This window comes from Bombina bombina, chromosome 9 (assembly GCF_027579735.1).
Source record: "Bombina bombina isolate aBomBom1 chromosome 9, aBomBom1.pri, whole genome shotgun sequence".
Lineage (NCBI taxonomy): Eukaryota > Metazoa > Chordata > Amphibia > Anura > Bombinatoridae > Bombina > Bombina bombina.
Window position 1 is genome coordinate 287,996,364 of NC_069507.1, and position 144,179 is coordinate 288,140,542.

Below are 144,179 nucleotides of genomic sequence, written 5' to 3' on the forward strand. Positions count from 1 at the left end.
GGGATGGCAAGGGAATACTAATACTGGGGGCTCTGGGGATGGTAAGGGAATACTAATACTGGGGGTCTGGGGATGGTAAGGGAATACTAATACTGGGTGCTCTGGGGATGGTAAGGGAATACTAATACTAAGGGTTCTGGGGATGGTAAGGGAATACTAATACTGGGTGCTCTGGGGATGGTAAGGGAATACTAATACTGGGGCTCTGGGGATGGTAAGGGAATACTAATACTGGGTGCTCTGGGGATGGTAAGGGAATACTAATACTGGTGCTCTGGGGATGGTAAGGGAATACTAATACTGGGGGAGTCTGGGGATGGTAAGGGAATACTAATACTGGGGCTCTGGGGATGGTAAGGGAATACTAATACTGGGTGCTCTGGGGATGGTAAGGGAATACTAATACTAGGTGCTCTGGGGATGGTAAGGGAATACTAATACTAAGGGCTCTGGGGATGGTAAGGGAATACTAATACCAGGGGTCTGGGGATGGTAAGGGAATACTAATACTGGGTGCTCTGGGGATGGTAAGGGAATACTAATACTGGGGCTCTGGGGATGGTAAGGGAATACTAATACTGGGGCTCTGGGGATGGTAAGGGAATACTAATACTGGGGGCTCTGGGGATGGTATGGGAATACTAATACCGGGGGCTCTGGGGATGGTAAGGGAATACTAATACTGGGTGCTCTGGGGATGGTAAGGGAATACTAATACTGGGGCTCTGGGGATGGTAAGGGAATACTAATACAGGGGGCTCTGGGGATGGTATGGGAATACTAATACCGGGGGCTCTGGGGATGGTATGGGAATACTAATACTGGGTGCTCTGGGGATGGTAAGGGAATACTAATACTAAGGGCTCTGGGGATGGTAAGGGAATACTAATACTGGGGGCTCTAGGGATGGTAAGGGAATACTAATACTGGGGGGTCTGGGGATGGTAAGGGAATACTAATACTGGGTGCTCTGGGGATGGTAAGAGAATACTAATACTGGGGGCTCTAGGGATGGTAAGGGAATACTAATACTGGGGGCTCTAGGGATGGTAAGGGAGTACTAATACTGGGGGCTCTGGGGATGGTAAGGGAATACTAATACTGGGGGCTCTAGGGATGGTAAGGGAATACTAATACTGGGGGGTCTGGGGATGGTAAGGGAATACTAATACTGGGGGCTCTAGGGATGGTAAGGGAATAATAATACTGGGGGCTCTAGGGATGGTAAGGGAATACTAATACTGGGGGCTCTAGGGATGGTAAGGGACTACTAATACTGGGGGCTCTAGGGATGGTAAGGGAATAATAATACTGGGGGGGGTCTGGGGATGGTAAGGGAATACTAATACCAGGGGTCTGGGGATGGTAAGGGAATACTAACACTGGGGCTCTGGGGATGGTAAGGGAATACTAATACTGGGGGGTCTGGGGATGGTAAGGGAATACTAATACTGGGGGCTCTGGGGATGGTAAGGGAATACTAATACTGGGGGCTCTAGGGATGGTAAGGGAATACTAATACTGGGGGCTCTGGGGATGGTAAGGGAATACTAATACTGGGGGGTCTGGGGATGGTAAGGGAATACTAATACTGGGGGTCTAGGGATGGTAAGGGAATACTAATACCAGGGGTCTGGGGATGGTAAGGGAATACTAACACTGGGGCTCTGGGGATGGTAAGGGAATACTAATACTGGGGGGTCTGGGGATGGTAAGGGAATACTAATACTGGGGGCTCTGGGGATGGTAAGGGAATACTAATACTGGGGGCTCTAGGGATGGTAAGGGAATACTAATACTGGGGGCTCTGGGGATGGTAAGGGAATACTAATACTGTGGGGTCTGGGGATGGTAAGGGAATACTAATACTGGGGGTCTAGGGATGGTAAGGAAATACTAATACTGGTGCTCTGGGGATGGTAAGGGAATACTAATACTGGGGGCTCTGGGGATGGTAAGGGAATACTAATACTGGGGGTCTGGGGATAGTAAGGGAATACTAATACTGGGTGCTCTGGGGATAGTAAGGAAATACTAATACTATGGTCTCTGGGGATGATAAGGGAATACTAATACTGGGGGCTCTAGGGATGGTAAGGGAATACTAATACTGGGGGCTCTGGGGATGGTAAGGGAATACTAATACTGTGGGGTCTGGGGATGGTAAGGGAATACTAATACTGGGGGTCTAGGGATGGTAAGGGAATACTAATACTGGGGGCTCTGGGGATGGTAAGGGAATACTAATACTGGGGGGTCTAGGGATGGTAAGGGAATACTAATACTGGCGGGTCTGGGGATGGTAAGGGAATACTAATACTGGGGGGCTCTAGGGATGGTAAGGGAATACTAATACTGGGTGCTCTGGGGATGGTAAGGGAATACTAATACTGGGGGCTCTGGGGATGGTAAGGGAATACTAATACTGGGGGGTCTGGGGATGGTAAGGGAATACTAATATGGGGGCTCTGGGGATGGTAAGGGAATACTAATACTGGGGGCTCTAGGGATGGTAAGGGAATAATAATACTGGTGCTCTGGGGATGGTAAGGGAATACTAATACTGGGGGCTCTAGGGATGGTAAGGGAATAATAATACTGCGGGTCTGCAGATCGTAAGGGAATACTAATACTGGGGGCTCTAGGGATGGTAAGGGAATACTAATACTGGGTGCTCTGGGGATGGTAAGGGAATACTACAGGGAGTGCAGAATTATTAGGCAAGTTGTATTTTTGAGGATTAATTTTATTATTGAACAACAACCATGTTCTCAATGAACCCAAAAAACTCATTAATATCAAAGCTGAATATTTTTGGAAGTAGTTTTTAGTTTGTTTTTAGTTTTAGCTATTTTAGGGGGATATCTGTGTGTGCAGGTGACTATTACTGTGCATAATTATTAGGCAACTTAACAAAAAACAAATATATACCCATTTCAATTATTTATTTTTACCAGTGAAACCAATATAACATCTCAACATTCACAAATATACATTTCTGACATTCAAAAACAAAACAAAAACAAATCAGTGACCAATATAGCCACCTTTCTTTGCAAGGACACTCAAAAGCCTGCCATCCATGGATTCTGTCAGTGTTTTGATCTGTTCACCATCAACATTGCGTGCAGCAGCAACCACAGCCTCCCAGACACTGTTCAGAGAGGTGTACTGTTTTCCCTCCTTGTAAATCTCACATTTGATGATGGACCACAGGTTCTCAATGGGGTTCAGATCAGGTGAACAAGGAGGCCATGTCATTAGATTTTCTTCTTTTATACCCTTTCTTGCCAGCCACGCTGTGGAGTACTTGGACGCGTGTGATGGAGCATTGTCCTGCATGAAAATCATGTTTTTCTTGAAGGATGCAGACTTCTTCCTGTACCACTGCTTGAAGAAGGTGTCTTCCAGAAACTGGCAGTAGGACTGGGAGTTGAGCTTGATTCCATCCTCAACCCGAAAAGGCCCCACAAGCTCATCTTTGATGATACCAGCCCAAACCAGTACTCCACCTCCACCTTGCTGGCGTCTGAGTCGGACTGGAGCTCTCTGCCCTTTACCAATCCAGCCACGGGCCCATCCATCTGGCCCATCAAGACTCACTCTCATTTCATCAGTCCATAAAACCTTAGAAAAATCAGTCTTGAGATATTTCTTGGCCCAGTCTTGACGTTTCAGCTTGTGTGTCTTGTTCAGTGGTGGTCGTCTTTCAGCCTTTCTTACCTTGGCCATGTCTCTGAGTATTGCACACCTTGTGCTTTTGGGCACTCCAGTGATGTTGCAGCTCTGAAATATGGCCAAACTGGTGGCAAGTGGCATCTTGGCAGCTGCACGCTTGACTTTTCTCAGTTCATGGGCAGTTATTTTGCGCCTTGGTTTTTCCACACGCTTCTTGCGACCCTGTTGACTATTTTGAATGAAACGCTTGATTGTTCGATGATCACGCTTCTGAAGCTTTGCAATTTTAAGAGTGCTGCATCCCTCTGCAAGATATCTCACTATTTTTGACTTTTCTGAGCCTGTCAAGTCCTTCTTTTGACCCATTTTGCCAAAGGAAAGGAAGTTGCCTAATAATTATGCACACCTGATATAGGGTGTTGATGTCATTAGACCACACCCCTTCTCATTACAGAGATGCACAACACCTAATATGCTTAATTGGTTGTAGGCTTTCGAGCCTATACAGCTTGGAGTAAGACAACATGCATAAAGAGGATGATGTGGTCAAAATACTCATTTGCCTAATAATTCTGCACTCCCTGTAATACCGGGTGCTCTGGGGATGGTAAGGGAATACTAATACCGGGTGCTCTGGGGATGGTAAGGGAATACTAATACTGGGGCTCTGGGGATGGTAAGGGAATACTAATACTGGGTGCTCTGGGGATGGTAAGGGAATACTAATACCGGGTGCTCTGGGGATGGTAAGGGAATACTAATACTAAGGGCTCTGGGGATGGTAAGGGAATACTAATACTGGGTGCTCTAGGGATGGTAAGGGAATACTAATACTGGGTGCTCTAGGGATGGTAAGGGAATACTAATACTGGGTGCTCTAGGGATGGTAAGGGAATACTAATACTGGGTGCTCTAGGGATGGTAAGGGAATACTAATACTGGGGGCTCTGGGGATGGTAAGGGAATATTAATACTGGGGGCTCTGGGGATGGTAAAGGAATACTAATACTGGGTGCTCTGGGGATGGTATGGGAATACTAATACTGGGGGGTCTAGGGATGGTAAGGGAATACTAATACTGGGGGCTCTAGGGATGGTAAGGGAATACTAATACTGGGGGCTCTGGGGATGGTAAGGGAATACTAATACTGGGGGCTCTGGGGATGGTAAGGGAATACTAATACTGGGGGCTCTAGGGATGGTAAGGGAATACTAATACTGGGGGCTCTGGGGATGGTAAGGGAATACTAATACTGGGGGCTCTGGGGATGGTAAGGGAATACTAATACTGGGTGCCTTGGGGATGGTAAGGGAATACTAATACTGGGTGCTCTGGGGATGATAAGGGAATACTAATACTGGGTGCTCTGGGGATGGTAAGGGAATACTAACACTGGGGGCTCTAGGGATGGTAAGGGAATACTAATACTGGGGGCTCTAGGGATAGTAAGGGAATACTAATACTGGGGGCTCTGGGGATGGTAAGGGAATACTAATACTGGGGGCTCTGGGGATGGTAAGGGAATACTAATACTGGGGGCTCTGGGGATGGTAAGGGAATACTAATACTGGGGGCTCTGGGGATGGTAAGGGAATACTAATACTGGGGGCTCTGGGGATGGTAAGGGAATACTAATACCGGGGGCTCTGGGGATAGTAAGGGAATACTAATACTGGGGGCTCTGGGGATGGTAAGGGAATACTAATACTAAGGGCTCTAGGGATGGTAAGGGAATACTAATACTGGGGGCTCTGGGGATTGTAAGGGAATACTAATACTGGGGGCTCTAGGGACGGTAAGGGAATACTAATACTGGGGGCTCTGGGGATGGTAAGGGAATACTAATACTGGGGGCTCTGGGGATGGTAAGGGAATACTAATACTGGGGGCTCTGGGGATGGTAAGGGAATACTAATACTGGGGGCTCTGGGGATGGTAAGGGAATAATAATACTGGGTGCTCTGGGGATGGTAAGGGAATACTAATACTGGGGGGCTCTGGGGATGGTAAGGGAATACTAATACTGGGGGCTCTAGGGATGGTAAGGGAATACTAATACTGGGGGCTCTGGGGATGGTAAGGGAATAATAATACTGGGTGCTCTGGGGATGGTAAGGGAATACTAATACCAGGGCTCTGGGGAAGGTAAGGGAATACTATTACTGGGGGCTCTGGGGATGGTAAGGGAATACTAATACCAGGGCTCTGGGGATGGTAAGGGAATACTAATACTGGTGGCTCTGGGGATGGTAAGGGAATACTAATACTGGGGGCTCTGGGGATGGTAAGGGAATAATAATACTGGGTGCTCTGGGGATGGTAAGGGAATACTAACACTGGGGGGCTCTGGGGATGGTAAGGGAATACTAATACTGGGGGCTCTGGGGATGGTAAGGGAATAATAATACTGGGTGCTCTGGGGATGGTAAGGGAATACTAATACCAGGGCTCTGGGGATGGTAAGGGAATACTAATACTGGGGGCTCTGGGGATTGTAAGGGAATACTAATACTGGGGGCTCTAGGGATGGTAAGGGAATACTAATACTGGGGGCTCTGGGGATGGTAAGGGAATAATAATACTGGGGGCTCTGGGGATGGTAAGGGAATACTAATACTGGGGGCTCTAGGGATGGTAAGGGAATACTAATACTGGGTGCTCTAGGGATGGTAAGGGAATACTAATACTGGGGGCTCTGGGGATGGTAAGGGAATACTAATACTGGGGGCTCTGGGGATGGTAAGGGAATACTAATACTGGGTGCTCTGGGGATGGTAAGGGAATACTAATACTGGGGGCTCTGGGGATGGTAAGGGAATACTAATACTGGGTGCTCTGGGGATGGTAAGGGAATACTAATACTGGGGGCTCTAGGGATGGTAAGGGAATACTAATACTGGGGGCTCTAGGGATAGGTAAGGGAATACTAATACTGGGGGCTCTGGGGATGGTAAGGGAATACTAATACTGGGGGCTCTGGGGATGGTAAGGGAATACTAATACTGGGGGCTCTGGGGATGGTAAGGGAATACTAATACTGGGGGCTCTGGGGATGGTAAGGGAATAATAATACTGGGTGCTCTGGGGATGGTAAGGGAATACTAATACTGGGGGCTCTGGGGATGGTAAGGGAATACTAATACTGGGGGCTCTGGGGATGGTAAGGGAATAATAATACTGGGTGCTCTGGGGATGGTAAGGGAATACTAATACTGGGGGCTCTGGGGATGGTAAGGGAATACTAATACTGGGGGCTCTGGGGATGGTAAGGGAATACTAATACTGGGGGGCTCTGGGGATGGTAAGGGAATACTAATACTGGGGGCTCTGGGGATGGTAAGGGAATACTAATATGGGGGTCTGGGGATGGTAAGGGAATACTAATACTGGGGGCTCTGGGGATAGTAAGGGAATACTAATACTGGGTGCTCTGGGGATGATAAGGGAATACTAATACTGGGTGCTCTGGGGATGGTAAGGGAATACTAACACTGGGGGCTCTAGGGATGGTAAGGGAATACTAATACTGGGGGCTCTAGGGATGGTAAGGGAATACTAATACTGGGGGCTCTGGGGATGGTAAGGGAATACTAATACTGGGGGCTCTGGGGATGGTAAGGGAATACTAATACTGGGGGCTCTGGGGATGGTAAGGGAATACTAATACTGGGGGCTCTGGGGATGGTAAGGGAATAATAATACTGGGTGCTCTGGGGATGGTAAGGGAATACTAATACTGGGGGCTCTGGGGATGGTAAGGGAATACTAATATGGGGGCTCTGGGGATGGTAAGGGAATAATAATACTGGGTGCTCTGGGGATGGTAAGGGAATACTAATACTGGGGGCTCTGGGGATGGTAAGGGAATACTAATATGGGGGCTCTGGGGATGGTAAGGGAATACTAATACTGGGGGCTCTGGGGATGGTAAGGGAATACTAATACTGGGGGTCTGGGGATGGTAAGGGAATACTAATATGGGGGTCTGGGGATGGTAAGGGAATACTAATATGGGGGCTCTGGGGATAGTAAGGGAATACTAATACTGGGTGCTCTGGGGATGGTAAGGGAATACTAATATGGGGGTTCTGGGGATGGTAAGGGAATACTAATACTGGGGGCTCTGGGGATAGTAAGGGAATACTAATACTGGGGGCTCTGGGGATGGTAAGGGAATACTAATACTGGGGGGTCTGGGGATGGTAAGGGAATACTAATATTGGGGGCTCTGGGGATGGTAAGGGAATACTAATACTGGGGCTCTGGGGATGGTAAGGGAATACTAATACTGGGGCTCTGGGGATGGTAAGGGAATACTAATACTGGGGGCTCTAGGGATGGTAAGGGAATACTAATACTGGGGGTCTGGGGATGGTAAGGGAATACTAATACTGGGGCTCTGGGGATGGTAAGGGAATACTAATACTGGGTGCTCTGGGGATGGTAAGGGAATACTAATACTGGGGCTCTGGGGATGGTAAGGGAATACTAATACTGGGGGCTCTAGGGATGGTAAGGGAATACTAATACTGGGGGTCTGGGGATGGTAAGGGAATACTAATACTGGGGGTCTGGGGATGGTAAGGGAATACTAATACTGGGGGCTCTGGGGATGGTAAGGGAATACTAATACTGGGGGTCTGGGGATGGTAAGGGAATACTAATACTGGGGGCTCTGGGGATGGTAAGGGAATACTAATACTGGGGGCTCTGGGGATGGTAAGGGAATACTAATACTGGGGGCTCTGGGGATGGTAAGGGAATACTAATACTGGGGGCTCTGGGGATGGTAAGGGAATACTAATACTGGGGGCTCTAGGGGATGGTAAGGGAATACTAATACTGGGGGCTCTGGGGATGGTAAGGAAATACTAATACTGGTGCTCTGGGGATGGTAAGGGAATACTAATACTGGGGGCTCTGGGGATGGTAAGGGAATACTAATACTGGGGGCTCTGGGGATAGTAAGGGAATACTAATACTGGGTGCTCTGGGGATAGGTAAGGGAAATACTAATACTATGGTCTCTGGGGATGATAAGGGAATACTAATACTGGGGGCTCTAGGGATGGTAAGGGAATACTAATACTGGGGGCTCTGGGGATGGTAAGGGAAAACTAATACTGGTGCTCTGGGGATGGTAAGGGAATACTAATACTGGGGGCTCTGGGGATGGTAAGGGAATACTAATACTGGGGGCTCTGGGGATAGTAAGGGAATACTAATACTGGGTGCTCTGGGGATAGTAAGGAAATACTAATACTATGGTCTCTGGGGATGATAAGGGAATACTAATACTGGGGGCTCTGGGGATGGTAAGGGAATACTAATACTGGGGGTCTGGGGATGGTAAGGGAATACTAATACTGGGGGCTCTAGGGATGGTAAGGGAATACTAATACTGGGGGCTCTGGGGATGGTAAGGAAATACTAATACTGGTGCTCTGGGGATGGTAAGGGAATACTAATACTGGGGGCTCTGGGGATGGTAAGGGAATACTAATACTGGGGGTCTGGGGATAGTAAGGGAATACTAATACTGGGTGCTCTGGGGATAGTAAGGAAATACTAATACTGGTGCTCTGGGGATGGTAAGGGAATACTAATACTGGTGCTCTGGGGATGGTAAGGGAATACTAATACTGGGGGCTCTGGGGATGATAAGGGAATACTAGTACTGGTGCTCTGGGGATGGTAAGGGAATACTAATACTGGGGGCTCTGGGGATGATAAGGGAATACTAATACTGGTGCTCTGGGGATGGTAAGGGAATACTAATACTGGGGGCTCTGGGGATGATAAGGGAATACTAATACTGGTGCTCTGGGGATGGTAAGGGAATACTAATTCTGGGGGCTCTGGGGATGGTAAGGGAATACTAATACTGAGTGCTCTGGGGATGATAAGGAAATACTAATACTGGTGCTCTGGGGATGATAAGGAAATACTAATACTGGTGCTCTGGGGATGATAAGGAAATACTAATACTGGTGCTCTGGGGATGGTAAGGGAATACTAATACTGGGGGGTCTAGGGATGGTAAGGGAATACTAATATGGAGGCTCTGGGGATGGTAAGGGAATACTAATACTGGGTGCTCTGGGGATGGTAAGGGAATACTAATACTGGGGGTCTGGGGATAGTAAGGGAATACTAATACTGGGGGTCTGGGGATGGTAAGGGAATACTAATACTAAGGGCTCTGGGGATGGTAAGGGAATACTAATACTGGTGCTCTGGGGATGATAAGGAAATACTAATACTGGTGCTCTGGGGATGGTAAGGGAATACTAATACTGGTGCTCTGGGGATGGTAAGGGAATACTAATACTGGGGGCTCTGGGGATGGTAAGGGAATACTAATACTGGGGGCTCTGGGGATGGTAAGGGAATACTAATACTGGTGCTCTGGGGATGATAAGGGAATACTAATACTGGGGGCTCTGGGGATTGTAAGGGTATACTAATACTGGGGGCTCTGGGGATGGTAAGGGAATACTAATACTGGGGGCTCTATGGATGGTAAGGGAATACTAATACTGGGGGTCTGGGGATAGTAAGGGAATACTAATACTGGGTGCTCTGGGGATAGTAAGGAAATACTAATACTGGGTGCTCTGGGGATGATAAGGGAATACTAATACTGGGTGCTCTGGGGATAGTAAGGAAATACTAATACTGGGTGCTCTGGGGATGGTAAGGGAATACTAATACTGGGGGCTCTAGGGATGGTAAGGGAATACTAATACTGGGGGCTCTGGGGATGGTAAGGGAATACTAATACTGGGGGCTCTGGGGATGGTAAGGGAATACTAATACTGGGGGCTCTAGGGATGGTAAGGGAATACTAATACTGGGGGTCTGGGGATAGTAAGGGAATACTAATACTGGGTGCTCTGGGGATAGGTAAGGGAATACTAATACTGGGTGCTCTGGGGATGATAAGGGAATACTAATACTGGGGGGCTCTGGGGATGGTAAGGGAATACTAATACTGGGGGCTCTGGGGATGGTAAGGGAATACTAATATGGGGGCTCTGGGGATGGTAAGGGAATACTAATACTGGGGGCTCTGGGATGGTAAGGGAATACTAATACTGGGGGCTCTGGGGATGGTAAGGGAATACTAATACTGGGGGGCTCTAGGGATGGTAAGGGAATACTAATACTGGGTGCTCTGGGGATGATAAGGGAATACTAATACTGGGGGCTCTGGGGATGGTAAGGGAATACTAATACTGGGGGCTCTGGGGATGGTAAGGGAATACTAATACTGGGGGCTCTGGGGATGGTAAGGGAATACTAATACTGGGGGGTCTAGAGATGGTAAGGGAATACTAATACTGGGGGGTCTAGGGATGGTAAGGGAATACTAATACTGGGGGCTCTGGGGATGGTAAGGGAATAATAATACTGGGGGGTCTAGGGATGGTAAGGGAATACTAATACTGGGGGCTCTGGGGATGGTAAGGGAATACTAATACTGGGGGGTCTGGGGATGGTAAGGGAATACTAATACTGGGGGCTCTGGGGATGGTAAGGGAATACTAATACTGGGGGCTCTGGGGATGGTAAGGGAATAATAATACTGGGGGCTCTGGGGATGATAAGGGAATACTAATACTGGGGCTCTGGGGATGGTAAGGGAATAATAATACTGGGGGCTCTGGGGATGATAAGGGAATACTAATATGGGGGCTCTGGGGATGGTAAGGGAATACTAATACTGGGGCTCTGGGGATGATAAGGGAATACTAATACTGGTGCTCTGGGGATGGTAAGGGAATACTAATACTGGGGGCTCTGGGGATGATAAGGGAATACTAGTACTGGTGCTCTGGGGATGGTAAGGGAATACTAATACTGGTGCTCTGGGGATGGTAAGGGAATACTAATACTGGTGCTCTGGGGATGGTAAGGGAATACTAATACTGGGGGCTCTGGGGATGGTAAGGGAATACTAATACTGGGGCTCTGGGGATGATAAGGGAATACTAATACTGGGGGCTCTGGGGATGGTAAGGGAATACTAATACTGGGGGCTCTGGGGATGGTAAGGGAATACTAATACTGGGGCTCTGGGGATGATAAGGGAATACTAATACTGGGTGCTCTAGGGATGATAAGGGAATACTAATACTGGGGGCTCTAGGGATGATAAGGGAATACTAATACTGGGTGCTCTAGGGATGATAAGGGAATACTAATACTGGGGCTCTGGGGATGATAAGGGAATACTAATACTGGGTGCTCTAGGGATGATAAGGGAATACTAATACTGGGTGCTCTAGGGATGATAAGGGAATACTAATACTGGGTGCTCTAGGGATGATAAGGGAATACTAATACTGGGGCTCTGGGGATGATAAGGGAATACTAATACTGGGGCTCTGGGGATGGTAAGGGAATACTAATACTGGGGGGCTCTGGGGATGATAAGGGAATACTAATATGGGGGCTCTGGGGATGGTAAGGGAATACTAATACTGGGTGCTCTAGGGATGATAAGGGAATACTAATACTATGGTCTCTGGGGATGGTAAGGGAATACTAATACTATGGTCTCTGGGGATGGTAAGGGAATAATACTGGGGGCTTGGGAGATACTTGTGAAGGGTCATGGGTCATTTAGTCTAATCATCAGATTTAAGCTATTTATTGGGCGCTACATTCTGGGTATACTCAGGTATCACACATGTAGGGGCCACTGGGGTCTGGGGGAGATGGTTCCGCGCTATAATATAAGCTTCTGTACTGACCCCGCTCTATAAAGCGTTAAACACACAGCAGATATTTAGTTACTTATCGGAACATGCACTGTGTTTAACCCTTTGTAGAGCGGGGTCGATACTAAACCATTATTTTGCTCTAACGGATCGTAGCCTGTTCTGTTGTGAAGGGACCGAACTTTGTAAAACAGCGAACCATGTCACTTCCTGTGACGTTTCATCAGCTGTTGCTCTCAGTTTGAGCCTAATACGCATGCGTGCCAGATTCCTCACATTCCTGGGCGCATAACGGTACAACTCTTTACAATTGTGAAATTCTGAAACCATTGTATAGCGCATGCGTGGGCTTTTCTATCAGAAATGGGGGTGTTTTATAAATATTTATTTATATATAAGTTAAAAAACGACCTCAGCGATGGGCCGCACGGATAGTATTTCCGGTTACGTCATCAGTCTGCGCCTTTCACATTTAGTCTGTTGTAGTGTGGTGTCCTCTGTCAGAGCGAAGAGCGGTAAGTGCTTATTACCCCTGTGTCATGGTGCTACACCCTGCTGTCTGTACCTTATTCTCCCACATTACCATCTCCCCCCCCCAATACCCCCAGTATCCCCTCCTCTCCCAATACCTCCAGTATCCTCTCCTCTCCCAATACCTCCAGTATCCTCTTCCCCCCCAATACCCCCAGTATCCTCTCCTTTCCCAATACCTCCAGTATCCTCTTCCCCCCCAATACCTCCAGTATCCCCTCCTCTCCCAATACCCCCAGTATCCTCTTCCCCCCCCAATACCTCCAGTATCCTCTTCCCCCCCAATACCTCCAGTATCCCCTCCTCTCCCAATACCTCCAGTATCCTCTTCCCCCCCCAATACCTCCAGTATCCTCTTCCCCCCCCAATACCTCCAGTATCCTCTTCCCCCCCCAATACCTCCAGTATCCTCTTCCCCCCCCAATACCTCCAGTATCCTCTTCCCCCCCAATACCTCCAGTATCCTCTTCCCCCCCAATACCTCCAGTATCCTCTTCCCCCCCAATACCTCCAGTATCCTCTTCCCCCCCCAATACCTCCAGTATCCTCTTCCCCCCCCAATACCCCCAGTATCCCCTCCTCTCCCAATACCTCCAGTATCCTCTTCCCCCCCCCAATACCTCCAGTATCCTCTCCCAATACCTCCAGTATCCTCTCCCCCCCCCCAATACCTCCAGTATCCCCTCCTCTCCCAATACCTCCAGTATCCTCTTCCCCCCCCAATACCCCCAGTATCCCCTCCTCCCCCAATACCCCCAGTATCCCCTCCTCCCCCAATACCTCCAGTATCCCCTCCTCCTCCAGTATCCTCTCCCAATACCTCCAGTATCCTCTCCTCTCCCAATACCTCCAGTATCCTCTTCCCCCCACAATACCTCCAGTATCCTCGTCCCCCCCCAATACCTCCAGTATCCTCTTCCCCCCCCCAATACCTCCAGTATCCTCTCCTTTCCCAATGCCCCCAGTATTCTCTCCTCTCCCAATACCCCCAGTATCCTCTCCTCTCCCAATACCTCCAGTATCCTCTCCTCTCCCAATACCTCCAGTATCCTCTTCCCTCCCAATACCTCCAGTATCCTCTTCCCTCCCAATACCTCCAGTATCCTCTTCCCCCCCCAATACCTCCAGTATCCTCTTCCCCCCCAATACCTCCAGTATCCTCTTCCCCCCCAATACCTCCAGTATCCTCTCCTTTCCCAATACCCCCAGTATCCTCTCCTCCCCCAATACCTCCAGTATCCTCTCCTCTCCCAATACCTCCAGTATCCTCTCCTCCCCCAATACCTCCTCCTCCCCCAATACCCCCAGTATCCTCTCCTCCCCCAATACCCCCAGTATCCTCTCCTCCCCCAATACCCCCAGTATCCCCTCCTCCCCCAGTATCCCCTCCTCCACCAAGACCTTCAGTATTCCTGCTCCCCCTATACCTCCAGTATCACATCTTCCCCCAAGCCCACCCAATAACACCTCCTCCTGAGACCCCACTGTATTGCCTTCACACCCATTCTCACATCCACAAGTATGAGACTCTCCCAATATCACCTCCTCTCCTGAGACCCCTCCAGTTTTACCTTTTCTACCTGAGACCCCCATTATCCTTTCCTTCCCCAGAAAACACCCAGTATCCCCTCCTCCCATAGACACCCAGTATCTCTTCATTATGATCTCTTCCCCTCTGAAACCCCATCTCCTCCCGTAAGACCCCCTAGTACCACTTCTGCCACCATAGACAGCCCTAGTATCACATCTTCTCCCAAGCCCCCCATTTTACTGAATCCCCCAAGTTTTGCCATCTCCCCAACATCACCCCTACCTGCATATGACTCTTACACAAGAGGTGGTAATGACAAACACCGTGGGGGACTTAAAGATTGCATGGGATAAGCATAAAGCTATACTAAGTACTAATTAATACCTGGGATAAGCATAAGGCTATCCTACATATTAATTAATGCCTTGGATAAACATAAGGCTGTCCTACGTACTAATTAATGCCCAGGATAAGCATAAGGCTATCCTACGTACTAATTAATGCCCAGGATAAGCATAAGGCTATCCTACGTACTAATTAATGCGTAGGATAAGCATAAGGCTATCCTACGTACTAATTAATGCCCGGGATAAGCAAAAGGCTATCCTACGTACTAATCAATGCCCGGGATAAGCAAAAGGCTATCCTACGTACTAATTAATGCCCAGGATAAGCATAAGGCTATCCTACGTACTAATTAATGCGTAGGATAAGCATAAGGCTATCCTACGTACTAATTAATGCCCAGGATAAGCATAAGGCTATCCTACGTACTAATTAATGCCCAGGATAAGCATAAGGCTATCCTACGTACTAATTAATGCCCAGGATAAGCATAAGGCTATCCTACGTACTAATTAATGCGTAGGATAAGCATAAGGCTATCCTACGTACTAATTAATGCCCGGGATAAGCAAAAGGCTATCCTACGTACTAATTAATGCCCAGGATAAGCATAAGGCTATCCTACGTACTAATTAATGCCCAGGATAAGCATAAGGCTGTCCTACGTACTAATTAATGCCCAGGATAAGCATAAGGCTATCCTACGTACTAATTAATGCGTAGGATAAGCATAAGGCTATCCTACGTACTAATTAATGCCCGGGATAAGCAAAAGGCTATCCTACGTACTAATTAATGCCCAGGATAAGCATAAGGCTATCCTACATACTAATTAATGCCCAGGATAAGCATAAGGCTATCCTACGTACTAATGCCTGGGATAAGCATAAGGCTATCCTACGTACTAATGCCTGGGATAAGCATAAGGCTATCCTATGTACTAATGCCTGGGATAAGCATAAGGCTATCCTACGTACTAATGCCTGGGATAAGCATAAGGCTATCCTACGTACTAATGCCTGGGATAAGCATAAGGCTATCCTACGTACTAATGCCTGGGATAAGCATAAGGCTATCCTACGTACTAATGCCTGGGATAAGCATAAGGCTATCCTATGTACTAATGCCTGGGATAAGCATAAGGCTATCCTATGTACTAATGCCTGGGATAAGCATAAGGCTATCCTACGTACTAATTATCTTTTGCTCGCTCTCCCCCCCCCCTCTCTTTTGCTCGCTCTCCCCCCCCCCTCTCTTTTGCTCGCTCTCTCCCCCCCCCCTCTCTTTTGCTCGCTCTCTCCCCCCCCCCTCTCTTTTGCTCGCTCTCTCCCCCCCCCTCTCTTTTGCTCGCTCTCTCCCCCCCCCCTCTCTTTTGCTCGCTCTCTCCCCCCCCCCCTCTCTTTTGCTCGCTCTCTCCCCCCCCCCTCTCTTTTGCTCGCTCTCACCCCCCCCCCCTCTCTTTTGCTCGCTCTCTCCCCCCCCCCTCTCTTTTGCTCGCTCTCTCCCCCCCCCTCTCTTTTGCTCGCTCTCTCCCCCCCCCTCTCTTTTGCTCGCTCTCTCCCCCCCCTCTCTTTTGCTCGCTCTCTCCCCCCCCCTCTCTTTTGCTCGCTCTCTCCCCCCCCCTCTCTTTTGCTCGCTCTCTCCCCCCCCCTCTCTTTTGCTCGCTCTCTCCCCCCCCCCTCTCTTTTGCTCGCTCTCTCCCCCCCCTCTCTTTTGCTCGCTCTCTCCCCCCCCTCTCTTTTGCTCGCTCTCTCCCCCCCCCCCTCTCTCTTTTGCTCGCTCTCTCCCCCCCCTCCCTCTCTTTTGCTCGCTCTCTCCCCCCCCTCCCTCTCTTTTGCTCGCTCTCTTCCCCTCCCTCTCTTTTGCTCGCTCTCTTCCCCTCCCTCTCTTTTGCTCGCTCTCTTCCCCTCCCTCTCTTTTGCTCGCTCTCTTCCCCTCCCTCTCTTTTGCTCGCTCTCTTCCCCTCCCTCTCTTTTGCTCGCTCTCTTCCCCCTCCCTCTCTTTTGCTCGCTCTCTTCCCCCTCCCTCTCTTTTGCTCGCTCTCTTCCCCCTCCCTCTCTTTTGCTCGCTCTCTTCCCCCTCCCTCTCTTTTGCTTGCTCTCTTCCCCCTCCCTCTCTTTTGCTTGCTCTCTTCCCCCCCTCCCTCTCTTTTGCTTGCTCTCTTCCCCCCTCCCTCTCTTTTGCTTGCTCTCTTCCCCCCTCCCTCTCTTTTGCTTGCTCTCTTCCCCCCTCCCTCTCTTTTGCTCGCTCTCCACTCCCTCTCTTTTGCTCGCTCTCCACTCCCTCTCTTTTGCTCGCTCTCCACTCCCTCTCTTTTGCTCGCTCTCCACTCCCTCTCTTTTGCTCGCTCTCCCCCCCTCTCTTTTGCTCGCTCTCCCTCCCTCTCTTTTGCTCGCTCTCCCTCCCTCTCTTTTGCTCGCTCTCCCTCCCTCTCTTTTGCTCGCTCTCCCTCCCTATCTTTTGCTCGCTCTCCCCCCCTCCCTCTCTTTTGCTCGCTCTCTTCCCCCCCTCCCTCTCTTTTGCTCGCTCTCTTCCCCCCCTCCTCTCTTTTGCTTGCTCTCTTCCCCCCCCCTCCTCTCTTTTGCTTGCTCTCTTCCCCCCCCTCCTCTCTTTTGCTTGCTCTCTTCCCCCCCCTCCTCTCTTTTGCTTGCTCTCTTCCCCCCCCCTCCTCTCTTTTGCTTGCTCTCTTCCCCCCCCTCCTCTCTTTTGCTTGCTCTCTTCCCCCCTCCCTCTCTTTTGCTTGCTCTCTTCCCCCCCTCCCTCTCTTTTGCTTGCTCTCTTCCCCCCTCCCTCTCTTTTGCTCGCTCTCCCCCCCCTCCCTCTCTTTTGCTCGCTCTCCCCCCCCCTCCCTCTCTTTTGCTCGCTCTCTTCCCCCCCTCCCTCTCTTTTGCTCGCTCTCTTCCCCCCCCTCCCTCTCTTTTGCTCGCTCTCTTCCCCCCCCTCCCTCTCTTTTGCTCGCTCTCTTCCCCCCCTCCCTCTCTTTTGCTCGCTCTCTTCCCCCCCTCCCTCTCTTTTGCTCGCTCTCTTCCCCCCCTCCCTCTCTTTTGCTCGCTCTCTTCCCCCCCTCCCTCTCTTTTGCTCGCTCTCTTCCCCCCCCCCTCCCTCTCTTTTGCTTGCTCTCTTCCCCCCCCCCTCCCTCTCTTTTGCTTGCTCTCTTCCCCCCCCCCCTCCCTCTCTTTTGCTTGCTCTCTTCCCCCCCCCCTCCCTCTCTTTTGCTTGCTCTCTTCCCCCCCCTCCCTCTCTTTTGCTTGCTCTCTTCCCCCCACCCTCCTCTCTTTTGCTCGCTCTCTCCCCACTCTTTTGCGGTAATAAGCACTTACCGCTCTTCGCTCTGACAGAGGACACCACACTACAACAGACTAAATGTGAAAGGCGCAGACTGATGACGTAACCGGAAATACTCTCCGTGCGGCCCATCGCTGAGGCCGTTGTCCGGTACTTACTACGATCTGTTAGAGCAAATAATGGTTTAGTATCGACCCCGCTCTACAGAGGGTTAAACACAGTGGATGTTCCGATAAGTAACTAAATATCTGCTGTGTGTTTAACCCTTTATAGAGCTGGGTCAATACAGAACCTTATATTATAGCGCTGAGCTCAGGCGGAACTACATGAGGCTAGTGTCGGGCACACACGTGTGATACCTGGGTATAGCCATATTGTAGCGCCCTGTAAATAGCTTAAATATGATGATTAGATTAAATGACCCTTCACAAGTATCTCCCAAACCCCCAGTATTAGTATTCCCTTACCATCCCCAGAGCCCCCAGTATTAGTATTCCCTTACCATCCCCAGAGCCCCCAGTATTAGTATTCCCTTACCATCCCCCCCACTCCGGTATTAATATTCCCTTACCATCCCCTGAGCCCCCAGTATTAGTATTCCCTTACCATCCCCAGAGCCCCCAGTATTAGTATTCCCTTACCATCCCCAGAGCCCCAGTATTAGTATTCCCTTACCATCCCCAGAGCCCCCAGTATTAGTATTCCCTTACCATCCCCAGAGCCCCAGTATTAGTATTCCCTTACCATCCCCAGAGCCCCAGTATTAGTATTCCTTTACCATCCCCAGAGCACCCAGTATTAGCATTCCCTTACCATCCCCAGAGCACCCAGTATTAGTATTCCCTTACCATCCCCAGAGCCCCCAGTATTAGTATTCCCTTACCATCCCCAGAGCCCCAGTATTAGTATTCCCTTACCATCCCCAGAGCCCCAGTATTAGTATTCCCTTACCATCCCCAGATCCCCAGTATTAGTATTCCCTTACCATCCCCAGAGCCCCAGTATTAGTATTCCCTTACCATCCCCAGAGCCCCAGTATTAGTATTCCCTTACCATCCCCAGAGCCCCCCTATTAGTATTCCCTTACCATCCCCAGAGCACCCCTATTAGTATTCCCTTACCATCTCCAGAGCACCCAGTATTAGTATTCCCTTACCATCCCCAGAGCACCCGGTATTAGTATTCCCTTACCATCCCCAGAGCACCCCTATTAGTATTCCCTTACCATCCCCAGAGCACCCGGTATTAGTATTCCCTTACCATCCCCAGAGCCCCCAGTATTAGTATTCCCTTACCATCCCCAGAGCACCCGGTATTAGTATTCCCATACCATCAACAGACCCCCCCAGTATTAGTATTCCCATACCATCCCCAGAGCCCCCCTATTAGTATTCCCTTACCATCCCCAGAGCACCCGGTATTAGTATTCCCTTACCATCCCCAGAGCACCCGGTATTAGTATTCCCTTACCATCCCTAGAGCTCCCGGTATTAGTATTCCCTTACCATCCCTAGAGCTCCCAGTATTTTTATTCCCTTATCATCCCCAGACCCCCCTAGTATTAGTATTCCCTTACCATCCCCAGAGCCCCCCTCTCTTTTGTTCGCTCTCTTTCTCCCCCCTCACTTTTGCTCTTTTGTATAGTATTTACATCCATATACATTGTATTCATGGTAATATTTGTTTATATGTAGATTATATACTCACACATGTAGATTGTATTCATGGTTATATGTGTGTATGTATATTATTTTCACACATATACTGTATATTTTTTTTATGCTAATATTTATAATTATATATATTATTTACACCCATATATATTGTATTCATGGTCATATGTGAATTCATGTTTATTAATTACCGCCATATACATTATATTCATGGTAATATTTGTATATGTGTAGATTATATACTCACACCCATATACATTTAAATATGTACACACATATGGCCATGAATACAATGTATATAGGTGTAAATTAATATACATATATTACCATAAATACAATGTATATGGGTGTAAATAATTTACATATATTACCATAAATACAATGTATATGTGTGTAAATAATATACATATATTACCATAAATACAATGTATATGGGTGTAAATAATATACATATATTACCATAAATACAATGTATATGGGTGTAAATAATTTACATATATTACCATAAATACAATGTATATGTGTGTAAATAATATACATATATTACCATAAATACAATGTATATGGGTGTAAATAATATACATATATTACCATAAATACAATGTATATGGGTGTAAATAATTTACATATATTACCATAAATACAATGTATATGGGTGTAAATAATATACATATATTACCATAAATACAATGTATATGGGTGTAAATAATATACATATATTACCATAAATACAATGTATATGGGTGTAAATAATTAATATACACATATATATATATATATATATATATATATATATATATATATATATATATATATATATATACACCCCCCCCACCCACACACACCCACCCACACCCATGAATACAATGTATATGGGTTTAAATATATCGTTATGAGCCGTTAATGTCCAACACAAAACATCACAAGTACTGATATAGTTAAAAAGGGAACCGCTATGACCCGTAGGTATCAGGATAAATGCCTTTTGTAAATGAAGGTATTAGCTTGAACCCATATCATATAATAGCATGCATCAAATGTAATAGTTTTAAAAAGTATACAACCGAAGTTTCAAAACTCAGCTCCTCTGCTAAGCTGCTCTAAACGAGTATGATTTGCCAAACTGCACAAGCCTTTACACAATGATACAGGAAACCCTCCTATCTCAGTGGTACGTGTAACCAAAGTATAACCGCTTGTATAGAATGTATACAAATAACCGCACTGATATGATAGAGGAAAATGAACACTGCTTGTAGCAGCTAATAACTCACAATACCGGCCCCACTATGCGGGATAGCGACCTCCTGTCCTTCCGATCATATGTGTATATATGTAGCTTATATACTTGCACGTGTGTGTGTCTATATTATATTTATATATACCCATATACATTGTGTATATATATATATATATATATATATATATATATATATATATATACACACACACACAATATTATTTTAAATTATGGTGGAGATAAAAGCATGAGATTAAAATCCTCCATTTCATAAAAGTAAAATAACAAAAATGATTGCATAGCCAATTAGCACATATCCCAGCCTGCTTTTACCCAGTAAAACTTCATATACACTGTTACCAATGCACAAGAGGATTCTGGGTATGATATGCAACCTCTCAACAAAAGCCTGGATTTTTGTAAGTAAAGTGCTTTATTGTCCTGTAACAAAGGAAGTTTTTTATTGCAGACTTGAATCACATATATGTTTTATTATTTATTTTGCACAACTGCTGCCCAATTGTTTTTGTTTTGATGATGTCATCGATATATTTGATTGTGATTGGATATTAGTTTGTGAGGCGGTTCTTCTCTGATGAAGGGTGGGAAGTAGTTTGTTTTGTACGCATTTGCTTAGTCTGATGAAGGGGTGAGATCCCCAAAACGTCACATGCTGTAATTATGGGGCCAATAAAGCACTTCACAAATATCCAGTGAGTGTGTGCCGTTTATCATTTCCTGCCATTGGCAATACTGACTGCATGAAATGAGTGACAATGAGTACCCTGTTTGTTTCTGCACCACCTGATATACTCATGTGGCATTTGTGTCAGCAGATGTGGCCGATATCTCAGCTGTTGGGGAGGAGCTGCCACGTATTTCCGCTTCCATCTCTCACCACCCGTACATTTTCCCTTGGTGAGTCTTTATATTTTTATTGTTTGTGTAGCAGCAAATGGGAGTTGTTTAACCTACAGCCTGTGGGCACCGTGATTGAAAGGTAAAACAAATATATATAATGGGTTGAATGTATGAGGTTTAGAAATTGCTTTTAAAAAAGTTATAACTTGATTAAAACCCAAATATATTAAAAACGATGAATCAAACTTATATTGATTTTAATCAATTAATGCAATACTTAAAGGGATACTGAACCCAATTTTTTTCTTTCGGGACAGAGCATGCAATTTTAAGCAACTTTCTAATTTACTATTATCAATTTTTCTTCGTTCTCTTGCTATCTTTATTTGAAAAAGAAGTCATCTAAGCTGGGGGTTTTTGGTTCAGTACTCTGGACAGCACTTTTTTATTGGTGGATGCATTTATCCACTAATTAGCAAGGACAACCCAGGTTGTTCACCAAAAATGGGCCGGCATCTAAAATTACATTCTTGCATTTCAAATAAAGATACCAAGAGAATGAAGAAAATTTGATTATGGGAGTAAATTAGAAAGTTGCTTAAAATTTCATGCTGTATCTGAATCATGAAAAAAAAATTTGGGTTCAGTGTCCCTTTAATAGAGATTACCAGAACTTTACCATCACTTTAACTGCTGAGATAATCCATTTAGTTATTGTAACATTATAAGCATTGTGATTTCACGTAAAACAATCATCTGTGTGGTGAAATAAAAACCCCACCACAGCAAGAAGAGAGGAATAAGCAGATTGTCTCTGGTTATTTATTGTAATGTTTCACTTAGTTTCTTTAGCAGCAAACCAACCTACCGTCTGTTTACACAGCTATTTAGTGCGTCTGCGCCTTCACTTCCGGTTTTGTTGTTTTGTGTAGGACAATGGAGCCTGATCCGCATGAACTTCTTGCCAAAACCGAAGACCAGTGACCGATGGGATAACAAGAGAGCGATGTTTGGTGTTTATGACAATATCGGAATCCTGGGTGAGGTTTATGTCTGTTGCAGAATATTATTACACCCCCCCCCTGGTCACCTCAAGGCTTCGATCAGTCTCTAGTACCGATGTGCCGATTTCCTTCGTGCCCAAAACATCACAGCTTTTTGCCTTTATGACCAGCTGTACTTTAGAAGCACTATACAGGTATACCTCACTTTACAGCGCTTTGTGGAGCTGAAGTTCAACCTCCAAGGATTTTGAAACAGTGCTGTAATCTTCGTGAGATTGCGAGAAAAGTGACTGGCACCATTTTGTTATGCGCAGTTCACTCTGTTTACAGCATTGCAGTGTGATCTGTGTCTTAGTGTTATAGTCACTATTTTACAGGTACAGTATTTATTGAATTACTGTACTGTGCTAGTATTAAACTAATCGTAGCACTATTGCACTCCTAATATAAGTTAGTTCAAACATGTTTTCAAGTTTTTAAACGCACTGGCAAGTGAAAAGAAAGCTAAAACCGCCTTGTTTCACTTTACAGCGGGGCTCAGGTCCCTAACCCGCTGTATGAGTGGGGTATACCTGTATATGTGTGTATGAGTGGGGTATACCTGTATATGTGTGTATGAGTGGGGTATACCTGTATATGTGTGTGTGTATGAGTGGGGTATACCTGTGTGTATGAGTGGGGTATACCTGTATATGTGTGTATGAGTGGGGTATACCTGTGTGTATGAGTGGGGTATACCTGTATATGTGTGTGTGTATGAGTGGGGTATACCTGTGTGTATGAGTGGGGTATACCTGTGTGTGTATGAGTGGGGTATACCTGTGTGTGTATGAGTGGGGTATACCTGTGTGTGTATGAGTGGGGTATACCTGTGTGTGTATGAGTGGGGTATACCTGTATATGTGTGTGTGTATGAGTGGGGTATACCTGTGTGTATGAGTGGGGTATACCTGTGTGTGTATGAGTGGGGTATACCTGTGTGTGTATGAGTGGGGTATACCTGTGTGTGTATGAGTGGGGTATACCTGTGTGTGTGTATGAGTGGGGTATACCTGTGTGTGTGTATGAGTGGGGTATACCTGTGTGTGTGTATGAGTGGGGTATACCTGTGTGTGTGTATGAGTGGGGTATACCTGTGTGTGTGTATGAGTGGGGTATACCTGTGTGTGTATGAGTGGGGTATACCTGTGTGTGTATGAGTGGGGTATACCTGTGTGTGTATGAGTGGGGTATACCTGTGTGAGTGGGGTATACCTGTGTGAGTGGGGTATACCTGTGTGAGTGGGGTATACCTGTGTGAGTGGGGTATACCTGTGTGAGTGGGGTATACCTGTGTGAGTGGGGTATACCTGTGTGAGTGGGGTATACCTGTGTGAGTGGGGTATACCTGTGTGAGTGGGGTATACCTGTGTGTGTGGGGTATACCTGTGTGTGTGTGTGAGTGGGGTATACCTGTGTGTGTGTGTGAGTGGGGTATACCTGTGTGTGTGTGGGAGTGGGGTATACCTGTGTGTGTGTGTGAGTGGGGTATACCTGTGTGTGTGTGTGAGTGGGGTATACCTGTGTGTGTGGGGTATACCTGTGTGTGTGTGTGTGTGTGAGTGGGGTATACGTGTGTGTGAGTGGGGTATACCTGTGTGTGTGAGTGGGGTATACCTGTGTGTGTGTGTGAGCGGGGTATACCTGTGTGTGTGTGAGCGGGGTATACCTGTGTGTGTGAGCGGGGTATACCTGTGTGTGTGTGTGTGTGTGTGTGAGCGGGGTATACCTGTGTGTGTGTGTGTGTGTGTGTGTGAGCGGGGTATACCTGTGTGTGTGTGTGAGCGGGGTATACCTGTGTGTGTGTGTGTGAGCGGGGTATACCTGTGTGTGTGTGTGTGAGCGGGGTATACCTGTGTGTGTGTGTGAGCGGGGTATACCTGTGTGTGTGTGTGTGAGCGGGGTATACCTGTGTGTGTGTGTGAGCGGGGTATACCTGTGTGTGTGTGTGTGTGTGTGTGAGCGGGGTATACCTGTGTGTGTGTGTGAGCGGGGTATACCTGTGTGTGTGTGTGAGCGGGGTATACCTGTGTGTGTGAGCGGGGTATACCTGTGTGTGTGTGTGTGTGCGGGGTATACCTGTGTGTGTGTGTGTGTGTGAGCGGGGTATACCTGTGTGAGCGGGGTATACCTGTGTGAGCGGGGTATACCTGTGTGAGCGGGGTATACCTGTGTGAGCGGGGTATACCTGTGTGAGCGGGGTATACCTGTGTGAGCGGGGTATACCTGTGTGAGCGGGGTATACCTGTGTGAGCGGGGTATACCTGTGTGAGCGGGGTATACCTGTGTGAGCGGGGTATACCTGTGTATGAGCGGGGTATACCTGTGTGTGAGCGGGGTATACCTGTGTGTGTGTGTGAGCGGGGTATACCTGTGTGTGTGTGTGTGAGCGGGGTATACCTGTGTGTGTGAGCGGGGTATACCTGTGTGTGTGAGCGGGGTATACCTGTGTGTGTGTGTGAGCGGGGTATACCTGTGTGTGTGTGTGAGCGGGGTATACCTGTGTGTGTGTGTGTGAGCGGGGTATACCTGTGTGTGTGTGTGTGTGAGCGGGGTATACCTGTGTGTGTGTGTGTGTGAGCGGGGTATACCTGTGTGTGTGTGTGAGCGGGGTATACCTGTGTGTGTGTGTGAGCGGGGTATACCTGTGTGTGTGTGTGTGAGCGGGGTATACCTGTGTGTGTGTGTGTGAGCGGGGTATACCTGTGTGTGTGTGTGAGCGGGGTATACCTGTGTGTGTGTGTGAGCGGGGTATACCTGTGTGTGTGTGTGTGTGTGTGAGCGGGGTATACCTGTGTGTGTGTGTGTGTGTGAGCGGGGTATACCTGTGTGTTGAGCGGGGTATACCTGTGTGAGTACAATAAATAAATATTATATAGCTCTAATCTCTGCCTAACGCCATACAACACACATCCTCAAACTTGGTTCTCCAGAGGTTTTGGAACTACATTTCCCATGATGCTCAGCCAGCTGATATGCTGGCTAAGCATCATTGGAAATATAGTTACAAAACTTCTGGAGGGCCAAGTTTGAGGATGTCTGCTATACAAAAAGCTTATTCCGAAGTCGCTGACGTTCATCCTCCGTAATATCTTGTAATGTCACTATATTCCCTGTTACATATTCTGTCACCTCACTTATCCAGTTACCTCAGCTCGATACGTTGTCACTGAGCCTTTCCCTGTTACATATTCTGTCACCTCACTTATCCAGTTACCCCAGCTCGATACGTTGTCACTGAGCCTTTCCCACACATGTCCCTGAGTCTGTACCTTCCCTGTTACATATTCTGTCACCTCACTTATCCGGTTACCCCAGCTCGATACGTTGTCACTGAGCCTTTCCCACACATGTCCCTGAGTCTGTACCTTCCCTGTTACATATTCTGTCACCTCACTTATCCAGTTACCCCAGCTCGATACGTTGTCACTGAGCCTTTCCCACACATGTCCCTGAGTCTGTACCTTCCCTGTTACATATTCTGTCACCTCACTTATCCAGTTACCTCAGCTCGATACGTTGTCACTGAGCCTTTCCCACACATGTCCCTGAGTCTGTACCTTCCCTGTTACATATTCTGTCACCTCACTTATCCGGTTACCTCAGCTCGATACGTTGTCACTGAGCCTTTCCCACACATGTCCCTGAGTCTGTACCTTCCCTGTTACATATTCTGTCACCTCACTTATCCAGTTACCCCAGCTCGATACGTTGTCACTGAGCCTTTCCCACACATGTCCCTGAGTCTGTACCTTCCCTGTTACATATTCTGTCACCTCACTTATCCTGTTACCCCAGCTCGATACGTTGTCACTGAGCCTTTCCCACACATGTCCCTGAGTCTGTACCTTCCCTGTTACATATTCTGTTACCCCAGCTCGATACGTTGTCACTGAGCCTTTCCCACACATGTCCCTGAGTCTGTACCTTCCCTGTTACATATTCTGTTACCCCAGCTCGATACGTTGTCACTGAGCCTTTCCCTGTTACATATTCTGTCACCTCACTTATCCGGTTACCCCAGCTCGATACGTTGTCACTGAGCCTTTCCCTGATTCTGTCACCTCACTTATCCGGTTACCTCAGCTCGATACGTTGTCACTGAGCCTTTCCCACACATGTCCCCGAGTCTGCACCTTCCCTGTTACATATTCTGTCACCTCACTTATCCAGTTACCTCAGCTCGATACGTTGTCATTGAGCCTTTCCCACACATGTCCCCGAGTCTGTACCTTCCCTGTTACATATTCTGTCACCTCACTTATCCAGTTACCTCAGCTCGATACGTTGTCACTGAGCCTTTCCCACACATGTCCCTGAGTCTGTACCTTCCCTGTTACATATTCTGTCACCTCACTTATCCGGTTACCTCAGCTCGATACGTTGTCACTGAGCCTTTCCCACACATGTCCCTGAGTCTGTACCTTCCCTGTTACATATTCTGTCACCTCACTTATCCTGTTACCCCAGCTCGATACGTTGTCCCTGAGCCTTTCCCTGTTACATATTCTGTCACCTCACTTATCCAGTTACCTCAGCTCGATACGTTGTCACTGAGCCTTTCCCACACATATCCCTGAGTCTGTACCTTCCCTGTTACATTTTCTGTCACCTCACTTATCCAGTTACCCCAGCTCGATACGTTGTCACTGAGCCTTTCCCTGTTACATATTCTGTCACCTCACTTATCCAGTTACCCCAGCTCGATACGTTGTCACTGAGCCTTTCCCACACATGTCCCTGAGTCTGTACCTTCCCTGTTACATATTCTGTCACCTCACTTATCCAGTTACCCCAGCTCGATACGTTGTCACTGAGCCTTTCCCACACATGTCCCTGAGTCTGTACCTTCCCTGTTACATATTCTGTCACCTCACTTATCCAGTTACCTCAGCTCGATACGTTGTCACTGAGCCTTTCCCACACATGTCCCTGAGTCTGTACCTTCCCTGTTACATATTCTGTCACCTCACTTATCCTGTTACCCCAGCTCGATACGTTGTCCCTGAGCCTTTCCCTGTTACATATTCTGTCACCTCACTTATCCAGTTACCCCAGCTCGATACGTTGTCACTGAGCCTTTCCCACACATGTCCCTGAGTCTGTACCTTCCCTGTTACATATTCTGTCACCTCACTTATCCAGTTACCTCAGCTCGATACGTTGTCACTGAGCCTTTCCCACACATGTCCCTGAGTCTGTACCTTCCCTGTTACATATTCTGTCACCTCACTTATCCAGTTACCTCAGCTCGATACGTTGTCACTGAGCCTTTCCCACACATGTCCCTGAGTCTGTACCTTCCCTGTTACATATTCTGTCACCTCACTTATCCGGTTACCCCAGCTCGATACGTTGTCACTGAGCCTTTCCCACACATGTCCCTGAGTCTGTACCTTCCCTGTTACATATTCTGTCACCTCACTTATCCGGTTACCCCAGCTCGATACGTTGTCACTGAGCCTTTCCCACACATGTCCCTGAGTCTGTACCTTCCCTGTTACATATTCTGTCACCTCACTTATCCAGTTACCTCAGCTCGATACGTTGTCACTGAGCCTTTCCCACACATGTCCCTGAGTCTGTACCTTCCCTGTTACATATTCTGTCACCTCACTTATCCTGTTACCTCAGCTCGATACGTTGTCACTGAGCCTTTCCCACACATGTCCCTGAGTCTGTACCTTCCCTGTTACATATTCTGTCACCTCACTTATCCTGTTACCCCAGCTCGATACGTTGTCACTGAGCCTTTCCCACACATGTCCCTGAGTCTGTACCTTCCCTGTTACATATTCTGTCACCTCACTTATCCGGTTACCTCAGCTCGATACGTTGTCACTGAGCCTTTCCCTGATTCTGTCACCTCACTTATCCAGTTACCCCAGCTCGATACGTTGTCCCTGAGTCTGTACCTTCCCTGTTACATATTCTGTCACCTCACTTATCCGGTTACCTCAGCTCGATACGTTGTCACTGAGCCTTTCCCACACACATCCCTGAGTCTATACCTTCCCTGATACATATTCTGTCACCTCGCTTATCCGGTTACCCCAGCTCGATACGTTGTCACTGAGCCTTTCCCTGATTCTGTCACCTCACTTATCCAGTTACCTCAGCTCGATACGTTGTCACTGAGCCTTTCCCTGATTCTGTCACCTCACTTATCCAGTTACCCCAGCTCGATACGTTGTCACTGAGCCTTTCCCACACATGTCCCCGAGTCTGTACCTTCCGTGTTACATATTCTGTCACCTCACTTATCCAGTTACCTCAGCTCGATACGTTGTCACTGAGCCTTTCCCACACATGTCCCTGTGTCTGTACCTTCCCTGTTACATATTCTGTCACCTCACTTATCCAGTTACCTCAGCTCGATACGTTGTCACTGAGCCTTTCCCACACATGTCCCTGAGTCTGTACCTTCCCTGTTACATATTCTGTCACCTCACTTATCCAGTTACCTCAGCTCGATACGTTGTCACTGAGCCTTTCCCACACATGTCCCCGAGTCTGTACCTTCCCTGTCCTTGTTTTCTGATTACGCCTCTCCCCATTGTTTTTTTTTTTTTTTTCTCAGCCATTTACCTATTTATTTTTGCTCAGCTTTCAGACTGCATTGCACTGCCCACTTCACACAAAGCCTTGTCTCCTACCTCACTTCTGATCATCCCATTGTCACTTCAGCAAAAAAAGGCACATAAAACATCTCTTGCTGTTTTATAAAAATTGTGTGGTAATTTGCTCTATAGAGGGGCTAAAAAAGTAGCATGTGTAGCCTAGGTTTTATAAAACAAATAACTTCAATCACAAACAGAAAAAGATCTCGTGAATAAATGTGATATAAAAAGGATATCAAGTGGGTAATCCTCAATTCCTCAAAAAAGAAGAAAAAACAAAACATAGAGTAATATTGTTTGAATATTGATAATTACAATAGCATGTGCAAATGGCTACTCACATATGCCGGAGCTATCATCAGCTCAGGTATAACGGCAGTCCTGAGTACAAAGCCGTCAGGATCAGCTGGGTTTGTATCTGGATTCTCGTCACAAACTCCCGGGTCTCCAAGGGAAAGAAAATAAGATAATAGTGTGATATTGTTTATACACCCAAAGTTACAGTAATACAGAATATTACTCACACTTTGTAGGAGCTGATATCAAGCTCCACTTTCAGCACAGACCTGAATCTTTTGGCTATCAGGTAAAGCCTTAACGAACCAAACGGAACCGCTTCCAATCAAGGTTTTTTTATTTAAAATGTATAAAAAATATTAAAAGCAAGAAATAGTAGTCATTCGGGTATACAGTGTAAAAATGTTACCATTTACAAGTTACACTTTGTTATTTTAGTAGGATGGCAACGGATTATAACAATGTATCCGTATAGTAGCCAAAGTCCTTACAGCATAACACCCTTCACTATGACGTATTTCTCAGATGCGTAAGCTCAGTCTCGACGTACGTTTCGCCACGCCCCTGTGGCTTTTTCAAGAGTGATTCATAGCGGTTCCTGGCATCCTTTTATTGCTCTTCTTCATTCGTTTAAGGTGGAAATGTCTTAAGGAGGTTTTGCATATAATCCAATAATGTCAGTTTTAAAAGCAAAAAAAATATCTTGTACTTATTTCAAGGAAAACAATGTATTTTAAACGTAAGAACATATAAAGACAAAATAGAAGGTAATTCAGTAGAATAAACACTTTAAGTTAAAAAATGGCATAGTTCAAAATCCGCATTTAAACCAAATGGTACCATAGTGTTGAGCTCAAATATCCACTTCATTTCTCGTTTTGAGAGTTCATTCTCTCTATCAGATCCTCTCCAATGAATGTTTAGCTTTCTAATCCCTATGAAGGATAGACTACTTGGCTCTTTTCCATGTTTTTCCTTGAAGTGTAGGGATACTGGATGTTTTAAAGAGCCCTTTTTTATGTTGTAAAAATGTTCCTATATTCTAGTTTTTAATAATCTAGTTGTTTTCCCTATGTAAAATAAATTACATTTGCAGGACAAAAGGTACACAACAAACTTACTATTACATGTTATTAGTTGATTAATGTCATATTTTCTTTTTCCATTAAAGGGACAGTATACACTCATTTTCATATAACTGCATGTAATAGACACTACTATAAAGAATAAGATGCACAGATACTGATATAAAAATCCAGTATAAAACTGTTTAAAAACTTACTTAGAAGCTGTCAGTTTGGCTCTGTTGAAAAGGTAGCTGGAAAGCCCACTGCAAGTGGCAAATAAGACACTCCCCCCTCCCCCTTCTTTTGCATATGAAAAGACCCTTTACACAAACAGGAGCAAGCTGGAGAAGGTAGCCGACGGTATTCACATAAAACTTTGAGGCTTGGTTAGGAGTTTGAAAATCAGAGCAATGTTATTTAAAAATAAGCAAAACTATACATTTATTTAAAAAAAAACTTTATGGGCTTTATAAATAGATCATCTACAAAACATTTATGCAAAGAAAAAATGAGTGTATAACGTCCCTTTAAGGAAGAAATCCACATTTTTTTGGCGATTGCCATTTCTGCAACCTGCACAATCTCTGCAATATTTAAAACCTTTCATTTGTGTAAGCCAATTTGGCTTGTCAGGTAATATACTGTTTAAATGGCAATCTCTTTTTAGAATCCCCCAATGTTTCTCTATGATATTTCTCAATTCCCTATTCTGGTTATTATAGCCAAAAATGGTTAACTCTTTCTGTACTGTAGTCCCACGTAAAATTTATGTCCCAATCGTTAGTTTGTAAGATAGAAATGAGTCTAGGGTAGTTTTAGACCCCTTCCATATCAGGAATATATCGTCTATGTACCGGCGATAGGCTACGATGCTTTGCCCCCAGCTATGTCCCCTGAATATCCATGACTCCTCCCAAGCCGCCATAAACAGGTTCGCATCGTAGCCTATCGCCGGTACATAGACGATATATTCCTGATATGGAAGGGGTCTAAAACTACCCTAGACTCATTTCTAATGTTCTTACAAACTAACGATTGGGACATAAATTTTACATGGGACTACAGTACAGAAAGAGTTAACCATTTTTGGCTATAATAACCAGAATAGGGAATTGAGAAATATCATAGAGAAACATTGGGGGATTCTAAAAAGAGATTGCCATTTAAACAGTATATTACCTGACAAGCCAAATTTAATTTTAAAAAAAGCAATGAATTTAAAAGATCATCTAACAAAAAGTTATATAAGGGATGAAGTTCCGAAAAATTGGCTTACACAAATGAAAGGTTTTAAATATTGCAGAGATTGTGCAGGTTGCAGAAATGGCAATCGCCAAAAAAATGTGGATTTCTTCCTTAATGGAAAAAGAAAATATGACATTAATCAACTAATAACATGTAATAGTAAGTTTGTTGTGTACCTTTTGTCCTGCAAATGTAATTTATTTTACATAGGGAAAACTAGATTATTAAAAACTAGAATATATGAACATTTTTACAACATAAAAAAGGGCTCTTTAAAACATCCAGTATCCCTACACTTCAAGGAAAAACATGGAAAAGAGCCAAGTAGTCTATCCTTCATAGGGATTAGAAAGCTAAACATTCATTGGAGAGGATCTGATAGAGAGAATGAACTCTCAAAACGAGAAATGAAGTGGATATTTGAGCTCAACACTATGGTACCATTTGGTTTAAATGCGGATTTTGAACTATGCCATTTTTTAACTTAAAGTGTTTATTCTACTGAATTACCTTCTATTTTGTCTTTATATGTTCTTACGTTTAAAATACATTGTTTTCCTTGAAATAAGTACAAGATATTTTTTTTGCTTTTAAAACTGACATTATTGGATTATATGCAAAACCTCCTTAAGACATTTCCACCTTAAACGAATGAAGAAGAGCAATAAAAGGATGCCAGGAACCGCTATGAATCACTCTTGAAAAAGCCACAGGGGCGTGGCGAAACGTACGTCGAGACTGAGCTTACGCATCTGAGAAATACGTCATAGTGAAGGGTGTTATGCTGTAAGGACTTTGGCTACTATACGGATACATTGTTATAATCCGTTGCCATCCTACTAAAATAACAAAGTGTAACTTGTAAATGGTAACATTTTTACACTGTATACCCGAATGACTACTATTTCTTGCTTTTAATATTTTTTATACATTTTAAATAAAAAAACCTTGATTGGAAGCGGTTCCGTTTGGTTCGTTAAGGCTTTACCTGATAGCCAAAAGATTCAGGTCTGTGCTGAAAGTGGAGCTTGATATCAGCTCCTACAAAGTGTGAGTAATATTCCAAGCATCGATTCTGTAACTTTGGGTGTATAAACAATATCACACTATTATCTTATTTTCTTTCCCTTGGAGACCCGGGAGTTTGTGACGAGAATCCAGATACCAACCCAGCTGATCCTGACGGCTTTGTACTCAGGACTGCCGTTATACCTGAGCTGATGATAGCTCCGGCATATGTGAGTAGCCATTTGCACATGCTATTGTAATTATCAATATTCAAACAATATTACTCTATATTTTGTTTTTTCTTCTTTTTTGAGGAATTGAGGATTACCCACTTGATAGCCAAGGTTTTAAAATGCTGCAAATTGTGCAAGCTAGATGTAGCAGAGAGGTAGTAGGATCTGTAATATCTTTTGGGTAGGCAGAGACAAGCAAGTAACTACTCTTGGTAATTGTAGCAGAGAGGTAGTAGGATCTGTAATATCTTTTGGGTAGGCAGAGACAAGCAAGTAACTACTCTTGGTAATTGTAGCAGAGAGGTAGTAGGATCTGTAATATCTTTTGGGTAGGCAGAGACAAGCAAGTAACTACTCTTGGTAATTGTAGCAGAGAGGTAGTAGGATCTGTAATATCTTTTGGGTAGGCAGAGACAAGCAAGTAACTACTCTTGGTAATTGTAGCAGAGAGGTAGTAGGATCTGTAATATCTTTTGGGTAGGCAGAGACAAGCAAGTAACTACTCTTGGTAATTGTAGCGGAGCGGCAGTAGGATCTGTAATCTTTTGGGTAAGCAGAGACAAGCAAGTAACTACTCTTGGTAATTGTAGCAGAGAGGCAGTAGGATCTGTAATATCTTTTGGGTAAGCAGAGACAAGCAAGTAACTACTCTTGGTAATTGTAGCAGAGAGGCAGTAGGATCTGTAATATCTTTTGGGTAAGCAGAGACAAGCAAGTAACTACTCTTGGTAATTGTAGCAGAGAGGCAGTAGGATCTGTAATATCTTTTGGGTAAGCAGAGACAAGCAAGTAACTACTCTTGGTAATTGTAGCAGAGAGGCAGTAGGATCTGTAATATCTTTTGGGTAAGCAGAGACAAGCAAGTAACTACTCTTGGTAATTGTAGCAGAGAGGCAGTAGGATCTGTAATATATTTTGGGTAAGCAGAGACAAGCAAGTAACTACTCTTGGTAATTGTAGCAGAGAGGCAGTAGGATCTGTAATATCTTTTGGGTAAGCAAAGACAAGCAAATAACTACTCTTGGTATCTGTAGCAGAGAGGCAGTAGGATCTGTAATATCTTTTGGGTAAGCAGAGACAAGCAAGTAACTACTCTTGGTAATTGTAGCGGAGAGGCAGTAGGATCTGTAATATCTTTTGGGTAGGTAGAGACAAGCAAGTAACTACTCTTGGTAATTCTAGCAGAGAGGCAGTAGGATCTGTAATATCTTTTGGTAAGCAGAGACAAGCAAGTAACTACTCTTGGTAATTGTAGCAGAGAGGTAGTAGGATCTGTAATATCTTTTGGGTAGGCAGAGACAAACAAGTAACTACTCTTGGTAATTGTAGCAGAGAGGTAGTAGGATCTGTAATATCTTTTGGGTAGGCAGAGACAAGCAAGTAACTACTCTTGGTAATTGTAGCAGAGAGGTAGTAGGATCTGTAATATCTTTTGGGTAGGCAGAGACAAGCAAGTAACTACTCTTGGTAATTGTAGCAGAGAGGCAGTAGGATCTGTAATATCTTTTGGTAAGCAGAGACAAGCAAATAACAGTAATTGTAGCAGAGAGGCAGTAGGATCTGTAATATGTTTTGGGTAAGCAGAGACAAGCAAGTAACTACTCTTGGTAATTGTAGCAGAGAGGTAGTAGGATCTGTAATATCTTTTGGGTAGGCAGAGACAAGCAAGTAACTACTCTTGGTAATTGTAGCAGAGAGGCAGTAGGATCTGTAATATCTTTTGGTAAGCAGAGACAAGCAAATAACTACTCTTGGTATCTGTAGCAGAGAGGCAGTAGGATCTGTAATATATTTTGGGTAGGCAGAGACAAGCAAATAACTATTAGTAATTGTAGCAGAGAGGCAGTAGGATCTGTAATATATTTTGGGTAGGCAGAGACAAGCAAATAACTATTAGTAATTGTAGCAGAGAGGCAGTAGGATCTGTAATATCTTTTGGTAAGCAGAGACAAGCAAATAACTACTCTTGGTATCTGTAGCAGAGAGGCAGTAGGATCTGTAATATATTTTGGGTAGACAGAGACAAGCAAATAACTACTCTTGGTATCTGTAGCAGAGAGGCAGTAGGATCTGTAATATCTTTTGGGTAGCAGAGACAAGCAAATAACTACTCTTGGTAATTGTAGCAGAGAGGCAGTAGGATCTGTAATATATTTTGGTAAGCAGAGACAAGCAAGTAACTACTCTTGGTATCTGTAGCAGAGAGGCAGTAGGATCTGTAATATATTTTGGGTAAGCAGAGACAAGCAAGTAACTACTCTTGGTAATTGTAGCAGAGAGGTAGTAGGATCTGTAATATATTTTGGTAAGCAGAGACAAGCAAGTAACTACTCTTGGTAATTGTAGCAGAGAGGCAGTAGGATCTGTAATATCTTTTGGTAAGCAGAGACAAGCAAATAACTACTCTTGGTAATTGTAGCAGAGAGGCAGTAAGATCTGTAATATCTTTTGGTAAGCAGAGACAAGCAAATAACTACTCTTGGTAATTGTAGCAGAGAGGCAGTAGGATCTGTAATATATTTTGGGTAAGCAGAGACAAGCAAGTAACTACTCTTGGTAATTGTAGCAGAGAGGCAGTAGGATCTGTAATATATTTTGGGTAAGCAGAGACAAGCAAATAACTATTAGTAATTGTAGCAGAGAGGCAGTAGGATCTGTAATATATTTTGGGTAGGCAGATACAAGCAAATAACTATTAGTAATTGTAGCAGAGAGGTAGTAGGATCTGTAATATATTTTGGGTAGGCAGAGACATGCAAGTAACTACTCTTGGTATCTGTAGCAGAGAGGCAATAGGATCTGTAATATCTTTTGGGAAGGCAGAGACAAGCAAGTAACTACTCTTGGTATCTGTAGCAGAGAGGCAGTATGATCTGTAATATCTTTTGGGTAAGCAGAGACAAGCAAATAACTATTAGTAATTGTAGCAGAGAGGCAGTAGGATCTGTAATATCTTTTGGGTAGGCAGAGACAAGCAAGTAACTACTCTTGGTATCTGTAGCAGAGAGGCAGTATGATCTGTAATATCTTTTGGGTAAGCAGAGACAAGCAAATAACTATTAGTAATTGTAGCAGAGAGGCAGTAGGATCTGTAATATATTTTGGGTAGGCAGAGACAAGCAAATAACTATTAGTAATTGTAGCAGAGAGGTAGTAGGATCTGTAATATATTTTGGGTAGGCAGAGACAAGCAAGTAACTACTCTTGGTAATTGTAGCAGAGAGGCAGTAGGATCTGTAATATCTTTTGGTAAGCAGAGACAAGCAAATAACTACTCTTGGTATCTGTAGCAGAGAGGCAGTAGGATCTGTAATATATTTTGGGTAAGCAGAGACAAGCAAATAACTACTCTTGGTATCTGTAGCAGAGAGGCAGTAGGATCTGTAATATATTTTGGGTAGGCAGAGACAAGCAAGTAACTACTCTTGGTATCTGTAGCAGAGAGGCAGTAGGATCTGTAATATCTTTTGGGTAGGCAGAGACAAGCAAGTAACTACTCTTGGTATCTGTAGCAGAGAGGCAGTATGATCTGTAATATCTTTTGGGTAAGCAGAGACAAGCAAATAACTATTAGTAATTGTAGCAGAGAGGCAGTAGGATCTGTAATATCTTTTGGGTAGGCAGAGACAAACAAGTAACTAGACGACACACAGTCTGAGAGTTAACGACTTCTTTTTTACAACGGCAAAAACAACCAACTTTTAAAACAGTCTCCCCTAGAAGGGGTTTCCAAACTGATACAATGACATCATCAACATATAATTGTATTACAGTAACATACAGTTTAACATACATTTTAATTATTAGCCTAAATAACAATTCCCGCATAGTTCATAAGTGGCGAGGTTTACCACAATGTTCCCCCAGAACCAAGCCGGCATACCCAGTCTGATCCAAACGGATTGACTTGGGGAGGTCCGGAGGAGTGTTCATAGATCAAGGTTCAAGTTCGGTTTGTCTGGACAACCCGTCGGCGTTGCCGTTTTGCTTCCCAGGGCGGTAATGGATTGTTAAGTCAAACGGCTGCAGCGCCAAACTCCAGCGCAACAGCCGGGCATTGTCTCCAGATACCCTGTTCAGCCACACCAACGGGTTGTGATCTGTGAGCAGGGAGAATTGTTGTCCATATAGATACGGCTGAAGTTTCTTGAGGGCCCACACCACAGCCAGGCATTCCTTTTCGATGGCGGCGTAGCTAACTTCTCGGGGTAACAGTTTCCTGCTTAGGTAGGCCACAGGATGCTCGCCGCCATCAGCCCCTACTTGGCTCATCACGGCTCCCAATCCAAACATAGAAGCGTCTGTATGGACGAGAAAGCGTTTAGTTGGATCCGGGGCAGCAAGGATAGGGGCATTTACGAGAGCTTTTTTCAGTTCTTGGAATGCTTGTTCACACTCTAGGCTCCAGGTAACAATCTTAGGAAGGTTTTTACGGGTGAGGTCGGTGAGGGGTTTGGCTAGGGTACTATAATTAGGTATGAACTTCCTATAAAAGCCTGCGGTACCTAGAAAAGCTAGCACTTGGGTCTTGGTATGGGGTGTGGGCCACTTGGCTATGGCTTCTACCTTGGCCGGTTCGGGCTTCTGCTACCTACTCGGTGCCCTAGGTACTGGACCTTCGCCATCCCTATATGGCATTTGCTAGGCTTAAGGGTTAATCCTGCCTCCCTAATGCCATCTAGGATCGCCCCTATATGGTTCAAATGTTCGTCCCAGGAGCTGCTAAATATAGCTATGTCATATAAATAGGCACATGCATTCTCTTGGGACCCATCCAGTAGCCGATCTACCATCCACTGGAAAGTAGCCGGAGCGTTCTTCATCCCGAATTGCATAACCTTGAATTGGTACAGGCCAAACAGGGTGACGAACGTTGACTTGGGGATGGCGTCTTCGGCTAGTGGGATCTGCCAGTGCCCCTATGGTGGTGAGGTACTGGCCTCGAGCCATTTTATCCAGAAGCTCATCTATCCGGGGCATAGGGTAGGCGTCAGACGGTTTTATCATTAAGTTTCCGGTAGTCTACGCAGAAGCGCGTCATGCCGTCCCGCTTCGGCCCTAGAACTACCGGCGAGGCCCAGGGGCTGTCCGAGTGCTCAATCACTCCTAACTGTAGCATCTCGTCAATCTCCTTCCGCATATGTTCTCTCACCGATTCTGGTATGTGGTAAGGAGGTTGACGCATGGGGAGGTGACCTGGGGTTTCTACCCTATGGGTGGCCAGTCGGGTATCTCCAGGCACGTTGGAGAACGTGTCTCTTTTCCTTCAGTAGTTCCGATATTTGAGCTCGTTCCTGAGGACTTAACCGCTCACCCAATTGTACCTCTCCCAGACCTTCGTTCCAGTTCTTCATTCCTAGGAGGTCGGGAAGAGGTAAACTGTCTGCGTCGTCCGCGGCAGGGGCGCAAATAGCATTCACCTCCTCTGCGCGTTCATGGTACGGCTTCAACATATTTACATGGAGCATGCGTTTTCCCGCCTGCTCCAGTACATGGGCCGATCACATAGGTGGTGTCACAGATTTGTTCCACCACTTTGTATGGGCCCTGCCAGGAGGCCTGCAGTTTATCATTTTTGACCGGTTTTAAGATTAGCACCTTCTGCCCAGTCTGAAAACTGCGGTCCCTGGCACCCCTATCATACCAACGGCGCTCACGGGTTTGATCCGCCTGGAGGTTGGAGCGGACGGTCCGAGTCAGGGCCTCCAGGCGCTCCCTAAACTCCAGCACGTATGGTACGATAGGAGTACCGTCATTAGTGACTTCCCCCTCCCAATGCTCTCGGATTAAGTCTAGGGGACCCCGTACCCTCCTTCCGAATAATAATTCAAAGGGAGAGAACACCGTGGACTCCTGAGGTACCTCCCGGTAGGCGAAAAGCAAATAAGGTAGAAATCGCTCCCAGTTCTTCTGGGTATTCATGAACGTGCGGAGCATCTGTTTCAGTGTTCCGTTAAACCGTTCACAGAGCCCATTAGACTGGGGGTGATAAGCGGAATTTACTATGGGTTTCACCCCACATGCCCTCCACAACTGGTGGGTAATCTCGGCCGTAAACTGGGTGCCCCGGTCCGAAATAATCTCCCGGGGAAATCCCATGCGGGAGAAGATTTTGATGAGGGCATCCGCCATGGTCTCGGCATGAATATTAGCCAGAGCCACCACCTCGGGATATCGGGTGGCATAATCCACGACACTGAGTATACACCTCTTTCCCGAGGGGCTAGGCTTGGCTAGGGGGCCAATGAGGTCCACCGCCACTCGACTAAAAGGCTCCTCTATTATGGGGAGGGAGTGTAGCTTCGCCTTATATCGGTCTCCTCTTTTCCTTACTCTTTGGCAGGTGTCACACGTCTGGCAATACTGCCTAATATCTTTGGTGATCCCTGGCCAACAGAAATTCTGAGTTAGGCGATGCTTCGTCCGACTAACTCCTAGGTGGCCTGACAGCGGAATATCGTGGGCAACCCGTAGCAGTTCTCGTCTATACCTCTGAGGTACTATTAACTGCTGAACGGACAGGGGAATAGATCCGGCCACTATCTTCTCTGCATACCTGTACAGTAACCCCTTGTTCCAACCATACCTCTCTCCTTCCAACCCCGCCTGATTCTGGTCTACCTTATCCCTATATACTTGCAACGAGGGGTCAGTGGCTACTTCGCTACCAAACTCTAGTGGAGGGGCCCAAGAGACATTAGGGGGGTGATTGCTTACCTGAGCCTCAGAGTGATCAGCCAGTGCATTGGTGCGGGCCTGTTGTTGGGTAACCACGGGCAGTGCTGCTTGTGGGGAGGTTCGAGGTGCAAACGCTAAAGTCGGCTCCCGTAAGTCGTTGCCCAAAATAACGTCTGCGGGCAAATTTTGCATAAGGCCTGTAGCGGAGAGGCAGTAGGATCCGCTATATCTTTTAGTTAAGCAGAGACATCCTCATCTTAAAAATGTTGTCTAAATAATTCAGTCCAAGTTTAAGTCTAAATCAGCTATTTATTTTGCTTCTAGCCACAGCTTAAAACTGGTGCAACAACAACAACTGCTCACAACAACTGTCTAAGACAATACAGTTACTCAAAACTAACAGTTACTCAAAACTGAAGTCAACCCCTCCAGTACTGTTGGATTTGCACCCTGTACCTATAATGGGCACAGGGTGACTTAACAATGCATGAATCCATAATCTGTAGGGAGGTTGACAGAGGGGTCTGTCACATGGCCCCCTCCTAGTGGGACACTCCGGCAGACCCGGCTTGACCCTTTGGCGGGTCAACTTGGGGATGACCGGACTAGGAGGTGGTAGGATTGTCAGTTTATCGGGACAATCCATCTGCATTCCCGTTATGAGAGAGAATTCCTGTCCGTATAAATAAGGGTTCAACTTCTTCAGTGCCCAGACCAGGGCTAAACATTCCTTCAAGTTTTTGTTTTCAGAGACGCTTCTTTCCAGTTGGAGACAAATCTCATTGGCTTCTTTACAAGTTTTTTTTGTACCCGCTCTTTATAGGTATCCACAAGCCCTTTCATACTGACGTAGGGTGCCCTTGAGTTGCTGCACCTCGCTATGAGCCAGCGTCAGCTTCTCCTCCAGTGTCGCTAAGTTTGTCTTTAATGTTTCATGTTCCACTCTGAAGCTGGTGTTTTCTGCGGTCTGTCGGTGCAGCTTGTCTAGCAGAGATTCCCGTTCTAAACGCGCTTTTTCCTCTGCGCTCCTCTTTTTTTTTCTCCCGCTAGCACCGTTATGTGATTGTTTAACGTGACCATTTCATCCTCTACTTGACTTTTCTCCTTCATCAGCGCGTTGTAACGGGACTTCCACATATCAATAGCGGATAGAGGTTTACTGTGCTCAGCGTCCTGGGGCTTAGCAGCAGGTGGGTCAGTCTTGGCGGCACGGATCTGGGCACGGGTAGTCACAGGGTTAGCATAGGCAGAAAGAAGGGGGGCCAAGTCATTTCCAAGGAGAACATCAGCTGGTAAGTCCTTCATGACCCCCACATTCACATGTCTAGCGCCCACTCCCCAATCCAAATGTACCCGGGCAACAGGTAGGCGGAACACAGTGCCCCCTGCTAGCCTCACAGCCACAGTGTCTCCGGTGTGCTGGTTCTCGGACACCAAGTTCTTTTGGAGCAAGGTCATGGTAGCACCAGTATCTCGTAGACCACTGACCTCCTTCCTATTCACTTTAACCATTTGCTGGTGCTGTTGTCGGTTATCCCGATGGGCAGCTTGCACGGGATCTGCTTCATGTAGGATGCCCCAGCATTCTTCCTTCTTTACGCAGTGGGCAGCAGGCTGAGGGTTACGTGGGTTTCCGCCGGCGGGTCTCCTCCAGGACTGTGCTTGGTTCGCTGTGTTTAGGGGACACTCTGGTCTTTTGTGCCCTATTTGCTTACATCCAAAGCACTGAATAGGTTGTGAGTAGTCCCGTGAGTTGAACCGGGCTGTCTGAGGATAGTTCGTTGCTGAAGGAGGTGTGGTATAGCAACTGGTAGCTGCTGGGGTGACTGTGGGTCTGTACTCCACTCTGGCAGGGATCTTAGTGGTAGCAGTGTCCAGTTTGCGGGCATCCGTATACTCATCTGCCAGGCGAGCAGCTTCATGCAGTGTGGAGCGTTTACGGTCCCGAACCCACTCTCTAACTCCTGCTGATAACTTGTCAAAGAAATGTTCCAACAGGAATAGCTGCAGCACCTCTTCCCCGGATACGGCTTGGCACCCCGCCATCCAGTGAGCCGCTGTGCGGTGCACCTTACTTGCCCACTCAACGTAGGAATTACCAGCTAATTTAACGGTGTCTCTGAACCGCCTCCTGTATGCCTCCGGTGTAATTGCATACCTGGAGAGCAGAGCCTCTTTTACAGCATTATAATCCCCGACTTCTTCATCTGGAATGGCCCGAAAAGCCTTGCTGGCCCGGCCGGATAATTTTCCGGATAATATTGTGACCCAGTCCTCTGCGGGTACCTTGTGTAGTGCACATTGCCTCTCAAAATCCGCAAGGTACCCATCAATCTCTCCTTCTGTTTCCAGGAAGTTTATAAAAGCTGCAAAATGTACCTTTCTCTTTTCCACTGGGGTTGCTGTGACTTGGGCTGCTGCAGCGCTGCTTTAGCGAAGTAGGTTGGCATCCACAGCTGCTATGACCCGGTCGATAATTTCGGCAGTCGGGTTGGGGCCATAATGTGCCAGTCTTATTTTAACCGCCCGGTCAAAGCTTGCTTCTTCGGGAGTTCTGTCTGGTATGCTGGGCTCATTGGTTCCTTCGGGCCCTGGTACTCCGTCCATCTCGGTCAGTATTGTAATAATCTCCCTCTTCAAGAAGTCGCTTTTTTAAGTCCTGTAACAAGCAAACTGTGTTCTCTGTCTGTCTGCTCAGTCTGATTATTGCTGTGTGTGCAGTAACTCACAATTATTCCTTGAAGCAACACTTTCGCTTCTACTTTACTTTTCCCAGACTTAACAGTATAACAACTCACTGTACAGTTGTTCTAGCAGGTCTTTAAGGGTGGCTCTTTTCAGCCTTTCATACTGTATTCCCATTAGGTCCGGATGTGTAGTTGCTCTTCTGGGCTATGAGGACTATCCCACCGCTGCCACCAATTGTAGCGGAGAGGCAGTAGGATCCGCTATATCTTTTAGTTAAGCAGAGACATCCTCATCTTAAAAATGTCGTCTAAATAATTCAGTCCAAGTTTAAGTCTAAATCAGCTATTTATTTTGCTTCTAGCCACAGCTTTAAAACTGGTGCAACAACAACAACTGCTCACAACAACTGTCTAAGACAATACAGTTACTCAAAACTGAAGTTAACCCCTCCAGTACTGTTGGATTTGCACCCTGTACCTATAATGGGCACAGGGTGACTTAACATAATGCCTGAATCCATAAACCGTAGGGAGGTTGACAGAGGGGTCTGTCACAAGGCCCACTTCTACGTTCGCCGACCCTGCTCCCCAATCCAAGTGTACTTTGGCCGTGGGAATCTTGTTAATGGCTCCCCCGGCCACCCGGACAGCTACACAGTCTCCGGTGAGTTGATTGGTGGAAACTAAATGTTGCCAGAGCAAGGTTATGGTGGCCCCAGAGTCACGCAGCCCTTGGACACGTCGGCCCTCCATATAGACCACCTGGCGGTGGCTTTGTAGGTTGTCCCAAGCGGCCTGTACTGGGTTTAATTCGTGTAAGATGCCCAAGGGTTCCTCGTGGAAGACTGCGGGTTGGGTCTGTAGTAGGGGCTCGTTCTGGTAGCAGTGCACAGCTGCCCGGTTGTTTGACAAGTTGTTCTGGTTGTTCCAGGTGGATCAGTTCTTGTTCCTGGGACAGTCTCTCTGAATGTGCCCTTGTTGGTTACAAAGATGGCAACGGATAGCTGATCGAGTCTGGTATCGGGGAGGGGGTGGGTGGATTCCCCCTCCAGGACGGGGTAGCAGAGGTGTGGGAGCTGCAGTGGGGGTTGGGGTGACCCCAATACTGGAGCGTTGCTGTGTTCGTTGAGCTCTCTGGGCATCTTGGTATTCGTCGGCCAAGGTCGCTGCGGTATGTACCGTGCACGGTTTTCGATCTCTCAGTCAGTTTTGCAATTCGGTGGACACCCCTTGGAAGAATTGCTCCATCAACAGGAGTTGTAAAAGGTCTTCCAACTGAGTGACTTGGGCTGCCTACAACCAGCCTTTAGCGGCCCTGGTTAGCCGATGCGCCCACTCAGTGTGGGTATCTTTCTTCAGGTTTCGGAACCGCTGTCGGTATGCCTCCGGGGTAATAGCATACCTAGTCAGGATGGCCTGTTTTACCTTCTGGTAGTACCTGCTGTCCTCATCTGGTATGGTGCGGTAGGCTTCAGCGGCACGCCCGGATAACTTGCCAGCCAGTAGGGGAACTTGGTCAGCGGTACTAATATTATGCAGTTTGCATAATCGCTCAAAGTCCTGTAGGTACCCATCGATATCCTCCGTGTCGGTATGATCCTTGAATGCTTGGTAGGGAATCTTAGCTTTCCCTGTACTAGCACTGGAGTGTACTGGTAGCCCCTCTCCGGGTCTCGGGGTGGTTTGTTGGGTCACCATCACGTACTCCTGTACATCTGCTGATGTCCGTGTCAGGAGCTCCTCTGAATGGGGTAGTGGAAAAAAAGCCAACCGAGTCCGCATCTCTTTTTGGAATTAGGTTTCGTTGTTCGCCATGGGTACGGCCGTACCTGCTACCCGGTCTCCCTCCATGAGCTCTGCAACCAGCCTTGCTTTGGTTTTATTGCTGGCAATAATTCCTCTCGCCTCAAGTAATTCCTTCAATGCAGTTCGCTTTAGTCTGGTATAATCTGTCCCCATTCACCATCCGTTCATATACATCACATGTCCTACGACTTGCTGTGCGGTTTGAATCCCGTCGCTTGCCACCAACTGTAGTGGAGAGGCAGTAGGATCTGTAATATCTTTTGGGTAGGCAGAGACAAACAAGTAACTACTCTTGGTAATTGTAGCGGAGAGGCAGTAGGATCTGTAATATCTTTTGGGTAGGCAGAGACAAGCAAGTAACTACTCTTAGTAATTGTAGCGGAGAGGCAGTAGGATCTGTAATATCTTTTGGGTAGGCAGAGACAAACAAGTAACTAGACGACACATAGTCTGGGAGTTAACAACGACTTCTTTTTTACAACGGCAAAAACAACCGTTCTCCCCTAGAAGGGGTTTCCGAACTGATACAATGACATCATCAACATATAATTGTATTACAGTAACATACAGTTTAACATACATTTTAACCATTAGCCTAAATAACAATTCCCGCATAGTTCATAAGTGGCGAGGTTTGCCACACTAGATGTTTGATTTGTACCAGAATTATTTTTTTCGACGCTTGAGTGAGCATGAGACAAATGCACTGTAAGCAACTTGTAGTCACCTACGCGACAGGCTCCAGCTTCAGTGATCCACCACTTTAAGAGTGAAGCCTAATTTCAGAAACTCCCACCCACAGGTGTGGGGTTCCTATATAAACTTGCTTAGTCCATCATTCTAGTCAGAATGATTGCAGAAGCAACTACCTTTCTGCCTCGTGTCTGGTATCCTGTCTGGTATCCAGTATCTTGTCTCATATCCTGCCTGGCGTCCGGTATCTTGTCCCATATCCTGCCTGGCGTCCGGTATCTTGTCCCATATCCTGCCTGGCGTCCGGTATCTTGTCCCATATCCTGCCTGGCGTCCGGTATCTTGTCCCATATCCTGCCTGGCGTCCGGTATCTTGTCCCATATCCTGCCTGGCGTCCGGTATCTTGTCCCATATCCTGCCTGGCGTCCGGTATCTTGTCCCATATCCTGCCTGGCGTCCGGTATCTTGTCCCATATCCTGCCTGGCGTCCGGTATCTTGTCCCATATCCTGCCTGGCGTCCGGTATCTTGTCCCATATCCTGCCTGGCGTCCGGTATCTTGTCCCATATCCTGCCTGGCGTCCGGTATCTTGTCCCATATCCTGCCTGGCGTCCGGTATCTTGTCCCATATCCTGCCTGGCGTCCGGTATCTTGTCCCATATCCTGCCTGGCGTCCGGTATCTTGTCCCATATCCTGCCTGGCGTCCGGTATCTTGTCCCATATCCTGCCTGGCGTCCGGTATCTTGTCCCATATCCTGCCTGGCGTCCGGTATCTTGTCCCATATCCTGCCTGGCGTCTGGTATCTTGTCCCATATCCTGCCTGGCGTCCGGTACCCTGTCTAGTATATCCTGCCTGGCGTCCGGTATCTTGTCCCATATCCTGCCTGGCGTCCAGTATCTGGTATGATATCCTGACTGGTGTCCACCAGTATCTCTGACTGGTTTCCTGTACCCTGTCTTGTGTCCAGTAATGAATTTGAGATAAAAATCCAACCACTTTGTAGCAGTGAAGCAGTTGGATCTGTAATATCTTTTGGGTAAGCAGAGACAAGCAAGTAACTACTCTTGGTAATTGTAGCAGAGAGGCAGTAGGATCTGTAATATCTTTTGGGTAGGCAGAGACAAGCAAGTAACTACTCTTGGTAATTGTAGCAGAGAGGTAGTAGGATCTGTAATATATTTTGGGTAAGCAGAGACAAGCAAGTAACTACTCTTGGTAATTGTAGCAGAGAGGTAGTAGGATCTGTAATATCTTTTGGGTAGGCAGAGACAAGCAAGTAACTACTCTTGGTAATTGTAGCAGAGAGGCAGTAGGATCTGTAATATCTTTTGGGTAGGCAGAGACAAGCAAGTAACTACTCTTGGTAATTGTAGCAGAGAGGCAGTAGGATCTGTAATATCTTTTTGGTAAGCAGAGACAAGCAAGTAACTACTCTTGGTAATTGTAATAATAACCCCTTTCCACCAAGAACTAGACGACACATAGCTTGGGAGTCAACAACGACTTTTTCATCAACCGGAAAAACAAACACTTTTTAAAAACAGTCTCCCCTACAAGGGGTTTCCCAACTGAAACAGCAGGGAGTTTAAACAGTAACATACAGTTTAACATACATTTTAACCATTAGCCTAAATAACAATTCCTGCATAGTTCATAAGTGGCGAGGTTTGCCACACACTTTATTACAAACAATTTCGAAGACACATATGTAGTTATAGCTATCTAATATTTCTTTATATGACCAAGTCAAAAGCTAAATATTTAAAAAGATATATATATATATATATATATATATATATATATATATATATATATATATATTTTGTATAGTTCTAGATTGTATAGTGTGCACAACATGTTTTTACTTAAGCATTTAACTGAAGAAAAGTACTGCATGCATCAGGTGAGAACTCAAAAGTAATATAAAACTATAAATGAGGATTTATTCCCATAGGGGGAATGGATTGACATGTACCCCTTTTTCTTCTAAGAGTATCTATTCACCAAATGAGCAAATAAGTTTGTTTTACGGCTGAAGAGGAGGTGGGTTCATGTAACATTTTAACATTGAAGATTTGTTTTTTTCTGTTTGAAAATAGTCAGCACATTGACATATTGCACTAAGACGCTTTCTTCTTTTTGCATTAAGACACTTTTTTTTTTTTTTTCCTTTTGTTAATATGGAGGAACATACAGAGGAACCATATGTACTGAGTGACTTCAAAGATGATACTACGGATTTATATGATGACGTAGTATACATTTTAGACCGCCTTTTCTTTGAGATGGATGCACTCAGAAAGAAAAATATTAAGCTTGATCTGGATATTAAATCCGTCTTGATTTATAAACATGAAAATCGCATCCCACAAGGATTACGTATTAGAATATTTCCCTCTTTCACGGTAACAGATGCGGTTTTCATTATGAGATGGGATATAATACTGGATACATGTTCATTTTCTCTGATTGATCTGCTGATAAATTATAAAAAAACGGACAGATTTATTAACAGAACTCGGGGACACTCAAGATAAGTTAAAGAACTTTTTCAACAAGATAAAGATTTTAAAAAATATGACAATTTGAAACGAATATGAACATGTTCAAACAAGAACTATTGCAATTTAAATTAAAAAAAATGACTTGAGATGAAAAAGATTACGACTCCAAACAAGTATGCAAGTGGAGCCAAGATGATACCACCAGATTTGGTTATAACCGTAATCTTAAAAACAAAAATAGATCTTGGAAATCGGGAAAGAAGGGGAAAACTGTAACAATCTCGGATACGGAGTATGAGTGTGATTCCTCAGACGGAGATGCAATTGAAGAGAACATCATTCCCTCAGTATTACAACAGGAGGATATCCAGTACTCGGAATTCCCCAAGATGCCGTCAAAAAATGAGATGCACCGGACTGTCCACCCAGGAAGTAAAACCCCCCACAGAGGGAGCAGAGGAAAGGGCAGGAAATTCCAAAAGAAAGCAGGGACATATGAAGTCCAAACAAGGGACTGTACAAAAGACATATGTAACCAGGTGACAGAATGTGACCAAGAAATATGCCTAAACAAAGATGTGGTCAATTTATCCTCTGTTGTGTTGAACCAAACTCAAAAAGATGTACAGTATTATCTATGGGTCTCAATTTTGTGCCTTCTAATCACTTCAATTTGTATTGAAACCATACTGGACACCAACAAATTTGTACGTAAAATTACGTTACGTAAACATTTTAATAATGGATGTGATGGGGAGACACAGAATGACACATCTGGAATTAACAAAGATGTAATTCAAGTTAGAATGAACGAGGAGCTTAATTTCTCTGAGTGGGTACCATTAATGATCTTTAACTGCTTTTACAGGAAGGGGAAAGGGATACTGCAGGGATGTTGGAAGAAAAGGACATTTTCTTACTGTTTATCCTATGCACACAAGATCTAATGTTTTAGATGTTTTCCAAAAAACATAATTTATGCTTACCTGATAAATTCCTTTCTCCTGTAGTGTAGTCAGTCCACGGGTCATCCATTACTTATGGAATATTTCTCTTCCTAACAGGAAACTGCAAGAGAATTACCCAGCAGAGCTTGCTATATAGCTCCTCCCCTCACCTATCATACTCAGTCATTCGACCAAGCATACGAGAAAGGAGGAACCATAGGGTACAGTGGTGACTGGAGTTTAATTAAAATTTAGACCTGCCGTAAAAACAGGGCGGGCCGTGGACTGACTACACTACAGGAGAAAGGAATTTATCAGGTAAGCATAAATTATGTTTTCTCCTGTTAAGTGTAGTCAGTCCACGGGTCATCCATTACTTATGGAATACCAATACCAAAGCTAAAGTACACGGATGAAGGGAGGGACAAGGCAGGAACATTAAACAGAAGGAACCACTGCCTGAAGTACCTTTCTCCCAAAAACGGCCTCCGAGGAAGCAAAAGTGTCAAATTTGTAAAATTTTGAAAAAGTGTGAAGCGAAGACCAAGTCGCAGCCTTGCAAATCTGTTCAACAGAGGCCTCATTTTTAAAGGCCCAGGTGGAAGCCACAGCTCTAGTAGAATGAGCTGTAATCCTTTCAGGAGGCTGCTGTCCAGCAGTCTCATAGGCTAAGCGGATTATGCTACGAAGCCAAAAAGAGAGAGAGGTAGCCGAAGCCTTTTGACCTCTCCTCTGTCCAGAGTAAACAACAAACAGGGAAGAAGTTTGACGAAAATCCTTAGTTGCCTGCAAATAGAATTTCAGGGCACGGACTACGTCCAGATTATGCAAAAGTCGTTCCTTCTTTGAAGAAGGGTTAGGACACAGAGATGGAACAACAATCTCTTGATTGATATTCTTGTTAGTAACTACCTTAGGTAAGAACCCAGGTTTAGTACGCAGAACTACCTTGTCTGAATGGAAAATCAGATAAGGAGAATCACAATGTAAGGCAGATAACTCAGACTCTTCGAGCCGAGGAAATAGCCATCAAAAACAGAACTTTCCAAGATAACTTGATATCAATGGAATGAAGGGGTTCAAATGGAACGCCTTGAAGAACATTAAGAACTAAGTTTAAGCTCCACGGCGGAGCAACAGACTTAAACACAGGCTTAATCCTAGTTAAAGCCTGACAGAAAGCCTGAACGTCTGGAACTTCAGCCAGACGTTTGTGTAGAAGAATAGACAGAGCAGAAATCTGTCCCTTTAACGAACTAGTAGATAAGCCCTTTTCTAAACCCTCTTGTAGAAAGGACAATATCCTAGGAATCCTAACCTTACTCCATGAGTAACTCTTGGATTCGCACCAATGTAAATATTTACGCCATATTTTATGGTAAATTTTTCTGGTAACAGGCTTCCTAGCCTGTATTAAGGTATCAATAACCGACTCCGAGAAACCACGCTTTGATAGAATCAAGCGTTCAATCTCCATGCAGTCAGCCTCAGAGAAATTAGATTTGGATGTTTGAAAGGACCCTGAATTAGAAGGTCCTGTCTCAGAGGCAGAGACCACGGTGGACAGGACGACATGTCCACTAGGTCTGCATACCAGGTCCTGCGTGGCCACGCAGGCGCTATCAGAATCACCGAAGCTCTCTCCTGTTTGATCTTGGCAATCAAACGAGGAAGCATTGGGAATGGTGGAAACACATAAGCCATGTTGAAGACCCAAGGGGCTGTCAGAGCATCTATCAGCACCGCTCCCGGGTCCCTGGACCTGGATCCGTAACAAGGAAGCTTGGCGTTCTGACGAGACGCCATGAGATCCAGATCTGGTTTGCCCCAACGACGAACCAGTTGAGCAAAGACCTCCGGATGAAGTTCCCACTCTCCCGGATGAAAAGTCTGGCGACTTAGAAAATCCGCCTCCCAGTTCTCCACGCCTGGGATGTAGATAGCTGACAGGTGGCAAGAGTGAGACTCTGCCCAGCGAATTATCTTTGAAACTTCCAACATCGCTAGGGAACTTCTGGTTCCCCCTTGATGGTTGATGTAAGCCACAGTCGTGATGTTGTCCGACTGAAATCTGATGAACCTCAGAGTTGCTAACTGAGGCCAAGCTAGGAGAGCATTGAATATTGCTCTTAACTCCAGAATATTTATTGGGAAGAGTTTCTCCTCCTGAGTCCATAATCCCTGAGCTTTCAGGGAATTCCAGACTGCTCCCCAGCCTAGAAGGCTGGCGTCTGTTACAATCGTCCAATCTGGCCTGCGAAAGGTCATCCCCTTGGACAGATGTGGCCGAGAAAGCCACCATAGAAGAGAATCTCTGGTCTCTTGATCCAGATTTAGTAGGGGGGACAAATCTGAGTAATCCCCGTTCCACTGACTTAGCATGCACAATTGCAGCGGTCTGAGATGCAGGCGCGCAAATGGTACTATGTCCATTGCCGCTACCATTAAGCCGATTACTTCCATGCACTGAGCTACTGACGGGTGTGGAATGGAGTGAAGGACACGGCAAGCATTTAGAAGTTTTAATAACCTGGCCTCTGTCAGGTAAATTTTCATCTCTACAGAATCTATAAGAGTCCCTAGAAAGGGAACTCTTGTAAGTGGTAATAGAGAACTCTTTTCCATGTTCACCTTCCACCCATGCGACCTCAGAAATGCCAGAACTATCTCTGTATGAGACTTGGCAGTTTGAAAACTTGACGCTTGTATCAGAATGTCGTCTAGGTACGGAGTCACCGCTATGCCTCGCGGTCTTAGTACCGCCAGAAGTGATCCTAGAATTTTTGTAAAGATTCTTGGAGCCGTAGCTAATCCGAAGGGAAGAGCTACAAACTGGTAATGCCTGTCTAGGAAGGCAAATCTCAAATACCGGTAATGGTCCTTGTGAATCGGTATGTGAAGGTAGGCATCCTTTAAGTCCACCGTGGTCATGTACTGACCCTCTTGGATCATGGGAAGGATGGTTCGAATAGTCTCCATTTTGAATGATGGAACTCTTAGAAATTTGTTTAGGATTTTTAAGTCCAAGATTGGTCTGAAGGTTCCCTCTTTTTTGGGAACCACAAATAGATTTGAATAGAATCCCTGCCCGTGTTCCGTCCGCGGAACTGGGTGGATTACCCCCATTAGTAAGAGGTCTTGTACACAGCGTAGAAACGCTTCTTTCTTTGTTTGGTTTGCTGATAACCTTGAAAGATGAAATCTCCCCCGTGGAGGAGAAGACTTGAAGTCCAGGAGATATCCCTGGGATATGATCTCCAACGCCCAGGGATCCTGGACATCTCTTGCCCAAGCCTGGGCGAAGAGAGAAAGTCTGCCCCCCACTAGATCCGTTTCTGGATAGGGGGCCCTCTCTTCATGCTGTCTTGGGGGCAGCAGCAGGTTTCTTGGCCTGCTTGCCCCTGTTCCAGGACTGGTTAACTTTCCAGCCCTGCCTGTAACGAGCAACAGCTCCTTCCTGTTTTGGAGCGGAGGAAGTTGATGCTGCTCCTGCCTTGAAGTTACGAAAGGCACGAAAATTAGACTGTTTGGCCTTTGATTTGGCCCTGTCCTGAGGTAGAGCATGGCCCTTACCTCCCGTAATGTCAGCAATAATTTCTTTCAAGCCGGGCCCGAATAAGGTCTGCCCTTTGAAAGGAATATTAAGCAATTTAGATTTAGAAGTCACGTCAGCTGACCAGGATTTAAGCCATAGCGCTCTGCGCGCTTGGATGGCGAATCCGGAGTTCTTAGCCGTAAGTTTGGTTAAATGCACAACGGCATCAGAAACAAATGCGTTAGCTAGCTTAAGTGTTTTAAGCTTGTTCATTATTTCATCCAATGGAGCTGAGCGAATGGCCTCTTCCAGAGACTCAAACCAGAATGCTGCCGCAGCAGTGACAGGTGCAATGCATGCAAGGGGCTGTAAAATAAAACCTTGTTGAACAAACATTTTCTTAAGGTAACCCTCTAATTTTTTATCCATTGGATGTGAAAAGGCACAACTATCCTCCACCGGGATAGTGGTACGCTTAGCTAAAGTAGAAACTGCTCCCTCCACCTTAGGGACCGTCTGCCATAAGTCTCGTGTGGTGGCGTCAATAGGAAACATTTTCCTAAATATGGGAGGAGGGGTAAAAGGCACACCAGGTCTATCCCACTCCTTGCTAATAATCTCTGTAAGCCTTTTTGGTATAGGAAATACGTCAGTATACACCGGTACCGCATAGTATTTATCCAACCTACATAATTTCTCTGGAATTGCAACCGTGTTACAATCATTCAGAGCCGCTAATACCTCCCCTAGCAATGTGCGGAGGTTCTCTAGCTTAAATTTAAAATTGGAAATCTCTGAATCCAGTCTCCCTGGATCAGATCCGTCACCCACAGAATGAAGCTCTCCGTCCTCACGTTCTGAAAACTGTGACGCAGTATCTGACATGGCTCTCATCTCATCCGCGCGCTCTATCCTTAACCCAGAGCTATCGCGCTTGCCTCTTAAATCTGGCAACTTAGATAATACTTCTGTCATAACAGTAGCCATGTCTTGCAAAGTGATTTGTAAGGGCCTCCCTGATGTACTTGGCGCCACAAAATCACGCACCTCCTGAGCGGGAGGCGCAGGTACTGACACGTGAGGAGAGTTAGTCGGCATAACTTCCCCCTCGTCGTCTGGTGATAATTTCTTTACATGTAAAGATTGACTTTTATTCAAAGTAGCATCAATGCAATTGGTACACAAATTTCTATTGGGCTCCACATTGGCCTTTAAACATAGTGAACAAAGAGATTCCTCTGAGTCAGACATGTTTAAACAAACTAGCAATGAGACTAGCAAACTTGGAAATACTTTTCAAAATTAATTTACAAGCAATATAAAAAACGTTACTGTGCCTTTAAGAAGCACAGAAAAACTGACACAGTTGAAATAACAATGATCAAAAATAGTTATAGCAACCAAATTTTCACAGTAAATGTATTAAGTTAGCAAAGGATTGCACCCACCAGCAAATGGATGATTAACCCCTTAGTACCCAAAAACGGATAACAATTATATAATTAACGTTTTTCTCACAGTCAAATACACTGTCACAGGACTACTGTGACTGATTACCTCCCTCAAAATGGATTTTGAAGACCCCTGAGCTCTCTAGAGACGATCTGGATCATGGAGGATGAAGTAGACAGATTGTGACTGAATTTTTACTGCGCAAAAAAGCGCTAAAATAGGCCCCTCCCACTCATATTACAACAGTGGGGAAGCTCAGAAACTGTTTCTATGCAGAAAACAAAAATGGCCATGTGGTAAAAATCATGCACCAATAAGTTTTATCACCAAGTACCTCACAAAAAACGATTAACATGCCAGTAAACGTTTTAAACATACATTTAAAAGTTATGTATTATTATTTACAAGCCTGCTACCAGTCGCTTTTACTGCAGTTAAGGCTCATACATTATTTCAGTATTTACAGTATTTTCAGAGTCAATTCCATTCCTTAGAAAATACATTCAGTGCACACACACACACACATCAGCCTGAGACCAGTCGCTATCGCTGCATTTAAGGCTGAACTTACTTTACAATGGTATCAGCAGTATTTTCTCAGTCAATTCCATTCCTCAGAAAATAATTTACTGCACATACCTCATTTGTTGCAGGGGAGCCCTGCATGCTATTCCCCTTCTCTGAAGTTACCTCACTCCTCAGATGAGAAACAGCCAGTGGATCTTAGTTACGTCTGCTAAGACCATAGAAAAAAACCCAGGCAGATTCTTCTTCTAATGCTGCCTGAGAATAAACAGCACACTCCGGTGCCATTTAAAAATAACAAACTTTTGATTGTAGAAATAAACTAAGTTAAAAAACATCACAGATCTCTCACAGCTTCCTTTTTAGTTAGGCTGCAAGAGAATGACTGAGTATGATAGGTGAGGGGAGGAGCTATATAGCAAGCTCTGCTGGGTAATTCTCTTGCAGTTTCCTATTAGGAAGAGAAATATTCCATAAGTAATGGATGACCCGTGGACTGACTACACTTAACAGGAGAAAACAGTAGAAGAAAAACTCAGAGCACTAAATGAGACCAATATCACTAAATCTAGCAGACCGTATTCAAATTTAACACCGCAAGAAAAAATAGCCCTAAAGTTGCTTTCTGAAAATGAAAACCTAATCATTAGGCCATCAGTAGTTGTCCTAGATAGGGAGGCCTATGTTGCTAAAGCCAGTTAAATGATAAAGATATGTATACCAAACCGACAGGAAATCCTACCAAACGATTCACAAATGAAATGATGGGGATAAACAACATTATGTCTATTCAGGAGACAGTTACATCTATCACTACTTTCCCAAAATGCACAAAAACCCGATCTGCTTCCCGGAAGGGCTATAATTGCAAGCATAGGCTCCCTTAATGAACCGCTCTCCTACAGCCCTTGGTTAAAGGGACACTGAACCCAAATGTTTAATTCAGACTCCTATTATCAATTTTTCTTCATTCTCTTGCCATCTTTATTTGAAAAAGAAGGCATCTAAGCAATTTTTTTTTTGTTTAGGGCCCTGGACAGCACTTGTTTATTGATGGGTGAATTTATCCACCAATCAGCAAGAACAACCCAGGTTATTCACCAAAAATGGGTCGGTATCTAAACTTGCATTCTTGCTTTTCAAATAAAGATACCAAGAGAATGAAGAAAAATTGATACTAGGACTAAATTAGAAAGTTGCTTAAAATTGCTGCTCTATCTGAATCACAAATTAAAAATTTGGGTTCAGTGTCCCTTTAAAAAGCTTCAAGTTACAAACCGGACGCAACAGCACTTTAAAACAAAATGAAAGCGTTTAAATGGGAATCTACCTTTATATTTCTTGGTGTAGATGTCACAGCACTATACACTTCCATTCAACACAATAAGGGAATCACTGCTGTAGAATTCTTTATTATCTTCTACAGCCACTAAAGTTTTTTTTTACTGAGAGCAATTGAGTTCTTGTTAACTCATAATTTTTTTATGTTCCAGACGGATTTCTATCTCCAGAAACGTGGGACGGCAATGGGGGCCAAGTTTGCACCCTTCTATGCCAACTTATTTATGGGTTGGTGGGAGCTGTTCCACGTCAATGGAGATAGAAATCCGTACATGAATAAGATCATACACTATCATAGTTACATTGATGATTTTTTCTTTATTCTTGACTGGGATGAACACAAAACTAACAGATTCCATAAACTTTTTGGATCTTACTGTCGAGAGTAATAGAATAGGACATACTATTGAAACTACTATGTATAGGAAATCTACAGCTGGTAACACACTGTTGCAGTTCAACTCATGTCATCCCAAACATGTAATGAGGGGGATACCCAAAGGGGAACTTAAACATGTAAAAAGAAATTGTACAAATGAGAATAAATAGCAAAAACAGGCTAATGAAACAATCATGAGATTCAAAGAACGTGGATACAGGGAGGATATTCTTAACACAGCTAAGAGGAATGTTGATCAAATACCCAGGGACCAACTACTAAAATATAAACAAAACGCCAAAAGAAAAGAAACCAAAATTCATAACATACAGCTTAGAGAATATGTGGAATCATTAAAGAATATTTACCTATTTTATACTCTGACCCTGCAATTAAAGACATACTACAGAAAGGATGTGACTTTGTTCCCAGAAAGGGAAAAATCCTGGCTAATTTCTTGTCTCCCTCAGATATGAGACCTGTTTCCAACACGTTGACTTAAAAAAAGAAAAGGCTTCTACAAATGTAGGAGGCCTATTTGTAGAACCCATAACTTTGTATCTGAGGGGGATAGGTTTCTATCCAGTTCTACCCAAAAATAATTTAATAACTTTTTCATCAACTGGGCTACAACACGTTTATCTTTTAACTTGCAAATACAATCCACAGGGAAAACCAAGAGACCTCTAAAGGAGAGGTTTTTGGAGCACATCAGGTCTATAGAGGACAAGGAGTCAGATACTCCTGTATCTAGACACTTCAAACGTGCACAATTCTGATTTTACGGCTCTTACTGTACAAGGTATAGATCATGTGACAAAAGGGGTGGTGACAGGGAACTGTTAAACAAAAGGGAGGTGTTTTGGATGTTTACCCTCTAAACAAGTAACCCACAGGGATTAAACAAGAGAAGGGACCTTGATTTGTTTGTTTGAATTAGCTTGGTACTATGTACATAATCAATGTGTATATATATATTGGAATGTTACCCCTCTTTTTTTCCCCTATTTTTTTTTTAACACAAATGCACATATTTCAAGCATGGCTTGTAATAACTATACACTATCTTAGTTTGGGTGTTTCTTCCATTCAGTTATGTTTCTGAAGGAAGCGTAAAGAATATATTTCTCCAACATAGGTGTGTCCGGTCCACGGCGTCATCCTTACTTGTGGGGATATTCTCTTCCCCAACAGGAAATGGCAAAGAGCCCAGCAAAGCTGGTCACATGATCCCTCCTAGGCTCCGCCTTCCCCAGTCATTCTCTTTGCCGTTGTACAGGCAACATCTCCACGGAGATGGCTTAGAGTTTTTTGGTGTTTAAATGTAGTTTTTTTCTTCAATCAAGAGTTTGTTATTTTAAAATAGTGCTGGTATGTACTATTTACTCTGAAACAGAAAAGAGATGAAGATTTCTGTTTGTAAGAGGAAGATGATTTTAGCAACCGTTACTAAAATCGATGGCTGTTTCCACACAGGACTGTTGAGATGAAGTAACTTCAGTTGGGGGAAACAGTGGGCAGACTTTGCTGCTTGAGGTATGACACATTTCTAACAAGACTTGGTAATGCTGGAAGCTGTCATTTTCCCTATGGGATCCGGTAAGCCATTTTCTTAGTTTAAATATAAGAATAAAGGGCTTCACAAGGGCTTTAAAGACTGGTAGACATTTTTCTGGGCTAAAACGATTACTTTATAAGCATATTTAATGGATTATAACTTTGAAGAGTTATTTTAATCTTGGGAATTGTATTAAAAAAACAGCAGGCACTGTATTGGACACCTTTTTCACTGGGGGCCTTTCCTAATTATAGGCAGAGCCTCATTTTCGCGCCACTAATGCGCAGTTGTTTTTGGAAAGCAAGGCATGCAGATGCATGTGTGAGGAGCTCAGATCCACTGAAAAAGCTTTTTGAAGGCGTCATTTGGTATCGTATTCCCCTCTGGGCTTGGTTGGGTCTCAGCAAAGCAGTTACCAGGGACTGTATAGGGGTTAAATGTAAAAACGGCTCCGGTTCCGTTATTTTAAGAGTTAATTTTGAACAATTCCTTCATACTTTTTCACATATTCAGTAATAAAGTGTGTTCAGTTTAAAATTTAAAGTGACAGTAACGGTTTTATTTTAAAACGTTTTTTGTGCTTTGTTATCAAGTTTATGCCTATTAACATGTCTGAACCATCAGATAGACGATGTTCTGTATGTTCGGAAGCCAAGGTTCCTCTACATTTAAATATATGTGATGAATGTGACAAGCAAAGTAGGGACAATGATGCCACTGATAATAATGTTGCCCAAAATGATTCCTTAAGTGAGGGGAGTAAGCATGGTACTGCATCATCTCCTTCTATGTCTACACCAGTCTTGCCCACTCAGGAGGTCCCTAGTTCATCTAGTGCGCCAATCCTCCTTACTATGCAACAATTAACGGCTGTAATGGATAATTCTATTAAAAACATTTTAGCCAAAATGCCCACTTATCAGCGAAAGCGCGACTGCTCTGTTTTAGATACTGAAGAGCATGAGGACGCTGATGATAATGGTTCTGACATGCCCTTACACCAGTCTGAAGGGGCCAGGGAGGTTTTGTCTGAGGGAGAAATTTCAGATTCAGGAAAAATTTCTCAACAAGCTGAACCTGACGTTATTACATTCAAATTTAAATTGGAACATCTCCGCGCTCTGCTTAAGGAGGTGTTATCTACTCTGGATGATTGTGACAATTTGGTCATTCCAGAGAAATTATGTAAGATGGACAAGTTCCTAGAGGTCCCGGTGCCCCCCGAAGCTTTTCCTATACCCAAGCGGGTGGCGGACATTGTAAATAAAGAATGGGAAAGGCCCGGCATACCTTTTGTCCCTCCCCCTATATTTAAGAAATTATTTCCTATGGTCGACCCCAGGAAGGACTTATGGCAGACAGTCCCCAAGGTCGAGGGGGCGGTTTCTACTCTAAACAAACGCACTACTATCCCTATAGAAGATAGTTGTGCTTTCAAAGATCCTATGGATAAAAAATTAGAGGGTTTGCTTAAAAAGATGTTTGTTCAGCAAGGTTACCTTCTACAACCAATTTCATGCATTGTTCCTGTCACTACAGCAGCGTGTTTCTGGTTCGAAGAACTAGAAAAGTCGCTCAATAAAGAATCTTCTTATGAGGAGGTTATGGACAGAGTTCAAGCACTTAAATTGGCTAACTCTTTTACCTTAGACGCCACTTTGCAATTAGCTAGATTAGCGGCGAAAAATTCAGGTTTTGCTATTGTGGCGCGCAGAGCGCTTTGGCTAAAGTCTTGGTCAGCGGATGTGTCCTCCAAGAACAAATTGCTTAACATCCCTTTCAAGGGGAAAACGCTGTTTGGCCCTGACTTGAAAGAGATTATTTCAGACATCACTGGGGGAAAGGGCCACGCCCTTCCTCAGGATAGGTCTTTTAAGGCTAAAAATAAACCAAATTTTCGTCCCTTTCGCAGAAACGGACCAGCCTCAAATTCGACATCCTCTAAGCAAGAGGGTAATACTTCTCAAACCAAGCCAGCCTGGAGACAGATGCAAGGCTGGAACAAAGGTAAGCAGGCCAAGAAGCCTGCTCCCGCTACTAAGACAGCATGAGATGTTGGCCCCCGATCCGGGACCGGATCTGGTGGGGGGCAGACTCTCTCTCTTCGCTCAGGCTTGGGCAAGAGATGTTCAGGATCCTTGGGCGCTAGAAATAGTTTCTCAGGGTTATCTCCTGGAATTCAAGGAACTGCCCCCAAGGGGAAGGTTCCACAGGTCTCAATTGTCTTCAGACCAAATAAAAAGACAGGCATTCTTACATTGTGTAGAAGACCTGTTAAAAATGGGAGTGATTCATCCTGTTCCATTAGGAGAACAAGGGATGGGGTTTTACTCCAATCTGTTCATAGTTCCCAAAAAAGAGGGAACATTCAGACCAATTTTGGATCTCAAGATCCTAAACAAATTTCTCAGGGTTCCATCGTTCAAAATGGAAACCATTCGGACAATTCTTCCTACCATCCAGGAAGGTCAATTCATGACCACGGTGGATTTAAAGGATGCGTATCTACATATTCCTATCCACAAGGAACATCATCGGTTCCTAAGGTTCGCCTTTCTGGACAAGCATTACCAGTTTGTGGCACTTCCATTCGGATTAGCCACTGCTCCAAGAATTTTCACAAAGGTACTAGGGTCCCTTCTAGCGGTGCTAAGGCCAAGGGGCATTGCAGTAGTACCTTACTTGGACGACATACTGATTCAAGCGTCGTCTCTACCACAAGCAAAGGCTCATACGGACATTGTCCTAGCCTTTCTCAGATCTCACGGGTGGAAAGTGAACGTAGAAAAAAGTTCTCTATTCCCGTCAACAAGAGTTCCCTTCTTGGGAACAATAATAGACTCCTTAGAAATGAAGATTTTTCTGACAGAGGCCAGAAAATCAAAACTTCTAAGCTCTTGTCAAGTACTTCATTCTGTTCTTCTTCCTTCCATAGCGCAGTGCATGGAAGTAATAGGTTTGATGGTCGCGGCAATGGACATAGTTCCTTTTGCGCGAATTCATCTAAGACCATTACAACTGTGCATGCTCAGACAGTGGAATGGGGATTATACAGACTTGTCTCCGACGATCCAAGTAGATCAGAGGACCAGAGATTCACTCCGTTGGTGGCTGACCCTGGACAACCTGTCACAAGGGATGAGCTTCCGCAGACCAGAGTGGGTCATTGTCACGACCGACGCCAGTCTGGTGGGCTGGGGCGCGGTCTGGGAACCCCTGAAAGCTCAGGGTCTATGGTCTCGGGAAGAATCTCTTCTCCCGATAAACATTCTGGAACTGAGAGCGATATTCAATGCTCTCAAGGCTTGGCCTCAACTAGCAAAGGCCAAATTCATAAGGTTTCAATCAGACAACATGACGACCGTTGCATATATCAACCATCAGGGGGGAACAAGGAGTTCCCTGGCGATGGAAGAAGTGACCAAAATAATTCAATGGGCGGAGAATCACTCCTGCCACTTGTCTGCAATCCACATCCCAGGAGTGGAAAATTGGGAAGCGGATTTTCTGAGTCGTCAGACATTTCATCCGGGGGAGTGGGAACTCCATCCGGAAATCTTTGCACAAATAATTCAATTATGGGGCATTCCAGACATGGATCTGATGGCGTCTCGTCAGAACTTCAAGGTTCCTTGCTACGGGTCCAGATCCAGGGATCCCAAGGCGACTCTAGTAGATGCACTAGTAGCGCCCTGGACCTTCAACCTAGCTTATGTATTCCCACCGTTTCCTCTCATTCCCAGGCTGGTAGCCAGGATCAATCAGGAGAGGGCTTCGGTGATCTTGATAGCTCCTGCGTGGCCACGCAGAACTTGGTATGCAGACCTGGTGAATATGTCATCGGCTCCACCATGGAGGCTACCTTTGAGACAGGACCTTCTTGTTCAAGGTCCGTTCGAACATCCGAATCTGGCCTCACTCCAACTGACTGCTTGGAGATTGAACGCTTGATTTTATCAAAGCGTGGGTTCTCAGATTCTGTCATTGATACTCTTATTCAGGCTAGAAAGCCTGTAACTAGAAAAATTTACCATAAAATATGGAAAAAATATATCTGTTGGTGCGAATCTAAAGGATTCCCATGGAACAAGATAAAAATTCCTAAGATTCTATCCTTTCTACAAGAGGGTTTGGAGAAAGGATTATCTGCGAGTTCTTTGAAGGGACAGATTTCTGCTTTATCTGTTTTACTTCACAAAAAGCTGGCGGCTGTGCCAGATGTTCAAGCTTTTGTTCAGGCTCTGGTTAGAATCAAGCCTGTCTACAAACCTTTGACTCCTCCTTGGAGTCTCAATTTAGTTCTTTCAGTTCTTCAAGGGGTTCCGTTTGAACCCTTACATTCCGTAGATATTAAGTTATTATCTTGGAAAGTTTTGTTTTTGGTTGCAATTTCTTCTGCTAGAAGAGTTTCAGAGTTGTCTGCTCTGCAGTGTTCTCCTCCTTATCTGGTGTTCCATGCAGATAAGGTGGTTTTGCGTACTAAACCTGGTTTTCTTCCGAAAGTTGTTTCTAACAAAAATATTAACCAGGAGATAGTTGTGCCTTCTTTGTGTCCGAATCCAGTTTCAAAGAAGGAACGTTTGTTGCACAATTTGGATGTAGTTCGTGCTCTAAAATTCTATTTAGAGGCTACAAAGGATTTCAGACAAACATCTTCCTTGTTTGTTGTTTATTCTGGTAAAAGGAGAGGTCAAAAGGCAACTTCTACCTCTCTCTCTTTTTGGCTTACAAGCATCATCCGGTTGGCTTATGAGACTGCCGGACGGCAGCCTCCTGAAAGAATCACAGCTCACTCCACTAGGGCTGTGGCTTCCACATGGGCCTTCAAGAACGAGGCTTCTGTTGATCAGATATGTAAGGCAGCGACTTGGTCTTCACTGCACACTTTTACCAAATTTTACAAATTTGATACTTTTGCTTCTTCGGAGGCTATTTTTGGGAGACAGGTTTTGCAAGCCGTGGTGCCTTCTATCTAGGTGACCTGATTTGCTCCCTCCCATCATCCGTGTCCTAAAGCTTTGGTATTGGTTCCCACAAGTAAGGATGACGCCGTGGACCGGACACACCTATGTTGGAGAAAACAGAATTTATGCTTACCTGATAAATTACTTTCTCCAACGGTGTGTCCGGTCCACGGCCCGCCCTGGTTTTTTTAATCAGGTCTGATGACTTATTTTCTCTAACTACAGTCACCACGGTATCATATGATTTCTCCTTTGCATATTCCTCCTTTACGTCGGTCGAATGACTGGGGAAGGCGGAGCCTAGGAGGGATCATGTGACCAGCTTTGCTGGGCTCTTTGCCATTTCCTGTTGGGGAAGAGAATATCCCCACAAGTAAGGATGACGCCGTGGACCGGACACACCGTTGGAGAAAGTAATTTATCAGGTAAGCATAAATTCTGTTTTTTCTCCAGTTAAACTTAGTGACGCCTTCTTAGGCGTATTAGGAAAGTGACTATGCATGCAATACTTTTCTTCAGCTATCACTATACAATCTAGAACTATACAAGATATATATAATCTTTTTAAATATTTATCTTTTGACTTGGTCATATAAAGAAAGATTAGATAGCTACAGTGGGGAAAAAAAGTATTTAGTCAGCCACCAATTGTGCAAGTTCTCCCACTTAAGAAGATGAGAGAGGCCTGTAATTTTCATCATAGGTATACCTCAACTATGAGAGACAAAATGTGGAAACAAATCCAGACAATCACATTGTCTGATTTGGAAAGAATTTATTTGCAAATTATGGTGGAAAATAAGTATTTGGTCAATATCAAAAGTTCATCTCAATACTTTGTTATATATCCTTTGTTGGCAATGACAGAGGTCAAACGTTTTCTGTAAGTCTTCACAAGGTTGTCACACACTGTTGCTGGTATGTTGGCCCATTCCTGCATGCAGATCTCCTCTAGAGCAGTGATGTTTTGGGGCTGTCGCTGGGCAACACAGACTTTCAACTCCCTCCAAAGGTTTTCTATGGCGTTGAGATCTGGAGACTGGCTAGGCCACTCCAGGACCTTGAAATGCTTCTTACGAAGCCACTCCTTCGTTGCCCGGGCGGTGTGTTTGGGATCATTGTCATGCTGAAAGACCCAGCCACGTTTCGTCTTCAATGCCCTTGCTGATGTAAGGAGGTTTGCACTCAAAATCTCACAATACATGGCCCCATTCATTCTTTCATGTACACGGATCAGTCGTCCTGTTCCCTTTGCAGAGAAACAGCCCCAAAGCATGATGTTGCCACCCCCATGCTTCACAGTAGGTATGGTGTTCTCTCTCCTCCAAACACGACAAGTTGTTTTTCTACCAAACAGTTCTACTTTGGTTTCATCTGACCATATGACATTCTCCCAATCTGCTTCTGGATCATCCAAATGCTCTCTAGCATACTTCAGACGGGCCCGGACATGTACTGGCTTAAGCAGGGGGACACGTCTGGCACTGCAGGATCTGAGTCCCTGGCAGCGTAGTGTGTTACTGATGGTAGCCTCTGTTACGTTGGTCCAGCTCTCTGCAGGTCATTCACTAGGCCCCCCCGTGTGGTTCTGGGATGTTTGCTCACCGTTCATGTGATCATTTTGACCCCACATCGTGAGATCTTGCGTGGAGCCCCAGATCGAGGGAGATTATCAGTGGTCTTGTATGTCTTCCATTTTCTAATTATTGCTCCCACAGTTGATTTCTTCACACCAAGCTGCTTGCCTATTGCAGATTCAGTCTTCCCAGGCTGTTGCAGGTCTACAATTTTGTTTCTGGTGTCCTTCGACAGCTCTTTGGTCTTCACCATAGTGGAGTTTGGAGTGTGACTGTTTGAGGTTGTGGACAGGTGTCTTTTATACTGATAACAAGTTCAAACAGGTGCTATTAATACAGGTAATGAGTGGAGGACAGAGGAGCCTCTTAAAGAAGAAGATACAGGTATGTGAGAGCCAGAAATCTTGCTTGTTTGTAGGTGACCAAATACTTATTTTCCACCATAATTTGCAAATAAATTCTTTCCAAATCAGACAATGTGATTGTCTGTCTGGATTTGTTTCCACATTTTGTCTCTCATAGTTGAGGTATACCTATGATGAAAATTAAAGGCCTCTTTCATCTTCTTAAGTGGGAGAACTTGCACAATTGGTGGCTGACTAAATACTTTTTTTCCCCACTGTATACCTACATAATGTGTCTTTGCAATTGTTTTTTTTTCTAACAGGTATGTATGTTTCTTTAAAAATTATGCCTTAAATAGGTCTATGGACAGGTTCACAGGTGAGCAGTGAACAAGTGCGCACGAAACGTGTTTGCATGTGAACCTGTTCATATTACTTGTTGGATTTTAGATGTGCTGACCGTCATGCTTTTAATCATATGTAATAAAGTGGTTGGATTTTTACAGTTCCATGGGGTTTGTTGAACCCGCACCTGCACAGCACGCTATTTCTTTTTTAAGACACAATGAGTCCATGGATCATCTTAATTACTAATGGGATATTCACCTCCTGGTCAGCAGGAGGAGGCAAAGAGCACCACAGCAGAGCTATATAAATAGCTCCTCCCTTCCCTCCCACCCCAGTCATTCTCTTTGCCTACGTTAGTGATAGGAAGTGAGGTGTTAGTATAGATTCTTCAATCAAGAGTTTATTATTTTTAAAGTAGTGCCAGATGTACTGCTTTGTCCTAGGGTGTAGCCGTAGTCCATATCAGTCTCTTTAGTAGAGCCTTGGTGGCTTTAGAGCAATGGGAACTTGTGGGACATAATTCTCACTGTGCCTCCCATAATTTCTTGCTGCCCTATATCCTTCAGTCTGAGGTATTCATTGACTCAGCATTTTATTTTCCTCAGGTTGATGTGAGGGAGAGGACCTCTCAAGCCTGAGAGCTGCCTTTGCTGCCAGGCAGAAGTCAAGGTAAGTGCTACCTTAAGTTTCTGGGGAATAAGGACTCAGAATTTTCAGTGAGAACATGCTAGAACATAAGGGGCTCTGTGGGAAAGTGGTTCATGTTGGGATGTTCAACGCTTTCCTGAGGGAAAGCTAATTGGGCAGTGTTATGTAGCAAGGCACTGGGGCTGGAGTTAAGCTGTATACATTAGATGGCTCTGGTGGTTTCTCTATTCTATGTAAATGTTCAGTCATTGTATAGAGCGGCATAGGTTTACGTGCACGATGGGCGGTCCTTCCAGTTTTTGCGCGCCACTTTGGTAGCGCTTCAGTTCAGAGAGGCTGCGGGAAGTGCGACATCAGAAGAGATTTATCCGATCTGTTCTAGAGTCGCATGGTGAAAGGCATTCGTTGCTAGTGCAGACACGGTGTTTCCTTTTTTTCTCAACATCGTTGTTATTGTCAGGCATTACCAAGACGGATCGTCTGAAGAGAGGGATCTCTAGAGATTTTCAGTCAGGTAGGAGCACTTTAGCAGAGTGCTGAGGTGCAGAGGTGGATTGTTTGTTGATTTAAACTGAGCGTTTTTGCAGTAGAAAAGGAAATGGTTTTTAAACTGACGTTCTGCAGTAAAAAGAAAGACCGTTTTGAATTTAAAGAGACAGTAACGTTTTTGTATAATTAATATTTCCAAATACTTTTGATAATTTTTGTTTACTATTTTGCAAATTGTGAGCAAGCATGGACCAAGGAGACTTGCAAGATGTCACCTGCGCTTTATGTTTTGACGCTAATGTGCTAATTCAAAGGACTTTGAGTTATAGGGAAAACAATTTTTCAGAGCCAGTCTCCTCTAAGGCAGATGTTGTCCAAGAGTTCAATGATGAGGGTCAATTTATGCCGCAGTTTTCTCCCCAGGCGTCCCAAATTTTACCGCCCTCTCAAGCAGTGTCTTGCGCTTTAGCTATAGTCCCTTCTGGGATTTCGTTACAAGACATAGCTTCTCTTATGTCTTCTACTATTTCTGATGCTCTGTCTGCCTTTCCAATGTTGCAGAGCAAACGTAAGAAGAAAGCCAGACATTCAGTAAGCAAGGTTTCTGATGCAATTGTCTCAATTTCGGAGGTATCCTCCCAACAACCTGAAGAGGAGGGTACCGCAGTAGCTTCTGAAGGAGAAATTTCAGATTCAGAGAGTCTATTACCTCTAACTGACTTGGAGGGGGTATCTTTCAGATTTAAACTTGATCACCTTCGTCTGTTTCTCAGGGAGGTTTTGGTTACCTTGGACGATAGTGACTCCATAGTGGTGGTTGTCCCTCAGAAGTCTAGTAAACTGGACAGATATTTTGAGGTTCCTTCCTACACAGACGTATTTCCAGTTCCTAAAAGTGCTACTGAAATCATTGCTAAGGAGTGGGAGAGACCGGGCATCCCTTTCTCTCCCTCTCCTATTTTTAAGAAAATGTTTCCAATAGCCGATTCTGTTAAGGAGGCTTGGCAAACTTTTCCTAAGGTAGAAGGAGCCATCTCCACCTTGGCTAAAAGAACTACTATTCCCATAGAGGATAGTTGTGCTTTCGAACATCCTATGGATAAGAAGTTAGAGGGGTTACTCAAGAAGATTTATGTACACCAGGGTCTGCAGTGGCAACCGGCTGTGTGCATTGCCACCGTCACTAGTGCGGCGGCATATTGGTTTGATCCACTGTCTGAGGCCCTCAGGACAGAGACTTCTTTGGATGAGATCCAAGATAGGATATAAGCTCTTAAGTTAGCTAATGCCTTTATTTCGGATGCTTCCCTTGAAGTTATTAAATTGGGAGCTAAGATATCGAGTTTCTCTATTTTAGCCCGCAGAGCCTTATGGTTAAAATCTTGGTCTGCGGATGTGTCATCCAAGTTTAAACTTCTAGCTATTCCTTACAAGGGGAAGACCTTGTTCGGACCTGATCTGAAGGAGATTATTTCTGATATCACGGGAGGTAAGGGTCATCTTCTCCCTCAAGATAAGAGAAATAAACAAAAAGGACGACAGAGCAATTTTCGTTCCTTTTGAAATTTCAAAGGAAACTCTTCCTTTTCTAAGCAGGGAACAGTCTAAGCCTACATGGAGACCCAGCCAGTCTTGAAACAAAGGAAAACAGTCCAAGAAGCTGGTTAGTGATTCCAAGACAGCATGAAGGGCATGCCCCCGATCCGGGACCGGATCTGGTAGGGGGCAGACTTTCCTCCTTCGTTCAAAACTGGGTTCGGGATGTCCAGGATCCCTGGGCAATAGAAATAGTGTCTCAGGGATACAAACTTGAGTTCAAGGTTTTTCCTCCCAGAGGCAGATTTCTCTTGTTAAGTGTATCCAGTCCACGGATCATCCATTACTTGTGGGATATTCTCCTTCCCAACAGGAAGTTGCAAGAGGATCACCCACAGCAGAGCTGCTATATAGCTCCTCCCCTCACTGCCATACCCAGTCATTCTCTTGCAACTCTCAACAAAGATGGAGGTCGTAAGAGGACTGTGGTGTTTTATGCTTAGTTTATTTCTTCAATCAAAAGTTTATTTTTAAATGGTACCGGAGTGTACTGTTTATCTCAGGCAGTATTTAGAAGAAGAATCTGCCTGCGTTTTCTATGATCTTAGCAGAAGTAACTAAGATCCTTTGCTGTTCTCACATATTCTGAGGAGTGAGGTGACTTCAAAGGGGGAATGGCGTGCAGGTTTTCCTGCAATAAGTTATGTGCAGTTAATATTTTTCTAGGGATGAAATTTGCTAGAAAATGCTGCTGATACCGAAGTAAGGTAAGTAAAGCCTTAAATGCAGTGATAGCGACTGGTATCAGGCTTATTAATAGAGATACATACTCTTATAAAAGTGTATTTTAAAACGTTTGCTGGCATGTTTAATCGTTTTTTATACATGTTTGGTGATAAAACTTATTGGGGCCTAGTTTTTTCCACATGGCTGGCTTGAATTTTGCCTAGAAACAGTTCCCTGAGGCTTTCCACTGTTGTAATATGAGTGGGAGGGGCCTATTTTAGCGCTTTTTTGCGCAGCAAAAATTAGACACAGACATCCAGCTTCTTCCTGCATGAGCCAGGACTTCTCTGAAGGGCTCAAAAGGCTTCAAAAGTCGTATTGAGGGAGGTAAAAAGCCACAGTAGAGCTGTGGCAGTTGTGACTATTTGAAAAAACGTTTTTGTCATTTGTTATTCCGTTTTTGGTATTAAGGGGTTAATCATCCATTTGCAAGTGGGTGCAATGCTCTGTTAACTTATTACATACACTGTAAAAATTTTGTTAGTGTAACTGCCTTTTTTTCACTGTTATTTCAAATTTGGACAAAATTTGTGTTTCTTAAAGGCGCAGTAACGTTTTTTTTATATTGCTTGGAAACTTGTTTTAAAGTGTTTTCCAAGCTTGCTAGTCTCATTGCTAGTCTGTTTAAACATGTCTGACACAGAGGAACCAACTTGTTCATTATGTTTGAAAGCCATGGTGGAGCCCCATAGGAGAATGTGTACTAAATGTATTGATTTCACCTTAAACAGTAAAGATCAGTCTTTATCTATAAAAGAATTATCACCAGAGGGTTCTGTCGAGGGGGAAGTTATGCCGACTAACTCTCCCCACGTGTCAGACCCTTCGCCTCCCGCTCAGGGGACGCACGCTAGTATGGCGCCAATTACATCAGGGACGCCCATAGCGATTACCTTGCAGGACATGGCTGCAATCATGAATAATACCCTGTCAGAGGTATTATCTAGATTGCCTGAATTAAGAGGCAAGCGCAATAGCTCTGGGGTTAGGAGAGATACAGAGCGCACAAATGCTGTAAGAGCCATGTCTGATACTGCGTCACAGTATGCAGAACATGAGGACGGAGAGCTTCAGTCTGTGGGTGACATCTCTGACTCGGGGAAACCTGATTCAGATATTTCTAATTTTAAATTTAAGCTTGAGAACCTCCGTGTATTGCTTGGGGAGGTATTAGCTGCTCTGAATGACTGTAACACAGTTGCAATTCCAGAGAAATTGTGTAGGCTGGATAGATACTATGCGGTGCCGGTGTGTACTGATGTTTTTCCTATACCTAAAAGGCTTACAGAAATTATTAGCAAGGAGTGGGATAGACCCGGTGTGCCCTTTTCCCCACCTCCTATATTTAGAAAAATGTTTCCAATAGACGCCACTACACGGGACTTATGGCAGACGGTCCCTAAGGTGGAGGGAGCAGTTTCTACTTTAGCAAAGCATACCACTATCCCGGTTGAGGACAGTTGTGCTTTTTCAGATCCAATGAATAAAAAATTGGAGGGTTACCTTAAGAAAATGTTTATTCAACAAGGTTTTATTTTACAGCCCCTTGCATGCATTGCGCCTGTCACTGCTGCGGCGGCATTCTGGTTTGAGGCCCTGGAAGAGGCCATCCATACAGCTCCATTGAATGAAATTATTGACAAGCTTAGAACGCTTATGCTAGCTAACTCATTTGTTTCTGATGCCATTGTTCATTAGACTAAACTAACGGCTAAGAATTCCGGATTCGCCATCCAGGCGCGTAGGGCGCTATGGCTTAAATCCTGGTCAGCTGACGTGACTTCAAAGTCTAAATTACTCAACATTCCTTTCAAGGGGCAGACCTTATTCGGGCCTGGCTTAAAGGAAATTATTGCTGACATTACTGGAGGCAAGGGTCATACCCTTCCTCAGGACAGGGCCAAATCAAAGGCCAAACAGTCTAATTTTCGTGCCTTTCGAAATTTCAAGGCAGGAGCAGCATCAACTTCCTCCGCTTCAAAACAAGAGGGAACTGTTGCTCATTCCAGACAGGCCTGGAAACCTAACCAGTCCTGGAACAAGGGCAAGCAGGCCAGAAAGCCTGCTGCTGCCCCCAAGACAGCATGAAGGAACGGCCCCCTATCCGGAAACGGATCTAGTGGGGGGCAGACTTTCTCTCTTCGCCCAGGCGTGGGCAAGAGATGTTCAGGATCCCTGGGCGTTGGAGATCATATCTCAGGGATATCTTCTGGACTTCAAAGCTTCTCCTCCACAAGGGAGATTTCATCTTTCAAGGTTATCAGCAAACCAGATAAAGAAAGAGGCATTCCTAAGCTGTGTGCAAGACCTCCTAGTAATGGGAGTGATCCATCCAGTTCCGCGGACGGAACAAGGACAGGGGTTTTATTCAAATCTGTTTGTGGTTCCCAAGAAAGAGGGAACCTTCAGACCAATCTTGGATCTAAAGATCTTAAACAAATTCCTCAGAGTTCCATCATTCAAAATGGAAACTATTCGGACCATCCTACCCATGATCCAAGAGGGTCAGTACATGACCACAGTGGACTTAAAGGATGCCTACCTTCACATACCGATTCACAAAGATCATCATCGGTTCCTAAGGTTTGCCTTTCTAGACAGGCATTACCAATTTGTAGCTCTTCCCTTCGGGTTGGCCACAGCCCCGAGAATTTTTACAAAGGTTCTGGGCTCACTTCTGGCGGTTCTAAGACCGCGAGGCATAGCGGTGGCTCCTTATCTAGACGACATCCTGATACAGGCGTCAAGCTTTCAAATTGCCAAGTCTCATACAGAGATAGTTCTGGCATTTCTGAGGTCGCATGGGTGGAAAGTGAACGTGGAAAAGAGTTCTCTATCCCCACTCACAAGAGTCTCCTTCCTAGGGACTCTTATAGATTCTGTAGAGATGAAAATTTACCTGACGGAGTCCAGGTTATCAAAACTTCTAAATGCTTGCCGTGTCCTTCATTCCATTCCACGCCCGTCAGTGGCTCAGTGCATGGAAGTAATCGGCTTAATGGTAGCGGCAATGGACATAGTGCCATTTGCGCGCCTGCATCTCAGACCGCTGCAATTATGCATGCTAAGTCAGTGGAATGGGGATTACTCAGATTTGTCCCCTCTACTAAATCTGGACCAAGAGACCAGAGATTCTCTTCTCTGGTGGCTATCTCGGGTCCATCTGTCCAAGGGTATGTCCTTTCGCAGGCCAGATTGGACGATTGTAACAACAGATGCCAGCCTTCTAGGTTGGGGTGCAGTCTGGAACTCCCTGACAGCTCAGGGATCGTGGACTCAGGAGGAGAAACTCCTCCCAATAAATATTCTGGAGTTAAGAGCAATATTCAATGCTCTTCTAGCTTGGCCTCAGTTAGCAACCCTTAAGGTTCATCAGATTTCAGTCGGACAACGTCACGACTGTGGCTTACATCAACCATCAAGGGGGAACCAGAAGTTCCCTAGCGATGTTAGAAGTCTCAAAGATAATTCGCTGGGCAGAGTCTTTATTCTTGCCACCTGTCAGCGATCCACATCCCAGGCGTAGAGAACTGGGAGGCGGATTTTCTAAGTCGTCAGACTTTTCATCCGGGGGAGTGGGAGCTCCATCTGGAGGTGTTTGCTCAACTGGTCCATCGTTGGGGCGAACCAGAACTGGATCTCATGGCGTCTCGCCAGAACGCCAAGCTTCCTTGTTACGGATCCAGGTCCAGGGAACCGGGAGCGACGCTGATAGATGCTCTAGCAGCTCCTTGGTTCTTCAACCTGGCTTATGTGTTTCCACCGTTTCCTCTGCTCCCTCGACTGATTGCCAAAATCAAACAGGAGAGAGCATCGGTGATTCTGATAGCGCCTGCGTGGCCACGCAGGACCTGGTATGTAGACCTAGTGGACATGTCATCTCTTCCACCATGGACTCTGCCTCTGAGGCAGGACCTTCTAATACAAGGTCCTTTCAATCATCCAAATCTAATTTCTCTGAGACTGACTGCATGGAGATTGAACGCTTGATTTTATCAAGGCGTGGCTTCTCCGAGTCAGTCATTGATACCTTAATACAGGCACGAAAGCCTGTCACCAGGAAAATCTACCATAAGATATGGCGTAAATATCTTTATTGGTGTGAATCCAAGAGTTAGTCATGGAGTAAGTTTAGGATTCCTAGGATATTGTCCTTTCTCCAAGAGGGTTTGGACAAAGGCTTATCAGCTAGTTCTTTAAAGGGACAGATCTCTGCTCTGTCTATTCTTTTGCACAAGCGTCTGGCAGAGGTTCCAGACGTCCAGGCATTTTGTCAGGCTTTGGTTAGGATTAAGCCTGTGTTTAAAACTGTTGCTCCCCCGTGGAGCTTAAACTTGGTTCTTAAAGTTCTTCAGGGAGTTCCGTTTGAACCCCTTCATTCCATTGATATTAAACTTTTATCTTGGAAAGTTCTGTTTTTGATGGCTATTTCCTCGGCTCGAAGAGTCTCTGAGTTATCTGCCTTACAATGTGATTCTCCTTATCTGATTTTTCATTCAGACAAGGTAGTTCTGCGTACCAAACCTGGGTTTTTACCTAAGGTGGTTTCTAACAGGAATATCAATCAAGAGATTGTTGTTCCATCATTGTGTCCTAATCCTTCTTCAAAGAAGGAACGTCTTTTGCATAATCTGGACGTTGTCCGTGCCTTGAAGTTTTACTTACAGGCTACTAAAGATTTTCGTCAAACATCTGCCCTGTTTGTCGTTTACTCTGGACAGAGGAGAGGTCAAAGAGCTTCGGCAACCTCTCTCTCCTTTTGTCTTCGGAGCATAATACGCTTAGCCTATGAGACTGCTGGACAGCAGCCCCCTGAAAGGATTACAGCTCATTCTACTAGAGCTGTGGCTTCCACCTGGGCCTTTAAAAATGAGGCCTCTGTTGAACAGATTTGCAAGGCTGCGACTTGGTCTTCGCTTCACACCTTTTCAAAATGTTACAAATTTGATACTTTTGCTTCTTTGGAGGCTGTTTTTTGGAGAGAGGTTCTACAGGCAGTGGTTCCTTCCGTTTAAGTTCCTGCCTTGTCCCTCCCATCATCCGTGTACTTTAGCTTTGGTATTGGTATCCCACAAGTAATGGATGATCCGTGGACTGGATACACTTAACAAGAGAAAACATAATTTATGCTTACCTGATAAATTTATTTCTCTTGTAGTGTATCCAGTCCACGGCCCGCCCTGTCCTTTTTAAGGCAGGTCTAAATTTTAATTAAACTACAGTCACCACTGCACCCTATGGTTTCTCCTTTCTCGGCTTGTTTCGGTCGAATGACTGGATATGGCAGTGAGGGGAGGAGCTATATAGCAGCTCTGCTGTGGGTGATCCTCTTGCAACTTCCTGTTGGGAAGGAGAATATCCCACAAGTAATGGATGATCCGTGGACTGGATACACTACAAGAGAAATAAATTTATCAGGTAAGCATAAATTATGTTTTCTACTTTCAAGATTATCTGCAGACCAGACAGAGAGGCGTTCTTACACAGCGTAGGAGACCTCTCCGCTCTGGGAGCGATTGTACTCGTTCCAATTCAGGAACAGGGTCTGGGGTTTTATTCCAATCTGTTCGTGGTTCCCAAAAAAGAGGGAACCTTCAGGCCAATTTTAGACCTCAAGAGTCTAAACAAGTTTCTCAGTGTACCATCCTTCAAGATGGAAACAATTCGTTCCATTCTTCCATTGATCCAGGAGGGTCAATTTATGACAACAGTGGATTTAAAGGACGCGTATCTACATGTTCCCATTCACAGGGATCATCACAAGTTCTTAAGGTTTGCCTTTCTGGACAAACACTTCGTTTGTGGCTCTTCCTTTCGGTCTTGCAACAGCCCCCAGAATCTTCACAAAGGTTCTGGGATCTCTGTTGGCAATGCTTCGATCAAAAGGCATTGCAGTGGCGCCTTATCTGGACGACATTCTTGTTCAGACGCCATCCTTTCAGCTAGCAAGATCCTACACAGACTTGGTGTTGTCCTTCCTAAGATCCCACGGATGGAAGGTAAATTTAGAAAAGAGTTCCTTAGTTTCAAGGGTAACTTTCTTAGGAACCATAATAGACTCTCTATCTATGAAGATTTTTCTGACAGAAGTCAGGAAATTAAAGATTATCGATACTTGTCTAGCCCTTCAGTCCACTCCTCGACCATCAGTGGATCAGTGCATGGAGTTAATCGGGCTGATGTTGGCGACAATGGACATTATCCCGTTTGCTCGCTTCCATCTCAGAGCTCTGCAGTTGAACATGTTGAGACAGTGGAACGGAGAATATTCAGACTTGTCTCCTCGACTCCTTCTGGAACAGAAGACAAGGGACTCTCTACAATGGTGGTTTGTCTCTGGATCATCTCTCCCAGGGAAAATGCTTTCGCAGACCATCTTGGAAGTGTTTTCCAGCCTGATTCTCAAGTGGGGTCAGCCGGAATTAGATCTCATGGCATTGCGACAGAATGCCAAGCTCCCGAGATACGGTTCGCGATCCAGGGACCCCCAGGCGGAACTGATAGATGCTCTGGCGGCCCCCTTGGAATTCCAATCTAGCATACCGGTTTCCTCCGTTTAGCTCTTCTTCCGCGAGTACCTGCTTGAATCAAACAGGAGAGGGTCTCGGTGATCCTCATAGCACCGGCCTGGCCTCGCAGGATTTGGTATGCAGATCTGGTGGAGATGACATCTCTACCACCTTGGAGACTTCCGTTGAGGAAAGACCTTCTGATTCAGGGGCCCTTCCTTCACCCAAATCTAGTTTCTCTGAAGCTGACTGCTTGGAGATTGAACGCTTAATTTTATCCAAGCGGGGGTTTTCTGACTCTGTCATAGAGACCACGATTCAGGCTCTTAAGCCTGTTACTAGAAGGATTTACCATAAAATTTGGCGTAAATTGGTGTGAATCCAAGGGCTACTCATGGAGTAGAGTTAGGATTCCTAGAATTTTGTCCTTTCTCCAAGAGGGTTTGGAGAAAGGTTTATCGACGAGTTCTCTAAAGGGGCAAATCTCGGCCTTATCTATTTTGTTACACAAATGTCTGGCGGATGTTCCAGATGTACAATCATTCTGTCAGGCCTTGGTCAGGATCAGGCCTGTGTTCAAACCAGTTACTCCTCCATGGAGTCTTAATTTTAGTTCTCAAAGTTCTTCAAGGGGCTCCGTTTGAGCCTATGCATTCCTTAGATAATAAGTTGTTATTTTGGAACGTTTTATTTCTTGTTGCTATTTCTTCTGCTTGTAGAGTGTCAGAACTCTCAGCATTACAGTATGAGTCTCCTTATCTTATTTTCCATTCAGATAAGGTAGTTTTACGTACCAAATTAGGATTTCTTCCTAAGGTTGTTTCTGATCGGAACATTAATCAGGAGATTGTTGTTCCTTCCTAATGTCCTAATCCTTCTTCTAAGATGGAAAGACTTCTGCACAATTTGGACTTGTGACTAAGGACTTTCGTTAGTCTTCTTTGTTTGTGGTTTTCTCAGGAAAATGCAAGGGACAGAAAGCTACGGCTACTTTTCTTTCTTTTTGGAATGAGTATCATACGTTTTGCATATGAGACTGCTGGACAGCAGCCTCCAGAAAGAGTTACGGCTCATTCCACAAGGACTGTTGCTTCCTCATGGGTGTTCAAAATTGAAGCTTCTGTGGAACAGATTTGCAAGGCTGCAACTGGGTCCTCTCTTCACACTTTTTCAAAGTTCTACAAATTTGACACTTTTGCCTCGTCTGAGGCCGCTTTTGGGAGAAAGGTTCTTCAAGCAGTGGTGCCTTCCATTGAGGTTCCCTGTCTTGTCCCTCTTGTATCATCTGTGTACTCGAGCTTGGGTATTGAATCCCATTAGTAATTAAGGTGATCCGTGGACTCACCGTGTCTTTAAAAAGAAAAGAAAATTTATGCTTACCTGATAAATGTATTTCTTTTTTGACACGATGAGTCCACGACCCGCCCTGCTCTTATAGACAGGTTGTGGGTTATTGTAAACTTCAGACCTCTCTGCACCTTGGCTTTTCCTTTCTCTTCCTAACTTCGGTCGAATGACTGGAGTGGGAGGGAAGGGAGGAGCTATTTAACAACTCTCCTGTGGTGCTCTTTGTCTCCTCCTGCTGACCAGGAGGTGAATATCCCATTAGTAATTAAGATGATCCGTGGACTCATCGTGTCAAAATAGAAATAAATTTATCAGGTAAGCATAAATTTTCTTTTTCTTGGATTCATGTTGAACTTTTGTTGGGGCGTGAATAGCAGTATCTGCCTATAGTAGCAGCCTCTGCATTGGATCTTCTAGGAGGAGTGTCCCCACCCACGCTCCATTGTGCTGTTATGGTCTTGTTGACGATTCTCCATGTAAGTGAGCACTCCTACACACAGAGAACTCTGTAGTCTCTTGTGTCCAGATATCCTGCCTGCTGAACGGTGTCTGGTCTGCTAGCCGGCCTGCTGAACGGTGTCTGGTCTGCTAGCCGGCCTGGTTTATGGTACCCTTCCTTGTGTCCACTATCTTGTCTGATATCCTGCCTGGTGTCAAGTACAATTCTCTCATGATTACTGTTCCTATAACTAGCCAGAATCCCCTACCCCTCCTTGCAGTCTCTTGTGGTCATTCCTATCTCAGCTCAGGTGTACCATTCCCCCATTAGTTTAGCTTTACATCTCCTGAACACACACACAGTCCTAGTACATAACTTCCCCCCCCCAACCCCAGGACACAACTTCAATAATTCCCTCTACATTTGTCTTGCAGGTGACTTTAAAGCACATCCCCGTGAGCTGATCATAGCACCTTCATGGTTGAAAGGCTGGAAGGGAAACGAACTACAGAGGTGTATAAGGAAGCGTCAGATGGTTGGCGCAAGGATGTTTTATCATGATAGGGAAAACCTGAACAAGAGAATTCGATTTCTCTATAAAAGATTCAACAGATATGGCAAACACCGCTAGCATCTAACCTCTAGGACTCCTGAGACCCCAAATAAACTACTGTGGCTATGTTGACTGAGTGCTCTGCTTTCTTAAAACCTTTTTACTCAAAAGCAAAGATGGGCACTGAGAGATCAGTACATGACTAGCAGCAGTGGGGGAAAGCTTTTAAGTTACTAGATTCCTTGTATTTGTATACTTGTTATGGGATATTTCCGAATATAAGTCCTTATGTTTGTTTTCACTCATTTTAAGTATAAGTATCTAAAGTGTTTATTAATATACACATCTGTATTTACCTGTAATACCCAGGAGTAGGCCCCCTGTTCCTGTCAGGGCTGTACCCAGGAGTAGGCCCCCCTGTTCCTGTCAGGGCTATAGCTAGTGTGTGTCACATGATGAGCAAACCGTCAACTCTCACAGCTGTGCAGAGTTATTCTCAGTTATTGAGCAGATTGTTACTGATGCAGCTCAAGCTAGGTGCTTGGAACAGACTTTAATGGTCTTTAATGGCTCTTTTTGGTAACCCAGATATCCAGCTGTGTGGCATAGTGGTGACCCAACTGCTTTACAAAAACTGTAGTACCCCGAGTAGTGAGAGATAGATTTTGAGATGTTTGTATAGATGCAGGGTGAAGGCAACAGTTCTGGTGCATATTTAGCCCATATAGATTGTAAGTGGGGCGCAGTCAATAGTTCAGGGGTGTCAAGCACAATCTGGTTTACAAGTGGACGGTTACATTTTACACATACGCTATGTGGCCCCTCTTGTTCATGTGTCTTCTAGAATATCTTCTATGGTTATATTTTAACCAAATCATCTTAACGTGGCCAAACTTGTTTTAGAGTATCCTATACTTTTAATGGCTATTGTAGTGAGAGCACTATTAGCGCTTTCATTGCACTCATACTACAAGTGATGATACTGCTTTATAATGTAAAAATGATTCACTTGCTAGTCTGCATAACAAAACACATGACAACTCAATGGAAATAAAGGATTTAAGTTATATGTAGACTTAATACTTATGAAACAAAACTTATTAATGAAAACAATGTTTTATGGTAGAATTAAAAGGGTATGGACATGTGGCGGCGCTGCAGCGGTGTATGTGGAGCTTAGAGCTCAGTGATAGCCAACCTGCATATTACTGTGCTTCCCCCATACAAGCCTGTTATATGAGGGAATGGACGCACATGCAGATGTAGGGCTCTCTAGACTAGCACTTGGGAAAGCATATGGATTGTGTTTGAACGAATTTAGCACACAACATTTTTGTGCTACTTAATGTTTAATCATACACTGTTCTCTATCTGCTGTAATGCACCAATCACAAACCGGGGCACATGTGTCCAGTTAAATGAATATAAGTAGAAAAGGTATGTCACTAACAGATCTCACAATAATGTAAAAAGTGCCCTACTCGCAAGTGAAGATGCACTAGATAGCGCTAAAGAAGCGGGTGACACTTTTAAGAGCCGCTAAGCTGAATCTCACTCCGGTCAAAGATGACACTAACAGAACTCAAAATACTGTGCATTTATGGCAAACCGGGGTCTCACATCAAACGTGGCAAATCCTTCCAGATATACACACCACTGCAGAGAGAAGAGATCCCAGCAATGTTACTCAGTCCAAGGCAATTTGTCTTTTAATAAAACATTGTAAAATAGGTACATCCACAACATGTTTCTCAGTTATACAACAGTTTCATAAGGTGAATATATAATAATGCCATGACTGAGTTTAAAAAAAAAGTCAGCGTACCTCTGTCTCAAGCTGTAGGTGACATCGTAATGATCTGTACTACCCACTTCCCCACGGCTAAAATACTCAAGTATTTATAACCAGTCTGATTCTGCTGACTCCAGGGGTCCGGTCAAAACAAAGAAAAATAAAATTAGCTATGTGAGACAACTATACTAAAGCTTTAATACAAAAAAATGCCATGCGGCCGCTGTGGTTTATGTCCTGCTCTTGTAATTGGACAATAAAGGCTGTGACACACTGCAAGCGATGCGGTGCGAAGCAAAGCAGCTGCTTCACTCCGCGTCGCATCGCTTCTGAAGTTCAAATATTCCATCTCTGAGCGCTTAGCTACGCGACCTGACGCAGCAGAGTGCTCAGAGATGAAAAGGCAGGAGACACTGAGCACACACAGCTGCATGTACACGCTGCGCGCCGCTCCGCTTGCAGTGTGTCACAGCCTTAATGAAAACGCCCCAGAATCATATTTTCAGACCAGCATAGCGCAAAAGGCACACCGACATCAGACTAATCTATCATCAAAAGCATATACAACATCTAAAATGAGGCTTTATAAGGATCATGATGATAAAAAAAAATTAATACCATATGATCCTTCTCAAAATAATAAAGTAAATGGTCTGTTATAATACCTAAACAGTGGAATAATCTACTCTACACACAGAATGTTGCTTACAGATCCCTCAGTCATCATTCGGATCAAATCTAAGTATGAAAAATCCATACAATATGAAATAATAATGTGCTAAATGTATAATTATACAGTAAATACATATTATTATATTAGCTGCTAACAAAGGTAACCACGACAACTTATGCTAATAATAATGTGCTAAATGTATACTTATACAGTAAATACATATTATTATATTAGCTGCTAACAAAAGTAACCACGACAACTTATGCTAATAATAATGTGCTAAATGTATACTTATACAGTAAATACATATTATTATATTAGCTGCTAACAAAAGTAACCACGACAACTTATGCTAATAATAATGTGCTAAATGTATACTTATACAGTAAATACATATTATTATATTAGCTGCTAACAAAAGTAACCACGACAACTTATGCTAATAATAATGTGCTAAATGTATACTTATACAGTAAATACATATTATTATATTAGCTGCTAACAAAAGTAACCACGACAACTTATGCTAATAATAATGTGCTAAATGTATACATATACAGTAAATACATATTATTATATTAGCTGCTAACAAAAGTAACCACGACAACTTATGCTAATAATAATGTGCTAAATGTATACTTATACAGTAAATACATATTATTATATTAGCTGCTAACAAAAGTAACCACGACAACTTATGCTAATAATAATGTGCTAAATGTATACTTATACAGTAAATACATATTATTATATTAGCTGCTAACAAAAGTAACCACGACAACTTATGCTAATAATAATGTGCTAAATGTATACTTATACAGTAAATACATATTATTATATTAGCTGCTAACAAAAGTAACCACGACAACTTATGCTAATAATAATGTGCTAAATGTATACTTATACAGTAAATACATATTATTATATTAGCTGCTAACAAAAGTAACCACGACAACTTATGCTAATAATAATGTGCTAAATGTATACTTATACAGTAAATACATATTATTATATTAGCTGCTAACAAAAGTAACCACGACAACTTATGCTAATAATAATGTGCTAAATGTATACTTATACAGTAAATACATATTATTATATTAGCTGCTAACAAAAGTAACCACGACAACTTATGCTAATAATAATGTGCTAAATGTATACTTATACAGTAAATACATATTATTATATTAGCTGCTAACAAAAGTAACCACGACAACTTATGCTAATAATAATGTGCTAAATGTATACTTATACAGTAAATACATATTATTATATTAGCTGCTAACAAAAGTAACCACGACAACTTATGCTAATAATAATGTGCTAAATGTATACTTATACAGTAAATACATATTATTATATTAGCTGCTAACAAAAGTAACCACGACAACTTATGCTAATAATAATGTGCTAAATGTATACTTATACAGTAAATACATATTATTATATTAGCTGCTAACAAAAGTAACCACGACAACTTATGCTAATAATAATGTGCTAAATGTATACTTATACAGTAAATACATATTATTATATTAGCTGCTAACAAAAGTAACCACGACAACTTATGCTAATAATAATGTGCTAAATGTATACTTATACAGTAAATACATATTATTATATTAGCTGCTAACAAAAGTAACCACGACAACTTATGCTAATAATAATGTGCTAAATGTATACATATACAGTAAATACATATTATTATATTAGCTGCTAACAAAAGTAACCACGACAACTTATGCTAATAATAATGTGCTAAATGTATACTTATACAGTAAATACATATTATTATATTAGCTGCTAACAAAAGTAACCACGACAACGTATGCTAATAATAATGAATATTACATTCAGTAAAACTGCTAAAGTGTATAATGCAATATCCTACAAGGAACGTGTAGGTGATGCCCATAACCAATGAACAAAGGGTGAAATTAATCACATACTATAAAAATAAGAACTCAATGATATCTTTAAAGTGATGGACAGGTGTCTTAAAGAAAACAAGTAAGTTATACGTGTGCTTTAATAAGAAATCCAACTCACCTAAACAACTGCATAGTGGTGCATTACTCTACATGGATAGATAATGGACACCACACAAGAGATAACGTACTCCTATAACTGATAGTATCTACAAGTGATATATATATAATGTGAAATAATAACTATAACCATTCATATTTGCAAAATCCCAAAGAAATGTAAGAGTTAAACTGCCATGTCTATGTTCTCATTTAATCCGAATGGAGCTAAAGTGTGTAATTTCCAGATCCAACACATTTCTCTTTGTCTTAAATGTTTGAATCTATTCACACCCCAAGGTTTTGGTATAATCTCAATTTGTAAATTGCAGGGCCTCTCTACAGTCTTCATGATTACAGACTATATTTCTAGGTACACTATGTTTGAGTAAGGTTTCTTTTTTTAAAACATTTCTAAGATGTTCTCCCCTCCTCTTTTTTATGGGTCTATACGTTCTCCCTGGTTACTGCATGCCACAGATGCGCTCAAGGAGGTAAATGACGAAGGAGAAGTCGCAAGTAATACGAGAAGTTATTTTAAACTCCTCCTTCTTGACAGACTTAAAATGATCTATACCTCCTGTAACCTCCACAAACTGCAGAGTTTCTTCCCACATTTATATACCCCTTTTCTATTTAGTAAGTTATTCCTAATAAACTCTTTATCAGATTTCTCAGATAACTTTTTTTCATTTCACTCTTACTCAGAGCTCATTTGTTTTTTTAGATTCTGAGCTCTCTTTAAAAAACAGGGAGGAGTGTCTCCTACAATTCCTTTCAAAGTTGGATCACCAATCAGAATGAACCAATATTTATTCAAAGCTGCTTAATCAGATTGCTATTAAACTTCGTTATAAAGTGCAATTTATTTCTAGTATCACCTTCATTCTTAAAGGAGTGGATCTTTTTAGGTATAAACAGATCTTCCATTTTTCTATTTGGCTTGTGAGAACCCTCTATTAATTAGATCCTCTGGATAACCCTTATCTCGAAACTGATCAATTAGTAGTTGAGATTGTTCTTTAAATACATTTAACTCAATTTCTTCTGAGTCAACACAACTGATTAAATGGTATATTTCTTATCCAAGGGGCATAATGATTACTTTTAAAATTCTAATAGGTATTGGAATCTACATCTTTAAAAAAGTTTTTTAGAAGTTCCTGTACTTGCCTCAATCCAAGATAATATTAAATCTATGAACTCAATGCTTTGTTCATTAATTTTGAAAGAAAAAGAGAAACCTAAATCATTCGAATTTAGGTGGGTCACAAAATTCTGAGCTTCACTTTTAGAAGCTTCCCAGATGAAGATTAGATAGTCTATGTAACTAACGGCCATAGAACACCAAGTTCACTCTAAAACAGGAGGTATAGATATATTTATCCTTGAACCATCCTATAAAAAGGTTGGCAAAACTGGGAGCGAATTTGGTGCCCATGGACATACCCTTTACTTGGAAGAAGTATTGTTCCTGGAACACAAAGTAATTGTGCACTAAGATAAATAAAATGGGTTTTTAATAAAAAGCTCTGCTGACTCATGGGGAGATAAATATCTCAAGATAGTAATTGACAGCTTACAGGCCAAGCTTATGTGAAATATTTGAGTACAGGGCTGTAAAATCACGACAACCTTAATAAATTCCTGTTATTTTTATTGACACCTTTCAATTTAATTTACAATTCAGAGGTGTCTCGTAGATAAGAAGGTAAAGATATCACTGAAATTACACGTAAGATTATGCATCCCTGAAATGATGGGCCTACCTAGAGGATCAATCAGAGATTTAGGAACATTTGGCAAATGATGATAAAAAGCTAAACTAGGCTGGTATGGAATGAGGAACTCCTGTTCCATCTTTTACATCCCCTCCAGGTAGGCTCCATCCACTAATTTGATCAATTTCCTCAAATACTCCTTAGTGGGATCAAAAGTGAGCCTCCTGTAGTATCCTTAGCCAAAAGAATCCTCTTGGCTTATTTAAAGGGACACTTATTTTTTTTTTATAGAGCATGCAATTTTAAGTAACTTCCTAATTTACTCCTGTTATCAATTTTTCTTCGTTTTCTTGCTATCTTTATTTGAAAAAGAAGGCATTGAAGCGAAGAGCCAGCTAATTTTTGGTTCAGACCCTGGACAGCACTTGTTTATTGGTGGGCGAATTTATCCACCAATCACCAAAAATGGGCCGGCATCTAAACTTACATTCTTACTTTTCAAATAAAGATACCAAGAGAATGAAGAAAATGTGATAATGGGAGTAAATTAGAAAGTTGCTTAAAATTGCTGCTCTATCTGAATCATGACAGAAAAAAGAATTGAGTTCAGTGTCCCTTTACGTAATCGTTCTGATCCCACCTTGTCTGCTTGTCTTATTAATAATTCTACTTAAGATAGAAAGAGCTCTAAATTCAGATTTGAGATTCAGATTTTAGAATCTAACTTCGGGATCTTATTAAATGTATCTAGTACTAAGGTCTGAAATAATTGTAAATTTGGAGGATTAAAATTTAATGGAAGACACAAATCTGTATGTATATAAGCATCATATAGATGGTCACCTAGATCAGGGCTCGACAAATACATTCAAAATCTAGGAGCCAGATTTTTTAGGTGCCTAGAATTCAATTTTATATATATATTCAGACACCCTGATATACTGTATACATAAGCAAGCACGCAGAGATTCACACACACACAGACTCTCACATATATACACAGGCACACAGACACTCTCACTTACATACACAGACATTCTCACACAGACACACACACACCAAGGCATTCTCTTACACACACAGACTCTCACATATATACACAGGCACACAGACACTCTCACTTACATACACAGACATTCTCACACAGACACTCACACACACCAAGGCATTCTCTTACACACACAGACTCTCACATATATACACAGGCACACAGACACTCTCACTTACATACACAGACATTCTCACACACAGACGCTCTCACGTACATACACAGACATTCTCACACAGACACTCACACACACCAAGGCATTCTCTTACACACACAGACTCTCACATATATACACAGACACTCTCACTTACATACACAGACATTCTCACACAGACACTCACACACACCAAGGCATTCTCTTACACACACAGACTCTCACATATATACACAGGCACACAGACACTCTCACGTACATACACAGACATTCTCACACAGACACTCTCACACACACCAAGGCATTCTCTTACACACACAGACTCTCACATATATACACAGGCACACAGACACTCTCACGTACATACACAGACATTCTCACACACAGACGCTCTCACGTACATACACAGACATTCTCACACACACACAGACTCTCTCACACACACCAAGGCATTCTCTTACACACAGACTCTCACATATATACACACACACACAGACACTCTCACGTACATACACAGACATTCTCACACAGACACTCTCACACACACCAAGGCATTCTCTTACACACACAGACTCTCACATATATACACAGGCACACAGACACTCTCACGTACATACACAGACATTCTCACACACAGACACTCTCACACACACCAAGGCATTCTATTACACACACAGACTCACATATATACACAGACACTCTCACGTACATACACAGACATTCTCACACACAGACACTCTCACACACACCAAGGCATTCTCTTACACACACAGACTCTCACATATATACACAGGCACACAGACACTCTCACTTACATACACAGACATTCTCACACAGACTCTCTCACATACACCAAGGCATTCTCTTACACACACAGACTCTCACATATATACACAGGCACACAGACACTCTCACGTACATACACAGACATTCTCACACACAGACACTCTCACGTACATATTTGAAAGGGAAAATTGTGTGATGGCACTACTAGAGATCAAGAGGGATGGGCTGGTGATGGTCAAAAATAGGCCTTATTTAATTATCATATGCCCTTGGGTGCTGTGTACTTATTCACAATACAGAAAAGTAACCTAGTGGTTACAAAAAAAGAGTACACTTGGAAGCACTCGCCCCCTCATTAGTATATGGAAATGTAGCGTGGTGTATGTGAAAAAAAAGGGGACACATAAAAACTATAAACACTTTATTAGATCAATTAAAACTTGGGTGCATTTAAAAACACTAGAGAGCTATTAGATAGTATTATATAGTTACTGTCTGACCTTGTATTGTGATGCTACTAATTAGTCAGTTATACAGTTAGACCGAGGTCATTTGATTTGTAAAATGAGCCGAATTTATACAGGTTGTCTGAGTAATGAGATGGGCACTATATGTTATCTGTAACACCAGTAAATGGGATTACTCTTATCAAACTAAATGCTGTGCATCACTCAAATAATGTCTCCTGTGTCGAGTTCTGTCCTCATGTGAGCGTTGCTCTCTGATACAGTATTAAATAGCCACTTGTCAGGGATTATAGTAAGCTGCGTTCTATAAAAGTATAATGCGTGTTCGCTTCTCTTAATAGTAGGATTTGGTTATAATATCCTATTCACTATAATGAGTAGTATAACACTATAGTGACTTGCTTCTAGAGAAGCAAAATAAAGAACTATGCCGAATGTACTAAATATTAAATAAAAAATTGAATAGCGTCCATGAGTGTGGCTCAATACTATTTGGAGTACTGGTAGTTAACTGAACCCCCTTAGATTAGACGTTAAGTCTTAGTATATTAGTGCTGGCTGTATTACAGCCTAATGATTATAACTTGAAATGAATCAGGGAGTTAGTTAATTCCCTCAGGATTCTCAATGGTTAGGCATATGTTACACAAGCGGCAGTAATTATATCATTTGTACGCTTGCCTGTGAGCATTCCCAGAGAATTACTGAGAGGGCCAAATACCAGTATTAGAGTTAACTGTATCGCAGCAGCGTCCTGGCTATAACACATTTCTAAGAGATGTATGCTAACCCTGCATTTGGATAAACTACCATGCTCTTATGCACAATCATAAAAATAGGTTGATTGTTCAATTGCAAAATAATGGCAAAGGCATATATCAAGCTTTTGACTTAATCCCTTAAATATAATGACCAGTAAATATTTATCTATTGCATTGGCTACGGTTACTCGCTGCGAGTAAAGTTATAGGTAGAAAGCTATGCACGCTGTAACAAATCTGTAGCGTAACAGATTTACCTTCTGATAGTTACTATATAAAAAAGTGTAGCAGAGTAACCGACCAAAGAGAGCAGCGGTGATATCAATGACCGCTTAATGAGACATCATGTCTCAATGTATTGGAGTCATGCTCCTGAACAATTAAACTGACTGACTAATCTGAGTATACGTTTATTCGTCAGCTCAGATATCATTTGTTTAACTTACTAATAGTTCAACTAAACTTTAAAATAGAGGGGACCCAATTCCCCCTTCTCCTCTAAAATAGGTCCCCTCTATTTTAAATGATATCTGAGCTGACGAATAAACGTATACTCAGATTAGTCAGTCAGTTTAATTGTTCAGGAGCATGACTCCAATACATTGAGACATGATGTCTCATTAAGCGGTCATTGATATCACCGCTGCTCTCTTTGGTCGGTTACTCTGCTACACTTTTTTATATAGTAACTATCAGAAGGTAAATCTGTTACGCTACAGATTTGTTACAGCGTGCATAGCTTTCTACCTATAACTTTACTCGCAGCGAGTAACCGTAGCCAATGCAATAGATAAATATTTACTGGTCATTATATTTAAGGGATTAAGTCAAAAGCTTGATATATGCCTTTGCCATTATTTTGCAATTGAACAATCAACCTATTTTTATGATTGTGCATAAGAGCATGGTAGTTTATCCAAATGCAGGGTTAGCATACACCTCTTAGAAATGTGTTATAGCCAGGACGCTGCTGCGATACAGTTGCAGTAATATGTCATATGTCATAATATCTACACTGTAATACCTAAGTATGCAACCAAAGTAATACATTGATATATGCACACACACATTTAGTTGGTGGAGATTAGCCAACATCTAACGCAATTAGTATTCGCTAGTTATATATCCACCATTGGATCATAAAGTATAAGAATAAGGAACTTTTATACAAACTGCCGATTCCAACATTAACCCGATATATTCTTTTACAGCTACCATGATTTAATTAATTCTAATACTGGTATTTGGCCCTCTCAGTAATTCTCTGGGAATGCTCACAGGCAAGCGTACAAATGATATAATTACTGCCGCTTGTGTAACATATGCCTAACCATTGAGAATCCTGAGGGAATTAACTAACTCCCTGATTCATTTCAAGTTATAATCATTAGGCTGTAATACAGCCAGCACTAATATACTAAGACTTAACGTCTAATCTAAGGGGGTTCAGTTAACTACCAGTACTCCAAATAGTATTGAGCCACACTCATGGACGCTATTCAATTTTTTATTTAATATTTAGTACATTCGGCATAGTTCTTTATTTTGCTTCTCTAGAAGCAAGTCACTATAGTGTTATACTACTCATTATAGTGAATAGGATATTATAACCAAATCCTACTATTAAGAGAAGCGAACACGCATTATACTTTTATAGAACGCAGCTTACTATAATCCCTGACAAGTGGCTATTTAATACTGTATCAGAGAGCAACGCTCACATGAGGACAGAACTCGACACAGGAGACATTATTTGAGTGATGCACAGCATTTAGTTTGATAAGAGTAATCCCATTTACTGGTGTTACAGATAACATATAGTGCCCATCTCATTACTCAGACAACCTGTATAAATTCGGCTCATTTTACAAATCAAATGACCTCGGTCTAACTGTATAACTGACTAATTAGTAGCATCACAATACAAGGTCAGACAGTAACTATATAATACTATCTAATAGCTCTCTAGTGTTTTTAAATGCACCCAAGTTTTAATTGATCTAATAAAGTGTTTATAGTTTTTATGTGTCCCCTTTTTTTTCACATACACCACGCTACATTTCCATATACTAATGAGGGGGCGAGTGCTTCCAAGTGTACTCTTTTTTTGTAACCACTAGGTTACTTTTCTGTACTCTCACGTACATACACAGACATTCTCACACAGACACTCTCACACACACCAAGGCATTCTCTTACACACACAGACTCACATATATACACAGGCACACAGACACTCTCACGTACATACACAGACATTCTCACACAGACACTCTCACGTACATACACAGACATTCTCACACAGACACTCTCACACACACCAAGGCATTCTCTTACACACAGACTCTCACATATATACACACACACACAGACACTCTCACGTACATACACAGACACTCTCACACACACCAAGGCATTCTCTTACACACACAGACTCACATATATACACAGGCACACAGACACTCTCACGTACATACACAGACATTCTCACACACAGACACTCTCACACACACCAAGGCATTCTATTACATACACAGACTCACATATATACACAGGCACACAGACACTCTCACGTACATACACAGACATTCTCACACACAGACACTCTCTTACACACAGACTCTCACATATATACACAGGCACACAGACACTCTCACGTACATACACAGACATTCTCACACACAGACACTCTCTTACACACACCAAGGCATTCTCTTACACACACAGACTCACATATATACACAGGCACACAGACACTCTCACGTACATACACAGACATTCTCACACACAGACACTCTCTCACACACACCAAGGCATTCTATTACATACACAGACTCACATATATACACAGGCACACAGACACTCTCACGTACATACACAGACATTCTCACACACAGACACTCTCTTACACACACCAAGGCATTCTCTTACACACACAGACTCACATATATACACAGGCACACAGACACTCTCACGTACATACACAGACATTCTCACACACACCAAGGCATTCTCTTACACACACAGACTCTCACATATATACACAGGCACACAGACACTCTCACGTACATACACAGACATTCTCACACAGACACTCTCACACACACCAAGGCATTCTATTACATACACAGACTCTCACATATATACACAGGCACACAGACACTCTCACGTACATAAACAGACATTCTCACACAGACACTCTCACACACACCAAGGCATTCTCTTACACACACAGACTCTCACATATATACACAGGCACTCAAGACACTCTCACACACACCAAGGCATTCTCTTACACACACAGACTCACATATATACACAGGCACACAGACACTCTCACGTACATACACAGACATTCTCACACACACCAAGGCATTCTCTTACACACACAGACTCACATATATACACAGGCACACAGACACTCTCACGTACATACACAGACACTCTCACACACACCAAGGCATTCTCTTACATACACACACTCACATATATACACAGGCACTCTCACGTACATACACAGACATTCTCACACAGACACTCTCACACACACCAAGGCATTCTATTACACACACAGACTCACACATATATACACAGGCACAAGAGACACTCTCACGTACATACACAGACATTCTCACACACAGACACTCTCTCACACACACCAAGGCATTCTCTTACACACACAGACTCACATATATACACAGGCACACAGACACTCTCACGTACATACACAGACATTCTCACACACAGACACTCTCACACACACCAAGGCATTCTCTTACATACACAGACTCTCACATATATACACAGGCACACAGACACTCTCACGTACATACACAGACATTCTCACACACAGACACTCTCTTACACACACCAAGGCATTCTCTTACACACACAGACTCACATATATACACAGGCACACAGACACTCTCACGTACATACACAGACATTCTCACACACAGACACTCTTTCACACACACCAAGGCATTCTCTTACACACACAGACTCACATATATACACAGGCACACAGACACTCTCACATACATACACAGACATTCTCACACACAGACACTTTCACACACACCAAGGCATTCTATTACACACACAGACTCACATATATACACAGACACTCTCACGTACATACACAGACATTCTCACACACAGACACTCTCTCACACACACCAAGGCATTCTCTTACTTACACAGACTCTCACATATATACACAGACACTCTCACGTACATACACAGACATTCCCACACACAGACACTCTCTCACACACACCAAGGCATTCTCTTACACACAGACTCACATATATACACAGGCACACAGACACTCTCACGTACATACACAGACATTCTCACACACAGACACTCTCTCACACACACCAAGGCATTCTATTACACACACAGACTCTCACATATATACACAGGCACACAGACACTCTTATGTACATACACAGACATTCTCACACACAGACGCTCTCACGTACATACACAGACATTCTCACACACACACAGACTCTCTCACTCACACCAAGGCATTCTCTTACACACACAGACTCACATATATACACAGGCACACAGACACTCTCACGTACATACACAGACATTCTCACACACAGACACTCTCTCACACACACCAAGGCATTCTATTACATGCACAGACTCTCACATATATACACAGGCACACAGACACTCTTACGTACATACACAGACATTCTCACACACAGACGCTCTCACGTACATACACAGACATTCTCACACACAGACACTCTCACACACACCAAGGCATTCTCTTACACACACAGACTCTCACATATATACACAGGCACACAGACACTCTTACGTACATACACAGACATTCTCACACACAGACACTCTCAGATACATACACAGACACACACAGAGATACAGTGGGTATTGAAAAGAATCACCCCCTTGAAAATAATCACATGCTGTTGCTTTGCAGCCTGAAATAAAGAAAGACACAGTTTCTTTTTTAAGACACGATGAGTCCACGGATCATCTTAATTACTAATGGGATATTCACCTCCTGGTCAGCAGAAGGAGGCAAAGAGCACCACAACAGAGCTGTTAAATAGCTCCTCCCTTCCCTCCCACTCCAGCCATTCTCTTTGCCTACGTTAGTGATAGGAAGATGTAAAGTTAAGTGTTAGAAAAAGATTCTTCAATCAAGAGTTTATTATTTTTAAAGTAGTACAAGATTGTGCTGCTTTGTTCTAGGGTATAGCCGTAGTCCATATCAGTCTCTTCAGTAGAGCTTTTGGTGGCTTTAAAGCAATGGGAACTGGTGGGACATTCTCACTGCGCCTTCTATACATTTATGCGGCCCTAACCCTGAAAAATCTGAGGAATATTACTCAGTATTTTCTCCTCTTTCACAGGTCCATGTGATGAATAGGACTTCACAAACCTGGGAGCTGCCTTTGCTGTCGGGCAGAATATGAGGTAAGTGCAGACTTTTATTTCTGGGGAAATAAAGAAGAACTTAGAAGAAGTTGGGCATTTACTCTGTATGGATGGGATTTATAAAGGAGCCCTTCATGGATGGGCTTTGTGACAGACCCCTCTGTCAGTACTGGAAGGGTTAACTTTGTTCAGCTTTGAGAAGCTATTTTCTAAAGACAGGTTTCCTGGCAGCATCTATTGTGTACTGTAATTAGGTTTATGTGATAAGCATGATTTCATAAATACTGAAATCATGATATTATCCGGAAAATTATCCGGCCGGGCCAGCGAGGCTTTTCGGGCAATTCCAGATGAGGAAGTCGGGGATTATAATGCTGTAAAAGAGGCTCTGCTCTCCAGGTATGTGATTACACCGGAGGCATACAGGAGACGGTTCAGAGACACTGTTAAACTTGCTGGAGATTCCTACGTTGAGTGGGCATGTAAAGTGCACCACACAGCAGCTCACTGGATGGCGGGGTGCCAAGCCGTATCTGGGGAAGAGGTGCTGCAGCTATTCCTGTTGGAACATTGCTTCGACAAGTTATCTGCAGGAGTTAGAGAGTGGGTTCGGGACCGTAAACCCTCCACCCTGCATGAAGCTGCTCGCCTGGCAGATGAGTATACGGATGCCCGCAAACTGGACACTGCTACCACTAAGCCCCCTGCCAGAGTGCAGTACAGACCCACAGTCACCCCAGCAGCTACCAGTTACCAACCCCCGGCGCACCGCTCTACCACACGGCCTCCAGCCACGAACTATCCTCAGACAGCCCGGTTCAACTCACGGGACTACTCACAGCCTATTCGGTGCTTTGGATGTAAGCAACTAGGGCACAAAAGACCAGAGTGTCCCCTAAACACAGCGAACCAAGCACAGTCCTGGAGGAGACCCGCCGGCGGAAACCCACGTAACCCCCGGCCTGCAGCCCACTACGTAGAGGAGCAAGAATGCTGGGGCATCCTACATGAAGCAGACCCTGTGCAAGCTGCCCACCGGGATAACCGGCAACTGGTTAAAGTGAATGGGAAGGAGGTCAGTGGTCTACGGGATACTGGTGCTACCATGACCTTGCTCCAAAAGACACTGTGGCTGTGAGGGTAGCAGGGGGCGCTGTGTTCTGCCTACCTGTTGCCCAGGTACATTTGGATTGGGGAGGGGGCGCTAGACCTGTGAATGTGGGGGTCATGAAGGACTTACCTGCTTATGTTCTCCTTGGAAATAACTTGGCCCCCCTTGTTTCTGCCGACGCTCCCATGGGTCCCACCGATGTTAACCCTGTGACTACCCGTGCCCAGATCCATGCCGCAGAGACTGACCCACCTGCTGCTGAGCCCCAGGACACTGAGCTCAGTAAATCTCTATCCGCTATTGATACGTGGAAGTCCCGTTACAATGCGCTGATGAAGGAGAAGAGTCAAGTAGAGGATGAAATGGTCACGTTAAATAATCACGTAACAGTGCTAGCGGGAGAGAAGAGGAGCGCAGAGGAAAAAGCGCGTTTAGAATGGGAATCTCTGCTAGACAAGCTGCACCGACAGACCGCAGAAAACACCAGCTTCAGAGTGGAACATGAAACATTAAAGACAAACTTAGCGACACTGGAGGAGAAGCTTTCGCTGGCTCATAGTGAGGTGCAGCAGCTCAAGGGCAACCTACGTCAGCATGAAGGGCTTGTGGATACCTATAAAGAGCAGGTACAAAAAACTTGTAAAGAAGCCGATGAGATTTTGAAGGACTGTTTAGCCCTAGTCTGGGCACTGAAGAAGTTGAACCCTTATTTATACGGACAGGAATTCTCTCTCATAACGGGAATACAGATGGATTGTCCCAGCAAACTGACATGCCTACCACCTCCTAGTCCGGTCATCCCCAAGTTGACCCGCCAAAGGGTCCCACCAGGAGGGAACCGTGTGACAGACCCCTCTGTCAGTACTGGAAGGGTTAACTTTGTTCAGCTTTGAGAAGCTATTTTCTAAAGACAGGTTTCCTGGCAGCATCTATTGTGTACTGTAATTAGGTTTATGTGATAAGCATTCACATTGTTTAATCACCTCCAGAGAAAGAGCAGACTTCCAGGTGATAAGAAGGACTTCATTGTTTTCTTGTGTTTAAATTGTTTATTTGGTTAAGTAATGTAATTCTATTGTATCATGTCAAAGGGCGTCTTCCCTCTATCTAATGTAAAATACTCTTCCAACCCCCCATCTGGTCTCAGACCTGCATAAATACTGGGCATATAGCCCTCAATAAAGTACATTCTGTTTTTACCTTCAAGATGGAGCCTGGTCTCATGTTTGGGGGGAACTAGCTGGGTTTGTGTGTGTTGCTGATCCCACATTCAGGGCATCTTTCATCTGGTATTAACCCTTGGTATCCGGGTTATACCATAACAGGCTTTTTATTTTTATTTTGCATAAATTCTCCCTGATACTTAGGAGATTATATGTGACAGCTAGCGCAGGCACTGGGGGCACTCTGTATTTATTTTGACTCACAGGGCATGACGATGGCGGTAGTCACATCTCCCGGCGGTTACTTAAGAAACATGCCGACCGGGAGATGACTGTACTGATAGGCTTAGTTTCTGAGGCACTTTAACTAATCTCCTGGGGGTTACATAAGAAACTTGCCGACCAGGAGATTACTGTGCTGATATCGCCCTAGGAGGGTATATTTAGTTGTCTATTGTCTTATTTAGACTCTGGGGCACTTTATCTCATCTCCCGGCGGTTACATAAGAAAAGTGCCGACTGGGAGATGAGTTTATTGTCAAATCTGTTTGATTTGTTTTTGAATTTACATAGCGCGCCATAAAACTATATGGCGACTGGGATAAGTCTGTTTTTGTTAACACCCACGACGAGCGGTCCTTGAGGGGGGCGGTATTTGCATATCGCGCCTTTTTCCCTTCTCTTCCGGAGCAGTTACTGGTAATTTACGCATCCTCATACTATATGCGTAATGAGACCGGAGACTGTCTTTCCCTGTTGCGGATCATGAATGTGCTGATCAGAGGGAGATGGTTTTTCTGTTCAGACAGACATCTCAGCATTTTCCTGCTGAAGGGTTTTTGATAAATTACAAAGCCTATCTAAGCTGTTTTTGCCATATTTACAACATTTAAACAAACAAAAAAAAAAAGTTACACTCTTAAAATTTAAAGTGACAGTAATGTTTTTGTATGGGTACACAATGTTTAACCACCAACTCTTTTGCTATTCCTTATGTATGTGAGGAATTTAATCCTTAGGAATAGTGTTTTTGTTCTGAGACAACAGTTTTCAAGAGGTTGTTATTCAGAAATTTAATTTCAATGTTTATTATATACAATTTTATTTTTTCCTTTATGAAGTCCCAAAATGTATTGCCCTCACATGCAGTGCCCTGCGCTTCCTCTATAACTAATTTAAGTTACTTTATTAGACTTTGCGCTTATCATGTGTTTTGATGCGTTGTCTGTTTTCCCAATATTACAGGGCAAGCGTTTGAGGTAGTACAGACATTCAACAAGAGAGGTCTCTAAAACAGCGTAATTTCTCTTGTTGATGCTGAAGTTGTATTTTTCAAGTTTAAGCCACGTCTTCTTTGTCCGTTACTCAAGGAGAGTTTAGCTACTTTGGACAGCGACTCAGTTGTAGTTTAAAAAAAAATAAAAATAATTTTGTACACCAGGGCTTACAATTACAATAATAGCCATTTGTGAGCATTGCTACCGTCACTAGTGCGGCAGCATATTGGTTGAGGTGTTGCCTGATGCTATCAGGACAGAAACTTCTTTGAGTGAAATCTAGGATAGGATAGACGCCCTTAAACTGGCTAATCCCTTTATTTAGGATGCTTCCCTTTAAGTTAATCAAAGCTGGGAGCAAGGATTTTGGTTTCTCTATTCTAGCTCGCAGAGCCTTATGGTTAAAGCCTTGGTCTGCGGACGTGTCCTCTAAGTCTAAGCTTCTGTACTTTATCAGATAGCTCAGCAGGCTAAGGCACTGTGTGGCTAAGTTCTGTAGCAACCCATGGGTTGCATGTTCAGTCCCCTGCGAGATCCACTCAACGTTTCATCCTTCTGTGGTCGACAGGATGAGCTGCGCATTGAGACCCCTATGGGTGATTAGCCGTACTTTACAAGTACCCCATACATACATTCATAATTTTTAGCTATTCCTTACAAAGGGCAGACCTTGTTTGGACCTGGCCTGTCGGAGATTATCTCTGACATCATGGAAGGTGAGGGTCTCCTCCCTCAGGATAAGGGAAAAGGACGACAGAGCAATTTTCGTTCCTTCTGAATCTTCAAGGGAAATTCTTCCTCTTCTGCCTCCAAACAGGAACAGACTAAACCTGCATGGAGAAAACAATCCAATAAGCCTGCTGCTGAGTCAAGGACAGTATGAAGGGCATGCCCTCAATTCGGGACCGGATCTTAAAGGGGGCAAACTTTCCTTCTTCGTCCTGGCTTAGGTTCGAGAGGTTCAGGATCCCTGGACAATAGAGATAGTGTCCCAGGGATACAGGTTAGAGTTCAACATTTTTCCTCCCAGAGGCAGTTTGCTGTTTTCAGGATTGTCTGCAATCCAGACAAAAAGAGAGGCGTTCTTACTCTGCGTAAGAGACCTTTCCAACCTGGGAGTGATCATTCCTGTTCCGGTGCAAGAACGGGGTTTGGGATTTAATTCAATCTGTTCATGGTTCTCAAAATGAGGGACCTTCAAGCCAATTTTAGATCTCAAGAGTCAAGTACCGTCCTTCAAGAGGGTCAATTAATGGCAAAAGTGGATTTAAAGGACGCGTACCTGCATGTTCCCATTTACAGGGATTATCACAAGTTTCTCAGGTTTGCTTTTCTGTACAAACACGTCCAGTTCGTGGCCCTTTCCTTCGGTCTTGCTACAACTCCCAGAATTTTTACAAGGGTTTTGATATTACTGTTTGCTGTGCTTCGGTTAAGCATGCTCAAGCAACGGAACGGAGATTATGCGGACTTGTCTCCTCGAATACTACTGGAGCAGGAGACAAGGGATTCTCTTCAATAGTGGTTGTCTCTGGATCATCTTTCCCAGGGAACCTGCTTTTGCAGACCATCTTGGGTGATTGCGACAACAGACGCCAGCCTTATGAGATAGGGAGCGGTCTGGGGCCCCTTAAAGGGCTCAGGGAGTTTGGACTCAGTCGGAGCCTGTTCTACCTAGAAACATTCTGGAGCTGAGAGCGATCTTCAAGGCTCTTATGGCCTGGCCCCAGTTAGCCTCTGTCCAGTTTATCAGGTTCCAGTCAGACAGTATACCTTCTGTGGCTTAAATCACTCATGAGGGAGGAACGAGGAATTCCTTATCGATGATCGAGGTAACCAAAAATAATTCAGTGGGCAGAGGCCCATTCTTGTTGCCTGTCGGCGACCCACATCCCACTGGGGAATACTGGGAGGCGGACTTTCTGAGCAGGTAGTCTTTTCATCCGGGGGAGTGGGAACTCCAGGTGTTCTCCTGCATGATTCTCAGGTGGGTTCAGCCGGAATTAGATCTTTTGGCATCCCGACAGAATGCCAAGCTCCCAAGATACGGGTTGAGGTCCAGGGATTCCCAGGCGGAACTGTTAGATGCTTTAGCGGTTCCTTGGACCTTCTCTCTAGCATATCTTTTTCCTCGAGTCATTGCTTGAATCAAGCAGGTGAGGGCTTCGGTGATCCTCATCGTTCCTGCTTGGCCTTGCAGGATTGGTATGCTGATCTGGTGGACATGTCATCTCTGCCACCTTGGTGACTCCATTGAGGAAGGACCTTCTAATTCAAGGGCCTTTCCTTCACCCACATTTAGTTTCTCTGAAACTGATTGCTTAGAGATTGAACACTTAATGTTATCCAAGCAGGGTTTTTCTGACTCGGTCATAGAGACCATGATTCAGGCTTTTAAGCCTGTGACTAGAAAGATTTGCTATAAGATATGGTGTACATATTTCTATTGGTGTGAATCCAAGAGCTACTCATGGAGTAGTGTTAGGATCCCTAGAATGTTGTCTTTTCTCCAAGATGGTTTGGAGAAAGGCTTATCGATTAATTCCCTAAAGGGTCAAATCTGGACCTTCTCTATTTTGTTTTCACACACTTCGGGCGGATGTTCCAGATGTGCAATCTTTTTTTTAGGCCTTGGTCAGGATCAGGCCTGTGTTCCAATCAGTTACTCCTCCATGGAGTCTGAATTTAATTCTTAAGTTCTTCAAGGGGCTCAGTATGAGCCTATGCATTCCTTAGATATTAAGTTGTTATCTTGGAAGGTTTTATTTCTTGTTGCTATTTCTTCTGCTCGGAGAGAGTCAGAACTCTCGGCATTGCAGTATGAGTATCCTTATCTTATTTTCCATTCAGATAAGGTGGTTTTTTACGTACTAAATTAGGATTTCTTCCTAAAGTAGTTTCGGATCAGAACATTAATCAGGAGATTGTTGTTCTTTCCTTGTGTCCTAATCCTTCTTCTCGGAGGGAAAGGCTTATGCACAATTTGGACGTGGTCCGTGCTTTTAAAATTTTACTTACAGGCACCTAAGAAATTTCGTCAGTCTTCTTCTTTGTTTGTGGGTTTTTTCAGAAAAACGTAAGGGACAGAACGCTACAGCTACTTCTCTTTTTGGCTGAAGAGTATCATATGTTTTTGCTTTTGAGACTGCTGGACAGCAGCCTCACGAGAGGGTTGCGGCTCATGCCACGAGGGCTGTTATTATTATTATTATCAGGTATTTATAAAGCACCAGCAGATTACGTAGCGCTATACAAGAAATAATGGAACATTACAGGGATGCATTAAATACACAAACAAGTACAATATTGGGGTGCATTACAGTTGTAGGTGAAATAATTGAGTTATACAAAAGGAGAGGGATGCCCTGCCCTTGAGCACAATCAGTAGTAGTTCACTTTAAATACAAAGTGGCCTACAGGTAGAGAGGCTCTCAAGCTTACAATCTAAAGGAGAGGGATTGGACACAAAAGGTGAGGGAGAAGGGAAATAAGTCTGATATAAGGCAGTGTAAACTGAGAGTGAGTGAAATGTGTGGTGAGTGAATGAGAGTTGGGAAAGTGTAACAGAATATGATAGAGTGTCAGTTCAGAGGCTGTGAGTGTGAAGTCTCTATCCTAGATCATTAATGACAGCTGCACCTAATTGCTGTTAGATGTTTATATATTAAGGTAAAAACCAGGGTGGGAGGTGGAGGGAGGCTTGGTAGGCTAGTGCGTGCAGAGAGTCTGTAGGATTGTTGTTGCAGTGAGGTCTGTGTGAGAAAGAGAGTTTTAAATGGAAAAAACATCTATTAATAAAGGGTAGGTGTATGGAGGGGGGAGGTGTAGCTGGGAGAGGGGAAAAGTTAAAACCCAATTCCAAATTAGCCCAACAGATATAAAAATAAAATGCACTCATTGTCTTAATTGGAGATAGATGAATTACCTTCAAATGTTTGTTTGCAGAAATGGATCTTTAAAATGTATGGCCTAGATTTAGAGTTTTGTCGGTAAAGACCTGCGTAGCTAACGCAGCTTTTTTTCCTACCACTGCTTCCAAACAACGCTGGTATTTAGAGTTGTCTGAGGGGCTGCGTTAGGCTCCAAAAAGGGAGCGTTAAGCCGAATTTACCGCCACTTCAACCCTCAATACTAGCGTTGCTTACGGTAGCGGCTAGCTGGCAAAACGTGCTCGTGCAGGATTCCCCCATAGGAAACAATGGGGCAGTTTGGGCTGAAAAAAAACCTAACACCTGCAAAAAAGCAGCGTTAAGCTCCTAACGCAGCCCCATTGTTTCCTATGGGGAAACACTTTCTAAGTCTGCACCTAACACCCTAACATGAACCCCGATTCTAAACACCCCTAACCTTACACTTATTAACCCCTAATCTGCTGACCCCGCTATCGCTGACACCTGCATTTTATTATTAACCCCTAATCTTTCGTTCCGGACACCGCCGCCACCTACATTATCCCTATGAACCCCTAATCTGCTGCCCCGAACATCGCCGACACCTACATAATATTTATTAACCTAAGAGTAAGGGGGTTAGAGTGGAGCGCCAAAAGGCAAGGTCTATAGAGAATATACTATGGTAATGAGTATATATTTATCTAAACCATAGATCTAAATATGACATGTGTCAAGATGTACATATAAATCAGGATAAGGAGTGTACCATATAGGTTACAAGTGCAAATATAAATCAGGATAAAAGTGTACCATATAGGTTACAAGTGCAAATAACAGTGCAAATTACAGTACTTAAAATGCAAAAACCATAGGTCTGAATGTAACATGTATCGGGATGTACATATAAACCAAGGTAAAAATGTACCATGCAGGTTATGAATACAAATAGCAGTACAAATTACAGTACTTAAAATATAAAAATGTATTCACATAAATACACATGGATCCATGAAGACATTAAAAAGGATTAAAACAAATGACAAATTGTATGTATTCGCCAGATAAAAACAATAACAATAACAATGTATATGAGATTCGCAAGGTTAGGTTGACAGAGTAAGACTGGCAGTGAGTTAGCACTGACAGTGTGAATCCCAAAAATAGATGGCTAGTAGAAATGTGTTGACAAAAGACTAACACAAAGTAACAGGTGTGTTGAAAAAAAGGGTTGAAAAAAGGAAGCAAACAGTCCAATTAGAATTGGTTTTCTGTTGTTGTGACAGTTCTCCTCATCTACTATCCAAATAATGAATATAAATTGAAGTTGAAAAGCACAAAGGGAAAAAATTACAATGTGAAAAATAAACGAATAAAAACAGTCCAAACATTAGGTGCTCCAAAAAATTAATCCAAAACATTAATCCAAAAATAAGTCCAAAAATAACAACTAGTGTGTACACAAACTAGTGCAATCACGACAGATGTGTGTTGGTGATCACATAAAAATAGAGTAGAGTGAGAATATTGCGAAAAAAGGGGGGGTGTTTAAAGTGTCGTTAGTCGTTGATCCGATAGGTGGGAAAGTGGTATTCAAAAATAAAACAAAAAGTAAAACCGCAAAGTCCTCAAAACCATATATTGCCAACGCGTTTTGGCCCACCGATAGGGCCTTTCTCAAGACTAGTATATGGTTAGGTGAGTGAGTTCCTTTATACCCTTATGTGACCAATCAGAATATGTTGTCAATGGCGCCAAATCAGTTTGTGCCGGAAATGGTGACCTTTTGAACCGGATGTTGATATTACCGGTATCGTACCATCATATTAAAGTAAACAATATTCTACTTAATCAAATTATATTTGCTGGATATATATTTATATAAGGTCTCAAAGCCTTAGTCCTACTTGCTTGCCCTCTATTTCTGGGTATCCTTTCGGATTTGGGCAATTATACTTAACCGGATGTCGATAGATCCGTAAAACCGGAAGTGGAGATGTCATATACTTTCGGTGTTGGGCAGTTGCGCTAAACCGGAAGTTGCGGTACTATATACTTCCGGTAGGCTCCCGGAAATGGGACTATTGTGCAGTTACGCTCAACCAGAAGTTGCGGTACTATATACTTCCGGCAGGCTCCCAGAAATGGGACTAATGTTTACCATCCGGTATACTTAAAGTATAATAAATTTGGTTAAGGGTTTGAGACAGGTAAGTCTGATTGGTCGAGGCTTATACTGACATAAAGCAGCATCATAAAATAGATTACACAAAAAATACGCAATAAAAGATACATACATATATTTGTGTTGTCCGAATAAGAGTACACAATTTGGGGATCTTGGACAATTTTTGTTTGCTCAAATCAATTATATGCATAATATCATTTGGGATCGTAGCAGATATATTTGTATATAAAATGTATCGGATTGTGACGGGTACGAATCAAAATTTGAGAAATGGAAGAAATGTGAAAATGGAAGAAAATGTGTTCATTGTTATGAAAAAAATGGAAGAAAATGTATTCATTAATAAGGGGTTGTAATCCATGGTAAAGCATTAATAAAAGTTTGTTTGTACAATGTTCCCAATTTCATTTAATTTTGACTGATTAAATCAATACAGTAGGAATATTAGGGTGATCTGTATACACACCCTTGCTAGTTATGGTCTAAATTAAAGTTCAGCATGAGAATGTTGCTAATTGTTGTGATTCTACCGTTTAATGACCCAACAAAGGGACACTTTATTTGAATTTCCAATTTTTCACTTTACATACACGTACAGACTGTAATAGATACATTAATAAACAAAAAACATCAAAAAAGGAAAAAAAAAGAAAGAAAAAACATTCCGTCAATAATATGGAACATATCCTAACATTATAACTTCTGTGGGGATATCTCTCCCCCAATTTACAGGTGAACGATAATTCATCACATCAAAACATATACTTAATTATTACCCCTCTTAACATTGTCCACCATTTACTACTTATCTCTCCTCTTCAAACCCCTTCTATTCTTTAACAAAACCAAGACACGTATACCCCCATCGGCATTCTATTCTTTATCAGACTCCTCTTGGAGGGTAAGGGGGGGAGAGAAAAAAGAAGAGAAAAAAAAACAAAAAAACAACCACACAAAATAAGCCCCTCTCGACCGATAGCTTCCCCGACTCCCCTGGGCCTCCATCATCCATCTCTCAATGACTAATCTGGGTCCAGCCATTCTATAGAAAGAGCCCCTTCCAACATTAGTGACTGAAGGTATATTGAATTCTTCAAGGGTAACAAAAACTGGGCTTGAATAAGCCGTGACCATGTTAGAATTACTTTTAACCATTTATTGAAATAATCTCTGAAATGTTTTTCCACCATCATCTTATTATCATGTAGCTCTACATTCATTTGTAATTTTATAGCATTGACAAACTCCGCTATCCCTGGTGCAGTATGGGATACCCATTGCTTAAGAATTAAGTTTCGCGCGACTAGAATAGCCGTGTTTATCAGCGATTGGTCCCCCTTCTGTCTGGGTATATATATTAAAAAAAAAACTGTAATCGGTTCAATCACCAGGTTATTTTTAAATATTCTATCCAGCCAATAATTGACCTTACACCAAAACTGTCTGACCTTGGGGCATTTCCACATATAGTGAAGAATGTCTGCCCACTCTACTCTACACTTGGGACAATAACTTTTCTTATCATTCTGCACAGTTATTTCTGGAAAGTATTTTAAATATCCATCCCTTAATTTCCCTACATATTCTTGGCCCCCTTTTCTAAGTAACATCTGATGCCAGTACTTGATTGATCGTATACCGGATTTATAAATATTGATCCCGGCCTCAACTTCTTTCCAGTCCCATACCCAATTTCTTACTTGACCTAGCTGGTTCAAATAGCTTCTAACCTGCATAGAAAATTCTTGGGGGAAATATGATATCTTCCAGAAATCTCAATAAACGTAACTATATAAGTTTTATCATCATTTATAAGTTGTGCAAAATTTACTAGACCTTTCTCGCGCCATTCTTTAAAAACCACATTGTAATAACCTGGTGAAAAATCTGGCATGCCAATTATTGGGAGTTGGTGTGATACTTGGTAATCCATATTGAGAAATTTAAACATTTTCTGCCATGTGCAAATTATATTTGCAAAAGTTATCATCTGATGTACATTACTAGGTAGTTTATTAAAAGGGAAATGAAGCACAGCCTTCAAGTCAAATGGGGCCAGTAGATTAGATTCTATGTCATAATAAGTAATATATTCTGCTTCTGTAAGTCAGTCTCCCGCAAATTTTACCATAGTCACCCAATTGTAGAATTTTATATTAGGTAAAGAGAATCCCCCATATTCTTTAAGTTCCATAAGTCTGTCTATTGCGAATCTAGGTTTTTTCTTTCTACCCCACAAGAATCCAGCACAAGCTTTATTATACTGATCAATATCTTGCTTGGGTATAAACATTGGTAAATTTTGTAAGAGAAATAATATTCGTGGAAAAATTATAGCTTTGATGATCATAACCTTTACTGAGAGAGACAAGAAAAATGGATCCCACTTTTTAAATTCACTGGCCAAATTTTTAAATACTTCCGTGAAGTTAATATGATACCATTCATTCGGCCTAGTTCCTAATTTAATCCCAAGATAGTTAATGTGTGCCACTTCCTGAAAAGAGTGTTTACTATAACTTTTGGAGGTCTTATGAATCCACAGTATTTCTGATTTACTAGAGTTTATTTTGTACCCTGTGAATCGACTATAGATTCTTATAATTTCCAGACGTTTCGGGATATTTACATTTGAGTCCTTAATAAACAACAAGATATCATCAGCATATAGTGAGATAATCAGATTCCTATTCCCTAGCTCAATTCCCTTTATTTCCTTCCTTAGATAGATAGCTAACGGTTCTAATGAGATATTAAACAGTAAAGGTGAAAGGGGGCACCCCTGACGGGTGCCCCTTTGCAACGTGATGTATTGTAACACTTCGTTGTTGACTAGCAACCGTGATCTTGGCTTGTTATAAATTAATTTGATTATATTCAAGATGTTTCCCTCAAAACCAAATTTCGTAAGAGTTGTAAACAAGTGATCCCACGTAATGGAATCTAATACTTTTTCTGCATCAATAGTGACCAGGGCCATATCCTCTTTACCGTTCTTCCCGAGTGTCTTTTTTTTATTATGGAAATAATCTAATGTTAGTAATACCCTGCGCATGTTATGCGCAGTCTGATCTTCATTTATTAGGTCCCCCATTATATCTTTAAGTCTCTCCGTGAGGATGGTCGTAAAAATGTTATAATCTACATTCAAAAGGGATATTGGTCTGTATGATCCCATATTCTCCGGGTCTTTCCCTTTTTTGTAAATCAGAGAAATAGTTGAGTCTAAAAAATAGGATGACCTTAGTTTATTCTGCGCGAAATACTGTTTATATAATTTGCCTAGTACCTCTGTAATATTCTCTTTCAGACTTTTGTAAAATTCGGCTGGTAATCCATCTGGCCCTGATGCCTTCCCTAATTTCATTTTGTCTATAGCAGCCACTATTTCCTCTATGGAGATTTCCCTATTCACCTGTTCTAAATCGTCCCTAGAGATTCCAGGTACTTTTATATTTTGCCAAAATATGTCTTTCTCTAGCTCGTCTACTGGGACATTCGTATATAATTTCTGGTAAAATTTAAAAAAGGCTTCCCTTACTTCAGACGCCTGTGAATACACAGACCTATCATCCCTTATTAGCGATATTATATTCTTTTTTTTTCCTGATTTTGATAAGTTTAGCAAGATGTTTAGCTGCGACTCCCTGGTACCCCTGAAAATATACTCTTGCTTTTAATTCTTCAACCGCCCACTGATTTTTTAAAAATGTTTCCCTGCTTGCTTTAGCAAGGGAGTATTTTCCCCAGGTTATTACGTTAGGGTTCATTAAATATTTTCTAAACATATTTTTAAGCTGATTGGATAGGTGTATCTCCTGACTTCTAGTTTTTTTTTTTAAGTCTAACCATATACGCCTTTATTTCCCCTTTCATAACAGCCTTTCCAGCTTCCCAAAAAATCTCAGGTTTACACAGGTATTCCTCATTTAACTTGCAATAATTTTGCCACCTCTCTCTGAGCCAGTTACTAAACCGGATATTATTGTACATAAACTTGGGGAAACTAAAGGTGTTCGTGTTGTTCCCGCCTGAACCATTGCACTTAATTTTTAGACTGATTATTGCGTGGTCTGAAATTATAATATCTTCTATTTGTGACTCCATATCCATACTTAACAGAGTATCTTCTATTAAAAACATATCTATCCTTGAAAAGGTTTTATAGGCCCTTGATTCACATGAATAATTACGTAGATCCGGGTGCTGTAGTCGCCATATATCTTTCAATCTTAATGTCTTGCTTAGTTCCCTCAGACATCTTGACTCCCTCTGCTGTCTAGTCGACTGCCTTTGCTGGAAACAATCTATTTCTGGATGCATTGTCATATTAAAGTCCCCCATTAAAATTAAATTCTGGCCTACATATGGGGCTAGCTTAACTTTCAATTTATCCCAGAAATCTAGATCTAGTTTATTAGGTCCGTATACATTGCAAAGAGACCAGATTTTTTTTTCTGTCTCGATCTGTAATATAATATAGCGGCCTGCTGCGTCTAACTCTTCCTTAACCACCTTATACTCTACTCTCTTATGGATGAGTATAGCTACCCCACACTTTCTTTTCATGCATGGTGTAGCAAAAATCACTTTAATCCAATTTGCTTTTAACTTGGGAATTTCACCTGCTTTTAAATGTAATTCTTGTAAACATATTATGTCGGGACTCTGTTTTTTAAGTGTTTTAAGAATATGTTTTCTTTTAATTGGTGACGTGACCCCCCCCCCCACGTTCCAAGATATCATCTTTAAATCTGTACTCAACATTTTTATTTTAAAATTTTGATTTCTAACTCTGTCTTACCAGCCTCCCATCTGAGGGTGACCCAGCTAGTCAACATAGGCGCCACCGGCCGAGAGAGGAAGAAAAAAAAAGCAAAAACAAAAAAAAAAACCTTAAAAATATATTTAAAAAAAAAACACTCTATACCTAGCAAACAATAATAATCCAAAGAACTTATACATTCTAGGTAAGCTGACCCTTAGGTCCAATTACATATATCTTATCTTCTAGTACCCCCTACTGCTAAGAGATCAAGAGACCCTCCTTCTGAATTGAGAGCTTTTAATTATTTCAATATTATTCTTTAAACAAAAAGATTTTGCTTCTAATACAGAGTTTAGCTCAATACGTTCATCCTTATCCTCAATTATTATTTTGGCGGGGTACCTTAAACTAGCTTTCATTCCGGCATTGATACAACTAGTGCAATATGGGGCCATTTCCTTCCTTTTGGCAGAGGTCTCCACTGAAAAATCTTGAAACAAAAGTATTTGTTTATTCTCTACTAATAATGTATTTTTTTTTCTATAATACTGCATTATCTTGCTTTTATCTAGAAAACTCAAATACTTAATCATAATCATTTTAGGGTATCTCTTGCCATCAGATTCTTCTCTAATGCTGCCTACCCTATGTGCCCTTTCCACTTGCATCTTTCCTGCTTCTAGCTGGATGTCCAATAATTTGGGGAGAGTCGTAGAGGCAAACTCTAACAGGTCACTGTATGAACTATTTTCTGGAAGTCCCTGTGATTTTCTGAAAGTTTAGTGATTCTAAACTATTCTGCATGTAACCCTGGCTTACTTGTATTTATGATGTAAGCGGTGTGGGTTGTCAAATCATTGTCAAACATGGTATGACCCCTACGTTAATAGCACAAAACCTTAGGTTGTTATATACCTTCCAAGGGATAACTTGATTACCCTAAATGGGTTCTCCCCAGGGACATACATATGTACTTCACACATGTGTGTTCTTATATTCACTCGGTTGTAGAATTTACAGGAATAGTCTACAATAATCAGTAATGTAGGTGATGTACACTATGAAAATGCTAGTAATACCAATACTTCTAAGTCGTACAAAAGATGGAGTGGAACGGGACTCATCTTTCCCATTCAATTATCTGATCTAATAAGAATTGGCTGTCTACTAATGTTAAGATCATTTTTACTCGAAATTAGTCACTTGCTAAAAAGGCTTTGACCTGACATTGACCCAATAATAGGATTAACATGTCCCTAGTTCAGTCTGTATAGTCAAAAGATGTCTAATAAGAGCAGTTGGTTTGCTACAGTTTGGGCCATAGTGCTCGTGAACTGATATAAGAAAGGGGGTGACTTGGATAAAGTCCTATGGACCTAGTGAATGATGCTGACCTGTCCATATATTTTTTTCATAACAATTAACACATTTTCTTCCATTTTCACATTTCTTCCATTTCTCAAATTTTGATTCGTACCCGTCACAATCCGATACATTTTATATACAAATATATCTGCTACGATCCCAAATGATATTATGCATATAATTGATTTGTGCTAACAAAAATTGTCCAAGATCCCCAAATTGTGTACTCTTATTCGGACAACACATATATATGTATGTATCCTTTATTGCGTATTTTTTGTGTAATCTATTTTATGATGCTGCTTTATGTCAGTATAAGCCTCAACCAATCAGACTTACCTGTCTCAAACCCTTAACCAAATGTATTATACTTTAAGTATACCGGATGGTAAACATTAGTCCCATTTCCGGGAGCCTGCCGGAAGTATATAGTACCGCAACTTCCGGTTGAGCGTAACTGCACAATAGTCCCATTTCCGGGAGCCTACCAGAAATATATAGTACCGCAACTTCCGGTTGAGCACAACTGCCCAACACCGGAAGTATATGACATCTCCACTTCCATTTTACGGATCTATCGACATCCGGTTAAGTATAATTGCCCAAATCCGAAAGGATACCCAGAAATAGAGGGCAAGCAAGTAGGACTAAGGCTTTGAGACCTTATATAAATATATATCCAGCAAATATAATTTGATTAAGTAGAATATTGTTTACTTTAATATGATGGTACGATACCGGTAATATCAACATCCGGTTCAAAAGGTCACCATTTCCGGCACAAACTGATTTGGCGCCATTGACAACATATTCTGATTGGTCACATAAGGGTATAAAGGAACTCACTCACCTAACCATATACTAGTCTTGAGAAAGGCCCTATCGTTGGGCCAAAACGCGTTGGCAATATATGGTTTTGAGGACTTTGCGGTTTTACTTTTTGTTTTATTTTTGAATACCACTTTCCCACCTATCGGATCAACGACTAACGACACTTTAAACACCCCCCCTTTTTTCGCAATATTCTCACTCTACTCTATTTTTATGTGATCACCAACACACATCTGTCGTGATTGCACTAGTTTGTGTACACACTAGTTGTTATTTTTGGACTTATTTTTGGATTAATGTTTTGGATTAATTTTTTGGAGCACCTAATGTTTGGACTGTTTTTATTCGTTTATTTTTCACATTGTAATTTTTTCACTTTGTGCTTTTCAACTTCAATTTATACTCATTATTTGGATAGTAGATGAGGAGAACTGTCACAACAACAGAAAACCAATTCTAATTGGACTGTTTGCTTCCTTTTTTCAACCCTTTTTTTCAACACACCTGTTACTTTGTGTTAGTCTTTTGTCAACACATTTCTACTAGCCATCTATTTTTGGGATTCACACTGTCAGTGCTAACTCACTGCCAGTCTTACTCTGTCAACCTAACCTTGCGAATCTCATATACATTGTTATTGTTATTGTTTTTATCTGGCGAATACATACAATTTGTCATTTGTTTTAATCCTTTTTAATGTCTTCATGGATCCATGTGTATTTATGTGAATACATTTTTATATTTTAAGTACTGTAATTTGTACTGCTATTTGTATTCATAACCTGCATGGTACATTTTTACCTTGGTTTATATGTACATCCCGATACATGTTACATTCAGACCTATGGTTTTTGCATTTTAAGTACTGTAATTTGCACTGTTATTTGCACTTGTAACCTATATGGTACACTTTTATCCTGATTTATATTTGCACTTGTAACCTATATGGTACACTCCTTATCCTGATTTATATGTACATCTTGACACATGTCATATTTAGATCTATGGTTTAGATAAATATATACTCATTACCATAGTATATTCTCTATAGACCTTGCCTTTTGGTGCTCAACTCTAACCCCCTTACTCTTAGATCCTTATCTTTGTGGGCAGCTGAGGACCCACTATAGACAGGAGCCACAGGTCGCATCTCTCCCAATAGCGCTGTAAGATCTCTTTTTCTTTTAATATTTATTAACCCCTAATCTGCCCCCCCAACGTCGCCGCTACCTTACCTACACTTATTAACCCCTAATATGCCGACCGGACCTCGCCGCCACTAGAATAAATGTATTAACCCCTAAACCGCCGCACTCCCGCCTCGTAAACACTATAATAAATACTATTAACCCCTAATCTGCCCTCCCTAACATCGCCGCCATCTAACTTCAAGTATTAACCCCTAATCTGCCGACCGGACCTCGCCGCCACTAGAATAAATGTATTAACCCCTAAACCGCCGCACTCCCGCCTCGCAAACACTATAATAAATAGTATTAACCCCTAATCTGCCCACCCTAACATCGCCGCCACATAACTTCAAGTATTAACCCATAATCTGCCGACCGGACCTCGCCGCTACTATAATAAATGTATTAACCCCTAAAGCTAAGTCTAACCCTAACCCTAACACCCCCCTAAGTTAAATATAATTTTAATCTAACGAAATAAATTAAATCTTAACTAAAGTATTCCTATTTAAAACTAAATACTTACCTGTAAAATAAACCCTAATATAGCTACAATATAACAAATAATTATATTGTAGCTATTTTAGGATTTATATTTATTTTACAGGCAACTTTGTATTTATTTTAACTAGGTACAATAGCTATTAAATAGTTATTTACTATTTAATAGCTACCTAGTTAAAATAATTACAAAATTACCTGTAAAATAAATCCTAACCTAAGTTACAATTAAACCTAACACTACACTATCAATAAATTAATTAAATAAATTACATACAATTAAATAAACTAAACTAAATTACAAAAAAACAAACACTAAATTACAAAAAATAAAAAATATTACAAGAATATTAGGCTAATTACACCTACTCTAAGCCCCCTAATAAAATAAAAAAGACCCCCAAAATAATAAAGGTCCCTACCCTATTCTAAATTAAAAAGTAACCAGCTCTTTTACCAGCCCTTAAAAGGTTTTTTGCGGGGCATGCCCCAAAGTAATCAGCTCTTTTGCCTGTAAAAAAAAAATACAACCCCCCCCCCAACATTAAAACCCACCACCCACATACCCCTACTCTAACCCAAACCCAACTTAAATAAACCTAACACTACCCCCCTGAAGATCTCCCTACCTTGAGTCGTCTTCACCCAGCCGGGCCAAAGTCTTCATCCGATGGGGCAGAAGAGGACATCCAGACCGGCAGAAGTCTTCATCCTATCCGGGAAGAAGAGGACATCCGGACCGGCAGACATCAGCCAATCAGATTGAGCTCGCATTCTATTGGCTGATCGGATCAGCCAATCGGATTGAACTTGAATATGATTGGCTGATTCAATCAGCCAATCAGATTTTTCCTACCTTAATTCCAGTTGGCTGATAGAATCCTATCAGCCAATCGGAATTCGAGGGACGCCATCTTGGATGACGTCATTTAAAGGAACCTTCATTCGGCGAGTAGGCATCTTTTGAAGAGGATGGATCCGCGTCGGCTGGAAGAAGATGGCTCCGCTCCACTCCGGATGGATGAAGATAGAAGATGCCGCTTGGATGAAGATGTCTGCCGGTCTGGATGTCCTCTTCTGCCCGGATAGGATGAAGACTTCTGCCCCATCGGATGAAGACTTCGACCCGGCTGGGTGAAGTCGACTCAAGGTAGGGAGATCTTCAGGGGGGTAGTGTTAGGTTTATTTAAGGGGGTTTTGGGTTAGAGTAGGGGTATGTGGGTGGTGGGTTTTAATGTTGGGGGGTTGTATTTTTTTTACAGGCAAAAGAGCTGATTACTTTGGGGCATGCCCCGCAAAAAGCCCTTTTAAGGGCTGGTAAAAGAGCTGGTTACTTTTTAATTTAGAATAGGGTAGGGACCTTTATTATTTTGGGGGGCTTTGTTATTTTATTAGGGGGCTTAGAGTAGGTGTAATTAGCCTAATTTTCTTGTAATCTTTTTTTATTTTTTGTAATTTAGTGTTTGTTTTTTTTGTAATTTAGTTTAGTTTATTTAATTGTATGTAATTGTAGGTAATTTAATTAATTTATTGATAGTGTAGTGTTAGGTTTAATTGTAACTTAGGTTAGGATTTATTTTATTATAGAAAGAGAACAAATCCTATATACTTCTGCGCAACTACAAAAAAGAAAAATTATTTTATACAGTCTTTAGACAGTCTTTTCTGAACAAGAATAAAACTTTAAGAATCTGAGGAGTATAATGCATCCAAACAGGAATAGAGTATAGGTGTCCTCTTACCGGAAATTACCTCAATAGTATGAGGTAATGTATAGTCACATAGGTATTGTTGTGGGTTGATGGTCTGTGGTTCAATTCTCGTCGCTGCTGAGGTTAGATTCTTCAGTACAGCCTTGTGTATGGTAATCCACTTTGAGAAACTTCCAAGAACTTGAGCTGAAGTCCTGGTGACTCTTGTTAGTATGGTATTATCATCAGGTGATCCTTCCCAGATATCTCAATAGGAGGTATATAGAGGAAAAAAAGGAAATAGCATAGCGTTATATTGTTAAAAATAAATGTTTATTTACAATATACAAGATAGGAATTACACTCACATGTAGTACCCTAAATTATTATTATTATTATTATTATCGGTTATTTGTAGAGTGCCAACAGATTCCGCAGCGCTAGACCTAAATCAAATATAAGGTAAGTCTTTGCGCATCACAGAGTGTAAATACATAGGCAAAGCATGCTGATGGAGGGCTAGCTCAGTCAAGTGAGTAAATCCAACAGTGTCACTGTATCAGAGTTCATTAAATGATGGTTTCAAAAACATTTAGTCTGATGAGGCAATATGCCTAAAATATACCACTGAAGGTCAGTTTTGATGGTTGTTTATAAAAGCAAAATATTTGTATAAAAATTGTTGTAGTATAGCTGGTGGAGCGGACAAAACTAATTGTCGCTATTGTTAGAAGCAGTATAGTTGATAACAGTATGTAACAACTGAATGTGCAAACAAAGAGTACAAGATTGGTCCAAATTGTGGACTCGGTATGCCTGTTAAAAATATATATATAAATCAAAGGTTCAAATTGGAATCCCAATTATGGACTCTGTGTAACACGAGAGATATATATACAAATATGTGCTGGGTCCCACTGGTGGACCAGGTGTGGTGAGGTAAGCTCCGACCGTCTGCAGCAGGTCGGATATATCAATGCAGTGAAACCCAAACAGCTCTTTACAGAGCAAATACACAGCCGTTTGGCTGATTGTGCGTGGGAGCGGTAAAGTATACTGGCAAAAGACCGCCGGTTCACAATTCAAGTAAGCGAAAGGAAACTGTACTGCCACACCAAAAAAGCCTTACGCGTTTCGAAGTTTCACATACTTCTTCGTCAGAGGCGATGTGCAGTACAGTGTAATCGGTGAGTTAAAAAGAAGCTGGGTGGGCGTGTTTCCTTTCGCTTACGTGTGACGGCATACGTTACGTATGCAACCGGGCCAATGAGAGAAAAAGTTTCTCGGTCTTTATAGGCAACGAGTGTAATGTGTTTTAGTACGGAGACTGCCTTAATTTAGACAATATGATCATTTAGAGTCTTCTACACGAATATCCTAATTTCACAATAAAGCGTTAGAAATTCTCATTTTAACACTGAGGATATATAAATAATTTAATGTGGTGAATGCAATGAGAATGGAATGTCCAGAGTCTGTTTACTGTATGGAACATTGCTACTGGATACAAACTCTATCTACTGGGGATCTAATATTGATAATAGCATGACAAATGGTTACTATAAGGCTGCCAATAAACAGGTCCCAAGAGTACTAGTGATGTGCTAGTGGGATACATCCTGACTGTATCTGCTGCCTAGTGTTTTGGGCTACATACAGGAACGATATTTGGGGACTTTTAATAGTAAAGGAATGAATAGGTCTAAATAAAATAGTGAAGATGACTTTATAGTTTTTCCTATAGGTGAAAAGTGACTCAGACCTTATAGGATATGCGTTCTAACTTCACTTGCAGAACTAATAAGAATTAGACTGCCTGGTATGGTTTATGGTCAAAACTCAAATATGGGCTTAATAGATAATGAGAAAGATGCGTTTCTCTGTTCTATTGTGATGGGCCACCCTGATGTTTTCTGGGGTGGAAAAAAAAAAAAAGGATTATTTTACAGAAAAGCCACTAGGTCTATATCCTCGTTGAGACCCATTGGTGCCATTGTACCCATATAATGGATCTAATATGACTCTCTCTGTCTGAGTCTGCGGAATCTATCTCCTCCTCTTGAGGAAACCACCACATGTTCTAAAATGGTGCCTCTTAAGAGACTTGGATCCTGCTGGTGAGTTAGTTTAAAATGTCTGGAGAGGCTGTGGTCTTTGTACCCCTCTTCTATGTTTTTCAAATGTTCAAGAAGCCTAGTTTTGTAGGTTCTCTTGGTGCGACCTATGTACTGGAACCCACACGGACATTCCAAAAGATAGACCACAAATGTGGTTTTGCAGTTGGTGAGTCTATTGACTATACACTTTTTTTCGGGGAAAGTTCTGGACTTTATAATTTTGGTTGTTTTTTTTGGGTTATAGGCATGCTCGCACCCTTTGCAGTTAAGTCTGTTGCATTTTAAAAAAAACTTTACTTTTATCAGTGAGCCAATTATCTCCTGTGCTTTGTTTGATCTGACTTGGTGCCAGCATTTGTTTGAAGTTTTGGTTTCTCCTGAAGATTATTTTTGGAGTGGCCCCTATTGTATTTTTCAGAAGTGTGTCCTGTTGCAGGATGGGCCAGTATTTATTTTTTGGGGGGATTTTTTTGATCTCTGGTGCTGCTTCATTGTAGGTTGTGATCATGGTAATATTTTGAGTGCCTTGTATCCCTTTTTCACTTTTGCCTTTCAGAAGTGTATCTCTATTCAGATTTCTTACTTTTTGCTGGCAGTTTTCTACTAGCTGTTTAGGGTACTTATTTTGAATGAATTTTTGTTTTAAAGTCTGATTTTTTTGTTGTAGTCACTGATCTTTGAGCAGTTCCTTCTGACTCGTTGAAACTGGCCATATGGGATGTTGTTAATCCATGGTCGGTGATGGCTACTATCTGCTTGCAGGTATCCATTGCAATCGGTCTCCTTGGTATAAAGTTTTGTCATAATGGTTTCATTTTTGTGGAAGAGTGTTAAATCCAAAAATTCTATGCAAACAGAAGACACTTTTGAGGGGAATTGGAGGTTGAGTGTGTTATTATTGATGAATTTGATGAACTCCTGGCATTTTTCATCATCTCCATTCCATATAACTATGATATCATCTATGTACCGCCCCCACCAGATGATATTGGTACTGTAGGGATTGTTGGTATAAATGTGCATAGTCTCCCATTCCCCCATATAGAGATTAGCATAACTGGGGGCCATGGTAGTCCCCATGGCCATCCCGCTGATCTGGAGAAAGAACTTCCCATCAAAGGTGAAATAGTTCTTTTCTAACACAAATCTGATGCTGTCAAGAATGAATAATTGGTGAATTTCAGACAGCGTGGTCCTTTTCAGAACATGGGATAAGGTCTGTATTCCTAGTTCATGGAGAATACAAGTATTTAGGGAGGACACGTCTAGTGTCTCACTGATAAAAGTAAAGTTTTTTTTAAATGCAACAGACTTAACTGCAAAGGGTGCGAGCATGCCTATAACCCAAAAAAAACAACCAAAATAATAAAGTCCAGAACTTTCCCCGAAAAAAAGTGTATAGTCCATAGACTCACCAACTGCAAAGCCACATTTGTGGTCTATCTTTTGGAATGTCCGTGTGGGTTCCAGTATATAGGTCGCACCAAGAGAACCTACAAAACTAGGCTTCTTGAACATTTGAAAAACATAGAAGAGGGGTACAAAGACCACAGCCTCTCCAGACATTTTAAACTAACTCACCAGCAGGATCCAAGTCTCTTAAGAGGCACCATTTATCCCTATATACTTGTATTCCCCATGAACTAGGAATACAGACCTTATCCCATGTTCTGAAAAGGACCACGCTGTCTGAAATTCACCAATTATTCATTCTTGACAGCATCAGATTTGTGTTAGAAAAGAACTATTTCACCTTTGATGGGAAGTTCTTTCTCCAGATCAGCGGGACGGCCATGGAGACTACCATGGCCCCCAGTTATGCTAATCTCTATATGGGGGAATGGGAGACTATGCACATTTATACCAACAATCCCTACAGTACCAATATCATCTTGTGGGGGCGGTACATAGATGATATCATAGTTATATGGAATGGAGATAATGAAAAATGCCAGGAGTTCATCAAATTCATCATTAATAACACACTCAACCTCCAATTCCCCTCAAAAGTGTCTTCTGTTTGCATAGAATTTTTGGATTTAACACTCTTCCACGAAAATGAAACCATTATGACAAAACTTTATACCAAGGAGACCGATTGCAATGGATACCTGCAAGCAGATAGTAGCCATCACCGTCCATGGATTAACAACATCCCATATGGCCAGTTCCAACGAGTCAGAAGGAACTGCTCAAAGATCAGTGACTACAACAAAGAATCAGAGACTTTTAAACAAAAATTCATTCAAAAGAAGTACCCTAAACAGCTAGTAGAAAACTGCCAGCAAAAAGTAAGAAATCTGAATAGAGATACACTTCTGAAAGGCAAAAGTGAAAAAGGGATACAAGGCACTCAAAATATTACCATGATCACAACCTACAATGAAGCAGCACCAGAGATCAAAAAAATCCCCCCAAAAAATAAATACTGGCCCATCCTGCAACAGGACACACTTCTGAAAAATATAATAGGGGCCACTCCAAAAATAATCTTCAGGAGAAACCAAAACTTCAAACAAATGCTGGCACCAAGTCAGATCAAACAAAGCACAGGAGATAATTGGCTCACTGATAAAAGTAAAGTTTTTTTTAAATGCAACAGACTTAACTGCAAAGGGTGCGAGCATGCCTATAACCCAAAAAAAAAACAACCAAAATAATAAAGTCCAGAACTTTCCCCGAAAAAAAGTGTATAGTCAATAGACTCACCAACTGCAAAACCACATTTGTGGTCTATCTTTTGGAATGTCCGTGTGGGTTCCAGTATATAGGTCGCACCAAGAGAACCTACAAAACTAGGCTTCTTGAACATTTGAAAAACATAGAAGAGGGGTACAAAGACCACAGCCTCTCCAGACATTTTAAACTAACTCACCAGCAGGATCCAAGTCTCTTAAGAGGCACCATTTTAGAACATGTGGTGGTTTCCTCAAGAGGAGGAGATAGATTCCGCAGACTCAGACAGAGAGAGTCATATTGGATCAATTATATGGGTACAATGGCACCAATGGGTCTCAACGAGGATATAGACCTAGTGGCTTTTCTGTAAAATAATCCTTTTTTTTTTTTCCACCCCAGAAAACATCAGGGTGGCCCATCACAATAGAACAGAGAAACACCTCTTTCTCATTATCTATTAAGCCCATATTCGAGTTTTGACCATAAGCCATACCAGGCAGTCTAAATCTTATTAGTTCTGCAAGTGAAGTTAGAACGCATATCCTATAAGGTCTGAGTCACTTTTCAACTATAGGAAAAACTATAAAGTCATCTTCACTATTTTATTTAGACCTACTCATTCCTTTACTATTAAAAGTCCCCAAATATCGTTCCTGTATGTAGCCCAAAACACTAGGCAGCAGATACAGTCAGGATGTATCCCACTAGCACATCACTAGTACTCTTGGGACCTGTTTATTGGCAGCCTTATAGTAACCATTTGTCATGCTATTATCAATATTAGATCCCCAGTAGATAGAGTTTGTATCCAGTAGCAATGTTCCATACAGTACAGACTCTGGACATTCCATTCTCATTGCATTCACCACATTAAATTATTTATATATCCTCAGTGTTAAAATGAGAATTTTTAACGCTTTATTGTGAAATTAGGATATTCGTATAGAAGACTCTAAACGATCATATTGTCTAAATTAAGGCAGTCTCTGTACTAAAACACATTACACTCGTTGCCTATAGAGACCGAGAAACTTTTTCTCTCATTGGCCCGGTTGCATACGTAACATATGACGTCACACGTAAGCGAAAGGAAACACGCCCACCCAGCTTCTTTTTAACTCACCGATTACACTGTACTGCACCTCGCCTCTGATGAAGAAGTATGTGAAACTTCGAAACGTGTAAGGCTTTTTTGGTGTGGCAGTACAGTTTCCTTTCGCTTACTTGAATTGTGAACCGGCGGTCTTTTGCCAGTATACTTTACCGCTCCCACGCACAATCAGACAATCAGCTGTGTATTTGCTCCGTAAAGAGCTGTTTGGGTTTCACTGCATTGATATATCCGACCTGCTGCAGACGGTCGGAGCTTACCTCACCACACCTGGTCCACCAGTGGGACCCAGCACATATTTGTATATATATCTCTCGTGTTACACAGAGTCCATAATTGGGATTCCAATTTGAACCTTTGATTTATATATATATATTTTTAACAGGCATACCGAGTCCACAATTTGGACCAATCTTGTACTTTTTGTTTGCACATTCAGTTGTTACATACTGTTATCAACTATACTGCTTCTAACAATAGCGACAATTAGTTTTGTCCGCTCCACCAGCTATACTACAACAATTTTTATACAAATATTTTGCTTTTATAAACAACCATCAAACTGACCTTCAGTGGTATATTTTAGGCATATTGCCTCATCAGACTAAATGTTTTTGAAACCATCATTTAATGAACTCTGATACAGTGACACTGTTGGATTTACTCACTTGACTGTGCTAGCCCTCCATCTCACGCCACTCTACAGAAGCATGCTTTGCCTATGTATTTACACTCTGTGATGTGCAAAGATTTACCTCATATTTGATTGAGGGTACTACATGTGAGTGTAATTCCTATCTTGTATATTGTAAATAAACATTTATTTTTAACAATATTACGCTATGCTATTTCCTTTTTTTCCTCTATATACCTCCTATTGAGATATCTGGGAAGGATCACCTGATGATAATACCATACTAACAAGAGTCACCAGGACTTCAGCTCAAGTTCTTGGAAGTTTCTCAAAGTGGATTACCATACACAAGGCTGTACTGAAGAATCTAACCTCAGCAGCGACGAGAATTGAACCACAGACCATCAACCCACAACAATACCTATGTGACTATACATTACCTCATACTATTGAGGTAATTTCCGGTAAGAGGACACCTACACTATATTCCTGTTTGGATGCATTATACTCCTCAGATTCTTAAAGTTTTATTCTTGTTCACTAAAGACTGTATAAAATAATTTTTCTTTTTTGTAGTTGCGCAGAAGTATATAGGATTTGTTCTCTTTCTATAATAATCTCTACGGTGTCAGGGGTACACTACAATCTCATCTTCTTGCTGCACTGTTACTAACACACATAAATTAATAGCTCTCTGACCATCATTACAATATTTGGATAGAAGGGAGCATATATACCCTTCTATAAGAGTATCAATAGCATAACATCTTGGTTAACTCGTATATCCATATTCATTTGTCTTGACACTTTGATACAACTTGAGCGCTGGTGTTTTTTCTTTATTAGGATTTATTTTACAGGTAATTTTGTAATTATTTTAACTAGGTAGCTATTAAATAGTTAATAACTATTTAATAGCTATTGTACCTAGTTAAAATAACTACAAAGTTGCCTGTAAAATAAAAATAAATCCTAAAATAGCTACAATATAATTATTCGTTATATTGTAGCTATATTAGGGTTTATTATACAGGTAAGTATTTAGTTTTAAATAGGAATACTTTAGTTAATAAGATTTAATTTATTTCATTATAAAATTATATTTAACTTAGGGGGATGTTAGGGTTAGACTTAGCTTTAGGGGTTAATAAATTTATTAGAGTAGCGGCGAGGTCTGGTCGGCAGATTAGAGGTTAATACTTGAAGTTAGGTGGCAGCGACGTTGGGGGGGGGCAGATTAAGGGTTAATACTATTTATTAAAGGGTTTGCGAGGTGGGAGTGCGGCGGTTTAGGGGTTAATAACTTTATTAGAGTAGCGGTGAGGTCCGGTCAGCAGATTAGGGGTTAATCAGTGTAGTTAGGTGGCGGCGATGCTGGGGGGGGGCAGATTAGGGGTTAATAAATATTATGTAGGTGTCGGCGATGTTAGGGGCAGCAGATTAGGGCTTCATAGGTATAATGTAGGTGGCGGCGGTGTCCGGTCGGCAGATTAGGGGTTAAAAAAAATTATTAGAGTGGCGGCGATGTGGGGGGGGCCTCGGTTTAGGGGTTCATAGGTAGTTTATGGGTGTTAGTGTACTTTAGAGCACAGTAGTTAAGAGCTTTATATTCCGGCGTTAGCCCATAAAGCTCTTAACTACTGACTTTTTTTGGCGGTAGGAGTCTTGTCGGTAGAGGGTCTATCGCTCACTTCAGCCAAGACTCTAAATACCAGCGTTAGGAAGATCCCATTGAAAAGATAGGATACGCAATTGGCGTAAGGGGATCTGCGGTATGGAAAAGTCACGGCTTGAAAGTGAGCGTTAGACCCTTTCCTGCCTGACTCTAAATACCAGTGGGCGGCCAAAAGCAGCGTTAGGACCCCTTAACGCTGCTTTTGACGGCTAACGCCAAACTCTAAATCTAGGCGTATGTTTGCAGAGAGTCTGTAGGATTGTTGTTGCAGTGAGGACTTCAAATGTTTGTTTGCAGAAATGGATCTTTAAAATGTATATTTGCAGAGAGTCTGTAGGATTGTTGTTGCAGTGAGGTCTTCAAATGTTTGCAGAAATGGATCTTTAAAATGTATATTTGCAGAGAGTCTGTAGGATTGTTGTTGCAGTGAGGTCTTCAAATGTTTGTTTGCAGAAATTGATCTTTAAAATGTATCGGCTAGATTTAGAGTTTGGCATTAGCCGTCAAAAGCAGCGTTAAGGGGTCCTAACGCTGCTTTTGGCCGCCCGCTGGTATTTAGAGTCAGGCAGGAAAGGGTCTACCGCTCACTTCCCTACCGCGATTCCAGGATACCGCAGATCCCCTTACGCCAATTGTGTATCCTATCTTTTCAATGGGATCTGCCTAACGCTGGTATTTGGAGTCTTTGGAGAAGTGAGCGGTAGACCCTCTACCGACAAGACTCCTAACGCCCAAAAAAGTCAGTAGTTAAGAGCTTTATGGGCTAACGCCGGTATATAAAGCTCTTAACTACTGTGCTCTAAAGTACACTAACACCCATAAACTACCTATGTACCCCTAAACCGAGGCCCCCCCCACATCGCCGCCACTCTAATAAAATTTTTTAACCCCTAATCTTCCGACCAGACACCGCCGCCACCTACATTATCCCTATAAACCCCTAATCTGCTGCCCCTAACATCGCCGACCCTATATTATATTTATTAACCCCTAATCTGCCCTCCCCAACGTCGCCGCTACCTAACTACACTTATTAACCCCTAATCCGCCGACCGGACCTCGCCGCTGCTATAATAAATGTATTAACCCCTAAACCGCCACACTCCCACTTCGCAAACACTATAATAAATTGTATTAACCCCTAATCTGCCCTCCCTAACATCGCCGCCACCTACCTAAATTATTAACCCCTAATTTCCCACCCGCATCATCACCGCTACTATAATAAAGTTATTAACCCCTAAACCTAACTCTAACCCTAACACCCCCCCTAACATAAATATAATTTATATTAAACTAAATAATATTCCTAAAATTAACTAAATTATTCCTATTTAAAACTAAATACTTACCTATCAAATAAACCCTAATATAGCTACAATATAACTAATAATTACATTGTAGCTATTTTAGGATTTATATTTATTTTACAGGCAACTTTGTATTTATTTTAACTAGGTACAATAGCTATTAAATAGTTAAGAACTATTTAATAGCTACCTAGTTAAAATAAGTACAAAATTACCTGTAAAATAAATCCTAACCTAAGTTACAATTAAACCTAACACTAGACTATCATTAAATTAATTAAATAAACTACCTACAATTACCTTAAATAAAATACAATAAAATAAAATATTCTATAATACAAAAAAACAAACAAACACTAAATTACAAAAAATAAAAAAGAATTACAAGCAGTTTAAACTAATTACACCTAATCTAAGCCCCCTAATAAAATAAAAAAGCCCCCCAAAATAAAAAATTCCCTACCCTATTCTAAAATACAAAAGTAATCAGCTCTTTTACCAGCCCTTAAAAGGGCTTTTTGCGGGGCCTTGCCCCAAAGTAATCAGCTGTTTTGCATGAAAATAAAAATACAATACCCCCCCAACATTACAACCCACCACCCACATACCCCTACTCTTACCCACCCAAACCCCCCTTAAAAAAACCTTTCACTAACCCCCTGAAGATCTCCCTGCCTTGAGTTGTCTTCACCCAGCCGAGCCGAATTCTTCATCCAGGCGGAGCAAGAAGATGTCCTCCATCCGGTAGAAGTCTTCATCCAAGTGGCAAAGAAGAGGTCCTCGATCTGGGCGATGTCTTCTTCCAAGCGGCATCTTCTATCTTCTTTCTTCCAGATTCATCTTCATCCCGCCGACGCGGAACATCCTCCTTCCCCAACGGACTAACAACGAATGAAGGTTCCTTTAAGGGACGTCATCCAAGATGGCGTCCCTTCAATTCCGATTGGCTGATAGAATTCTATCAGCCAATCGGAATTAAGGTAGGAAAAATCTGATTGGCTGATTCAATCAGCCAATCAGATTGAAGTTCAATCCGATTGGCTGATCCAATCAGCCAATCGTATTGAACTCGCATTCTATTGGCTGTTCCGATCAGCCAATAGAATGCGAGTTCAATACGATTCATAACCTTCATTCATCGTTAGTCCGTCGGGGAAGGAGGATGTTCCGCGTCGGCGGGATGAAGATGGATCCGGAAGAAAGAAGATAGAAAATGCCGCTTGGAAGAAGACATCGCCCGGATGGAAGACCTCTTCTTTGCCGCTTGGATCAAGACTTCGCCCGGATGGAGGACCTCTTCTTTGCCGCTTGGATCAAGACTTCTACCGGATGGAGGACATCTTCTTTGCCGCTTGGATCAAGACTTCGTCCGGATGGAGGACCTCTTCTTTGCCGCTTGGATCAAGACTTCTACCGGATGGAGGACATCATCTTGCTCCGATTGGATGAAGAATTCAGCTTGGCTGGGTGAAGACGACTCAAGGTAGGGAGATCTTCAGGGGGTTAGTGATAGGTTTTTTAAGGGGGGTTTGGGTGGGTTAGAGTAGGGGTATGTGGGTGGTTGGTTGTAATGTTGGGGGGGTATTTTATTTTTATTTTCATGCAAAAGAGCTGATTACTTTGGGGAAATGCCCCGCAAAAAGCCCTTTTAAGGGCTGGTAAAAGAGCTGATTACTTTTGTATTTTAGAATAGGGTAGGGAATTTTTTATTTTGGGGGGCTTTTTTATTTTATTAGGGGGCTTAGATTAGGTGTAATTAGTTTAAACTGCTTGTAATTCTTTTTTATTTTTTGTAATTTAGTGTTTGTTTGTTTTTTGTATTATAGAATAGTTTATTTTATTGTATTTTATTTAAGGTAATTGTAGGTAATTTATTTAATTAATTTAATGATAGTGTAGTGTTAGGTTTAATTGTAACTTAGGTTAGGATTTATTTTTCAGGTAATTTTGTACTTATTTTAACTAGGTAGCTATTAAATAGTTATTAACTATTTAATAGCTATTGTACCTAGTTAAAATAAATACAAAGTTGCCTGTAAAATAAATATAAATCCTAAAATACCTACAATGTAATTATTAGTTATGTGAAATAAATGTGATAACAAAAATCATAAAAGGAAAACCAAATAAAGTTCTGAATCAAGGATATGTCTGTGTCCTCTGGATGAGTTTTTCAGCTTGTTAGCATTCCTCAGTGAGATCCCATAAAAAAGGAAACAGAAAATAGCAACATAGTGTGAATCTGTAACGGCACTTTGAGGAAGTAGTTGTTTTGTAACAAATGACTACTCACATTTGTTGGAGCTTTCGACTAAGCTCAAGGATATGCGCACTCCCACTTTATACTGATGGGAAAACAGTACACTAGGCAAAACTTGGATACAAATTTATTTTAAAATATATAAAAGCGTCACATAAGCCTTGATAACACCACAATGTAAGGGTACAAAAGCAGATATGCTGTAACAAATGCTTCAAATCGCCAAACTTGCAAAGAGGTAAATGGATCTGCAGGAGTGTTACCAGCTGAAACCAAAACCTCTTTAGTAGCAAGACAATAGCGCTAAGCCCCCAGGTGTCCTGGCTAGTGTAGAGACGCATTAAAACTCAATATAGAACAGTTCAGTTCCGACGTACGTTTCGCTGGTATGCTTTGTCAAGGAATGTTAGTGCGCATGTCCAAGAGTCCTTTTAAACAATCCATTGATGAGTTTCTGCCAGGTTTGTGGTTACATCCTCCATTTTGGAAGTTGGCATTTAGGTCATTTGTCATTAAACAACTAGTATGTTTTTCAACTTCTTTCAGTTTTATACATTTTGTTGATATATGCATAGATGTTAAGATGGATAACCAGAATTGGGAAATTATGCATTATAATGTTATAGCATTATACATATATGCAAAACTTCAAAAAACATAATCACATTGTGCCTGCAATTAGTGTCTATACTGATGATATATGTAGGTATTTGTTTTTTTAACCCCTTATTGTGAAGGTATTAGTTATGTAATAGGATGTTGAGGTTACTGTTTCTAACTATGTGTTTAATTTTACATATGGGGTTCCATATATTGAAAATAAGTTCGTGAAACATTCTAAAACTACCTAGCACTGACAATATAAGTGTGGACAAAATAAAAAAAAAAAAATAATAAAAAAAAAAAAAATTATAATTAAAAATAAAATTAATAAAATTAAAAAAACAAAAAAAATTAAAAATAATAATATATAAAAAAAAAAAGATGAAAAAAGACATATATATAATAAAAAATAAAAAAAAAATGAAAAAAAACATATATAGATTTTATAGCGTTGTAGCTGTACTTATAAATAACTTTCACAAAAAGTGATGGATTTCAAAATCTTTATTAAGACCATTGGGTATGAAGCTATCCATAATATGGATCCACTTCATTTCCAATTGTCCCAATCTATTCTGTGTGTCTCCTCCCTTCCAAATCTGTTCTAATTTCCTAATGCCCAGAAATTCCAAATCCTTTACATTTCTATTGTGCTTTTTATCAAAGTGAGACGATACTGTATGATTAGCATAACCCTTTTCAATATTGTAAATATGCTCATTCATCCTAATTTTTAGAAGTCTAGAGGTACGCCCTATATAGATTAAATTGCATGAGCATCGTAACATGTAAATTACGTTTTTGCTATTGCAAGTAATAAATTGATCTATACTGTACTCCCTTTTGTTATCTCCAGAAAAATTTTTTTTACAGAATTTTGGAGTTTTTTTCATAAATTTGCAAGCATTGCAGAATTGACACTTTCTAAAACCCATTTCAGATGGTAGCAACCAATTTTTTACTTTGTTGTTGTCTACTTCTTTAATACATTGGGATAGTTGAAACTTGAGATTGGGAACCTTTCTAAAAATTATGTTAGGTCCATCGCCTAAAAATTCATTTAATGCTGCATCTCTTGTGAGAATTCCCCAGTGTTTTTGTATGATGTTCCTAAGTTCTCCACTCTGAGTGCTATGTTGGAAGATAAGTCTATTTGCTAGTTTATCATCAGTGAATTTCTTATTTTTGATTTTATATTTTAATAAATCTGACCTGTCCATGTTGGTTACTTCTTCTATTTTTTCATCTAGAAAATTAGCTGGATAATTTTTCTCTAAAAAACGTTTTTTTAGGATTTGAGATTGAACCTTATACATATCTTGTTCTTTACAATTACGTCTCAGTCGAACGAATTGACCTTTAGGGACATTTTTAAGCCAATGTTTTTGATGACAACTTTCGAGGCTTATGTAAAAAAGTTTTTCGACTTCAACATTTCATTCTCAATGTATATTTCAAGGTCTAAAAATTCTACCTTGGTTTGACTATAATTCCAAGTTAGAGCTACTTTGAACTCATTTGTTTTCAAATATTCCATGAATTCAAGTAATTGGTTCTCACTTCCTGACCATATGAAGAAAAGGTCATCTATGTAGCGATGATAAGACACCAGATATTGCGCCCAGCTAGAGTTGTAAATATATTGATTTTCCCAATTGGCCATATATAAATTGGCATAGCTGGGCGCAAATCTGGTGCCCATCGCTGTGCCTCCTACTTGCAAATAATATTGGTGGTTGAACCAAAAGTAGTTGGTTTCTAGAATTATAGCTATGCTGTCTAATATAAACTCAAGTTGTTTTTTATCCAAAGAGTCATCTTTTTCTAGGATGTTTTTTACTGATGCTATGCCAAGATTTTTATCTATTATGGTATAAAGTGACGTGACATCACTAGTCACCAACCACCAATTTGGATTCCACTCGAGTTTTTCTAAATGGTTAAGGATACTTAAGGTATCTTTCAAATATGATTTTGTCTTAACGACATAAGTCTGTAAAAATTGGTCTATATATGCCGATAAATTGCTTGTGAGGGAATTAACCCCTGACACTATGGGTCTACCTGGGGGGTTAGATGGATCCTTGTGTATTTTCGGCAGTATATAAAAAGTGGGAGTTTTTGGAAATTGGTTGTAGATATATTGATATTCTTTTTTATTCACAATGCCTGTTTTTAAGCCTTTTTCCAAGTGAAGTTCAAGTCTTTTTTTAAATTTTATTATTGGATTACTATCAAGTTCGATATATACCTCAGTGTTTTTAAGTTGTCTAAGACATTCCTCATTGTATTTAGTTTTATCCATGATAACTGTCCCTCCGCCCTTGTCCGCGGGCTTTATGACTATCTTATCATTCATTTTTAAATCTGCCAAGGCTGTTTGTTCTAGTTTAGTGAGATTGGAACCATAATTAATTTTCATATTTTTAATATCCCTATGTACTAGTTCTAAGAATGTCTCCATAGGTGCTGATTTGCACTGTGTGGGATTAAAGGAGGACTTTTTATGTACCTCTATATGTTTATATTTATTTATTTCTATAGAACTGTTACTGATTATGGGATTGTTAGTAAAAAACTTTTTTATGCATAGATTTCTAATAAACTTCTGAATTCCTATAAAGGCTTCAAATTTATTCATTCTGTAACTGGGAGCAAAATTTAGCCCTTTGTTTAAGACAGAGGTTTGGGCTTCTGATAGTGTGGTACTCAACAGATTGAAAATACCATTATCTTTTTTATTTATTTGTTTATTATTGTGTTTATTACTTAGTAATCCGTTCTGTCCATGTTTTTGCGTCTTTTGTTGAACAGATCTGAATCCGTTCTTGTGTATTTTCTTTTTCCAGCCTCTATAAAAACCTCCTCCTCTTCTGAGTTATATCTTGCTAAAGCGCCAAATCTATTATGGGTGGTGGTTTCTTTTGGATATTGTTCTTTATGATTTTTAAAAGGATTTCTAGGTTGTTGCCAATTATTTTCTTCTCTTGCCCACTGTTCAGATCTATCCTGATTGTTCCTATAATTCATATTTTTATTATAAGTCATATCATGATTTTTCTGTGGATATCTGTGATCTGCGTAGGAAATATCTTCCTTTCTTTTGTTATAGTAGCTCTCTCTTTCTCTATGTGCTAAAGAATTATGTTGGTATTGATTTGATGTATTGCCATAATAATTATTTCTATGTGTGTATCTAAAGTCTTGATCTTTATATTGTAAACGCTCCTTGTTGGAATTACTAGTATTTTGAATATGTGTTCTTCTATTTTTAGCTCTATAATTTCTTTCTTTCCTTTCTTTATAATCCTCATAGTCTCTAAATTATTTCTTTCTCTTAGTGTCTTTGATCTCTTTTTTTAAACAATCTAAATTTTCTGCCACTCTTTGTGAAAGTTCCCCATATTGTTTGCTCTCCATATGGGGAGTTATTTTTTGTTCCAGCATGTTAATTTCTATATTTGCCTCATCCAATAATTTTTTCTTTTCACTAATAATAAGATTCATAAGTTTTCTTGTGCATTCTTCTAAAATATGATTCCACTTGGTCATAAACATAAGGTTATCCTGACCAAATGTGGGATTTTTTAGAATTCGTAATCCTCTAGGGGTAATTTGTTCTTTCAAATATTTTTCTAAGGTTACTATCTCAAGGTGATATTTGGTTTCTTTAACCATATATTTTTCAACTTCCTTTAAGAGGTTTGCTAGTGAGTCATCTGTGTGTTCAGAATCATTAAAAAAATAATCAGCAGCTGATGCTAGGGTGCGTCTACTTTGAAACAAAGACATAGTGAAAAAATCTCCCAAATTGACAAAAAGTAATATATATAATGTGTTCTATATGTGGAGTCTTTGAGTATGTGTAAAAGGTTAAAAGCTGTGTGAATGGTGTGAACTGCTAATTAATTAACAAGGTGTGCTTGGCTTTGATACACCTATAAACAAAACTCTGTGCTAAAGGAATACCCAAATATAGCTGGTTTGCTGTAGAAAAATCAGCGTGTGAACAGAAAAACAGTACTAGTGACAAAAACTGATAAAAGTCCAAAATTTTAAAGGCTATCAGTTAAAAATAAACATTAAACAGTGCTTACCAAAAATAAGTGCTAATACAATTGCTTACATTAATCCATAATTAGAGGATATAAATATTACTTATATCTTAGTGCACTAATAAAATAGGTATAACAACAAGATAAAATTACAATAAATATACCGAATATCACAAAGAAAAAAATGTGAAATAAATGTGATAACAAAAATCATAAAAGGAAAACCAAATAAAGTTCTGAATCAAGGATATGTCTGTGTCCTCTGGATGAGTTTTTCAGCTTGTTAGCATTCCTCAGTGCAGTGTTTTTCAACCAGTGTGCCGTGGCACACTAGTGTGCCATGAGAGATCCTCAGGTGTGCCACGGCAGACTGACAACAGTGTGACATATTTTTTAAACTTTGCTTGTTTTTTACTCCCAGTGCAGGGGTAGTTTGTAGGAGGCATGGCATAACAGCACAATACATACAGTATGTGTGTGTTTGTGTGTATGTGTATATATATGCTGTATTAGGCTACAATGTGTGATTTTTTTTAAATTTTGGGATGGTGGTGTGCCACAGGATTTTTTAATGTAAAAAAGTGTGCCACGGCAAAAAAAAGGTTAAAAATCACTGCCTCAGTGAGATCCCATAAAAAAGGAAACAGAAAATAGCAACATAGTGTGAATCTGTAACGGCACTTTGAGGAAGTAGTTGTTTTGTAACAAATGACTACTCACATTTGTTGGAGCTTTCGACTAAGCTCAAGGATATGCGCACTCCCACTTTATACTGATGGGAAAACAGTACACTAGGCAAAACTTGGATACAAATTTATTTTAAAATATATAAAAGCGTCACATAAGCCTTGATAACACCACAATGTAAGGGTACAAAAGCAGATATGCTGTAACAAATGCTTCAAATCGCCAAACTTGCAAAGAGGTAAATGGATCTGCAGGAGTGTTACCAGCTGAAACCAAAACCTCTTTAGTAGCAAGACAATAGCGCTAAGCCCCCAGGTGTCCTGGCTAGTGTAGAGACGCAATAAAACTCAATATAGAACAGTTCAGTTCCGACGTACGTTTCGCTGGTATGCTTTGTCAAGGAATGTTAGTGCGCATGTCCAAGAGTCCTTTTAAACAATCCATTGATGAGTTTCTGCCAGGTTTGTGGTTACATCCTCCATTTTGGAAGTTGGCATTTAGGTCATTTGTCATTAAACAACTAGTATGTTTTTCAACTTCTTTCAGTTTTATACATTTTGTTGATATATGCATAGATGTTAAGATGGATAACCAGAATTGGGAAATTATGCATTATAATGTTATAGCATTATACATATATGCAAAACTTCAAAAAACATAATCACATTGTGCCTGCAATTAGTGTCTATACTGATGATATATGTAGGTATTTGTTTTTTTAACCCCTTATTGTGAAGGTATTAGTTATGTAATAGGATGTTGAGGTTACTGTTTCTAACTATGGCCTAGATTTGGAGTTTGGCGGTAAAAGGGCTGTTAACGCTCCGCGGGTTTTTTTCTGGCCGCACCATAAAATTAACTCTGGTATCGAGAGTTCAAAAAAATGCTGCGTTAGGCTCCAAAAAAGGAGCGTAGAGCATTTTTACCGCAAATGCAACTCTCGATACCAGAGTTGCTTACGGACGCGGCCAGCCTCAAAAACGTGCTCGTGCACGATTCTCCCATAGGAAACAATGGGGCTGTTTGAGCTGAAAAAAAACCTAACACCTGCAAAAAAGCAGCGTTCAGCTCCTAACGCAGCCCCATTGTTTCCTATGGGAAAACACTTCCTACGTCTGCACCTAACACCCTAACATGTACCCCGAGTCTAAACACCCCTAACCTTACACTTATTAACCCCTATTCTGCCGCCCCCGCTATCGCTGACCCCTGCATTACACTTTTAACCCCTAATCTGCCGCTCCGTAAACCGCCGCAACCTACGTTATCCCTATGTACCCCTAATCTGCTGCCCTAACATCGCCGACCCCTATGTTATATTTATTAACCCCTAATCTGCCCCCCACAACGTCGCCGACACCTACCTACACTTATTAACCCCTAATCTGCCGAGCGGACCTGAGCGCTACTATAATAAAGTTATTAACCCCTAATCCGCCTCACTAACCCTATCATAAATAGTATTAACCCCTAATCTGCCCTCCCTAACATCGCCGACACCTACCTTCAATTATTAACCCCTAATCTTCCAATCGGAGCTCACCGCTATTCTAATAAATGTATTAACCCCTAAAGCTAAGTCTAACCCTAACCCTAACACCCCCCTAACTTAAATATAATTTACATCTAACAAAATAAATTAACTCTTATTAAATAAATTAATCCTATTTAAAGCTAAATACTTACCTGTAAAATAAACCCTAATATAGCTACAATATAAATTATAATTATATTATAGCTATTTTAGGATTAATATTTATTTTACAGGCAACTTGGTATTTATTTTAACTAGGTACAATAGCTATTAAATAGTTAAGAACTATTTAATAGTTACCTAGTTAAAATATTTACAAAATTACCTGTAAAATAAATCCTAACCTAAGATATAATTAAACCTAACACTACCCTATCAATAAAATAATTAAATAAACTACCTACAATTACCTACAATTAACCTAACACTACACTATCAATAAATTAATTAAACACAATTGCTACAAATAAATACAATTAAATAAACTAGCTAAAGTACAAAAAATAAAAAAGAACTAAGTTACAGAAAATAAAAAAATATTTACAAACATAAGAAAAATATTACAACAATTTTAAACTAATTACACCTACTCTAAGCCCCCTAATAAAATAACAAAGCCCCCCAAAATAAAAAATTCCCTACCCTATTCTAAATTAAAAAAGTTACAAGCTCTTTTACCTTACCAGCCCTGAACAGGGCCCTTTGCGGGGCATGCCCCAAGAAGTTCAGCTCTTTTGCCTGTAAAAAAAAACATACAATACCCCCCCCCCCAACATTACAACCCACCACCCACATACCCCTAATCTAACCCAAACCCCCCTTAAATAAACCTAACACTAATCCCCTGAAGATCTTCCTACCTTGTCTTCACCATCCAGGTATCACCGATCGGTCCTGGCTCCGATATCTTCATCCAACCCAAGCGGGGGCTAGACATCCACTGAAGAAGTCCAGAAGAGGGTCCAAAGTCTTCCTCCTATCCGGCAAGAAGAGGACATCCGGACCGGCAAACATCTTCTCCAAGCGGCATCTTCTATCTTCTTCCATCCGGAGCGAAGCGGCAGGATCCTGAAGACCTCCAGCGCGGAACATCCATCCGGCCCGACGACTGATCGACGAATGACTGTTCCTTTAAGGGACGTCATCCAAGATGGCGTCCCTCGAATTCCGATTGGCTGATAGGATTCTATCAGCCAATCGGAATTAAGGTAGGAATTTTCTGATTGGCTGATGGAATCAGCCAATCAGAATCTAGTTCAATCCGATTGGCTGATCCAATCAGCCAATCAGATTGAGCTCGCATTCTATTGGCTGATCGGAACAGCCAATAGAATGCGAGCTCAATCTGATTGGCTGATTGGATCAGCCAATCGGATTGAACTTGATTCTGATTGGCTGATTCCATCAGCCAATCAGAAAATTCATACCTTAATTCCGATTGGCTGATAGAATCCTATCAGCCAATCGGAATTCGAGGGACGCCATCTTGGATGACGTCCCTTAAAGGAACAGTCATTCGTCGATCAGTCGTCGGGCCGGATGGATGTTCCGCGCTGGAGGTCTTCAGGATCCTGCCGCTTCGCTCCGGATGGAAGAAGATAGAAGATGCCGCTTGGAGAAGATGTTTGCCGGTCCGGATGTCCTCTTCTTGCCGGATAGGAGGAAGACTTTGGACCCTCTTCTGGACTTCTTCAGTGGATGTCTAGCCCCCGCTTGGGTTGGATGAAGATATCGGAGCCAGGACCGATCGGTGATACCTGGATGGTGAAGACAAGGTAGGAAGATCTTCAGGGGAATAGTGTTAGGTTTATTTAAGGGGGGTTTGGGTTAGATTAGGGGTATGTGGGTGGTGGGTTGTAATGTTGGGGGGGGGGGGTATTGTATGTTTTTTTTTACAGGCAAAAGAGCTGAACTTCTTGGGGCATGCCCCGCAAAGGGCCCTGTTCAGGGCTGGTAAGGTAAAAGAGCTTGTAACTTTTTTAATTTAGAATAGGGTAGGGAATTTTTTATTTTGGGGGGCTTTGTTATTTTATTAGGGGGCTTAGAGTAGGTGTAATTAGTTTAAAATTGTTGTAATATTTTTCTTATGTTTGTAAATATTTTTTTATTTTCTGTAACTTAGTTCTTTTTTATTTTTTGTACTTTAGCTAGTTTATTTAATTGTATTTATTTGTAGCAATTGTGTTTATTTAATTTATTGATAGTGTAGTGTTAGGTTAATTGTAGGTAATTGTAGGTAGTTTATTTAATTATTTTATTGATAGGGTAGTGTTAGGTTTAATTATATCTTAGGTTAGGATTTATTTTACAGGTAATTTTGTAAATATTTTAACTAGGTAACTATTAAATAGTTCTTAACTATTTAATAGCTATTGTACCTAGTTAAAATAAATACCAAGTTGCCTGTAAAATAAATATTAATCCTAAAATAGCTATAATATAATTATAATTTATATTGTAGCTATATTAGGGTTTATTTTACAGGTAAGTATTTAGCTTTAAATAGGAATAATTTATTTAATAAGAGTTAATTTATTTCGTTAGATTAAAATTATATTTAAGTTAGGGGGGTGTTAGTGTTAGGGTTAGACTTAGCTTTAGGGGTTAATACATTTATTAGAATAGCGGTGAGCTCCGATCGGAAGATTAGGGGTTAATAATTGAAGTTAAGTGTCGGCGATGTTAGGGAGGGCAGATTAGGGGTTAATACTATTTATTATAGGGTTAGTGAGGCGGATTAGGGCTTAATAACTTTACTATAGTAGCGCTCAGGTCCGCTCGGCAGATTAGGGGTTAATAAGTGTAGGCAGGTGTCGGCGACGTTGAGGGGGGCAGATTAGGGGTTAATAAATATAACATAGGGGTCGGCGGTGTTAGGGGCAGCAGATTAGGGGTACATAGGGATAACGTAGGTGGCGGCGCTTTGCGGTCGGAAGATTAGGGGTTAATTATTTTAAGTAGCTGGCGGCGATGTTGTGGGGGGCAGATTAGGGGTTAATAAATATAATATAGGGGTCGGCGGGGTTAGGGGCAGCAGATTAGGGGTACATAAGTATAACGTAGGTGGCGGTCGGCAGATTAGGGGTTAAAATTTTTAATCGAGTGGCGGCGATGTGGGGGGAGCTCGGTTTAGGGGTACATAGGTAGTTTATGGGTGTTAGTGTACTTTAGGGTACAGTAGTTAAGAGCTTTACAAACCGGCGTTAGCCAGAAAGCTCTTAACTACTGACTTTTTTCTGCGGCTGGAATTTTGTCGTTAGAGCTCTAACGCTCACTTCAGAAACGACTCTAAATACCGGAGTTAGGAAGATCCCATTGAAAAGATAGGATACGCAAATGGCGTAGGGGGATCTGCGGTATGGAAAAGTCGCGGCTGAAAAGTGAGCGTTAGACCCTTACCTACACGACTCTAAATACCGGCGGTAGCCTAAAACCAGCGTTAGGAGCCTCTAACGCTGGTTTTCACGGCTACCGCCGAACTCTAAATCTAGGCCTAAGTGTTTAATTTTACATATGGGGTTCCATATATTGAAAATAAGTTCGTGAAACATTCTAAAACTACCTAGCACTGACAATATAAGTGTGGACAAAATAAAAAAAATAAATAATAATAAAAAAAAAAAAAAAAAATTATAATTAAAAATAAAATTAATAAAATAAAAAAAATTAAAAAAAAATTAAAAATAATAATATAAAAAAAAAAAAAGATGAAAAAAGACATATATAATAAAAAATAATAAAAAAAAAAATGAAAAAAAAACATATATAGATTTTATAGTGTTGTAGCTGTACTTATAAATAACTTTCACAAAAAGTGATGGATTTCAAAATCTTTATTAAGACCATTGGGTATGAAGCTATCCATAATATGGATCCACTTCATTTCCAATTGTCCCAATCTATTCTGTGTGTCTCCTCCCTTCCAATTCTGTTCTAATTTCCTAATGCCCAGAAATTCCAAATCATGCTCATGCAATTTAATCTATATAGGGCGTACCTCTAGACTTCTAAAAATTAGGATGAATGAGCATATTTACAATATTGAAAAGGGTTATGCTAATCATACAGTATCATCTCACTTTGATAAAAAGCACAATAGAAATGTAAAGGATTTGGAATTTCTGGGCATTAGGAAATTAGAACAGAATTGGAAGGGAGGAGACACACAGAATAGATTGGGACAATTGGAGGTATCAGCCAATCTGGCCACAATAGTGATGGAAAAGTTGTTTCAAGGGGACTAACACCTGGACTGTGGCATGCCGGAGGGGGATCCATGGCAAAACTCCCATGGAAATTTAAATAGTTGATGCAGAGTCTGGTTTTAAGCCATAAAGGGCCTAAATCACCTAACATTCCCAAATTGTTTGGAATAACGTGCTTTAAAACATCAGGTATGATGTTGTATCGATCAGGTAGTGTAAGGGTTACGCCCGCTTCACAGTGACAGACCACACTCCCCGTTTAACGCACCGCAAACAACCGCAAACAGTCCATTTGCACAACCACGAGATCGATAGATTTGATAGATAGATACATAGATTACATAGATCAATATATGCAATATACATTTGATAGATTCCAATTACATAGATCAAAAGATGCAATATACATTTGATAGATATGAATTACATAGATCAATAGATGCAATATACATTTGATAGATATGAATTCCATAGATCAATAGATGCAATATACATTTGATAGATACGAATTGCATAGATCAATAGATGCAATATACATTTGATAGATACGAATTCCATAGATCAATAGATGCAATATACATTTGATAGATACGAATTCCATAGATCAATAGATGCAATATACATTTGATAGATACGAATTGCATAGATCAATAGATGCAATATACATTTGATAGATACGAATTACATAGATCAATAGATGCAATATACATTTGATAGATACGAATTACATAGATCAATAGATGCAATATACATTTGATAGATACGAATTGCATAGATCAATAGATGCAATATACATTTGATAGATACGAATTACATAGATCAATAGATGCAATATACATTTGATAGATACGAATTGCATAGATCAATAGATGCAATATACATTTGATAGATACGATTGATAGTTAGATAGATTTGATAGATAAATAGCTAATTTGAAAGATATATAATTTCCCAGACAGAGAATAACAATAAAACATGCAGTCTGGGACCCATGGTAAAAAACAGTATATGCTGGGAGCCTGACACACAGGCTGGCACTAGTGGCAGGCTGGCCTGGCAACTGAAATTAGATTACACTAGCAGACTGATGTAAAAGTTTTTTTTTTTTTTAAATTTACACTAATGTTACACCAGATATGAGTGGTGGCACAGAGCAATTAGGCACAGTATATGCTGTGGGCCTGACACACAGGCCTGATGGAAAATGAAATTAGATTACACTAGCAAACTGATGTAAAAGTTTTTTTTTTTAATTTACACTAATGTTACACCAGATATGAGTGGTGGCACAGAGCAATTAAACACAGTATATGCTGTGGGCCTGACACACAGGCCTGATAGAAAATAAAATTAGATTACACTAGCAAACTGATGTAAATGTTTTTTTTTTTTAATTTACACTAATGTTACACCAGATATGAGTGGTGGCACAGAGCAATTAAACACAGTATATGCTGTGGGCCTGACACACAGGCCTGATAGAAAATAAAATTAGATTACACTAGCAAACTGATGTAAATGTTTTTTTTTTTTTAAATTTACACTAATGTTACACCAGATATCAGTGGTGGCACAGAGCTATTAATCACAGTATATGCTGTGGGCCTGACACACAGGCCTGATGGAAAATGAAATTAGGTTACAATAGCAAACTGATGTAAAAGTTTTTTTTTTTTAAATTTACACTAATGTTACACCAGATATCAGTGGTGGCACAGAGCAATTAATCACAGTATATGCTGTGGGCCTGACACACAGGCCTGATGGAAAATGAAATTAGATTACACTAGCAAACTAATGTAAAAGTTTTTTTTTTTTAATTTACACTAATGTTACACCAGATATGAGTGGTGGCAGTGAGCAAGTAGGCACAGTATATGCTGTGAGCCTCACACACAGGCTGACAGGCAGGCAAATGCAATTAGATAACTAACAAAAAAAGCCCTAAAATGGGCTTTTTGGGCTGAAGTTCTAGCCATAAAAGGGCTTTTTGGGGTGCTGTCTTTACAGCAGAGATCAGATTAGTCCTTCAGGACTGTAGTGGACACTGAATACACTATCCTAGCTATCAATTTCCCTATAAAATCACCAGCAGCAGAACTATCACTCCTCTCACTAAGAATGCAGGATCATAATGAATCTAAAATGGCTGCTGCCCAGGAGCTGGGAGGGTCTGGGAGGGAGTGTCTGCTGCTGATTGGCTGAAATGTGTCTGCAGACTGTGAGATACAGGGTCAAAGTTTACTCAATGATGACGAATAGGGGGCGGATCGAACATCGCATATGTTCGCCCGCCGCGGCGAACGCGAACAAGCTAAGATCGCCGGGAACTGTTCTCCAGCGAACTGTTCGCGACATCACTATTTATTAATTCAATTTATGGAAGATATAAATAATAAGGGAATTACTTTTACATATGATTTTAATGCTAGGACTATAGATTTTTTAGACTTGACCATTGAAATTGTCGATAATAAAATTCAGACGAAAACATTTTTTAAGAAAGTGGATACAAACAACTATATACATTATAACAGTAGTCATTATGATCAATGGAAGCTTAATGTCCCTAAAGGACAATTTTTAAGACTAACGAAAAATTGTTCCACAATGGATGATTACAAGAGTCAAGCAAATGTGCTTAAAGAAAGATTCATAGAAAAAGGCTATAATGAGGAATTTATAATAGGAGCTATACAAGACGTAGAGAAAATAGAAAGAAATACGCTTATTCATAAAAAAGAAAAAAACCAATCCAATCCTAAAGATTTTGAAACTACATTTATAACCCAATATAGTGCGGATTTCAAATTAATCAAAAAAATTATTCACAAACACTGGCATTTAGTTCAGAAAGATCCAGTCCTGAGTGAAATCACAGAAAATAAACCTAAGATAGTCTACAGAAAAGCTAAAACACTCAAATCTATTTTAGCACCTAGTGAGTTCAAAAAAAGAAAAAGTCATAATACAGATGTTCATGGACACAAACTTGAAGGATTTTATCCTTGCCACCAATGCAAAGCTTGCAGTTTCAGTACTAAATGCAAATCAGTGAAAGCTAGCAATTCAGATTATAAGGTCAAAATTAGAGAAACTATTAGATGTTCGGACAGGAACGTTGTATATATGATACAGTGTCTGTGTAAGAAACAATATTTTGGACAGACGAGTAGACCAGTAAGGGACAGGATAAGGCAACACCTTTTAAATATAGAATGGGGCTATGAGAATAATTTACTCTCCAAACATTTTAAAGACTTCCATGGACAGAAAACTGAAGGTTTTTTATATTGAGGTGTTAAAAAAGGTTAAACTTCAAAGAGGAGGAAATACATTGAAACAGCTCCTATTTACCGAAGCAGAATTAATTTTTAACTTTGGTACCCTGACCCCAGGGGGGCTAAATGCTGAACTTGACCTCAATCCTTTTAACTGATGTGGTCATTAGATGGTAGCATTTTATCTCCTCTTACATAATATAAATATATATATCTTTTATTTTGGCCTCTTAGATATTATCTTAATTTTTGAGGTCTTACTTGTATTAAACATTTATATATGTTACTAATGAACTTCTTTTAAGTATTTTTAATATTATTAACATTTTTAATACGTTTTCATTTTTTAATATTTTTAGTATTTTTTAATCAGTTTAAAATAACTATTTATTTAGGCCTAGATTTGGAGTTTGGCGGTAGCCGTCAAAACCAGTGTTAGAGGCTACTAACGCTGGTTTTTACCGCCCTCAGGTATTTGGAGTCAGTGATTAAAGGGTCTAACGCTCACTTTCCAGCCGCAACTTTTCCATACCGCAGATCCCCTTACGTCAATTGCGTATCCTATCTTTTCAATGGGATCTTTCTAACGCCGGTATTTAGAGTCGTGGCAGAAGTGAGCGTTAGAAATCTAACGACCAAACTCCAGCCGCAGAAAAAAGTCAGTAGTTAAGAGCTTTTTGGGCTAACGCCGGTTTATAAAGCTCTTAACTACTGTGCTCTAAAGTACACTAACACCCATAAACTACCTATGTACCCCTAAACCGAGGTCCCCCCACATCGCCGCCAATCTAATACAAATTTTTAACCCCTAATCTGCCGACCGCCACCTACGTTATCTTTATGTACCCCTAATCTGCTGCCCCTAACACCGCCGACCCCTATATTATATTTATTAACCTCTAATCTGCCCCCCACAACGTCGCCGCCAGCTACCTACAATAATTAACCCCTAATCTGCCGACCGCAAAGCGCCGCCACCTACGTTATCCTTATGTACCCCTAATCTGCTGCCCCTAACACCGCCGACCCCTATATTATATTTATTAACCCCTAATCTGCCCCCCACAACGTCGCCGCCACCTGCCTACACTTATTAACCCCTAATCTGCCGACCGGAGCTCACCGCTATTCTAATAAATTTTTTAACCCCTAAAGCTAGTTCTAACCCTAACCCTAACACCCCCCTAAATTAAATATAATTTTATTCTAACGAAATAAATTAACTCTTATTAAATAACTTATTCCTATTTAAAGCTAAATACTTACCTGTAAAATAAACCCTAATATAGCTACAATATAAATTATAATTACATTGTAGCTATTTTAGGATTAATATTTATTTTACAGGCAACTTTGTAATTATTTAACCAGGTACAATAGCTATTAAATAGTTAATAACTATTTAATAGTTACCTAGTTAAAATAATAACAAAATCACCTGTAAAATAAATCCTAACCTAAGTTACAATTAAACCTAACACTACACTATCAATAAATTAATTAAATAAAATACCTACAATTACCTACAATTAAACCTAACACTACACTATCAATAAATTAATTAAATACAATATCTACAAATAAATACAATTAAATAAACTAACTAAAGTACAAAAAATAAAAAAGAACTAAGTTACAAAAAATAAAAAAATATTTACAAACATAAGAAAAATCTTACAACAATTTTAAACTAATTACACCTACTCTAAGCCCCCTAATAAAATAACAAAGCCCCCCAAAATAAAAAAATGCCCTACCCTATTCTAAATTACAAAAGTTCAAAGCTCTTTTACCTTACCAGCCCTGAACAGGGCCCTTTGCGGGGCATGCCCCAAGAAATTCAGCTCTTTTGCCTGTAAAAAAACACATACAATACCCCCCCCAACATTACAACCCACCACCCACATACCCCTAATCTAACCCAAACCCCCCTTAAATAAACCTAACACTAAGCCCCTGAAGATCTTCCTACCTTATCTTCACCATGCCAGGTTCACCGATCGGTCCAGAGTCTTGATCCAAGCCCAAGCAGGGGGCTGAAGAGTGATGTCCATCCTCGGGCTGAAGTCTGGATCCAAGCGGCGGCTGAAGAAATCCATCATCGGGCTGAAGTCGGAAGTCCATCATCGGGATGAAGTCTTCTATCAAGCCGCATCTTCAATCTTCTTTCTTCTGGAGCGGAGCCATCTTCTTCCAAGCCGACGCGGAACATCCTCTTCAACCGACGACTAGACGACGAATGACGGTTCCTTTAAGGGACGTCATCCAAGATGGCGTCCCTCGAATTCCGATTGGCTGATAGGATTCTATCAGCCAATCGGAATTACGGTAGGAATATTCTGATTGGCTGATGGAATCAGCCAATCAGAATCAAGTTCAATCAGATTGGCTGATCCAATCAGCCAATCAGATTGAGCTCGCATTCTATTGGCTGTTCCGATCAGCCAATAGAATGCAAGCTCAATCTGATTGGCTGATCGGATCAGCCAATCGGATTGAACTTGATTCTGATTGGCTGATTCCATCAGCCAATCAGAATATTCCTACCTTAATTCCGATTGGCTGATAGAATCCTATCAGCCAATCAGAATTCGAGGGACGCCATCTTGGATGACGTCCCTTAAAGGAGCCTTCATTCGTCAGTAGTCCGTCGGGCCAGCAGGATGTTCCGCGTCGGAGGTCTGCAAGATGGATCCGGAAGAAAGAAGATTGAAGATGCCGTTGATAGAAGACTTCAGCCGGATCATGGACCTCTTCAGCTCCCGCTTGGATGAAGACTTCAGCCGGATCATGGACATCTTCAGCCCCCTGCTTGGGCTTGGATCAAGACATCGGAGGAGCTCTTCTGGATCGATCGGTGAACCTGGTATGGTGAAGATAAGGTAGGAAGATCTTCAGGGGCTTAGTGTTAGGTTTATTTAAGGGGGGTTTGGGTTAGATTAGGGGTATGTGGGTGGTGGGTTGTAATGTTGGGGGGGGTATTGTATGTGTTTTTTTACAGGCAAAAGAGCTGAATTCTTTGGGGCATGCCCCGCAAAGGGCCCTGTTCAGGGCTGGTAAGGTAAAAGAGCTTTGAACTTTAGTAATTTAGAATAGGGTAGGGCATTTTTTTATTTTGGGGGTCTTTGTTATTTTATTAGGGGGCTTAGAGTAGGTGTAATTAGTTTAAAATTGTTGTAATTTTTTCTAATGTTTGTAAATATTTTTTTATTTTTTGTAACTTAGTTCTTTTTTATTTTTTGTACTTTAGTTAGTTTATTTAATTGTATTTATTTGTAGGAATTGTATTTAATTTATTTATTGATAGTGTAGTGTTAGGTTTAATTGTAGATAATTGTAGGTATTTTATTTAATTAATTTAATGATAGTGTAGTGTTAGGTTTAATTGTAACTTAGGTTAGGATTTATTTTACAGGTAATTTTGTTATTATTTTAACTAGGTAACTATTAAATAGTTCTTAACTATTTAATAGCTATTGTACCTGGTTAAAATAATTACAAAGTTGCCTGTAAAATAAATATTAATCCTAAAATAGCTACAATGTAATTATTCGTTATATTGTAGCTATATTAGGGTTTATTTTACAGGTAAGTATTTAGCTTTAAATAGGAATAAGTTATTTAATAAGAGTTAATTTATTTCGTTAGATTTAAATTATATTTAATTTAGGGGGGTGTTAGTGTTAGGGTTAGATTTAGCTTTAGGGGTTAATACATTTATTAGAATAGCGGTGAGCTCAAGTCGGCAGATTAGGGGTTAATGTTTGAAGTTAGGTGTCGGCGATGTTAGGGAGGGCAGATTAGGGGTTAATACTATTTATTATAGGGTTAGTGAGGCGGATTAGGGGTTAATAACTTTATTATAATAGCAGTGAAGTCCGCTCGGCAGATTAGGGGTTAATAAGTGTAGGTAGGTAGCGGCGACGTTGTGGGGGGCAGATTAGGGGTTAATAAATATAATATAGGGGTCGGCGGTGTTAGGGGCAGCAGATTAGGGGTACATAGGGCAGATTAGGGGTTAATAATAATATGCAGGGGTCAGCGATAGCGGGGGCGGCAGAATAGGGGTTAATAAGTGTAAGGTTAGGGGTGTTTAGACTCGGGGTACATGTTAGGGTGTTAGGTGCAGACTTAGGAGGTGTTTCCCCATAGGAAACAATGGGGCTGCGTTAGGAGCTGAACGCGGCTTTTTTGCAGGTGTTAGGTTTTTTTTCAGCTCAAACAGCCCCATTGTTTTCTATGGGGGAATCGTGCACGAGCACGTTTTTGAAGCTGGCCGTGTCCGTAAGCAACTCTGGTATCGAGAGTTGCAGTGGCGTTAAATATGCCTGTACGCTCCCTTTTTGGAGCCTAACGCAGCCATTCTGTGAACTCTCAATACCAGAGTTATTTAAAAGGTGCGGCCAGAAAAAAGCCAGCGTTAGCTACGCGGGTCGTTACCGACAAAACTCTAAATCTAGGCGTTAGTATATAATATCAACTTCATATTTCTATGACCCTGTAAAACCATTTTTAAATTGACTGGTTTCTCCACTTTATATATATATATATTTTTTTATATATATATTTTTTTTATATATATTTTTTTATATATATTTTTTATACACACTTTTTATGTATATTCTTTCTGTATATTTCTAACCATTGAGCACTCTTTATGCGATTTAGTTAAGGAATTTTCCTTTGTTTAGGATACAAATGAATTAACCCCAGGAGTAAGTGTATAGACTAGCAACAGGTTTCTTTATAATTCTGTATTTCAAATGCAGGAACCGATATCATTAAGACACTTTATACTATATACACTACTTGTTTTGGTATCATTCATTGATATCTGTCAGATTGTATTATTTATTATAATTTAAACTAAATGTATATTTGAGTTTACTTTTTGGAATTATAACACTTGTAGAATATATCATACATAAAATATGGAAATAGACCACTGATAGAAATATAGCATTGCTGCACAAATAAAGTTTATTGTAATGGACAATTTAGAGTTAAAAAGGCGGCACAGGCCTATAAAAGGAAGGACTAGACCCCATGTAAGTCATCTTGATAAAGGCACGATGTGCTGAAACGCGTAGAATGACTTACAACCTGTGATCTACATATTACCAACTTTATTACCCTTACTCGGATTATTTGAGAATATTACTGAGCCTTTCAAATATGGTACGCTTTTTCATTGTCCGGATTGGTCGATCCAGTCAGGTGACGAAGACACGTACACGCTGACAGTGAAGACGCTGAAGCCACGCTTGGGAGTGAAATAATACTCAGCGTGTAGTGCCCGCAGCTGATTGCTCTGCGAGAGCGTCCACACAGCACCGGAGCCGCTTACAGCCATCAAGTCTGTCAGGTACGTCCAAGCTATCTCATTTCAACTTTGGGGCATTTTCTAAAATGACCGGTCAGCGCTTGTTACACTTTAGGAACTTTGATTCTGAAATTTGACTTTGAAATCTGGCTAAGGATTAATTGAAGATACATAGGATACTTGCAAAGTGACCGTTTGCTTCCTTATATATATGTTGGCTGCAGACCACAACTTTTTATCCATATCTGCCTAAACTGTTTGCCAGCAGAGTCTCACAGACCATTTTACAGGATACGGACTTTCCTGGCTGATATGTATTTATCATTGTTTTCTCACTAACGTGCAGTTGCCTTTTTTAATAGATCAAATTTGTATGAATTGTTTTTAATTATATGCTACTACAATTATCAGTTGTAGGATTGACTATTTTAGTGATTGATTATATTAGTTCTATTAGTTCTATTAGATGTGGCCACATCTTTTTTCTTTTGTTATTTGAATGTATTTGTCTATATTGTTGTTCGATTTAACACTTTAGGAATTACCTAATTTTTATGCATTGTTATATTAAATTACTCTTTTGATAAATTTATCTATTCCTTTGTATGATATTATGCTATATTTTTACCTTTAGTGATTGATATCCACCTTATTTATTTATATTATATACCCACCTGATTTATACCCACCCCATCTATATATCTAGTATTCATTTTATAGTGTATTGTACATTTGTATTTGAAATTATTTATTTATATTTCCTTATTATTAACTCAGCCCAGTGCACCACTCTTATTTTTTATTGTCTGTGTACATTCCATAGATATTAAGTTGTTGTCTT

The 144,179-nt window shown here is 41.6% G+C and overlaps 1 protein-coding gene across 2 annotated transcripts; it reads left to right on the forward strand.

Annotated features, from left to right (window-relative positions):
* The first annotated feature begins 12,797 nt into the window (after nucleotides 1-12,797).
* On the forward strand, nucleotides 12,798-77,165 carry MRPL51 (mitochondrial ribosomal protein L51). 2 transcript variants are annotated; one of them, XM_053692848.1, is made up of 4 exons: nucleotides 12,798-12,920; nucleotides 21,847-21,928; nucleotides 22,804-22,911; nucleotides 76,915-77,165. In XM_053692848.1, exons 2-4 carry the CDS (start codon nucleotides 21,847-21,849, stop codon nucleotides 77,109-77,111), a joined length of 387 nt encoding a protein of 128 aa, XP_053548823.1. In that variant the 5' UTR covers nucleotides 12,798-12,920; the 3' UTR covers nucleotides 77,112-77,165. The 2 variants fall into 2 exon arrangements, with proteins under 2 accessions (XP_053548823.1, XP_053548824.1); XM_053692849.1 differs by lacking the exon at nucleotides 12,798-12,920 and adding an exon at nucleotides 18,131-18,247.
* Nucleotides 77,166-144,179: the final 67,014 nt, after the last annotated feature.

Excerpts from the sequence above, each read along its gene's own strand:
- MRPL51 (XM_053692848.1), top strand. The coding sequence starts at position 21,847 with ATGTGGCCGATATCTCAGCTGTTGGGGAGGAGCTGCCACGTATTTCCG. Across the intron at positions 21,929-22,803 it reads CACCCGTACATTTTCCCTTG|GACAATGGAGCCTGATCCGC; the intron begins GTGAGTCTTTAT and ends TGTTTTGTGTAG. Across the intron at positions 22,912-76,914 it reads TGACAATATCGGAATCCTGG|GTGACTTTAAAGCACATCCC; the intron begins GTGAGGTTTATG and ends TTTGTCTTGCAG.